Source organism: Corylus avellana, chromosome 10 (assembly GCF_965113065.1).
Source record: "Corylus avellana chromosome 10, dhCorAvel1.hap1.2, whole genome shotgun sequence".
NCBI lineage: Eukaryota > Viridiplantae > Streptophyta > Magnoliopsida > Fagales > Betulaceae > Corylus > Corylus avellana.
Genome location: NC_142499.1, coordinates 22,280,680 through 22,415,924, shown reverse-complemented (window position 1 = coordinate 22,415,924; position 135,245 = coordinate 22,280,680). Strand labels below are relative to the sequence as shown.

General features: G+C 34.7%; 12 protein-coding genes, 1 long non-coding RNA gene and 4 pseudogenes across 22 annotated transcripts in view; 4 read left to right on the top strand and 13 right to left on the bottom strand.

Annotated features, from left to right (window-relative positions):
• Positions 1 to 3,768, bottom strand: part of LOC132161666 (eukaryotic translation initiation factor 3 subunit E) — a 5,586-nt gene extending 1,818 nt beyond the window's left edge. The window contains exons 1-7 of the mRNA XM_059571837.2: positions 3,688 to 3,768; positions 3,540 to 3,585; positions 2,245 to 2,527; positions 1,981 to 2,135; positions 1,405 to 1,632; positions 1,182 to 1,303; positions 144 to 363 (exon numbers count right to left, since the gene is read on the bottom strand). Of these exons, the coding sequence (XP_059427820.2) occupies positions 144 to 363; positions 1,182 to 1,303; positions 1,405 to 1,632; positions 1,981 to 2,135; positions 2,245 to 2,452 (933 nt within the window). The 5' untranslated portion in view covers positions 2,453 to 2,527; positions 3,540 to 3,585; positions 3,688 to 3,768. The remainder of the gene's footprint in view (positions 1 to 143; positions 364 to 1,181; positions 1,304 to 1,404; positions 1,633 to 1,980; positions 2,136 to 2,244; positions 2,528 to 3,539; positions 3,586 to 3,687) is intronic.
• Positions 3,769 to 5,858: 2,090 nt separating this feature from the next.
• On the bottom strand, positions 5,859 to 10,871 carry LOC132191976 (Pentatricopeptide repeat (PPR) superfamily protein). Of its 3 annotated transcripts, XM_059607136.2 has the most exons (5): positions 10,690 to 10,871; positions 10,080 to 10,214; positions 9,275 to 9,395; positions 6,371 to 9,021; positions 5,859 to 6,108 (listed from the first exon to the last, which is right to left on the bottom strand). In XM_059607136.2, the coding sequence occupies exon 4, from the start codon at positions 8,714 to 8,716 to the stop codon at positions 6,593 to 6,595; it is 2,124 nt and encodes a 707-aa protein (XP_059463119.2). In that variant the 5' UTR covers positions 8,717 to 9,021; positions 9,275 to 9,395; positions 10,080 to 10,214; positions 10,690 to 10,871; the 3' UTR covers positions 5,859 to 6,108; positions 6,371 to 6,592. The 3 variants fall into 3 exon arrangements, with proteins under 3 accessions (XP_059463119.2, XP_059463121.2, XP_059463124.2); XM_059607138.2 differs by lacking the exon at positions 9,275 to 9,395; XM_059607141.2 differs by lacking the exons at positions 9,275 to 9,395; positions 10,080 to 10,214.
• Positions 10,872 to 19,013: 8,142 nt separating this feature from the next.
• Positions 19,014 to 19,455, bottom strand: LOC148583524 (uncharacterized). The gene is made up of 2 exons (XR_015909373.1): positions 19,410 to 19,455; positions 19,014 to 19,276 (listed from the first exon to the last, which is right to left on the bottom strand). It is a non-coding gene; the product is annotated as an uncharacterized LOC148583524 (long non-coding RNA).
• Positions 19,456 to 23,406: 3,951 nt separating this feature from the next.
• On the bottom strand, positions 23,407 to 26,744 carry LOC132191869 (small ribosomal subunit protein uS2). Its single transcript, XM_059606985.2, has 5 exons — positions 26,484 to 26,744; positions 24,839 to 25,101; positions 24,490 to 24,687; positions 24,184 to 24,400; positions 23,407 to 23,646 (listed from the first exon to the last, which is right to left on the bottom strand). Exons 1-5 carry the CDS (start codon positions 26,620 to 26,622, stop codon positions 23,543 to 23,545), a joined length of 921 nt encoding a protein of 306 aa, XP_059462968.2. The 5' UTR covers positions 26,623 to 26,744; the 3' UTR covers positions 23,407 to 23,542.
• Positions 26,745 to 31,822: 5,078 nt separating this feature from the next.
• On the top strand, positions 31,823 to 33,249 carry PSAF (photosystem I subunit F). 2 transcript variants are annotated; one of them, XM_088511196.1, is made up of 2 exons: positions 31,823 to 32,676; positions 33,087 to 33,249. In XM_088511196.1, the coding sequence occupies exon 1, from the start codon at positions 31,972 to 31,974 to the stop codon at positions 32,650 to 32,652; it is 681 nt and encodes a 226-aa protein (XP_088367322.1). In that variant the 5' UTR covers positions 31,823 to 31,971; the 3' UTR covers positions 32,653 to 32,676; positions 33,087 to 33,249. The 2 variants fall into 2 exon arrangements, with proteins under 2 accessions (XP_088367322.1, XP_088367321.1); XM_088511195.1 differs by having other exon boundaries at positions 33,084 to 33,249.
• A 3,726-nt stretch (positions 33,250 to 36,975) lies between these two features.
• LOC132162502 (large ribosomal subunit protein bL21m) lies at positions 36,976 to 40,377 on the bottom strand. Its single transcript, XM_088511303.1, has 5 exons — positions 39,868 to 40,377; positions 39,714 to 39,794; positions 38,498 to 38,599; positions 37,391 to 37,465; positions 36,976 to 37,306 (listed from the first exon to the last, which is right to left on the bottom strand). Exons 1-5 carry the CDS (start codon positions 40,315 to 40,317, stop codon positions 37,187 to 37,189), a joined length of 828 nt encoding a protein of 275 aa, XP_088367429.1. The 5' UTR covers positions 40,318 to 40,377; the 3' UTR covers positions 36,976 to 37,186.
• A 2,991-nt stretch (positions 40,378 to 43,368) lies between these two features.
• Positions 43,369 to 49,721, top strand: LOC132162501 (regulatory-associated protein of TOR 1-like; annotated as a pseudogene). The gene is made up of 18 exons (XR_015909324.1): positions 43,369 to 43,471; positions 44,153 to 44,235; positions 44,325 to 44,483; positions 44,584 to 44,700; positions 44,830 to 44,978; positions 45,052 to 45,206; positions 45,288 to 45,432; positions 45,515 to 45,593; positions 45,764 to 45,865; positions 46,078 to 46,161; positions 46,240 to 46,350; positions 46,536 to 46,889; positions 47,030 to 47,225; positions 47,459 to 48,019; positions 48,124 to 48,459; positions 48,542 to 48,665; positions 48,937 to 49,055; positions 49,153 to 49,721. The product of XR_015909324.1 is annotated as a regulatory-associated protein of TOR 1-like (transcript).
• Positions 49,722 to 58,278: 8,557 nt separating this feature from the next.
• Positions 58,279 to 73,021, top strand: LOC132191265 (regulatory-associated protein of TOR 1). 3 transcript variants are annotated; one of them, XM_059606209.2, is made up of 23 exons: positions 58,279 to 58,981; positions 60,983 to 61,085; positions 61,909 to 61,991; positions 62,081 to 62,239; positions 62,336 to 62,452; positions 62,566 to 62,714; positions 63,335 to 63,489; positions 63,598 to 63,742; positions 63,825 to 63,903; positions 64,073 to 64,174; positions 64,755 to 64,838; positions 64,930 to 65,040; positions 66,287 to 66,640; positions 66,753 to 66,948; positions 67,548 to 68,159; positions 68,322 to 68,657; positions 68,778 to 68,901; positions 69,466 to 69,590; positions 69,703 to 69,848; positions 69,950 to 70,051; positions 70,505 to 70,590; positions 71,869 to 71,953; positions 72,117 to 73,021. In XM_059606209.2, the coding sequence occupies exons 1-23, from the start codon at positions 58,697 to 58,699 to the stop codon at positions 72,453 to 72,455; spliced, it is 4,077 nt and encodes a 1,358-aa protein (XP_059462192.1). In that variant the 5' UTR covers positions 58,279 to 58,696; the 3' UTR covers positions 72,456 to 73,021. The 3 variants fall into 3 exon arrangements, with proteins under 3 accessions (XP_059462192.1, XP_059462190.1, XP_059462193.1); XM_059606207.2 differs by having other exon boundaries at positions 62,078 to 62,239; XM_059606210.2 differs by lacking the exon at positions 60,983 to 61,085 and having other exon boundaries at positions 58,892 to 58,981; positions 62,078 to 62,239.
• Positions 73,022 to 73,829: 808 nt separating this feature from the next.
• Positions 73,830 to 79,900, bottom strand: LOC132191521 (ENTH/VHS/GAT family protein). Its single transcript, XM_088511159.1, has 9 exons — positions 79,258 to 79,900; positions 78,414 to 78,492; positions 78,124 to 78,222; positions 77,292 to 77,405; positions 76,600 to 76,763; positions 76,378 to 76,459; positions 76,209 to 76,294; positions 75,769 to 76,059; positions 73,830 to 75,377 (listed from the first exon to the last, which is right to left on the bottom strand). Exons 1-9 carry the CDS (start codon positions 79,386 to 79,388, stop codon positions 74,144 to 74,146), a joined length of 2,280 nt encoding a protein of 759 aa, XP_088367285.1. The 5' UTR covers positions 79,389 to 79,900; the 3' UTR covers positions 73,830 to 74,143.
• Positions 79,901 to 87,453: 7,553 nt separating this feature from the next.
• On the bottom strand, positions 87,454 to 89,316 carry LOC148583522 (protein LURP-one-related 15 pseudogene; annotated as a pseudogene).
• A 5,006-nt stretch (positions 89,317 to 94,322) lies between these two features.
• LOC132162500 (uncharacterized) lies at positions 94,323 to 99,028 on the bottom strand (annotated as a pseudogene).
• A 1,996-nt stretch (positions 99,029 to 101,024) lies between these two features.
• Positions 101,025 to 103,189, bottom strand: LOC148583521 (protein LURP-one-related 15-like; annotated as a pseudogene).
• Positions 103,190 to 106,909: 3,720 nt separating this feature from the next.
• LOC148583520 (protein LURP-one-related 15-like) lies at positions 106,910 to 108,497 on the bottom strand. Its single transcript, XM_088511122.1, has 3 exons — positions 108,183 to 108,497; positions 107,429 to 107,656; positions 106,910 to 107,231 (listed from the first exon to the last, which is right to left on the bottom strand). Exons 1-3 carry the CDS (start codon positions 108,444 to 108,446, stop codon positions 107,088 to 107,090), a joined length of 636 nt encoding a protein of 211 aa, XP_088367248.1. The 5' UTR covers positions 108,447 to 108,497; the 3' UTR covers positions 106,910 to 107,087.
• Positions 108,498 to 110,831: 2,334 nt separating this feature from the next.
• LOC132162157 (fumarate hydratase 1, mitochondrial) lies at positions 110,832 to 117,545 on the bottom strand. 3 transcript variants are annotated; one of them, XM_088511459.1, is made up of 9 exons: positions 117,409 to 117,545; positions 117,203 to 117,288; positions 115,677 to 115,776; positions 115,542 to 115,592; positions 115,404 to 115,453; positions 114,954 to 115,035; positions 113,235 to 113,450; positions 112,249 to 113,146; positions 110,832 to 112,153 (listed from the first exon to the last, which is right to left on the bottom strand). In XM_088511459.1, exons 3-8 carry the CDS (start codon positions 115,725 to 115,727, stop codon positions 113,078 to 113,080), a joined length of 519 nt encoding a protein of 172 aa, XP_088367585.1. In that variant the 5' UTR covers positions 115,728 to 115,776; positions 117,203 to 117,288; positions 117,409 to 117,545; the 3' UTR covers positions 110,832 to 112,153; positions 112,249 to 113,077. The 3 variants fall into 3 exon arrangements, with proteins under 3 accessions (XP_088367585.1, XP_088367584.1, XP_088367583.1); XM_088511458.1 differs by having other exon boundaries at positions 117,233 to 117,288; XM_088511457.1 differs by lacking the exon at positions 117,203 to 117,288.
• Positions 117,546 to 119,444: 1,899 nt separating this feature from the next.
• On the bottom strand, positions 119,445 to 120,878 carry LOC132191318 (protein LURP-one-related 10-like). The gene is made up of 3 exons (XM_059606267.2): positions 120,479 to 120,878; positions 119,858 to 120,088; positions 119,445 to 119,648 (listed from the first exon to the last, which is right to left on the bottom strand). Exons 1-3 carry the CDS (start codon positions 120,728 to 120,730, stop codon positions 119,511 to 119,513), a joined length of 621 nt encoding a protein of 206 aa, XP_059462250.2. The 5' UTR covers positions 120,731 to 120,878; the 3' UTR covers positions 119,445 to 119,510.
• A 2,207-nt stretch (positions 120,879 to 123,085) lies between these two features.
• LOC132162072 (protein LURP-one-related 15) lies at positions 123,086 to 124,473 on the bottom strand. The gene is made up of 3 exons (XM_059572318.2): positions 124,236 to 124,473; positions 123,792 to 124,022; positions 123,086 to 123,643 (listed from the first exon to the last, which is right to left on the bottom strand). Exons 1-3 carry the CDS (start codon positions 124,380 to 124,382, stop codon positions 123,497 to 123,499), a joined length of 525 nt encoding a protein of 174 aa, XP_059428301.2. The 5' UTR covers positions 124,383 to 124,473; the 3' UTR covers positions 123,086 to 123,496.
• A 1,435-nt stretch (positions 124,474 to 125,908) lies between these two features.
• LOC132192335 (Pentatricopeptide repeat (PPR) superfamily protein) lies at positions 125,909 to 129,925 on the top strand. Of its 2 annotated transcripts, none has more exons than XM_059607639.2 (2): positions 125,909 to 127,751; positions 128,933 to 129,925. In XM_059607639.2, the coding sequence occupies exon 1, from the start codon at positions 125,925 to 125,927 to the stop codon at positions 127,455 to 127,457; it is 1,533 nt and encodes a 510-aa protein (XP_059463622.2). In that variant the 5' UTR covers positions 125,909 to 125,924; the 3' UTR covers positions 127,458 to 127,751; positions 128,933 to 129,925. The 2 variants fall into 2 exon arrangements, with proteins under 2 accessions (XP_059463622.2, XP_059463619.2); XM_059607636.2 differs by lacking the exon at positions 128,933 to 129,925 and adding an exon at positions 128,544 to 128,848.
• The last annotated feature ends 5,320 nt before the right edge of the window (positions 129,926 to 135,245 follow it).

Sequence of the window (135,245 nt, the reverse complement as noted above, 5' to 3'; positions counted from 1 at the left end):
AAAAAAAGGGCTGGAAGTCCCAAATAAACACCAGACATAAAAAAATTGGATTCTTCCGTTCTCATTGGGCAAACCCAGCCACTCAAGGTATGGGAAACACCTTTCTTTCTTTTTTCTAGAAAATTGAGGTATAGGAAACTTACTTCTTCACACTCCTTCATCTTCTTTTGAGCCCCATCGAAGTCATAATTGACATACACACATGCTAAAAATTCCGTAATGGGATCTTTGTAAGAGTGTTGCTCTTGCTGAATAACCTTTATAAATTCTTTGAATTGAGGTCTCCTCCTTTTGTTGACAATGAATGCAGTGGCTAAGTAGCGTAAAAGATGGGGAGCAGTTGTTTGAATGGCATTAAGGTACCTGACATAAGAACATCCCATATTCTTAAGATTGGGCTTAATGAAAAAATCTGAATTTAGCAGATATACAACAAAAGAAGTCGCCAAATATGCAGAGGGTGGAATATGAAATTCAAACAAAAAGCATAAGTTCTTAAGCATCAGTCGATGCAAAATGTGCATGTTAGGAAGCTCTCAGTTGGGAAGCGTAAAACTAACGACAAAGATTATCCTTGACCAAGCATGCAACATCCTAGGTGAAATCATATTTGTTGGTTCTCCACTTGTGACTGTCAAGCAATGTGAACCAAAAGAAAAAGAGCAAGGTACTTATAAAGGCCCAACTGCTCAAACCCCATATTTTTCACAAGTTAATATTCCACTATAAACTAGACATGTATTAAGGAGGAAGTACAAATGTCAAATAAATCATAATAAGATGGAAGAAAAAATTTAAGAGAAACAACTATATTCTAAAGCAAAGCTAGTACTCTATTTTTTTCTTTTCCAATCATTGTGATCCCAAATTGTCTAACTGGAAAAAAACTAGCAAATCCAAAAGAAAGACTAGAGAAAGCAAGAATATAACCAACAAAATAACAGACTTGTTTTATGAATTACAAACAAACGATGATAAGGATTGAGAAAATAATAGGCTATTACATTTATAAAGAGCCAGTGTGATGATTGAATTATTAGGATATGGACAGTCTTCAAAGTTCAAAGTTTGGGGGACTGGCAGAGGTAGTATTTAACAAAATTAGAGTCGGGTAATATAAAGCAAGCAGAATTTAAAAACCAGCTAAATAAAATAGAAATTGACAAGTCCAGAAGGCATACTTATCCTGATTAAATAGGTCAATGATCAGTGTTCTTCCATTGTCATGGTTGAAAAAGATGAAAAGACTCCAATGCATTAACCATATTCTACTTTGCACCTGATTCATTGGTGATGAAAAATTCTGCAAAAGACAAAATCACCATTTCTAAACATATCTTTGCTGAAACATTAAAAAAATTGAGTGCATACCATGAACAATTGGAATTTGAAAAAAAAAAAAACCTTTGAGTCAATAATTTCTTTCAATCGATTAAGCTCTTCAAGAGCAATATCCCAGTTTTGCATCAAAATCTCAGCTGCAAGCTTTCCCCATAATGCACTCAAACTCCTCTCACTATTTGTGCATAAGGCCCTATACTGATATAGATAGTCAGCAGCACCAGAGTAGTTTCCACATTCAAACTGAAATTTAGCATACTGATATAAGGCCTCTATCTGCTCTGTTCCAATCTGGTAAGAAAGAATTATCATCCATAAGTTAAAATTCAGGCAGAAGTGGGACTAATCAAAATATATATAAGTGGTTCTAGACTTCTAGGTGTCAAACTTAACATACAACGCATCTAAAAGATCTTTGGTTATTTTCACAACAGTTCACCGCTATCTCTCATTGCATTTTGCGCATAACTACTAAAATTACAACATACACAACGCAACACTTGTCAACTCACTTCAATTACACACAACATAAAAAAAAAATTTCAATCAGACCCAAATGTTAATACCAAGACCGCATATAACCAAACATCCCATTGAATCCAAAACTACTAAGAACGTTAAACCTGCAATCAATTAGACCTGGTATCGCTCACTGAGCATTTGAAGATTGTACTGCTTGTCAGCTCTTAGCTCCTGAACGGCATTTGGGTTCTGCAAAAAAGCGACGAGCGGAGCTGCCGCCTCCTCCAGCGCCTTGAGCCTCCCTACCACCTCCATCCTCCTCTCCACCATATCTATGCACATTGAAATCACACACAGAAACACAAACCTCTAAGAACCACATACCCATATGCAGATGCAGATGGATACCAATAATTATTATAGAGAAAAACAGGAAAATACCTTGGGGCACCTCTTCAGCGTGATAGAGACTCTTGTGGATATCCATGGCGTAGTCGACCATATTGGTCTTGTTCAGAAGCTCAATCTTTGAGCTGAGGATCTGCTCATCCTCGTGAAGATGGCGCTCCTGGAGAAACTCCAATATCGGGAACACCAGGTGCCGATCCAAGTGCGGCGCAATCCGCGGCGTGAGGTCGTAGCTCGCCATGACTCTTTGCTTCTCTTGCTAAGAATTGAGACGCTCTTTAATGTAAAAAACTACACAGGACATGAACTGCACAGTCTGCAAAAAGTTGCAAACCATCACATTTAAATCCTTGAGGCACATATCCTCTATTGTTTTCTCTGGGAACCATTACAACCATTGGAGGAGAACCATGTTATATAAGCAAAATAAATTGGGAAAACAAATGTAATTGAGATTGACAAAAAATATCTTAAGTTTATTAAAATCAACTTTTTTGCAAACCAAATGAACTACATACACTTTATTAAACATAAGTATATGAAAACTTCTTTAAAGAGAGTCTTAAATATGTTAAAACAATAACTTAATCCTAAAGCGGAACTCAATGAGTTTAGGCTTAAGAATGTTATATTAATCCTACACTCGTCACTATCACTTGACATGGGACTCAGTAACACACTCAATCAAACTACTCAAACTTGAATGTTCCAACACCAAAAGACTTAAAAAAAAGCATGTTTTTGAATTCTATATTATTATTTATTTGTAAAAATAAAGAAACTAAATATTATAATAAAATAATGCAATGGAATACAAACAAAATATATTGTAAACATCCTATTTCAACTAAAGAGTATAATCATATATGTATCAAGCAAATTTATTGAGAAAATAGTACACAAACATTATGAAAATAATGATACAAAACAAAGTAAAGAAACTAAATTAAAATTAAAGAAGTAGAATGAAAAAACCTCCACGCATATACCAATCACCTATATTCAATACTTACAAACATTAATGGTGTAATCCTAAACCAACCACGTCTGGACAGAAGGATCTAGGGTTATTTGAAAAGAGAACTCATATGGTGGAAAATAATTAAACTGACCAAGGATGAGAATTACCGAATACATACCTGAGAGGGACAGAAAATTGTAAAACAGAGGAATAGTTTTTAAAAATCAAAGACCATCAATCTCATGGGGAAAGAAATAATCAGAACCCCATTTTCAAGCAAACAGATCTTCCAAAAAAATATAGAAAATATGGAAGATGGATAATTGTAGTTATAATCATAATATAAAGAAAGAGCGAGAGTCGAAACCTTGTTGACAAAGACGACGTTGGACTGGCTGTTGTAGATGTAGGAACTGCGTATACAAAATCAGTAGGAATATCAGAAGGAAATTTCAAATAAATTGAATGTGAACCAAATATCGGAAATCCAAAACACTATGGAGGAAGAAGCGTACAGAGATTTGGGAGAAGTAGAATGTATAGAAGAAAGAGATTTGGGGGAAGTAGAAGGGTCCGACTTCACTACCGCATCCATGCGGTAGTGAAAAACGGTACCGTTTTTTGGGCAGTTAAAAACTAGGTTTAAAAAACTAATAATAAAAAATTCATTAAAACTTAAAAATTATAAAAATAAATAAAAATTAAAAAACTAAAACAAAAACAATGGGGTGGCCGGTTGGCAAGGGGGTAGCCGGGCACCCCATTTTGGCCAAGGAGGTGGCTCCAAGGCTGGTCTAGGGGTGGATGAACTACCCCATGTCCTTTGAGGGTGCTTTTTTTTTTTTTTTTTTTTTTTTTGGCCTTTTGGGCCCCAAGGGCACCCCTTTGATTTTGATTCTTCTTTCTTTACTCTTTTTTTTTTTTTAGTGTTTTAATGCTTTTTATTTTTAATTATTGATTTTTTTATAATTTTTTATATTTAATGAATTTTATATTATTTGTTTAAAAAAATATTTTTAATTGCCCAAAACAACAATGCTTTTCACTACCGCATAGAAGTCGGATCCGAAGTAGAATGTGATGTTTTAACCTACGCTACTTATACCGGTTCAGTTATTATAACCTACGTGTTTTTAATTGGAAATAGCATTGTTTCACTTAAATGTGTCTTTTAATTTTAAACGCAGAATTTAAGTTAAAATGATACATGCCATCATTTTAAAACACCACATGTTGCGGTAAGTCATAATTTATGGTCGTATTGTATGAGTTTGCGATTTTAAAAAGTGCAATTTAAAAATAGTAATTTGAAAATATGTGATTTGAAAAGTGATTTTTAAAAACGCAATTAAGTGTTTTAACAAAATTTCGATTTGGCATTTAAAATTATGCTTTTTCAAAAAAGCACCTCCTTACTTACGTTTTCAAATTACAATTTTTAAAACGCAATTCCAAACAATCAATTTTTTTTTTTTTTTTGACATGTCTATACAAGAGGGGGAAAAAGGATTCGAACTATTGACTTCCGCTTTATTAGGCGTGGTCACAGCCGATTGAGTTATCCCTTGAAAACAACAGTCAATTTTTTCTGATTTAGTTTAAAATCACACTTTTTATTTATTAAATCGCAATACCAAAACACACCCTTAGATGTGTAAGTGTAAAGGAGGGAATGGTTGAGGGAGAGTAAAATGTAATATACAACAAAAATAGTGAGTGAATGAAGCTAAATACATTGACATCTTTTTTTATATCATTACATTTACACACAGGCCAAAACTGAGCCAAAGGAAGCATACAAGTTTGGCTCGTTTAATATTTGAGTCAAAATTATTGTTTAAACTCAACTTATTTATTAAAAGAATCGAGCACGAGTTGAACTTATACAAATTTGAGTCTGAGTAATTGTTTACCATCTTACCATCTTATAGTGTAATATTATAATTGGAGTTGATATATATATTCAAAGAGTTGAACTACTACGTTCTTGTCAAAGCTCTCTTCAAGTTAGAAAAATTAATGCGTCAAGATATGCTATACTCTAAAAACAAATATCACTTGAACTAATTAATAACTACAAAATACATAATATGTACTTGTATTTAAGCTCTAGAAAAAAGCGGTTCCACCGTTTAGGCTCTTTTTGTGCGGCTTTCAGTGAGTAAATGCTACTATGATCACACCTAGGTAGAATAATCACAATTGGTCTCTTCGGCCTACCCTTTTTTGAATAGAATAAAAAAAATTAAAAAAAAAATAAAATAAAAAATAAAAAACTCTAGAAAATAAACAACCCATATTTTTAATCTAAATTTTGTAATTTTAACAACTTCCTTCAGTTCAAGATGAATAAAATGAACTTTTGGAAAACACAGATCGAATCAACCTTGAAAATAACTAATAAAAAAAATAAATTAAATTAAAAATAAATAAATAAAATAAAATAAAAAAGAAGGCGCCAATTCTAACTTGGAATTTGATCAATGCCAAAAGCCTAGTTGAACACGGGATACCACTTAACGACATCAATTAACATATAATCGACAAATCAAAAACCCAAACAATGAACAAATATTTATGTTAGACACACATTCGCATATGGTTAAATGTTGGGTAGAAAAGTATTTGAATGTCTATTTTTAGCATAAATTCTGTTAACTTGTCATAATATACTTGCAAGTTAATCAAAAACCAAATTTAACATGAATAAAAAATATTGTTTGTCAAAACTAGAAAGAAGGTCCATCAACAAGAGAGCAGATTCCTGAAATACTAATTTTGTAGGACTACTACCGATCATGTCGAGCCACCATTGATGACATGGGAGAGTAGTGGTACCTGCCTGAAACGGTGGTAGTATGAGTGAAAATGAAACAGGAAAATCGGATTGCTGACACCAAAACGCAAAAGAAGTCCATCAACAAGAGAGCAGATTCCTGAAATACATATATGCTCTTCCTTAGAATTACACTCATCAATATCGAAATTGGATCCATAAAACTAGCCATTTTTTTGCTTCTTTTTGACGATTTTGGAGTTGAAAAACGAACGCTTTTCACTAGGCAAGGGCTTAAAAAATATATAAATGTAAATTTTAAATTATGGAAGCTCAGGGATATTAGTGTAATTACGTTGAAGTTTGTCAGAATAATGGGTGAGGGAATAAGAATTGTTAAGGAAAAGGTTAGTCCCCTTTACCTGCCCGATTAGGCGTCTCAACTTTGCATGATCTTCTGTCTTGGGGTAAGCTCTGTCACTTTTGCTATCTTCTTAACCGCTTCAGAAGATGCTTTAATACGTCAAGAAGTTTCTCTCTGTCACAAGGTTAAAAGATTCATCTTCATGGATATATGGATCCCCTTAACAGGATCATATAGTTTCTGTCTTCTTGTAGCTACTTGAATCCAAGTCAGATTTGCTTCACAATCTAAGTTCTTCTTCCGTGTCTATATCCTGTGGCCCACCTCTGGGCTGCAGAGTTGCATCCTCAACAGAGAATTGCCATCCCACATTACCATGTAATTTGTCAAGAATCCTCCAGGTTACAGCATCTGGGGCCAGCCCATTCCTTCTCATCTCTCCAACAGTCTGATAAGCTTCTCTCCTTAAGCCTAACTTGCATGCACTGTCAATCAAAATATTGTAGTTGAAAATGTTTGGAGCAACCCCCGAATCTACTAGTTCATATAAGAAATGACAAGCTTCATTCAATTTGCCTGAGCGGCAAAGCCCTTTGATAAGGGCTGCGTAAACAAAATTATCATGAATCTTTGAAGGCCATATTACATCATCCCAAAACCTCTGAGCCTCTTCTATTTGTCCAGTCTCACATAATCCATCAATTATTATAGTGTAAGTAGTACAGTCTGCAGTGACACCATCACTCATCATGCCATTAAAAATCCCCATTGCTTCATTTGCTTTCTGAAGTTTGAACAAGCCTCGAAGAACTGCATTACATGTCACAACACCAGGCCTAACACCATGTTCCGGCATTATGTGATGCAAAAAATTAAATGCCTCCTGGGTTCTTCCAACGTTTAATAAACCGCATATGACAGTAGTGAAGGTCACAGAATCTGGAGCACAAAATTTGCCAATTATCATATCATTCAATACCTTCAAAGCCTCTTCAATCCTCCCCATCTTGCACAACCCATTTATAGCTGTGTTCAAGGTTACTACATCAGGCTGACACTGGTTCTGAAGCATAAAAACAAGCACATTCAAAAGCTCAGTTGGGTTATTCATAAGACAAAGCGCCCTTAAATATATGTTGAACATTCTGGTTCTGTCCACACCCTCCTTATTCAGCATATATTGCAGAATATTCCTTGCCTTGTGGAGCTCCGACTCTTTGCAAAGGCCTTCTACTATAATCTTATATGTATACTCAGATGGTAAGTACCCGAAATGAATTCCTTCCTCTAACAACTGATAAGCCCTCACACAACCTCCGTCCTTGCAAAGCCCATGTACAATAGAGTTGTATGATACTAAACTAGGAAGAAACCCTCTTTTCATCATTATGTAAACAATCCTTGAGGCCCCATGATGTCTTCCAACTTTACAAAGTGAATCAATCATCTGACTATAAAAGAATTCCTCAGATACACTCTTCCCTTGAGGCATATCTTCCGTGATCCTAAACAGTTCGTGAAAAAACCCTTCTTTACACAAAGAATCAACAAGATTCGCAAAAGCTGCATTTCTCACGAACAAGTCTTCTTCATCCCTCATCTTCTCCCAAAGTTTGCATGTCAATTCCCTCCCACGTTCAATGTCACGCCTCCGAAGAACACCACGAATCAATACGCTATATGTCAGCGAGTTTTGTACTACCCCATTCTCACCCATTTCATCAAACACCTTCTGGCCATTATCCACTTCACCAATTTTACAATACCCATTAATCAAGGTAGTATAAGAAACAATATTTGGACAATGCCCCCTACTCTTCATATCGAAAAACAACCTATGAGCCTCACTAGGTCGTGACAACAAGCAAAGCTGATTCATCAAACGGTTATAAATAACCAAAGATGGTACAAATTCAGGCTTAACATCAAACAAACAGCGAACAAAATGCAATGTTATATATGGGGTTCGACAATCAAGTAACCTGGCAATAAGTACGTTGCAGGTGCGCTCGTCAGGGACGCAGTTAGAAGCTATGGACAGTAGAAGTCGGTGGTGGGCTTCGGCGAAGCGGTTGGAGTTGCATAGTGCATGAATTATGCTGCTGAGGTTGAGGGAGTCGGGGCGGTATCCGCGGAGGCTGAGACGGTCGAGAAGGCAAAGCGCCTCGTCGACATTGTGCTCTACAGCGCAAAGTCTATGAATCTTTTTGGTCCAGTGTGAGTTGTTGGTGATGTTGTAACTGTCTTCCTGTTCTTGAGGTTCAAGTTTTGGTGGTTGTTCTCGTTGGACAGAATGTGTTATGGTTATGGTTGTCCGGCTAGTGTTGAAGAAGAATGCAAAAGGTATGGTTATGGTCTTGTGGGTGATTGAGATCTTTGGTGATGGGGTAGTGGCGAGGAACATTATGCTACTAGCATGCTTGTCTGAGATGGTATTGAGTCGGAACTTCTAACCCCTGCCTGCAACGTCATGCAAGAATTAACGTGGGTGACTGAGATCTTTGGTGATGGGGCGGTGGCGATGAACATTATGATAGCATGCTTGTCTGAGATGGTACTGAGTTGGAACTTCTAACCCCTTCATGCAACGTCATGCAAGATATAACGTGGAGAAAACCCAAAGGTATGATGATGAAAATACTCCCACGAAGCTTTTCCTGACTGTGTTTTTGGTGGAGTCGAGCTTGGAATTCGATCAATGCCAAAAGCCTGGTTGAACACGAGATACCACGTAACGACATCAATTAACATATAATCAACTAACCAAAAACCCAAACAATTAACAAATATTCATGTTAAACACACATTCACATGTGGTTAAATGTTGGGTAGACAAGTGTTTGAATGTCTATTTTTAGTATTAATTCTATTAACTTGTCATAATATGCTTGCAAGTTAATCAAAAATCAAATTTAACATGAATAAAAAATATTATTAGCCAAAAGAATAACACAATTTTTACCTTCGACTTCCTTGTTTAGCTTCACTCTTCAAACCACTTTAATTTACTCCAACATCTCATGTTAGCCAATAAACACATATCCGTATGTAAGTAATGCTTTGAACATTTTGCTTCACTCCAACTTCAAAAAAATTAATTGGATCTTAGCATTCAAAGAGTTGACATGTAAACTTAATCCGCTTAATTACTGTTTATTGAAACTTTGATGTGCACAGTAGTTATAACTTCCAATTATTGATGGGAAATGGGGTAGAATAATGTGACTTGAGGAAAAGCGTGATCGATCTAATGAAGAAATACAGAAGCTGTTGAATGACTCATGACAGAAATGGAATACTGGTGAGTCTGACTCATAGCTGGAGATGATCATATCCCATTAACTCTCACTTGCACTAGATGACTAAAAATGGTTTGGGTGGAAGCAATTGATCACTGAACAGATGCCCAGAATCATTTTGATAATTAATAGATCAACGGTATAGATTTGATTAGAAGATCAAAATCAAAATATCAAATAATATAGCCTGAAACAAGCTTTTCACTCATTTGCAATATGATTGCATCACAGGGATTTGATGAGGAACACGTATGACGTTTTGGGAAGCTCACCCTTCATGTTCAAAATCATGCACGAAGCTGAAATGCTTCGAGCGAACTCAAAGATCTCTAGAGAACAAAATATACACCCAGATTCATCATAAATGAATTGTGTTTGGGTTTATTAATTACAAATTAAATTGGAAATCATAGTATTCAAAGAAAGTAAACTCGCACAGCTAAAACAGAAAGACAAGCCAACACTTACTAATTTTGTAGGACTACCGATCATGTCGAGCCACCATTGATGACATGAGAGAGTAGGAATACCGGCCCTGAAACGGGAAAATCGGATTGCTGACACCAAAACTGGAAAGAAGTCCATCAACAAGAGAGCAGATTCCTGAAATACATGTATGCTCTTCCTTAGAATTACTAGGGGTGGCAAAACCCGCCCAAACCCGCAATACCCGACCCATCCGCCCCGACCCGCGAAGACCGGATTTTAGTGTTAAATCCTGGATCCGGGTTCAATCTCATGGGGAAAGAAATAATCAGAACCCCATTTCAAGCAAACAGATCTTCCAAAAAAATATAGAAAATATAGGGTTGGAAAGTGTTGGGATGTATGGCCGACGTGGTCGAGAGCCTGTCCATTGGGGCTGCTCTGTTTTAGAGTTTTTGTTCTGTTTGTGAATAATTCACGGAGACGAAGAAAGCTGAATTTGCGAAAGAAACACGAATGTTTTATTTTCTATGAATTAACTTTTTGTAAAACTGCTGTGATTTATACAGAATCAAAAAATCAAAAAAAAAAACCCAAATCAACAAATCCCTCCCACCAAAACATCAGAATCAAAAAATCAGATCCAGCTTACCGAAAGAGAGAGGGAGACAGAGAATGGAATACGATAGGCACTCCGGCTCGGAAGTCATTGTTAAGACTTGGCTTTCAGCTGGCGATTGTTGGCATGGGGGTGCAATAGGCTTGAGACTAGTGGATAGGGTGGCGACCCGTACCCAGTCGAGGTGCGATTCGAGAGCCTTCATTAGTGACGACAAACTGGTTGCTAGCCAATTTGTAGGTGGCTTACGAATGGGCTGCAATGGGCCATATTCGGGTTGATTGTGTAAATAAGGGACTTTTCATCTGATCGTTATGAGTGGCAGGCAGCTCGAGAATGGGCCTTTGGTAGGCTGATCTATGTCCCAACACTATCCTAAAATTGAAGTACGGGCCCAAAAACAATCCCTTCTTTTATTTTGTTGGGAAACTAAAAATGTTATTTTCGCCGGGCCAAAAACAAATTAATAAATATGTGATAGATGGAGTACAAGTACTCACAATATCTTTCTTTTGAATTTTTTTAAATTTAAGAAATCAAATTACTTTTTCTTTTTTTTTTTATATCGAAATACACTCAATTTTACATTCATTAAAATCTACGAAATTACGTAATTATCCTCATTAAAACCTATAAAATTTCAATTACGTAATTTTATAGGTTTTAATGATGACAAAATTAGAATAGAGGGCATCAAAATTAGTAAATGATAGTCTAAATTGAAAATTTTTGAAACATTAGAAACATTGCCAATTTTTAAACATTGGGCTTCGAATTAAAAAATTCATAAAACTTCAGGAAGGTAAAGTGAATTTAACTCAAAATATAAAAAACATTAAATAATAATATTTAAAGAAAAGTAGAGAATGAAATAAATATTCTGTTGGAGTTTGTATTTAAAAATAAGTAGGTGAAATAGATAAGAGTCCTATTTCACTCTCTATTTTCTTTAAATATGATTTTCCAATATTTTCTTTATTCATTTTTTTATCTTCCCTTTCACTCTCACCACGCATATATATATATATATATAGCCCAGGGATAGTCGCACAAGTATATATATCAATATACTTGAGAAATCAATATTCAATACAAATAATACTTCAGTTGGTTAAAAAGAAATAAAAAGAATAAGTCATTAGGTCTATTAAATTAATTCGGAAAAGAATAAAGTAAGTAATATATAAAATCCTAAGAAAATACGGTCCATCGAAAACATTGGAGAAGTCAGAAGCGTGGTATCTATACAAAACATTGGAGAAAAGTTAGAATTGTTCATAGTGGTTTCAACTCAATCGGTTGGGACTACGCCTAATGAAATGTAGGTAACTAAATCGAATCTCCATCTTCCTCTTGTACGGTCATGTAAAAAAAAAAATTGTTCATAGTGCGGTATGATTAGTTTTTCTCTATAACTTTGAAGTTCTAAAATAAATTGATATATGGCTTATATGATCATTGTTGTTAGTTTTTTTTTTTTTTTTTATGTAAATTGGAATCTTTTACTTTCCAAATCATCCTTTTTGATTTCTTAAATATATACAACTTGAACATGTAAATCTTGGCTACATCTAAACTCTAAAGAGTGAAATAAATTGAAATTCTAATTCACTTAGATAAGCCATGTGAAATATGTGCTGAGATCAAACTCACTAAGAAGCCATGTACATATATTATAAGGGTACATATATTATAAGACAAACTGAATTACGAGATTTAATACATATTGATTTAGGTGATTAAAGCACACAATGATTAGATGTGGTAAAAGATTTAATTTATACGATACTTGCTAATGAACTCCCTAAATTTATTCAACTTTAGTTGTCAAGAACCAAAGATGAAACCTTGAAAATATTCATAAAAGGCAAAATCGAAGTTGATAATCAAAAGAATAAAATGATTAAAAGACTAAGAACTAATAGAGGCGGTGAATATGAGTGTAATTATTTTAAGAAATTTTGTAAACAAAATGGCATAATACATGTAATTACACCACCTTATTTACCGAAATATAATGGAATAGCCGAAAGAAAAAAGAAAAAAAAAATAGAACATTTAAAGAAATGTTGATTATAGTTTTGCCAACATGTGGGGTGAGCCTTTCTTTAGGCTTCTTACATTCAAAATAAAGTGTCTTCCTTATAAGAAGACCAACAAAACTCCTTACGAACTTTGGGAATGTCGTAAGCATTGTTTAGAATACCTCAAAGTATTGAGGTGTTTAGCAAATGTTATGTTACTCGAACCTTGAAGGAAAAAACTAATTGGTTTTAGAATGTGTGATTGTGTCCTTATTGTTTATACTTGCAACAGCAAATGCTATAGATTCATTATTATTAAGAATGATGTCTTAAATTACAATATTATTATTGAATACAAAAATGCTACATTTTTTGAGTATGCATGTGTTTCATTTTTTTTTTTTAAAAAAATAAAAAATTATTGCATGAACTTTTGATTGATTCAAATGAATTGTTGATGATATGCAAGAATTGAGAAGAAGTAAGCGGGCTATAAAGGAAAGCAATTTCAGTAATAAATTTATTGCTTCTATTGTTGATGATGATATAATATGTTACGATGAAACAATTAAATCAATTGATACACATTTTAGGTTAGAAGTTATAAATAATGGATTGGATTCAATTATCTCTAACATGTAATGTCCCGGTGAAATAGTGAAATAAGTGTTTTGTTGATGTTAATAATCTATTCACACACAGTAACACGAAATGTGTGCTTATATATATATATATATATATATATATTCAAATAGTTGCACTACTACGTTCTTGTCAAAGCTCTCTTTGAGTTAGAACAAGTAATGCGGCAATATATACTATTCTCTAAAAAAAATATCAGCTGAACTAATTAATAACCACAAAATACATAATATGTACGTGTATCTAAGCTCTAGAAAATAAACAAGAACCCATATTTTTAATCTAAAATTTGTAATTTTAACTTCTTTATGTTCAAGATGAATAAAATGAACTTTCGAAAAACACGGATCCAACTAACCCCTGAAAATAATTAATAGGAGAAAAAAAAAAAAAAAGACGCTAACTCGAGCATGGAATTTGATCAATAATACGGGTCGATTAACACATAATCGACCAATAAAAACTCAAACAATTGACAAATATTTATGTTAGACACACATTCGCATGTGGTTAAATGTTGGGTGGTAGAAAAGTATTTGAATGTTTAGTTTTAGCATAAATTTTGTTAACTGCTTGCAAGTTAATCAAAAACCATAATATGCTTGCAAGTATTCGATTAACACATAATATGCTTGCAAGTTAATCAAAAAACCAAATTTAACATGAATAAAAAATATTGTTTGCCAAAAGAATAACACAATTTTTACCTTCCACTGCTTTGAACATTTTGCTTCACTTCAGCTTCGAAAAATTTAATTGGATCTTAGAGCTATGTTTGGCAAGGGGAAGCCCCGCACTGTAGCTGGAACGGTACTGTTCCAGCTACAGTGCAATCTGACACCAACAGTAATAAATTTGACTTTGTAATTTTATTTTATTTTTTTTAAAAAAAAAAAACGAAGTATTAAAATTGGCCAAAAATTGCTGCACGCTTCACGTGAATTTTTTTTTTTTTTTTTGCTTTAAAAAAAAAAAAAAAAAAATGGGGGGAGGAGAACGATGGAGCCACCCCCTTGGACAAAATGGGGTGGCCGAACCACCCCATTTTTGGCCAAGGGGGGGGGGGGGGGGGGGTGGCTCCAGGCCGATCTGGGGGTGGTTCGACCACCCCCATGGCCAAGGGGGTGGCCCTTGGCCAAAAAAAAAAAAAAAAAAAAAAGGGAAGGGGTGTATTTGGGGGTGGCCGGACCACCCCCAAAGGGCTGGGGTAGTTTCGGCCACCCCATACGGCCGGTGTGGGGTGGCCGAAACCACCCCAACCCCTTGGGGGTGGTCCGGCCACCCCCAAATGCAGCCGGTTCCCTTTTTTTTTTCTTTTTTTTTTGGCCAAGGGGGTGGCCGGACCACCCCCTTGGCCATGGGGGTGGTTGAACCACCCCCAGATCGGCCTGGAGCCACCCCATCGTTCTCCTCCCCCTTTTTTTTTTTTTTTTTTTCGAAAAAAAAAAAAAAATTCGTAGCAATTTTTGGCCAATTTTAATACTTTGTTTTTTTTTAAAAAAAAAAAAAAAATTACAAAGCCAAATTTATTACTGTTGGTGTCAGATTGCACTTAGCTAGAACAGTACCGCTCCATCTACTGTGCGGGGCTTCCCCTTGCCAAACATAGCTTAGGTTTCCAAGAGTTGACATGTTAACTTAATCCGCTAAATTACTGTTTATTGAAACTTTGATGTGCATAGTAGTTATAATTAACTTTCAATTATTAATGGAAAATGTGGTAGAATAATGTGACTTGAGGAAAAGCGTGATCGATCTTGCGAAGAAGTTGTTGAATGAAATTTCATGGCTACTGCATGACAGAAATGGAATACTGGTGAGTCATGGCTGGAGATGATCTGATCCCATGAACACTCACTTGCACTAGATGACTAAAAATGGTTTGGGTGGAAGCAATTGATCATTGAACAGATGCCCAGAATCATTTGATAATTAATAGATCAACGGTATAGATTTGATTAGAAGATCAACATCAAAATATCAAATAATTAATATAGCCTGAAAAAGCTTTTCACTCATTTGCAATATGATTGCGTCACAGGGATTTGATTGATGAGGAACACGTATCACGTTTTAGGAAGCTCACTCTTCATGTTCAAAATCATGCATGAAGCTGAAATGCTTCAAGCGATCTCAAAGATCTCGAGAGAACAAAATATACACCCAGATTCATCATAGATGAATTGTGTTTGGGTTTATTAATTACAAATTAAATTGGAAATCATTGTATTCAAAGAAAATAAACTCACAGCACAACCAAAACAGAAAGACAAGCCAACACTTACTAATTTTGTAGGACTGCTACCGATCATGTCGAGCCATCATTGATGACATGGGAGAGTAGGGGTACCTGCCTGAAACGGTGGTAGTATGAGTGAAAATGAAACGGGAAAATCGGATTGCTGACACCAAAACGGGAAAGAAGTAAATCAACAAGAGAGCCGATTCCTGATATACATATATGCTCTTCCTTAGAATTACACTCATCAATATCGAAATTGGATCCATAAAACTAGCCATTTTTTTTGCTTCTTTTTGACGATTTTGGAGTTGAAAAACGAACGTTTATCAGTAGGCAAGGACTTAAAAAATATATAAATGTAAATGTTAAATTATGGAAGCTCAGGGATATTAGTGTAATTACGTTGAAGTTTGTCAGAATACTGGGTGGGGGAATAAGAAGGAATGAGGACATTATGGGCTCATCCTCTGCTGATGTGGCTAACTGTTGATATCCGTACACCAATTTCGAAGACTTTAGCTGATAAATGTCGACATTAGCTCTCATCCTATATAAATAGGTTAACCCACTTCAAAAATTAAAAATATATATATATAAATAGGTTAACCATCCTTAGCCTGATCCTTTGTTTCCCTGAGTATAATTAATATTGCATTTGAGATGGTTATTATTAAATTTTGATTTATTAATAATTTTAAAAGTCACATCACATTGTATTTGTAAAACGTTCTGCTATTTAATTTAGAGTATTCAAAGCTCTAGATGTTTTTCTCTAATGAAAGCTAGAAAGCACTTTTTCTCAAAAAAAAAAAAAAAAAAAAAGTCACATCACATTTAAGATGATTCTAATCTTTTTTATATCATTACTCATATTCATTAGCTATCCTCAATCTATTTTTTACATTAGAGTAATTAATGCTATAAATCAAGCATTTTATCATCGTCATCTTACCATATGATAGGAGAAGATCCTCTCCATTTCATTTGAAATTGAGTGGCCGGATTCCATTTAACTGTTTTGAGAGGGTATTTTTGTCCAGAAAAATAAAATGACAAAACTGTCATCCTAAAAACAACTATCCGGTTCCTCTCCATTTCATTTGAAATGGAGAAGATTCAGGTTCCACATAATAATGCTTATTAATCTTTAAATTTAGCTCATGCTAGGGTAATAATTCGGCTACACCAATAAGATTTGAAAAATACTTGAGGTAATACATTTTTTATTATAAGTTGATGCGACCGGTGAACGTGAGTAAAAAACTTATAATAAAACTGTAATATCTTGAAGAAGGAACATGTGATACCCTTCTTCCAAGTTTTTAACAGCAAATAATATTAGCAACTCCGATAAATCTGATGACTTAATTTGGCTTGAAGCCGCTTGTTTAATTTACAGTATGTTTATACGAACAGTAAGAGCTTGCATTGGTGTTTAGTTTTTGTATCTTGTCTTGATTTGTAATTCAACGCACTGATTAATTTGGCTCTGTTAGTTAGTGTAGGTTAGCTATATGGGGTGCATTGTCAAGAATTTCCACATTAGGTGGTGGTGGCAAGGTGACGTCTTGAGCAACCGTATTTTAATTTCTTGAGAAATCACAAAATGATGTCTTTTAAGGCCCATCATGGTCAAGAATTAAGGGTGGAAACTAAATATTTATATGTCAAGTAGTTGCTTCCATATGTTTTGGTGATTGCTTTTTCTTATGAAACTCGTTTTCGGTTGCGAAATTACAAAGGCATAGAATCCTTATATTCAATTTGACTTGGGTGTTGTTAAAAAAACTACAATAAATTTTTTATAGTTTTTTCGGCGGAACAAATTTAATTCTACCATAAATGGTGATGGACTAAAGTATGTTGGCAAATTAAGATCATTGCCTAGATATTTTTTGTGTTTTCAAAAGAGTCTCCTTGAAGAGTTCTCTAGTAACCTCCTCGGCTAGAATGTAAGCAAGCAAGCTCGATCATCGTGTAAAGCTCCGAGGAGTTCAAGCCAGCTCCATGAAGCAGGGCAGTAACCTCCACGATCTCCGACTCTGTAAACATAATGAGCTTCCGTAATTTTTCTATACACTGAATCAACACTCAGCAACAAGTCTCAAGTACTTTCGACTTAAGCACATATGGGGTTCAAGTTTTGAGACTTCTTTGACAATTCAAGAGATTGTAAGCAAAAATTGCTAAGCAGGTAAAGATGTTACTATATATAGTTACATTTATCTATCTGGAGAGTACTAATCTTTGGTAGTGTTCCTCCTTATTCTCTTTGAAATTACACCCAACGAGTTCAAATATTGGCAAATAAAATTAAGAACACACAAATTTTGGTAACAAAGTGAAAAACTTATGAGAAACTACTCGAAAGTAGCAGTCAAACCCAGGAAACTTATCTATTATAGAAAATTAATTACAATCTCTTATACTTACAAGATGTTTGTACTAAAACTTGAATTGTCTCTACCGCAGTACTTTCATAATTCTAGCCAATCTTCTGTCAAGGTTGCTTGACATATTAGAGAGCAAATGTATAAGGGTTATAAGGTCCTCTCCAAGAGCACAAAATAATGACCTTATAATTTATTAAAAATCGATTTATCAAAATAAAACTCACTTGAATCTATTCAAACATATAATGTTTAACTCTCTTCCTAAAAATTACTCTAGCAATGTTCAAAAATAAAATTTTAACATTTTTTTTTTTTTGAGATTTAGAGGAAGACATGTCAGGAAAACAAAAAAAGAAGCATGTGTTGATTGCGCGAGATCGGTCTGCGAAAGCATTGGAGAGTTCCATCAGGAATTAATGCAGAATAATTAAATTTTAAGCAATATAATTGACTAACATTTTCACACAAATACATAATGCAGCTAATCACCTGTGTGAAGTGTGATGATTGAGTTTAGTTGAGTTGCAAATATTCTGAAATGTCAATTACATGTTATCATTTTCAATTCCCACTTCTGATGCCACACATGATCTACAATATGGGAAGAACAGTGAAGAACACATAATGAGTTACTCGTACATATGTAACTGTACAGCTTCAATATAGCAAGGTAGATCGATTCCTGTTCAACTTCCTCTCTTCAAATCACTTTAATTTACTCCAACATCTCATATTACTGAATGAAAAAAATTAATTCGATCGAGCTCAACTTTTGAAGAATTGACATGTGAATACTTTGGATTCCACGAAGTTATATAATCCCCACTTACTGTTTATTGAAACTTTGATGTGCACAATAGTTTCAACTTCCAATTATAAATGGGAAATGTGGTAGAATAATGTGCCTTACAGAAAAAGCGTGAAGGATCTTGGAAAGAAATGCAGAACTTGTTGAATGAAATTTGATGATTACTGCATGAAACAACTCATGCAAATGGAGTACTGGTGAGCACGCAGTTTAATTCACTACACTCAAAAGACTAAAAAGGGTTTGGATCCGAGCAATTGATTTTACTTCAAGCCAAACATAATATATATACACCCAGAATCCCAGATTCATCAGAAATTATTTGTCTTCGAGTTTATAATTAAATATTACACATTATAAATTGGAAATCATTGTATTCAAAGAAAGTAAACTCACAGTACAACCAAAACGTACAGAAATATAACCCAACACTTACTTCACCATGAATTCTGTAGGACTACCGATGATTATATCCAGCCGCCGTTGACGACCTGGGAGCCGGAGTACCTGCCTGAAACGGCGGTAGTATGAGTGAAAATGAAACGGGAAAATCGGATTGCTGACACCAAAACTGGAAAGAAGTCCATTAACAAGAGAGCCGATTCCTGATATACATATATGCTCTTCCTTAGAATTACACTCACCAATATCGAGATTGCTTCCATAAAACCACCCAGTTTTGCTTCTCTTGGACGTTTTTGGTTGGCATTGAAAAATGAACGCTTATCAATATATATGTAAATGTTGTAAGTTACTAAAATATCCTCTTCTTTTATTTCTTAAATAGAAGTCTAAAAACCCTTAACATATTTACAATAAATAAATAAATTAAATTAAAAAAAAAAAAAAAAAATCCTTAACGTACAATCTTTTTGTTGGAAAATGGGTAGTTCACTATTCAACGTAATATTTTATAATTGATAAAATAATTAAAAAAAATTATATTTGACAAGCGAAATTTCTTAAATCATTTTTTCATTTATAAATTATTATTTCAATTAGTAGAAAATTTAAAAAATTATAATACTGTTAATTAGATTTCAATACCATGTATGTATGAAACATGCCATGAGAGTCCGGGACTTATTTTTGTGTTATTGTAAGAGAAATATTATATGTATTTTCACTCTATATTCTCAAACGCACTCTTTAATATGGTAGAAAAAATTATTATTAGATTCACAATTTAATAGTATCATATGTGCACTTGAAAATATAATTCAAATATATATATATATATATATATATATAAAAGAATGAGAGTTTTTGCAGCATTTTTCATTTTTTTTCTTATTGGTTCAATTTTATGAAGGTTCAGGGATATTATTGTAATTACGTTGAAGTATGTGTGAGAGTTATGGGGAGCACTGTAGCAGAATAAGAATGAGGACATTATGAGCTCATCCTCAGTTGATGTAGCTAATGGTCGGCGTCCGCAGTCCCAATTTCGAAAACTTTTCGTTGAGAAATGTCGACACCGCCTCTCATCCAATATAAATTGGTTTCTTACAATATATATATATATATATATATGCCCTCATTATTAATTGGTGCAGTCTATATCCATGAATGAGAGCGGTTATACATCTCTTTTTTCTCATCTTTTTGTTTATCTTTTTTACAAATTAATTTACTACATTTGATTTGTCCGAAAATGAAATAGAAAACAAGCATTTTATCCATGAATACTTGACCAGGTAGCCTTGGCTAGAAAACAGGAAACCCTATAAGCCGTCTTTCGGCCATTTTCCTTAGAAAATAGTTTTGAGAGGAGGAGGGAGCAAATCTGCTCCCTTTTCCTCTCTCATTGCCCTTTTACTCCCTGTACCCTTCCCTTCTCATTCTTTTTAATTTTTTTTAAAAAAATTTTAAATTTTTTATGTTTGTAGGTGTTCTCCGACCATATCAGCAACTTTGGCCTCTCTGCTATGAGTCCGTCCACCTTCCACCATATTGTGTCATTCATCTCATCTCTGGCCGCTACTACTTGCTAGTTGTCTCTGTTTTTTGTTTTAAATAAGAGATTTATTCTCTCTAGATCTACTCTTATGAGTGAGAAAAAATATTTAGGTGTGGAGTTATTTCTCATGACTTGAATTATTAGATTTGATGGGTTATCTCTTACTGCTGGTTTAAATAAATTTTGTTAGAAAATTTTATGGATGTCAAGGCGGTTACGGTTAGCGGTTATTGGCTAACCGTAACCGCTTTACCGGTTAGTAGATTTCACTAACCGCAACCGCTAACCGCCTAGCGGTTAATCGCCGGTTAGCGGTTAGTGAAATAGATAACTGCCCGCTAACTGTTTTTTTTAAATTGAGCTTTTTTTGACTTTTTAGGCTTTCTTTAGGCCTTTTTAGGGCTTTTTTTTACCCTCTTTTTTTTTGTATTTTTAGTGTCTTCTTGTGCCCAGTTGCTATAAAAAGAGCCCATATTGAAAAATAAAAAATATTGGACCCAAAATTTACATTTACTTGTACTTAAAAATGTTAACTTTCAAAATAAATCAACACAACATATAAAAAAAATTTAAAAATTCAAACAACTGTCACAACATATAAAAAAAGTTCAACACAAAGCATATAAAATAAGTTCAAATAAAACATTAAAACTTCATAAATCCTCTCATTTGGTCCTCTAGCAAATCCTGTGGACATCAAAAGAAGAAAAGTTATAAACTTAAACCAAGCATGTACACATATCAAAACGTGCTTAATATAATTGTATTGTAATTAAAATACTATGACAATTCAAAAAATGATAACATTCGTTACTAACAAACCTCTAGGCAAAAGATGAAGCAGCACTTGGACTTGAAGGTTGAGTCACATTTATGAATAAATAAGTTATATCAAGTTATCATGTAATATAATTATATCAATTATAGTGATAATATATAAGTTACTAAAATTATAATGATAATACATTAATATTTAAATTGTGTTTATAAGTAAAACATTAGTCATTGGTCATTGTTTAATCCAATGTCAATTACTTAATTTGATATTATACGAATCATATCATCCTTGTACATTAATAATATGATTCACTTGAAGTCTTGAATAAAGTATTTGAATTGTCATTGAATCATATGATTAAGTATTGATATTATACATTTATATTATCCATATGCATATGTAGACTTATATAGACTTATAACATATATAGACTTATAAGTCTATAACATACATTGAAAATAAGTCTCTAGATATTTAATTGTTGTATTAGTATGAATTGGTATACTTATGAGTTATGTCATATTATATATGAATAATTTGTTATTATATAATCAAATGATTTAATGATCAATTGATCATGTGCTATAATCTTATAAATTATAGTGATAGTGTATTAATACTGAAATTGTGATTTAATTATTTTTTAAAAAAATTGTGATTTAATGATCAAGTGATTATGTTATATGTATAAATATTTTTATAATTATAATTATAAAAATATTTTATATAAAAAGGCGGTTAGCGGTTACGGTTAATAAACCCAATAATCGCTAACCGCTAGGCGGTTAATGCAGTTAGGCGTTTAGTGATTAATGCGGTTAGAAAAAACCGCCCGCATTGACACCCCTAGAAAATTTGGCTACCCATGTCTTTGATATAGTCTGCTCAGAGCAAATCTGCTCTGTATTTGTACATGAGTTAGTAGAAGATTGAAATCATAAATAATACCTGATTGTAAGATTTTTTGTTTATATCTATGACTTTGTAACAAGAGTTTTATGCTCGTGATCTTTAATTAATGGAATCCTCAAATTTCTTTTTTTTTTTGGTAAAAAATAGCCTTGGCTAGAGTTTGTCAAAATCTTTGATATTGATTTTTAATAATTATCGTATAAATTGTTAACAATTCATGCGAAGAGATGAATAGACAATTCAAAATTTATCTATTTTTTTAATGTTCTTTCTCTTTCATGCTTATTCTTCTTTCCTTTCTACTAAAGTTAATTTTTAATGCAAAGAGAGTCCATCCAAAAGTTGATGAGGACAATTGTTGGGCTTAACGAGGATTTAGAATGATCAAAACTCATAGAGAAATGCTATGGGTAATCTCACATTTACACCCACATGCTTACTCCTTGGCACTTCAAGCAAAAATAAAAACGAAATTTTTTAGAAAAACTTCACTTATCTTATCACTCTTCTTCATCGTGCATGCAATCATATCTTTATCTTTAAACTCTAAAAAATGTCTATCAATCCTCACAAAAAAAAATTTATTTTCACCTGGTAAAATTTTCCATCATCAAAATTTTCAAAATATCTATATTTTTTTGCAAAATATTCAGGCATAAATATTTAAATAATTTTTCAAATTCTGAGCGACACCTAAATCCTTGCAATTATGCCTAAATCCTTGAATTTTTTTTTCCTAAAATAAAAAAGAGGTATTTTAAAAATTTTGACACCCCTCCGTTAAATCCAAAAATACTAACGGATTGTTAAAATTGAAAAAAAAAATGAAAAACAATACATTAATTTGACATTTTTAAAGGTTTAAGCATATGATTGCAAAAATGATAAAATACCAAGGGTGATAAATGAAGTTTTTCCAAAATTTTCATGCTTATGGAGAATCTGCACACATCTTGCATTTTTGTCTGACAAATGATGAACACGATGTCACTGCAAGCTGCAAATGTCTGCAACTCCATATCTAAAAAAAAACCTAGGATGTGATAAACAAGTTCAATCCAACTGACATAATTAGAAAATTGTCAAAATTATGGATGATATAATTGTTGAAAAAATATTTCAAACTTTCATTCACCCCAGCCAGTAGCAGGAGGAATAGAACCTTCAATAATGGGAGCCATTGCCGGTGTAGGCGGTGCTGGAGCCGCATCCCAATCCCCTGTTAAAGAGGCTGCAGTAGAACAGAAGGGCATCAAAAAAGTTTAAAAGAAAATGTCGGAAAATATAACAGATGCCATACTAAATAAATGGTTTTCTTCGTAAACACTTATATGTTAATAAGCACAGGTTGCAAATAATTCGATTATTACCCAAGAATAATGTCAAGGCAGCATTCCAACAAAAAATTGAAGAATTGCATCCAAAGAACAATGACCAGTACAAGGAGTTAAATTCTTTAATTCTGATAGACAAGTTACTAAACGAGGGCAGAATGGCATCTACCATATGTGATTCAAGCGGTTAAGCAAAGCAATCAAACAGTGTTATGAAAGGAAAACTACCAAACACATACACAGCCAATGCACAAAATCAGAACTGAAAACAATTTATAATTAACTTGGACCGTGTCAAATATGTTTCAAAAATCACGTTAGAAAATAACACCAGCCCATTAAATATGAAAAAATGTACCACGTAAATGAGATCATTTACATGATCTTGCATTTCAATAAACAAAGCAAAAACAAAATGAATAATTTAGTTCTACCTTGTTCTGGGGGAGTAGCCCAGGTGGCAGTACTGAGAGGAACTGCTGAAATAGGTTGCTGAGCAGAATCAGCGTTCCAATGGGTTTCACCTTGAGCAGGCCATTCAGTAAGGGCGCCGCCACCAGAATAATCAGCATGATAATCTTGGGCAGCACCTGGTTCTTCTTCATCTTGCTGCTTAGCCTCCTCAGGCTCCCGATAGAAAAACAAATCCACCTGCACGTACAAATGATAGCACATTTTACATTAGCAGTTTTGTTTTCAGACAATTCCTCCAAAACAAAGCCTTATAGTTTCTTCCTCACCATCACATCCCATTTATGCCCAGCACGAATAGTTCCCCGCATCTGCAGAACCATCCTTGCCAAAAGCCAAAAGAGACATCCTATGCTATGCTTCCCCTTGTTGTTGGCAGGGATCCCAATATCAACATACCGCATTGGCGAATCAGTATCACAGAAAGCAATTGTTGGGATATTTCCAAGAGCAGCCTCCTTAATGGGCTGCAATCCGCTTTTTATAAGTGAGTAAAGACGGCAAACACCAGAGCAGCACAAGATAAAATAACGCATATAGATCATAAGAGTAAAACTATATAAATGTACTCATTACATTAATTTCTATAGCACTTAAATTGTGGAAGGTGGTAATCACCTGGTGATCTGTCCTTGGATCAGTCAGGATAAGCAGCCGAGGCTCACTAAAAGAGGTCTGCAGCTGGTTGGTGAAGGTACCTGGAGTGTGCCTTCCAGCAATAGCATGGGCACCTGTGTACTGAGCGAACTTCAGGACTGCTCTTTGACCATATGGCCTTGCAGATTGTACAATTATGTCCTGAGGGTTCTCAATGGCAACAATAACCCGGGCTGCTAGCTGAAGCTTTTCCCAAGTTTTTCCCAGATTGATTATGTATATTCCTAGGCCAAAGCACCAGTGATAAATTATTTGAAAAATATATGGGTAAGCAACACAATACAAGATTTTCCTACCATAAAATATAATAGTAATTCGCATTTAATTTACAGCTGATTTACCTCCAAAGTACCCTTAACTGTTAGAACTAAATTTTAACACATCCTTTAAAATTTGCAATCAAAACAAAACAATCTACTGTAGGAGTAAACAATACCAGCAACTATATTTAGGGCCCGTTTGGGAGTGCGATTTCAATAAGTGCGATTTTAAAAATTGCGTTTTTAAAAATTACGTTTTTAAAATCGCTACTTTTTAAAATCGCACAGGCGTTTGGTAAAACATACTAAAAAGTACTTTTTTTATCAATTGAGTGTTTGGATAACATTAACATATAATTGCGGTTTCATGACCAAATTACCAATAAGGATGAACAAGACAGAGAGGATGAAGAAAAAAAAAAAAAAAGAGAAAAGAAGGGTTTTAATATATTTTAGGTGGGTATTCTTGGTATTTTTTTCATTCCCGTTCTAAAAAAGGTAACTATTGCGTCAAATATCTTTTTAATAGAAATCGTGATTTTGTTTTAAATTCGCACTTTTTCAAATAAGCACCCTCTAATCAGCTTATGGAAATCGCAGATTTTTTTGCGATTTTAAAATTTGCGTTTTTAAAATCGCAATCCCAAACACCCTAAAGTTGCGATTTGGTTTAAAATCGCAGATTATTTTTTTAAAAACGCACTCCCAAACGCACCCTTAATCAAGCTTTAAAACGTATGAATTTGCAAGAAGAGATAATTTGGCATGGGAAACCCCTAACTTCTCACCCTCTGATGGCTTTAGAGAAGATACTATAAGCTAAGCATGACATAAGCGTTCAGCCAATTCAAGTGGATTTTCATTTTACAGAAATTAATATAAAAAATTACCAAACTTTAAGTTGTTTCCGAACCCAGAAGATTTACCAAAACAAACAAACTACATTTGACAAACATACGCTTCAACATGTTTTGACCCAACTACAAACTATAAACTTAGCATCCTACGGGAATCAGAAGCAGATAAAGCCCCAAAAGAAACAAACTTAACCACACAGCATATCAACAGGAATCAGCTTTAACCAAAAACAAACTAAACCATTCGGCAAATCAGATCTCGCAATAAAACAGAACAAAGAAATGTATTTCTCGTTTGGTCATCCAGAACGAGAACCCCCCCCCCCCCCCCCTAACCTTTTTCTCACAATGCAAAAAATAACCAGTACCCATTATTCCAACCAGCAGAAAAAACCAAATTTCTCATTGTCCAAACAGACTAAAACACGCGCAAGAAAAAACCAACATAAGAAAAAAGTGAGAGATCTGAAAAAGTGAATCGAGAAATACCATCGTTACGTCTCTTGAAGACGTAACGCTCCATCTGGTAGTCGCAGTTTTTGGTGCCAAGGTGGACCTCGGCAGCCAACATCATCTGGATGTCGGCCTCCTTCTGCGAGAGCTGGCGAGGTGGGGCGTTGTTAGCCATGCTCGAGGAAAAGAAGTTTGAGAAGCACTGTGAAAACCCTAGCTTGAATGCGAAAGAGGCAGAGAGCCGCGGGGTTTTGTAATGGGTATAATAAAAGGATAAAAGGGCTTGAATGCGTGAGAGCTCCGCTGGGTTTTGTAATGGGTATAATAAAAAGTGATCGTTGTTTGTAAGAGCAAAATTATTACTTTTATCTATAATGACTATTTGTTAAAAACGTCTTACATTAGATTAGCAAAAAAAAAATACAAAATAAATATTTATTTGGAAGAGCCCAACAAAAAAAAAGAAAAAAAAAAAAGAGTTAAATGTAGCAGTACTTTTTAAGAAAAATTTTATTGTTTATTGTTTCTCTCATCTGTTTTGTCTTTTTCCCAATAAAGAGTAAACAAATAATATTTAAATGATATAGATCAAAATATAGCAAATCGGATGTAAGGGACCTTTACAAATTAATTAGCTAAATTAGATAAAGTGAGTTTTGAATAGTCATTTTGCATAAAAATTTGGCTCCTCAATTGTGGAGACTCTAATGCCTCAATGATGTCTTTGTCAATACTTGTATTTATAAAAGTTACACGATATACAACTTGCTTTGAAATTTAAATTACAAATGTAACAAACTTATCTTGACAATATTTAAATACACTTTGATTATTGGATAAGATGGTTATCTAATATTTCATTTGACGAGTCCATAATTTTAGCAATGAGGCTGTTCGGGGATTGTAAAAGCCGCCGACCTTGCTTGGACAATAGAGCTTTATTGAACACATACCAGGTCTCGGAATTCCATGTCCCTTGCTTTTGGAATACCCATTCTACTCTACCTCATCCAATGAATCTACGAGTCCTTTGTTTGGTGCCCTACCAAAAATTCTGCATCAAAGCATTTATATCCAAACACAAGCCTTTTGGAAGGATAAAAACACTCATGCTATAAGTAGGTATGGTTTGAACAACGACTTTTGGCTTTCAACAAAAATTTCGTTACCGATTTTAGAAATAAATTTAGCTTAGAGTCTCTCTACTTCCTTTGTCTTTGCTCGCAAACATATTGGTTTACTCAAACTTGAAGAAGATATTCCAATAAGAAAAATGCTAAGTATTCTCATAATGTTCTCCTAGTACCTCCTAATTATAAGTGGTATTTTATTATTATTTTAAAAAAAAAATTTAAGTGGTTTTAATTGGAGAAAATAATTGGAGAACTGGTTGACAAATTTTTATTTTTTATTTATTTATTTTAAATTAAATTCTACTTAAGATTAGGAGGACATTAAGAAAACACTATGAGAACACCTAGCATTTTTCTTCCGCTTTCAATAATGGACAAAATGGTAGTGGTGAGATGTTTACGATGCTTGCTCATAATGACTTAAATCCCCTCTTACCCGTTTCAATTTACGTGTTTTAACCTTCTTCATGAAATCAATCTTTTATTTTATTTTTTATGGCCATGAAATCAATAATTATAATCTGCATGTGTTTTTTTTTTTTTTGTTTTTATATATATAATAAAAAATAAATTCTAGGCAATTGACTTTTTTATGAGCAAAATAGACTAAAATTAGGGCACAGTCTCATTATCAAAAAATACAACCAAATTTGGAAGTAAATACTGAATAATTATGCTAAAAAGAAATACGTTAGTTTAACGACCTCAATTACACAAAATAGTGACTTTTTTTTTAGGACTCTTTTTGTGTTTTATATACTTATTAGAATAAAGTAATGAGCTAACATATAGTTAGCTGCATGATTTGCCATAAATGGCCTAGTACAAATTAAGGTTAAATGATAAGTTACACTCGTACACATGTAATTGCACAGCTTCAATATGAACATGGGTTCTTGTACAGCTTCCTCTCTTCAAATTACTTTAATTTACTCCAACATCTCATATTACCGAATAAACACATATTAGTATGTAACTATGCTTTGAACATTTTGCTTCACCCCAACTCGCTTAAAAAAAGAATTAATTCGACCTCAACTTTTGAAGAATTGATGTAAACACAAAGACTCAACGAAGTTAATCCCCACTTATTGGTTATTGAAACTTTAATGTGTACAACAGTTTTCAACTTTCAATTATAAATGAGAAATGTGGTAAAATAATGTGACTTGAGTAAAAGCGTGATCAACCTTGAAAAGAAGTACAGAAGTTGTTGAATGAAATTGCATGATTACTTCATGAGACAACTCATGCAAATGGAGTACCCATCCTCGGCCCTCATTATTAATTGGTGCACTCTATATCCATGAATGAGAGCGGTTATACATCTATTTTTTCTTGTCTTTTTGTTTATCTTTTTTACAAATTAATTTACTGCATTAGATTTTTCCGAAAATGAAATAGAAAACAAACACTTTATCCATGAATACTTGACAAGGTAGCCTTAATTAGCTAGGGTTTGTCAAAATCTTTGATATAAATTTTCAATAATTTTGTCGTCTAAATTGTTAACAATTCAGATCGTTCATATATATGAACAGATGAACAGACAATCCAAAACTTATCTATTACTTTCTCTTTCATACTTATTATTCTTTCCTCACAACTAAAGTTAATCTTTAATGCAAAGAGTCGAAAAGTTAATGAGGACAATTGTTGGCCTTAATGAGGAATTAGAATTGTTAGAATATTTTTTATTTAACAAGAATGATCAAAACTGATTTCTCTATGGGTAATCTCACATTTACACCCAGCTTACTCCTTGGCACTTCAAGCAAAAATAAAAACAAAAATTTTCATAAAAACTTCACTTACCACTCTTTAATTTTCATCACGTATGCAATCATGCCCTTAAACTTTAAAAATTGTCAATTTAGTATATCAATTTTTCAATTTTTTTTTTAATTTCACTTGTCGCTACAATTTTCCGTTAAATTTTATCAAAATTTTCAAAATACTATGTTTTTTGAATATATATATATATATTCAGGCGTGAGTAATTTTGCAAATTCTGTTAAATTATGACCGATGTCTAAATCCTTGACATCCTTCCATTAAATCCAAAAATCCTAACGGATTATTAAAATTGAAAAAAAAAAAAAAAAAAAGAGGATAAATACATTAAATTGACATTTTTAAAAGCTTAAGCCTATGATTGCAAAAATGATAAAATATCAAGGGTTAGATAAATGAAGCTTTTTCAAAATTTTATTGGAGAATCTGCACCCATCTTCTTGCATTTTGTCTGACAAATGATGAACACGATGTCACAGCATGCTGCAAAAACTACATTGCTCAGGGCGCAAGAATTTGGCTTGTATGAGGGAGTCATTTAATTATGAGGAAATGGTAGCAGACTAACAATTTGCAACATAGAAACTATGTTTCCAAGTTAAATAATATTTTGTTGATTTGAGATTTGTTTGCCAGAGTTGTCACTCATTTTTGAGATTCAAAAGAAATATGCTAGCTAGATATATAGGAAAAACATTTGATTTGGAGTGCTGTAGCGATGAGAAGATATAAATCATTGGATCAATCATGTTTCTCTCCGCCAACTCAATGAATCAAATTCCAAAATCTGTGAAAAACAAACAAAATTCTCAAAATTTAAGAGTTGTGCTTTCTCAGAGTAATTAGTGCAACTTGTTCTCAAATTAGTTCATTTTCTGCTGGCCTTTCTGAATCTTTTAAGTTGTTGATTCTGCATTTTGAAGAACTTAGAAAAAGGTACACTTGTAGTCTGATATTTGGCCGTGAAATTGATCGGAGACACAGAAATGTCAGGCAAAATGTGAAGAACTCAATCCATAAAAACTCCCAAACTTTTCAGCTAATTTGGTTATCATGCCCTCATCCAAAAATCTAAACCCAACTATAATGCCCTCATCCAAACCCAACTAATTTGGTTCTTAAATCTAAACCCAACTATCATGCCCTCATCCAAAAATCCTTTCGAAACCCAATTCGGATTAGAACATCAAGTTTTAAGCCCACCTCATCTCATTGTTGGTGCTCTTCAATATTGTACATTGACTCGCCCAAATATTGCATATAGTGTTAATCAATTATGCCAGTTTCTTCATTCACCAACTTCAGTGCATTTGACAGCTGCCAAACGTGTACTTCGGTATCTTAAGGGCACCTTGCATTATGGTTTGTATTATACACAGGGTTCTTTGAAATTAAATGGCTTTTGTGATTCTGATTGGACTGGAAGCTCTGATACCAAGTTAGAAAACAAATTTGAAACTCTGGTATTTTTTGTGATACCAGATCACTTGTATTCCTTGAGTATTTATACACAATTACACATAACATCAGTTACATTTGAATTGAAAAGCCTATACAATAAAGTGGTTGTACTAACTGTTACAATTTAAACTTTAAACATCATAAAAAACTTCCTTCAGTTACCCACTCTTTAATCCAGCTACTGTTATGAATTTCAAATGTCTTATGTTACAAACTCATTTAATCCAGCTACTGTTCTGTAACTCAAAAGTCACACAACATTTAACCTTCAATACCTTTCTTATCTTCAACGGCAGAAGTGAGTGAATGAGTATGGTTAACAGTATTTAGGGAAAACCCAAAACCTAATTCGGATTAAAAGGTTTTTTGTTCACTTTTGATAGGGGTAAAAACCAGGTACCAAAAATTGGTACCGGAACCGGAGTACCCGGTTTTTGAATTTTTCAAACTAGAACTGGAGCCGGGACCCTAGTTTCCCGGTTTTCCGGTTTTCGGTTTCGATTCCGGTTTTTCGATAATTTTTGACACCCCTAACTTTTGAGAAGACATTTCTTTTTTAGTAAATCAAAAGACAATTTTTAATTCAAATATTTTTTACGACATAAAGTACAAAAACCAAATAAAAATATAATCAATTCTTACTAATAACATGTAGCATTTTTTCATTGTATTCAATACAAGAAACCACATAAATTCACATAATTTGATAAATTAAAATTGTAGGAGATGTTTACCCTCTCTTTACTGGAAAGAAGGATTGCCGTAATTATGAAAAAGACAAATTAGTTTTATGATTACAATTTCATCAACAATTATTTGAACAAAAATCCGCACTTTTCTTATCCACTCAAAGTAGAGGAGATAGATAGAGAGAGAATCTGATTAAGCCACAAAGTCTAGAAGGGAACCAATTAAAAGCATCCAACTCAGCCTCTTACTACTTCCTCCTTATCTACCCTCCACTTCACTCCAACCACCAATCCACTCCTACATAGAATCTAAATAACAACCTTTTAATTTCCCTTCACACCCACACCCTTCTCCTTCACTCTGCAAATTACAACCCAAAATTTTATATAATCTATAATATTACAACAAGAAGGAGAAGGAGAAGAAGAAGAAGAAGAAGAAGAAAAATGTCTCTCACAATTCCCACAAATCTCTCGAAACCCATTTTGAAGCCAAAGCTGAGCTCTTCGTTGACCCCAAAATTAAGGCCTACCATACTCTGCACCGCAGCCTCCCAAAACAGCAACCCAGAGAAAAATTCAAGTGGTTCGCCGCTGCAGGCCTTCTCCGCTGCACTGGCGCTCTCCTCCATCCTTGTCTCGGCCCCACTTCCGGCGATGGCCGACATCGCGGGGCTAACCCCATGCAAGGAGTCGAAGCAGTTCGCGAAGCGGGAGAAGCAACAGATAAAGAAGCTGGAGTCGTCGCTGAAGCTGTACGCGCCTGACAGTGCGCCGGCGCTGGCTATCAATGCCACCATAGAGAAGACGAAGCGCCGGTTCGACAACTACGGAAGGGCGGGTTTGCTTTGTGGGTCGGATGGGCTTCCTCATTTGATCGTGAGCGGTGACCAGAGGCACTGGGGTGAGTTTATAACTCCCGGGCTTCTGTTCCTGTACATCGCGGGGTGGATTGGGTGGGTAGGCCGGAGCTACCTGATTGCGATAAGGGATGATAAGAAGCCGACGCAGAAGGAGATCATCATTGATGTGCCCTTGGCTTCAAGGTTGGCCTTCAGAGGCTTTAGTTGGCCTGTGGCTGCCTACAGAGCATTCGTCACCGGTGATCTTATTGCCAAGGACGTCTAATTTCTTTTTTTTCCATTTTCTCAGGTTATTTATTCTGCTTTTTCTTCATTTTTCTCTGTTTTCTTTTTTCTTTCTTTTCTATTTTATAATAATGTAGGTGCAAAATGAATTGAATTATTGAATTGCTATTCATGCTATAAAACATACCTATAAACTCGAAATTGAATTATTTAAATTTCAAGTTAATTTATTTAATTAACTCAAATGATAAAATCTTAACAATATTAATTAACTAATACGACATCATCTTAGTTGTAAAATAATCGTATAGTAATAAAAAAAAATTAATGTCTAATTTTTACTACCATATCATCATCGCAATTATATGATAATCATATAAGATTAACCTAGGTTATATCGTGGCTACTTCTTATATAAAGATATTGTTGCTATTTTGCTTTTTTTAATTCTTCTTTCTAATTTTTGTTCAGCAGTGGCAATGTGGCGTGGGATGAAAAGACATAGGAGGAGTGAGGTGGGAGTGGTTGACATGGGAATATTTCTTGTATTAAAATTGTATAAGTTTATTTATTATATGCAATGCTTGTGTTGGACACTCAAAACTATGAGAATGGGCATGAGGTATGTTACTCTTAACACTTCCAAATTTCACTGTTTGGCATGAAGGAACAGAAAGGAGGTTAAGGCTGTGGGTTCAAGAGCTATTAGGTACGTGACTACCAATTAAAAAAGAAAAACAGAAATAGGAAAAGAAAAATTAACCCGTAGAAAAGTTGCTTCAACCTGCAACTGATAATGGCTGAATAAATGTTCATTCTCTGCAAATGTGTATCCACTAACATCATCATTTCTGGTTTGAAGTTATTTTTTTATTACCCCCGTCTGAAAGGATTCGTCTCTGGAATCCTCATTAACATCATCATCTGAATCGTACCTATATATGTTCTGTTCTTTAAGGGTTCACATTGAAATTTACTTTATCTCTCCTTCTCATAAAGCACTTGAAATTCAATCTAAATCCTTAAAAAAACTACAACATTGGTGTTGTAGTTGTTTTTACTACACCTAAGCCCAATCCTTTGTAGGAAGATGAAGAGAATACAAAATAGTGGGGTAGATCAAATCAAATCAGATTGGATTGTGAATGCAATAGGAGAATACAATCAAATTTTTGAAATCAAATCTCATAGTATATTCTAATGTCACCCTCAAACTTAAGGTGTAAATTTTTTGAATCTTGAGTTTGATTTTTTTGTCTTCTTGGAGATGGAGTCAATGGAGGTTGAAAACTTGTTGGAGTTGGTGGCGGCCAACGACGGTAATTGGAGGTGAGCGGCAACGGTGATCGGAGATGGGTCTTTAAAAACTATAGGCCAAAAAAGAACCAACTATAGGCCAAAATGAGAGCTAACAAATGGCTGAAATGAGACCAACTATAAGCCTTAAATTGGTCTTGGAGCATGTTTGAGATTATGCTTGAGAAATCGAGCTTTTAAGGTAAAAAACGTTTTTTGGCAATTTTTAGAGTAAAAAAGTAAAAAAAAAAAAAAAAAAAAAAGTATTTTAAAATTATTTTTACCAAACATACCAAGTTTTGTTTGGCACAACCTTTTAAGTAAAATGACTTTTTAAGCTCTTTAACGCAATCTCAACCAAGCTCTTGGTCTTTAAATAATATCACAAAGGCCAAGAATTGGGCCAATAAAAGGCCAAAATGTGTAACACTCCCAAAATCAAACCAATTAATTTGATCCATCATGTAGGGTTATTGGCAATTCCTCGAGTTAAGTTAACTGATAATTGGCTAAGAGAAATCACCAATTAACATTGCAGAGTAAATACAAGCGGAAATATGGTATCTGAGATTTCTATAATCATAAAATATTCCAATGGCATCATCAATTATAAACCCAAAGCTTCCCACAATATTCTAAATACTAGTCAAATGTGATAATGTAAAACATTTGCTTGGCGTCTTTTTCCTAGCAAACTTTCTTATCATAAATGCGGTGAACTTGCTAAACCGCAAATAACTGTGTAAGTCCATAACTTAGTAAACAAATATTATAGATGAGCTTTTAAGTAACAATTTATAACTTGGAAAGTAAACTTGGATTTTCATCATTTGTTTCCTGGGTTTATATGTAAGAGTGAGCGAAAATACTACGAAAAACCTTATCAAAATTCAAAGGGGTTGAAAGAAAAATAGATACTGAGCGACAATTTGAGTCCCTTTAAGGGTTGAGTTCTTTTTGCAACATATTATTATAGGAATATCACAATAGTAAAGTCCACGCGAACAACAATTTTTATTTTTTTATTTTTTATTTTTATTTTTTTAGAGTTGAGAATTTTAATTTCTGCATGTTTCTTCTCTTTAATTTGGCAGTCAGTAAAAGCTGAGAGAATGTCTGTCCTACTTGGAACACTGCAACTAGCAGGATTTGCACATAAGCACTAGTAGGATTTGCACATAAGCACGTGTGGTTAAATTTCAGGACATCATAAGAGAAGAAGTAGTTGAATATATATTTCTAGCGTAATTTCTATTAACTTATCATAAAATGGAATTTAACCAAAAAGACATGTAACATGAAGAAAAAATAATTTATGTGATATGAAGGAAAAATATTTGTCAAAAGTATAACACAATTTGTATACTCTGCCAGTTTATCTTCCACTCTTCAAACCACCTTAATTTACTCCTCAAACCACCTTAATTTACTCCAACATCCCAGATTAGCACACATACTGGTATGCTTTTAACATTTTGCTTTTGATCTCAGCTTTCAAAGAATTGACATGTGAATACTCTGAATTCCACCAACTTAATCTGCTTGTTGCTTATTGAAACTTATATGTGCACAATAATTTCAATATAAATGGGAAATATGGTAGAATGACGTGACTTGACGAAAAGCATGAAATGGGAAGACATATAGAAGTTGTTGAATGAAATTTCATAACTATTGCATGAAACAAATGGTGTTAAAAACAAACATAGATGGAAAACATAAATAACCATGCTCTACAAGATAATTGGCAAGGCTGGTAGTACGATCTTTAAATGTTACATGAATAACAAATAAAAATTTGATCGGGCAGACAAATATTTAAGCGCCACGATTTAAGTTTACAATTTCATATTAATTTTGGTAGATTTTTTATGGGAAAAGTTTACGTATTTTTCTGAAATTATCACCTAATTGATAATATTTTTCCCACTTTAGATTCTGGCAATGTCTTCCTTAAAGGCTTAAACTACTAAAATGCCCCCAGAGGTTGCTCAATCGGCTAGGATCTGGCCTAATGAAGCAGAGGTCATTAGTTCGAATCCACCTCCTCCCTCTTGTGCGGATATGTCAAAAAAAAAAAAAAATGTTGTTAATTCCATTTTAATGACAAAAATACTGTTAAAAAAATAAAAATCTAGGGAATGGCCAGTCCACCCCTTTGCCAAATGGGGGTAGAGGAACAAACCCATGACTTTGGGGTTGAGGGTGGTTTAGCCACCCCCTAAATTTTTTTTTATTGTCTAGCCCAACCCCAAATGGCGGGGGTGGTTTAGTCACCCCCACTTGGCCAACGGTGTGGGTTGGTCACACTTGAGTTTTTTTCTTTTAATTTAATTTAATTTATTTAATTTTAAGTTTTTTTCTTTTCTTTTCTTTTTTTCAAATTTATAGGAGTATTTTTTCTTATTAAAAAAAATTGTTAGACTTTCTTTTTGCCTTAAAAAAATTATATTTCGCCTTAACGAGTTTAACCATCGCCTTCTCCTCGCACCTAAGGTTGATGTTTGTTTTAGGAAAATATTTTGATTACAGCAATTATTTTCCCAAGGGGTAGTTGCTGGAAAAAATATTTCATATTTTGAAATGTTTTGGATGTGGTATTGATTTTACCAAGAAAAACTAATAAAAGGAATGAAAATATATATATATATATATATATATATATATATATATATATATATATATATATATATCTCACGAAAGTATTCGATAATCTCCATTCACAATTCTATTACCTAAGAAATTCTTACGGCAATTAGTTTGGACATTAAAGCTTTATAGCTTGGGAAATATTTTCCAAATTAAGAATTAAGAAAATATTTTCCTTGACTTTTGTTTTTGTTGAACTTTATTTTCAAGGATGTGTAGAAGATCCTATTAAACAAGCGAACAGAAAATATAAATCTTTTAAGAATTTATTTTCCTCTCTTTGATCTCAAGTGAAACAAACATAGCCTAGAGGATTCTGCTTGTGTTATGATTTCTTTTTTTTTTTTTTTTTTTTGAGAGAGAGAGAGTTTAGTCTCCTAGAATTAGGTAGAATCTAGAAGGAGCAAATCTGTAATTCTTTAAGACCTCAGAATTATCTCTATTTGTGAACAAAACTGATTGGTTCTACAGAAGGTTTCATGAATCGAACTACTAAATACAAAAAAACAAAGAAAACAAAAACCATGCAACCAGTCCCCTACGGCTACAAGTACAACACGTACAAAATTGGATTGGTAGAATGATTATCTGGAGAATTGTTGTCAATGAATAGCCATGGAATATCCCAATTAAGCAGTGACTGGAACCTTTTCTGGCTTCTTCTCACCAAACTTTGTAGGCTTCCCGGTGACTATCTTTTCAGGTTTCTCAATTCCTTGAATATCAGTTATCCTTAATTTAGTCAGCTCCTGAAAAAGAGAACCATGGTGGAAGAAAATTATTACCATGATGTAGCATTATACAATTTTTTAGACAATCGATTTCAGAAATACCTGCCGATGTCCTTTGGTTCGGCGATAATTCTTCCTTCTCTTTTTCTTAAAAATAATGACCTTTGCATCTAATGCCTGAGAGAAAGAGAAACATAAGAACTGTATTAATGCCCAAGGAAAAAGAGAAACCTGAAAATGACATATAATTTTGGTGCCCAAAAATATAAAAAGAGACAGTAGAAATGACAGCTACAATGTCTATGAAACTAGTGATCACAGGGTAATTTGCCTCCTAGACAACTAAAATTAATCAATGTAATCTATATAGAACTCTGTAGCAGCACAACAATATAACAAGGTTAAATTAGGAGATCTACATAAAAAATTTCAACTTGCACCAACACCTGTAGGTGGTATTTTTACTATTTTCAGAGGTTTCTTGAACATATTCAAACCCTTCAACAAGAACCTCTCAACCTATCGCTAGTTTGGGGTATACAGAAGCTACATGTTCATAGACATTATTATAGTTGTGTTTTCTACTTTCTCTTTTTATATTGTCTAGCATATTCAAACCATCTTAACCAGCACCTGTATGATCTCATTTGTCTTATCATTTCTAAAAATTTTCAGCAATCCAAATAGCAATTTGAAATCAAGGTTTAAATTACACAAAAGCAATTTTGGCAACCATAGAAGGCAACTCAAGCAGTCTGGATTTACAAATTAGCAACTTTAACTTAACTAGTATCCTGCTCTAACAAAAATTTGAATTATCACATTTTATATCAAGATTTCCCCTGTTATAAAGTTGGTATCAGAAAAAACTTTATATAAACACAGCAGTTGGTATCTGTGAAGCAGATAAACTGTTTCCTTCTCTTTGTATTACAGTTAGTTTAGATGAAAAGTTCTTGCTGGGACGGACTTTTTAACGGCTCCATGTATCCCAATGGAAATCGTTCTCAGAACTCAAATATAATGACTGCGTCTATTCTGAATTAAGTAGCTCTTCACTTTTAAATTCCTCTCTTTCCTCTGGAATTAATTTTGCAAGAAATGTCTCCCATGAAACCAGCATGATGCAAAAAAATAATAATAAGAGCACTTGGGAAAAAATGCAATATTGCCATAGACACAAGAGAGCAAGATTAGTGTCACACTCACATGCTCTTCAACAACTGCATGAACAGCTGCATCTGGTACAATGGGCCTACCAACAATGGTCTGAGTACTCGAGCCGAGGAATAGCACATTGTTCAAAATTAACTGCAACAGACAGACATTGACGCATCAACACAATAATCAGTTAATTGAAAGAAAAAGACAGGGTTACGAATTTTTGTTAGAAAAGTAAACTAGATAACTTTGCCAGCAAACTACAGAAGACCACAACAACTAAAATCAAAGCAATTTTTAAACAATGTCAATCCCAAATCGGCCCTAAAAATGCCTTCAATGGCATTTACTTAGTTAAGGTAGACAAAAGGCATCAAAAAGCTATTCCATGGCAAATTGGCTAGAGCAGAAATGAAAAAGGAAAATAAACTTAATAAATTTCTATAGGCTGACTTGCTACTACAGCTATTTTGACTTGCTCCAACAAGTAAATGAGGAAATGAAGTAGTTCGCAGAATTGATATACACCCAATTTGGCACTGCACTGATGAGAAGAAGAGAAAAGCTGTACAAAGGAAGGGCAGATATCCTCCCATGGCAAAAGGGAGAGTACAAACAAAGCGAAAGACAGGAAACAATGTGGCACGAAGCTCGGACTGAAGTACTCTTCTTATAGAGATAAAATCTGCTTTTAAGTTAGCTGATCAAAGAACCCAAGAACACTAGTCTCAATGTCTCATCATTGAGAAGACACACATATTGAAATACCCAGTGGGCAGAAAACCATAATGGTTCCTCCCTCCTCCCCCAAATCTTCAAACGAAATCGGGTCCAAATACCCAGTGAGCCAACGAGCTTTAGCTCAAATGGTATTTCCTTCCTTGTAGAAAGGTGGCGGGTGAGTTCGCAGGTTCAAGTCCCACCGGATGCGTGTGTAACTTACCAATAAAAAAAAAACCCTCCAAAGAGCCATAGTCTCAGGCAACAACTATTCTTACGTCAAAGCATATTGGAAGGAAAAATCCATCCTTGCCACATTCTAGTATTGTTAAAGCACGGTAGGGCGCACAAATCGAACTGTTCACATGCTGTGAGTACAAATAGCACTACAATCACTCATTCCGAAAGTTCATCAATACAAGGAAAACCCAATTATCCTATTCATAACTTGTAGAAACGACATCTTTGCGCCTACCAATCAACAACGCAACACTACAAAACACAAATCATTGCATTTGAACATGCGAATTCAAGAGCAACCAACCTTGTCATTCACCTCGCAGAACTTCAATCTCTCGGTGAAAATGCAATCCCCATTGCTCACCTTGAATTGGTGCGACCCAATCTCCAAAAAAAAAAAAAACATGAAACTCAATTCTACCCAATCAAAAACGACACCAAAAATGGCAAAAACGAACCTGAACGACAGCGAAAACTGCCTCGTAAGGCTTGAAAACCCTGTCGGAGCGCTCGAGCGGGCCCACCACCTTGTACCCGATCCCCGCGGCCTCCGCCTCTCTCTCCTCCGCCGAGTACTCTCTCTTCAAACCCGACGACGAGGAATTCCCAACGCTCTCATCCTCGCCACTCTCGCCCATTTCCTCGTCGTCGTCATCGTCGTCTTCCGAAACGTCATCATCATTGTCATATTCGGAAACGTCGTCGTTTTCCCTGTTGGAAGAGAAATGCCGAGTGTGAGACCAGTGGGTGCATCGCGTGGTTAAACCGCCGCCGGTTTGGGATGCAATGGGTTTGATCGGTTGGGTGCGGAGAGGAAGTAGGGTTCGGAGGGAAGGGAGAGTGGTGTTCGTGGAGAAGAGCGCCCATGTGCGGCGGCTTAGAGCGTGGAAGCACCGACTGTTCGCCATAGACACTGGTTCAGCTCAGTTCCAAAAATCGCCCAGTTTTCTGTGGGTTTAAACCGGATATCTCGGGTCTATTCACAAAGCCCAACTCCAAAACCAAAAGGCCGTTTCTTTAAAAAAAAAAAAAACGAATTGCAATATGGGCCATCATGCTAACTTGAGCCTCTTTACTATTGCAATTTGCAATCATCATGCTAACTTATCCTTTATTTATGTCTGCCTCTCCTGACCCACCAAAAAAAGGGGCAAACAACCACCAATGGCAAACACTCTTATAACTTCTAAGGTTCAATAATTATTTGAGCCTGAATTTAATTAAGGGCCCAAATTTATGGAATAGGATCCTCTCCATTTCATTTAAAATGGAGAGTATCCATTTAGCTTCTGTTTGTTTCGATGTAAAATATTTTGTCATAAAATTTTTTCAGCATAAAATAATTTCCTAAAAAATGATTTTCTAGGAAACATTTTTATGGTGTTTGACGCGTACGGAAAATTACATTATTTTTATAAATCATATTTTTCATTCAATCATATTAAACATTAAATTATGGAAATGTACCGACTAGATCTTGGCCTCTTGGGGATGTCCTAACCGAGTCCTGTTGAGACTAGACGAGGACCCAATCACCGGGGTCCCGGTAGGGTCCAGGCAGGGTTCTGGGCGAGTCTTGACATGGTCCCGGGTTCTAGTGGTGTCTCGGATGGGTCTCGACGAGGTCTCAGCAATTTCCTAGCTAAGTTTGTTGATTTGAGAATGTGATGTTTAAATTCGGAAAATGATTTACGATTTTGAAAAATGTAAACCATTTTTCGAAAATTAAAGAAGAATTTTCGATCAAATGGAAAATATTTTTTGTTGACCATTATTTTACGTCACACCAAACACGAAAAACATTTTTTGGAAATCATTTTACGCCGAAACAAACAAAGCCTTAGTGTAAAATGAAAAATAATATTGTCTTAACATTAAAGTTGAATGATGAAATTTACAATATTACTCCTCATTTTATAGTAAATGAATACTCTTCATTTCCTTTGAAATGAAGAGGATGATGTTCCCAAATTTTAGATATTATGAAGTGGTGTCAAATGTTGGAGACCAATTCTAAGTTCTAACAGACCCTACTAGTTAGAGTTGGCCCATTATGGCTTATGGCCCAGCTTTGCCTGTGCATTTAAATTTGTATATTGGCCTATTTATTATTTCAAATGTCCGCACATGAAATTTTATGAGTCCAAGATAAGTCCAGCAGCAATGCTATCAGTCCAGCCCTATAAAGTTAACCAAGAAATTTTTTAATTTTTATTTTTCCTTCTGAGCAGTTAATGAAGATGATTTAATGGCAAGAAAAATGGAATTTGGGCAGAAGAAAGGATAGCATGTACCATTGGATGGATTTTAAATCAATATATATAGGAAGACGTGAATTCCACAATGTAGGAAGACCTGTTTTGTATGGTTTGGAAATGCGTTCTCACGAGCTAGTGTTATTACTCTTTTTCAGTCTTTCTTTACAGTGTATGGTGCACAAAAAGCAATGAATGAAGAAAAGCTGGAGATGAGAAAAGGTTGTGAAATTATTAATGCTTTTTCTTTCATAGAATATTGAGACTTCTAGGTCAACCTCTGTCCCTTCAGAAATATTAAAATGGAGATGGTTGTCTTCTATATAGAGGGTTCTGGATTATGATTTGAAATTGGGGATTTGGAATGAATGTGGAGAGGAGAAATGCTGGAGTGCATTCTGCTGACCATCCACTCACCATCTATGAGTCTTAAATTTTTATTTATTTATTTATTTATTTTGAAAACATCAAGATGCTTACTCACAGATGGTGGGTGGATGGTCAGCAGAATGCACTCCAGCATTTCTCATGTGGAGAGTGGGGAACTTGATTCCCCAAACCCCTTTCTCTACTTTACCTTGATTCTCCCTTTGTTCAAATGCTTGCCTAGCTTGCCTATTTCATGATAACTGTGGGAAGAAATCTGGGAAAAATAGGAAATAAATCCGTGTAATAAAAATATACAAGGTAGAGAGAAAAACAGGAACAAATAGAAGAAAGCTAAACCAAAAAAAAAAAAGAAAAAAGAAAAAAGAAAATAAGCAAGACAAACACAATGTACACACCAAACGCATGCCCATACGCATACGCACACGCAGAGTCTTATTCATTTCCTTCACTCACAAAAGCCTAATTTTGGATCGAGATATTTCGTTTTTTGGTTATTATATGCGCCTCCAAGTACTCCATCATCCGCTTCAGGGCCCTGGGGTTCTAGGGTTTTCAGAGCTCCTTCTCTGGTTTTCTCTCCCTTTTCTCAGGCTAATTAGTCTCTATGCGCCGCTGATTCCCTGTGTCTGGGGAATCTAATGCTACGAAATGTGGGCTAGATTAGGTTTTAATTCTATTAACTGATTGATAAAAGCGGCATTACTCAATTAGGTAATTGGTTCTGTCATCTGTGGTCCGGAAGTTGAGAAGTTGGACTGTCTAATTTTTTACTTGATTGTTTTAGTTTTACGTTCATTATTGGTAATAGCATCTTTAAAAATGTGGAAATACTGAGTTTTGAACAGAATAGAGGATTTCCAAAATTGCTTTGATAGTTGATATGACAGTTATTTGTCTGATGCACCAGGCCGGGTTGCTATAAATGATTTGGAGTTAGCAATAATTATAATTTTCTGGTAATCATTACAAAGTTTTTGGTTAAGTACCTTTTAATTAAAATAGACCCTAGCTAGCTTTGATGACATGTCTACGTGGCCCGGGTTGATTTTGAATATCTATATATGATGAAGCTGTTGATGGTATATTTGGAAGTAATTAATTAAAAAGCTGAAAAGAAAATGTCAAAAAAAATCAAAGCCACGTTCAAAATTAGAATTTGTTTATAATTGGCACTGCTTTTTTTTTTTCAATGAACAATACGAGAAATTGAGCCAATATATTTTCTCTAATTCTTCTCTTAAGAATTTTGTCTTATATATATATATATATATATATGCATGTCTGTGTTGGATTAATTCCCAATTTTCTGCACAGATGAAGACGGGATGTGTCGCTCTAGTTTTATGTTTAAATATTAGTGTGGATCCACCTGATGTAATCAAGATATCTCCTTGTGCCAGAATGGAGTGCTGGATAGGTGCATTTTAAGCTGCTGATCATTTCCTTATTCTTCTTCTTCTTCTTTTTCTTGGTTTGTGTATTAATTGGTTGTTAGTGTATTGTCAACTTTATTTTCATTTAATTTGGTTGGTATTTTATGGTGTCGATCTTTCCAGTCTGAACTATCACGTGATAGACTTCCAAATACTTCCTGCTATTTGCTGTTAATTAGTCATGTAATTAGTGAATACTTCTTATAATACTGGCAAATGTTTTTCCAAAATTGCACCTTTTTTATGGGATGTGCTGAAGAGGTTGTTTAAAAGGAATTCATTGTCACTGTGTTTGTCAAAGTTATAATAATGATAAAATGTGTTTAAATGGGATTCAGTGTCCTTGTTGAGTAGCAGTATTTTTCAATTCTAATTTTGTTGAAGAATCCTGTGCTGCGCTTATCTATACTGTTCATACTATTTACGTGTCTTCCCATTTCTGATTCTTGCGGTTTAGCATGTTGCATTATTTAATTGCCACAAAAGTGAAGAAAAATGCAATGATTTGGGACTCCTTCTAGCTACCTTTAGAATTACAAACCAAGCCTTTTTATGGCATGGAAATGAAACATGATGTAGAACAAGTTGATTTTTTTGTTTCAGAAGTCTTCATGGCTAGAAGCCTTTTTACTTTCTTCAATTTATATATTCTACCATGTTTGCAGATCCTTTTTCCATGGCACCTCAAAAAGCACTTGAGACAATTGGGAAAACCTTGAGCATTCAGTACGAAAGGTGGCAACCAAAGGCAAGAACATTTTTTGCATGTACCTGTTTGACATATTGCTTTATCTGTGCATTTTAACCTAATAATTGAACTTATTGAAACTTAAGCAGGCTCGCTATAAGTATCAACTTGATCCTACTGTGGAGGAAGTGAAGAAACTTTGCAATACGTGTCGCACAGCAGCCAAGTCAGAGAGAGTTCTGTTCCATTATAATGGACATGGTGTACCAAAACCAACTGCTAAAGGCGAAATTTGGCTCTTTAATAGGGTTTGTTACTGCTTTCTACCATTTTTTTTTTTTTTTTGATGTTCTGTTGTCGTTATTAATTAGATTTGCCATGTTTCTCTGACTCATGTTTTTGTTGCAGAGTTATACGCAGTATATCCCCTTGCCAATCAGTGACCTTGATTCCTGGTTGAAGACACCATCTATATATGTTTTTGACTGCTCTGCTGCTGGGATGATTATCAATGCCTTCAATGAGGTATATATATATATATATATTCAACTATGTCTTTACCATGAATCTATTTATTGGGTAATTGGTAGTAGCCATCATGTAGGTTATGATTATTCTTTCTGTAAAGATGACTTTTGGATTATTTCTTGATAGCTTAACGATTGGGGTGCTTCTGGATCCTCAAGGGATTGCATTCTGCTTGCAGCCTGTGAAGCACATGAGACTCTTCCCCAGAGTGCTGATTTTCCCGCTGATGTGTTTACTTCTTGCCTCACTACTCCTATAAAGATGGCATTAAGATGGTGAAATTTATTTCCCTTTTTGGTGGTACAATAGGCTTTTCTATGTATTGATTGTTACATTTTTTTCTCCTAGGTTCTGCAAACGGTCCTTGCTTCGTGACTCCCTTGATTATTCGCTTATAGATAAAATTCCTGGAAGGCAGAATGACAGGAAAACACTTCTCGGTGAATTGAACTGGATTTTTACAGCTGTGACTGACACAATTGCCTGGAATGTTCTTCCTCATGGTAATTTTTCACTCTATATAGATTTGATGCACCATAGCATGGGTTTTAGCTTTTCATTTAACTTGTGGATTTGTGCTGCAGATCTTTTCCAGAAACTGTTCAGGCAAGATTTGTTGGTTGCCAGTTTATTTCGAAATTTTTTGCTTGCGGAGCGAATTATGCGTGCTGCTAATTGTTCCCCCATCTCTTACCCTATTTTGCCACCAACCCATCTGCATCATATGTGGTACGCAGAAGATACTTGTAACTTTTTATTCAGCTTCGTGTTTATAAAATTCAATTGGTACACTCACTTATGCACAATGCAGGGATGCATGGGACATGGCTGCAGAGATCTGCCTTTCGCAGCTTCCATCACTGATTGAGGACCCTAATGCGGAGTTCCTGGTGTGTTCCTTGGGATTTGTTCTTGTTTGAATTTCTTACTCTGGGCTTGCAAGATATGAGGAACATTGCTTAAATACTAATTTCATTATGAAGAATGATGCTTTTGTTAACCATAATTATACTCTTTTTCTTTTGGTCTACATAACTAGCACACGTTTATTTTGTTTCAGCCTAGTCCATTTTTCACTGAACAATTGACGGCTTTTGAGGTATGGCTCGACCATGGATCTGAACATAAGAAACCACCAGAGCAATTGCCTATTGTCCTTCAGGTGTGCGCTTTCATGATTTTTTTTTTTTTTTTCAAATTCCCTGCTGAGTCCTATTTTCTTTAGTTTGGTGGGTATGTTTTGAGTCATTTACTGCTCAATTCTTGCTTTTTTCTCTGTGCAGAATGGAGTTTTGTTCTTCATTGAGTCGGTGTTTTGGTGTTCATACTATTCTTTGATTATAATAACAAGCCTGTAAACTAACTTTCTTGCAGGTTTTGCGTAGTCAAGGCCATCGATTTCGGGCACTGGTTCTTCTTGGAAGATTCCTTGATATGGGACCCTGGGCCGTAGATCTGGTAGTTGTTGCTTCTCTCTTTACTAAGTTAGTGGTGTTTAATATCAAGATTAACTTCACGACTTTATGTGTTTTGTAGGCTTTGTCTGTTGGAATATTTCCATATGTCCTGAAGCTGTTGCAAACGACGACACCAGAACTATGGCAAATTCTTGTTTTCATATGGACTAAAATTCTTGCATTTGATAAGGTACTACCTTAATCTGCTTCATATTATTTCAGCTAATTTAGTTTGTTTATTAAAAATTAATTTGCTCTTTATACTCTATGTGTACCTGAGTAGCGTTTTTCGCCTTAAAATGTTATTTCGATTACTTTCAAAGAATATATATTTACAAGATGTTGATTATGTTGTTCTATCTCGTGGGATGATAGTCTTGTCAGGTTGATCTGGTAAAGGATGGGGGTCATACATATTTCATTAGATTTCTTGATAGCATGGAAGCATATCCAGAACAGCGTGCAATGGCTGCATTTGTTTTGGCTGTAATTGTGGATGGGCACAGAAGGGGCCAGGAAGCTTGTATCGAAGCTGGTTTGATTCATGTCTGCTTGAAGCACCTTCAGGGTTCAACACCAAGCGATGCACAGGCTGACCCCTTATTTCTTCAGTGGCTTTGCCTCTGTATGGGAAAGCTGTGGGAGGATTTCTCAGAGGCCCAAATAATGGGTTTGCAGGCTGATGCCCCTGCTATATATGCTCCTCTATTGTCTGAGCCCCAGCCAGAGGTTTACCATCTTACTAATTTGAGAGCTATATATATATTTTTTTTTTCTCTTAAGCGATCAGTGATTTCCATTTTGCAGTGAAATTGTAATGTTTAATTGTATTATCCCTTTTTTTTTTCTTTTTTTTTTTTTAATTTCAGGTTAGGGCTTGTGCTGTTTTTGCGCTTGGCACCCTGCTTGACATGGGGGGTGATGCATGTAGTGATGGTGCTGGAGTTGGAGGAGATGAAGAATGTGATGATCACGAAAAGATTAAGGCTGAGATTAGTATTGTTAGAAGCCTTTTAAGTGTTGTTTCAGATGGAAGCCCACTGGTTAGGGCAGAGGTTGCTGTGGGTATGTGAATTAGTCATCCATTTTCTGTATTAATCCAGTTTGGTTGTCTTCAGCATCTTGATTTTTTTGTTTTTTTGTTTTTTTTGTTAATTACGAACTTATTGTTGTGATTGGATGAAAAGTGAGGAGTCTGGATTCTTCAAAATGGTTTTTAAGGGGATTTCTGGTAAATGGAGTCTGTTGATAGCAACTTTGAAAAGTAACTAAGCCTTGTTTTCTTTTTTTCTTGACAGCTCTGTCTCGCTTTGCCTTTGGCCACAACAAGCATCTCAAGTCAATTGCTGCTGCATATTGGAAACCACAGCCTAATTCTCTACTTAGCTCTTTACCTTCTTTGGCTCATATAAACAGCAGCAGTAGTAGTAGTGGATATGGTAATTTAAATATTGTTTCATTCCAGATTGGTTCTCTATTGAGAGTTAGCAATGACAATCCATCAGTGGTTAGAGATGGAAGGGTCTCCACCAGCAGCCCTCTTGCTACTTCTGGCATTATGTATGGTTTTCCTTTGTCTAATGATTCTGATTCTAGAATATTGAATGATGGTGTCAGCAATGTGGTTGTTAACCATTCAAGGTCAAAACCACTGGACAATGCAATGTATTCACAATGCGTGTTGGCTATGTGTACATTAGCCAAGGATCCATCTCCACGCATAGCCAATCTTGGTCGACGGGTGTTGTCCATTATAGGGATTGAGCAAGTAGTGGCAAAACCTTTCAAGCCCACAGCAGCATCTCCAACTCCACTTGCTGGATTAGCTCGGTCATCTTCTTGGTTTGAGATGAGAGGAGGTAAATTCATGAGATATCTTTTACTAAAATTTGATTTAGTTTTTTTTTTTTTTTGCCTTGTTTTTACGGTTTAAATCATTATTTACTTATGCTGTTGTTGCCAGGTCATTTGCCTTTAACTTTCCGAACTCCTCCTGTTAGCCCTCCTCAGCGTAATTATTTAGCAGGAATGGGAATGCGAAGAGTTTATTCATTAGAGTTCAGGCCTCATGCGTTGAATTCTCTAGAGACAGGATTAGCTGACCCACTTCTTGGTGCTGGGGGATCATTTGGGGCTTCAGAACACAGCTTACTTCCGCAATCAACAATCTACAATTGGAGTTGTGGCTACTTCTCCAAGCCACTTCTTACTGCATCAGATGATAGTGAAGAAATACTAGCTAGAAGAGAGGAGAAGGAGAAATTTGCGTTGGAGCACATAGCAAAATGCCAGCACTCATGTGGGTCATTTTTCTTTTAATTAATTCCTTTTATTATCTGTGTAGGCTTATGGATCCAATGTGATTTTTATTTCTGGGTCAGCTGTTAGCAAGCTTAATAATCCCATTGCTAGCTGAGATACGAGGTTCGAAACTGGTTTCAAAACAATACTGCTTCAACCTTTCTCTCCTAGTGTTATTGCTGCAGGTGAGAGTGAACGGATCAGGTAAGCAGCTTTCATTTATCATAATATATTTTTGATTGTCACTTTACGCATCAATGTAAATGGGTTGATTTTGTATCTTTCATAAATTCCATGTGATAGAAATGAGAATTTTTATCTGCTTGATTGTTTGTTAGTCAAATGGCCTTAAAATTGTTTTTGTTTTTATTCTATTGTTTTTGGTGAATGTCATGAGTCCTTTATTCATTGTCTTGTGATATCCTAATCTGTGTCTTCCTGGGATATCAACCATCTTTGTTTAGTTTGTTAATAGGATATGGAATTATGAGGATGCTGCCTTGCTCAACAGTTTTGATAATCATGATTTTCTTGAAAAAAGAATTAGTAAGGTTTGCCTTGTAAATGATCTTGATGACAGCTTGCTTCATGCTTGTGTTTTAATTAGTTTCTTGATGGTTGCAGAGGATTCTTTGTTGTAATGTCTGAAATTTTGAGTTGATCTAACTTCTGATATGTGGCTATGATGCAGCTGATGGAAATATCCGAATTTGAAAAGATTATAATCTGAAGAATAAACAAAAGCGTATAACTGCATTCTCTTCAATTCAAGGGCGAGCGAAGTTCATCAATACAAGGAAAAACCCAATTATCCTATTCATAACTAACAGGAAAAACGATATCTTTGCGCCTACCAATCAACAACGCAACACTACAAAACACATATCATTGCATTTGAACATATATGCGAATTCAAGAGCAACCCACCTTGTCATTCACCTCGCAGAACTTCAATCTCTCGGTGAAATTGCAATCCCCATTGCTCACCTTGAACTGGTGCGACCCAATCTACAACAACAAAAAAGACATGAAACTCAATTCTATCCAATAAAAACGACACCAAAAATGGAGAAATGCCGAGTGTGAGACCAGTGATTGCGCCGCACGGTTAAACAGCTGCCGAGTTGAGATGCAATGGGTTTGATTGGTTGGGTGCAGAGAGGAAGGGAGAGTGGTGTTCGCGAAGAAGAGTTCGCGTGTACGGTGGCTTAGAGCGTGGAGGCACCAACTGTTCGCAATAGACACTAGTTCAGCTCAGTTACAAAATTCGCCCGGTTTTCCATGGGTTTAAACTGGATATCTCGGGTCTCGTCACAAAGCCCAACTCCAAAACCGAAAGGTTGTTTCTTTTTTTTTTAAAAAAAAAAACAATATACATTTAAAATAAATAAACAATTTTTTTTTTTTTTTAACAAGACTTGCATTAAAAACCAGATAAAACAGCCAACAACAAGCAAGCAAAAGAAAATAATGGGAAAGTGAATCTTTGCCATTACAAATGAAAAAAGAGGGAGGAGTAAAAAGTATGTGAAAATAAGCTCTGGCCGCTGCTTAAAATGCTACATGATGAGCACAAAAGTTGACATTTTTGTGTGTCTTCGGAGTCTCCCAAGATGAGTAAGCCGGGATGAGTGAGATGGAGTCCGCAATAACATTGGATATCTTCCGGTCTTGAACTATAGATGGGTGCTTACTGCTTAGAGTCATGATGACTACAAGAGAATCTCCTTCTATAATAAAATGCTTGAGCTGCAAAGAGGCCACCAAAGAGATGGTAAGAGGATCTGCAAAAGCCTCTGCATGGTTAGGATCACATGGAGGATTAATTTGGGAGATTGTCTTGATGATGAGTCCTTTTTGAGTCCCAACAAACAGCAGATTGGGCATAAAGGTTTTCTCTTATTGCTGTATCAAAGTTTAAATAAACAAATCTTGTTTAGCAAAAGCATAACACAATTTTGAACATAGGGTTCCCTGCAATCTTACTTGTTTATATCAATGAAAGGTTTCAATTGCGCCAGCTCAACATTAATTAATGTATACATAACTACATAAGAATTACAATATGGGCCATCATGCTAACTTGTCCTTTATGTCTGCCTCGGATGACCCACCAAAAAAAGGCTAGTAACCAGTAACCACCAAAGCCAGACATTCTTCTAAGGTTGATAATTATTTGAGCCTGAATTTAATTAAGGGCCCAAATTTAGATATTATGAAGTGGTGTCACATCTAGAGATCAATTCTAACAGATCCTTCAAGTTAGAGTTGGCCCATTATGGCCCATCTTTGCCTGTGCATGTATATATATATTTGTTTATCAGTATATTATTTTAAATGTCCGCATATGTAATTTCATGAGTCCAAGATAAGCCCAGCTGCAAGGCAATCAGTCCAGCCCCTATAAAGTTAACCAAATTTTTTATTTTTTATTTTCCTTCTGAGCAGTTAATGAAGATGATTAAGAAAGGATAGAGAAGAAGGAGAAACATAAAATAAATATTGATACATTTAATTTGGTAGTCCATCCGGGTGCATGCACAATTGGACTGGATGGGTTTTAAATCAATATATCAAGTCCGAAGTCATCGGAACACTGTTTATATGCCCCAGATCATAGCATAGGGATGCTAAATCTGAGTCACCTATAGTTTGATTTTTTAGCAACGATCGCGCAAACCAATGGACCTATGAAGACGTCATTGGTGACCTATTGCGTCACATTTGGTGAGTCATGCTCCATTCACATAAATGGGAAGCAGTTTAAATTATTTATGACTACTTAAATTTATGTTTTACTTAGTAGATTGAGATTTCCGTCAATTTGTTGTTTAAATTGTTAGGGCAGTACATTATTAAAAAGCTCATTTATAATTTATTTATCTAAGAAATTTTGAATTATTCGACTACTTATTGTATGTGCTGACCCCACAAATTGATGGTAATCCTTATCTAATAACAAGAAATATCTATCTGCCCATTCAAACTTGCTAAAGTTTTCAATGATTGGCAGTATGTGTGTGTTGTAAACCAATGTTAGTGTCAAACAAGAGGGGGTGAATGTTAGGAGCCTTTGAATTTTCAAAACAAGAGATTCAGCTTGGATGAATTGTCTGTGTGGTGGGTATTGACTCCTCGTCACTTACTTTATAGGTCAAAGGGAATATGGCATTAACAATTTAGCATAGTGCTAAATGAGTCATAGACATCCTTTTCAAAATAATCTCAGAGTGCACGTGAAATACTAACTAAAGTAGAATCCTTCCAATTACCCAAAAGAAAAATAAAATAAATTATGTTCATAAGTGTTTTTGAATAGTTGTTTTCTGTTTTTTTTTTTTTTTTGACGAATTTATTAATGTCGGGTAAACTTCGGACATATATAAAACGGCCGCTCCATACAAATCGGACATATTCATTTAATTTTATATTAAATTTATGTTAAGACTATATAAATCAATCATAATCTAATTATTTTTGCTCTGATTAAGGCACCGGCACTCAAACGCGCCTTAAAAGGTGGTAGGCTTGAATTCCACAATGTAGGGACACATGTTTTGTATGGTTGGGAAATGCGTTCTCACGAGCTAGTGTTATTACTCTTTTTCAGTCTTTCTTTACAGTGTATGGTGCACAAAAAGCAATGAAGAAAAGCAGGAGATGAGAAAAGGTGGTGAAATTATTAATGCTTTTTCTTTCATAGAATATTGAGACTTCTAGGTCAACCTCTGTCCCTTCAGAAATATTAAAATGGAGATGGTTGTCTTCTATGGGGTTCTGAATTATGATTGAAATTGGGGTTTTGGAATGAATGTGGGGAGTGGGGCACTTCCCCCCCGCCCCCTCACTTGATTCCCCAAACCCCTTTTTCTACTTTACCTTGATTCTCGTAGACCCACATCCCTTTGTTCAAGTGCCTGCCTTGCCCTATTTCATGATAGCTTATGCAGCAAAATGACCTCGTGGAGGAATCATACAACATCTTACACATATAAAGATAAGAATAAAGGACACAAAGTTTTCTTTAAATTGGGTGGAAAATTTTTCTTCAACATAATTTATTAAATTGAAATGTATCCGAAATAAGGATCAGAATCTTCTATATTTCACTTGAAATGGAAATGAATCATTTTATTTGGATATAAATTATAAGTAGATCCACTCTTATACCATATTGTGTAAAAAATAATTGTACAAACTCGCTTCTTTCAAAATAACACTCACTATATAGAAAATGACTGCACCGTTGATCAAATGGCTCCAGGCTTGCTATGTGACAAGCATCCAAGGGACTATTTCCATTGAGTCTCTCATTAAGAGGGGAACACATCTCCAAAATCAAACACGCTCATATACACTCTCTCTAACACTAAACTTTTCAATTCAGTTTTCTTTCAAAATACTATGCTAACTTAAGCAACAAAGTATTTTCAAGCCTCTAACTCTCTAAGGGATCACCTCTTTTTTGTTTTGCAGGTGACCCATCATCAATTTGGCTGGCTGGTAGGTTGTAAAAAAAACTGCTTCAACTCATTTCATGATCTATATTAGACTTCATAGATCTAATAATATATATGTTGCTATATGATTAATATCTTGTCATGTCATTTAAAAAGTTTTAAACACGTGACAATATAGACACAATTATATGCAATAAAACAAATCTGCGAAATGATTCATCTTCATTTCACTTTAAATAAGGAGAATCTCATTCCCTCAACATGTATCGGAGAGTTTCATGCATTTTTGAAACGTGCAATTTAATAAGCCGAATTGAAAAAATTTCTCAAACCCGATTTGAAGGAAATTCTTTAAATCGTCAAATAGAAAGTTTTTATCCAAAATAGAGATGGTATGATGCTCAGATATACACTGCACGCTTTACAAACTTTCCTTTTTCTTGTGCTGTTAGACTTTAAGGGCATGACTTTGCTAGCAAACAAGAAAATTAGTATAAAAGTTTAGAGTATTGTAGACACGGAGAGATATTGATAAGATTGCTCCACGTTTTCATGGTCGTATTAATTAATAATTGCACGTATTAAGTACTATAAACTATGAATATCGAAGGTGACCTATGGTGTCCCTCCTTTCTTTATTCGCGCTTCCAAACTATGTTCACCCAAAAGACGGTGTTGCCCTTCAATGTTCAAAAAAATCTTTTTTATTTTATTTTTAATTTTTTGGAGTGATGCTATATACTCGATTCTTGTTCTATGGGTAGACATGATAGTGTTTATCAACTTTTGAATCAGTCATCATTAAAATAAATAAATAAATAATAATAATATAAGAGTAATATTACATACCACATAAATATTTTATAAATATCGTACAAAGCTGATGTAGCAAGATTTAGTAGTCATTAGAAATTTTTTGTTGTTGTTAACAATGGCCAACCCAAAAGCTATTGTACCTTGTTTCGTTAGCTTTGTGAGATGTTTGTCTGATATGTAGCATTACTCACAATTTAAAAGCCGATTGTCACCGCCACACCATAATGGTAGAATAATGGAAGGATTAAAATGTGATTTATAGCATTACTCTTTTATTATTAGCCTTTAAGTAATGTTAAACATTGCACTTTTATCTCACTATGCTAACGTGGTACAGTCTAGTAGCCATTAAATATATATATGTATATTTTTTTTTAACAATGCTTGATCTAAGAGCTATTATGTCTTGTCAGGTTAGCATAGTGTATGTGATAAAAATATAGTATATAGCATTTCTCTTAGCTTTATGGTCCACAAAATGGTTTTTTTTACTCGATTTTATAAAAGCTTGGGTCGTCTAAGAAAGGGAGTTACAGGTTCCACCTCCTCCGAGTGAACTAGGATGTCGAGTCCAGCCATTTAGGCAAATTCTGTAAAATCTGAACAATCCAATAATAGGAAATCTCAATCCGCTTTGGCATTACGGGTAATCTTAGACGACAATTTCAAGATTGAATCGCGGTGATCCACATGTCCCAATCAAAGCAAAACATGCTATATATATATATATATATATATATATATATATATATATATATATCACTGTCATGTTTAGCTTAGGTAGTAATCAAATTAGGAGAATTTGGGTTGTCTTTGAACTTCATCAAAGCATGGCCATTGGCCACGAAAGGTGACAACTGACAAGAGATGAGACGGGGACAAGCACGTGAACGGCCTGCCTGAGCATGAGCATATACTGTATATATGCTTTGGAGCTTAGTTTTGAAATCAAGTGGTTGATCATTGAGCTTTAACTTTTGTATGTGCTCTTGATTAAGACCTAATGAGGTCACCGAACCAACGTCACGGCATATGCTTCGGTTAGTCTTTTCAACTTGCATATTCTTTGTAAATTGAGTCTTAATCATGGTAGGAATTGTTGGGTCTAGGATAATTTGTATTGAACATTAAGAAATCTTATATATTGATTGAAGATAATAACTTAAAACTTATCAACATGGAACAACAAGTAGTTAATCTTAATGTTTTATATATCAAGTTGAATTTTAATCTTAATTAAATTTGGGATAACAATGGGTGGATCATATCAATGAATTGATGTTGACAACATTAATATATATATATATATTATTATTATTTTTTTTTTTTTCCATCATCATAGATAAAGTTTTCCACCAATCAATTTATTTCGATTCAATCTATTAAATTGACATATGTACTTAAAACATGTACTGCTCTATTAAAAATGCATGTAAGAATCATGATAACTTTTTTTGCTTTTTGGTTGTGAAAATAGTTTTGAGTGTTTAATTTGTATTTTAAGTTGTTTATTAATGCTTTTATTTATTTTTTGCTAAAAAGCGAACAAATAAAATCAAAAAAGTGTAGCCAAACGAGCTTTGTTCGTTAATAACATATGTCAATTTAATAGATCAGAGTAGACGAAACTCTAATTGATTAATTAAAGGATTTGGTGCTGTGAAGGAAAAAAAAAAAAAAGAGAAAAGAAAAGAAAAGAAAAAAACAGCACATTTGTTATAGTTTATTCAACAATTCAAATTTATTTAAATTCCCCCTTCACACTCCCTTTTCCCGCTTGCACCATAGATCGATTAGAGCGTGTCTATCAATGGTCCTTGGGGGTGCTTTCTAGCGGTGCGTGGCTGGCCGGCGATGGCCCGTGGAACGGGTGAGGGTGTGTTGAGTTTTTGTTATTGTATTTTCGTTGTTTTTAAATAAGAATGCATTCTCTCTATATTTGTTTTTAATAGCGATATATGAGGTGAAGTTTTATTCGTTTTCTTAAGTTTTATTTTCATGAATCCTTAAGAATAATAGAATTAGTTTTCGGTCAGTCTTTTGTTTTCCTATAGTTATTTTTCTGTGAGTAAACCATAGACCGATAACGGAGGAGTTATCAAGCATAAAAAATAATTGTCACTATGGTTAAGGTAGCGAAGGCCGAAAGGGATGGTGATTGATAAAACACTAGTATCGGAGGCAGGGGATAGAGACGTGATTTGCCGAAATTTGCTGTAAATCTGAAACTGATGAGACGGTGTTTTTTTTCATAAATATTGTCTTATAATAGCCCGAGAGGCTATTGTGTATGTCATAGATAATGTTTGAGTTGTGAAGATTTCAAATTATATCTTTGGCATTATACGGAACATTTTGCCCGATTTGATTGTTATATCAATGAAGAGATAATTCGTTCAAAAAAAATTTATTTCAATTATTGATCTTTCTCATGAAAAAACTTAAAATTAAATTTATACTGTTAAAGAAACACATAAAATCCGCCCTTTTTATGGCACCCAAACCAAATCCCTGGCTAAATGAGCATTGCTTTATCGCAGGTAAAACTGCAAACATAATATAATTTTGCATCTAAAATTGCATTTCAGGCAATGTTTTGTTTTGTTTATGTAGTCCTAAATTCCAGGTATTCAAATTACAAAAGTACTCCTTTTAATTTTAATTTTAATTTGACTGGCTTTACCTAAAATAATAAATAATAAAATAAATATGTGGTTTTGGGGAGGCAATTAGGGCAAAGAGGATCCTAGAAGGGCATATGCTCTTAAAGCAGAAACCTTAACCATTCCACATGCTGTAAAGACAGTCGGTCGCTCCTACATCATTCCTCCTTCGAATGTAAGCATCTTTTGTTGACACCTCGAGTGTACGCGTGTACAAATGCTGAGCTGTCTAGTGCCAAAACGACATTGATATCTCACTGGCTTCTACTTGTATTATTACTGGAGGAGAAATGTATTCATCATCATCATCATCATCTTCCAGATGGGTACGTATTGATTATCTTCCTTCCGGCCAGCGCCCATGGATTCTACAAGTGGCTTTGAGGCAGAAAATTAACCTTCTTCTTTCTGAAGATTTGTGCAAGATTCCTATAAAACTATAAACTATACCTTAAAAAGCTTCATCCATGCGTCCTATTCTCCCTCGAGTTTTGTCACTTGCTTTTCACAGCTCATGAGTCATGACAAAAGTTCACGGGCTCTTCTGTCTTATCAACCTTCCCATTGATGAGGTTATAACAATGCTAAACAAATTACTACATGTGCAGTATAATTTTATTTATTATATACAACTGTCGTATAATTGAGATGACATGATAGTAACTGTTGATCAAAAGACATTTTTCTTGTCACGTCATTCAATTATATAACAGTTTACTAAATAGTATTACTGTATTAAATAGAGTGTGTATGAGTAGATTATAAAGGCATTTGTGGGTGCTAAATTTTATATTAATTCCTTATTAGGTTGTCACTAGGATTTGACTTAAGGGTAACTTAATTAGTTAAAAAATATGTTTTATGAAGCGAAAGTTACTGGTTCAAATTTTTCCTTCTACCTCTCCCTCCCTTTGTTGGTCATATATATATATATATATATATATATATGTATATAAAGTTGTCACTAGGATTTATAAATAAGTATCGGGAGCGTTAAATTTACTTATTATTTTAGAGTAATAATGCATATACGATTAATATTTTTCATTAGTTGTTACAAGTAAGAACAAAAGTTAGAGGAATTCCTTTAATCTTATCTATTCAATTATTGTATATTTTAAAAGCATGTGATTCTTATAAGAGTATATAATTTTTATATGTATTTTTAATGTCCCCAACTCAGAGGAAGTCTTTGTCTTATTCATAAACTATAGTCCACATAGTGCTTTTTAAGTTAAACATGAGAGAAAAAAAAAGAAAAAAAAAAAGGAAAATAGGCAAAGAAAATAATAATATTATCCACTTTAAATTTCTTATATATATATATATATATATATATATAATATTTGTTTGTAGAATGCGATTTTATCAAAATTTTCAGAATTTATAAAAGTATTTCAGGGGGTTTGTTTTCCACACATTGAAAAATGAACAAAATTTTATTTTAAATTGGGTAAAAAAATATTTTAATTTAATTTATCATTAGAATATGTAATTCTAAATAGAGTTTATAATTTTGTAAGCGTATTTTTAAGTTTAATAGACTAAATTAAATGAATTTTTTAAAACTCAATTAAGTGGAGAAATATTTTTATTGTTGAAAAATTAGCTTGAAGAAATAACCAAAAAAAGAAAAAAAATTCTAAAACTGAAAAGCGATCATGTCCGGTGGTGATTCTAACTTCTAATTACGATAGGCTGCTTTTCTTTCCATGTAGTGCTTTCTAAATCTGGAAGTAATCTGGAAAAATAGGAAATAAATCCGTGTAATAAAAATATACAAGGTAGAGAAAAAAACAGAAAAAAAAAAAAGGAAAAAAAGAAAATAAGCAAGACAAACACAATATACACACCAAACGCAAGCGCATACGCACACGCACAGTCTTATTCATTTCCTTCACAAAAAGCCTAATTTTGAGAGATTTCGTTTTTTGGTTGTGCCGCCACTATTATATGCGCCTCCATCATCCGCTTCCGGGCCCTGGGGTTCTAGGGTTTTCAGAGCTCCTTCTCTGGTTTTCTAGGGTTTTCCGAGCTGGATTCTCTTGCTTTTCTCAGGCGAATCTCTATGCGCCGCTGGTTCAGCGGCTTTGTTGATTAGCCTCGCTTCTCCCTCTCTCTATAGATATCTTTCTCTCTGTATCTTTCTCTCTTTCTCACTCTCTCTCAAATCTTCCCGATCGTAATTATCTGCAGGGGAGAAGCTAGGGTTTGATTGGTTCATTTCTGAATAGTATGGTTGTTCGATTAGGGAAATCGGCTGTTTGGCTGATTTGAGGGGGTCTGGGGGCTTTGAATGGCATTGGGGGATTTGATGGCGTCTCGTTACTCGCAATCTTCGGTGGTGCACCTGGACGAGTGCTCTTCGAGCCACGAGGACGGGGATTTGTTCTCGCAGAGGAGGGATTCGGAGACTGCTAGTAGTAGCCATGGGAATGCCACGGCTTCCACCACGACCAGCATGGCATACTTGCCTCAGAACAAGGTGCTGGGCGAACCTCGGCACGAGGCCTTCGAGGGTTGCTTGCCCACCGGCCCCTCCGACAGTGGTTTGGTCTCGAAATGGCGGCCTAAGGACCGCGTAAGCTCAGTCTCTCTTGCAGCTCCGTTTTTTTTGTAGTCGTTGATGTTGATAGTGTGGCAGAAAATGATCCCATTATTCATTTCAATTACGACAATATGATCCAAATGAAAACCTTTACCCTAATGCTACGAAATGTGGGCTAGATTAGGTTTTAATTCTATTAACTGATAAAAGCGGCATTACTCAAATCCATTTCAAAAGTATTCGTTGATAGGCTGTGTAGCAGTTAGGTAATTGGTTCTGTGGTCTGGAAGTTGAAGTTGGACTGTCTAATTTTACTTGTTTTAAATTTACGTTCATTATTGGTAATAACATTGGTGTGATCTGTCCAATTCCAACAGGTTGGGATTGAATCAGGTCCTTATCTTGGGATGTATGCGACCATATTGAGCATGAAACTCAGGAAAGAGCTTGCTGGTTGCCTAGATGTCAAAGTGGTTGTCTTGTGCACACTTGACTTAAACTAAGTCGTTATATTGTTGCAATGTAATAGCTACAAAAATTTATATCCGTAATGCATCTTTAAAATGTGAAAAGTATAGTTTTAGTTAGTTGGTTGTGTGTTCTATAAGCAATAGGCAATATATGATGTCGTCGACATTGACTTCTAGATCGCTGAGGATCAGCGTTTTCAATTTACTCAACTGAGTCCCGCAATGGAACCAAAAACCACTGTGTTCATAATTCAGTTCAAGTCATCAAGCCTCATAATTCACTTCATAGACTACATGCAATTAGAGTTTATTCCTAGATTATTGGACCCATGTTGATCCATGAGTTGTGCTTTAGATGATAAAAATATTTGCATGAACTGCACCAATATGACGGGAGAGCTGGTTTGATGGTTGACAGACGTCAATTAAACTTCAATAAAAAACTTTGTATGGTTAGAAATTGTGGTCTATGGATATTAAATTCATTCTCAGTCTATCGTTCCCATCCTTACAAATACTGACTTTTGAACAGAATAGAGGATTTCCAAAATTGCTTTGCTATGACAGTTATTTGTTTGATGCACTAGGGGTACAACAAATGATTTGGAATTAGCAATAATTATAATTTTCTGATAGTTATTAGAAAGTTTTTGGTTAAATACAGAGCTTAGTCATATTAAGCACTTGCGCTTTCTAATGTTTGGGTGCCCAACCTTTTAAAGTAGACCCGCTTTGATGACATGTCTAGGTGGGTTGATTTGGAATATCTATGATGAAGCTATTATTTTTGAATGGGAATCTCTAAAAACTTTGGCGACTGCTTAAATTTAACAAAAAAAATGAAATGTAAAGTATGCAATATATATATATATATATATATATATATATATATATATATATACTGGTAATTTGCTTTAAGAGTTGTTTTGGGAATGGCCAACTTTTGTTCGTTTTGGGAATGGCCAACTTTTGTTCGTGTCATTTGCTTATCTTGAGTACTTCTTTATTTACTTGAAGAATGAAATATGCTTATCTTGGAGTTTATGTTGCATTTGATTTGCCATGAGGAAAGAAACTTCTATTTTTCTTGCTCAAAATGAAGATGGTATATTTGGAAGTAAGGAGCAGAAAAGAAAATGTCAAAAAAATCAAAGCAACGTTCAAAATTAGAATTGCTTTGAGCAATTAACAGCAGTTAGGGTTTTATTGTGGAAGATGGTAAGACATCAAGGCCTCTGCTGTCATCACATTGCCATTGGCAATTTGTTTATTGTCATGGTGAAATTAAAAATGAATCATTATGGCACTGCCTTTTTTTTTTCAATGAACAATACGAGAAATTGAGCCAATATGTTTTCGCTAATTCTTCTCTTAGAATTTGTTGTGAAGATTTCTCTTTGACACTTCTTAGTTTCATTTAATCAAAATGGAGTTTCCTCTCTCTCTCTCTCTTTTTGTTTCCAATTGCTTCGTTGTTTTTGTCTATTCTGGTAAATGGATTTTGAAACAATTTTGTCTTATATATGCATGTTGGTGTTGGATTAATTCCCAATTTTTTACGCAGATGAAGACAGGATGTGTCGCTCTAGTTTTATGTTTAAATATTAGTGTGGATCCACCTGATGTAATCAAGATATCTCCTTGTGCCAGAATGGAGTGCTGGATAGGTGCATTTTAAGCTGCTGATTTCCTTCTATTTTTTTTTTCTTGGTTTGTGTATTGGTTGTTAATGTATTGTCAACTTTATTTTCATTTAGTTTGGTGGTATTTTAAGGTATCTTCCAGTCTGAACTATCATATGATAGACTTCCAAATACTTCCTGCTATTTGCTATTAATTAGTCATGTAATTAGTGAGTACTTATAATACTGGCAAATGATTTTCCTAAATTGGACCTTTTTTATGGGATGTGCTGAAGAGGTTGTAAATAGTTTTTCCAAGATGGTTGAAACAGTCTTTGCAAATTTTTTTAAAAGAATTTTATAATCATTATTTATTTGTGTACTTTTTTTTTTTTTTTGTTTCCTTAGAGCAACTAATTCTAAAATTTTTTTAAAAGGAATTCATTGTCAATTTGTTTGTCAAAGTAATAATGGTAAACTGTGTTTAAATGGGATTCAGTGTCCTTGTTCGGTAGCAGTATTTTTCAATTCTAATTTTGTTGAAGGATCCTGTGCTGCGCTTATCTATACTGTTCATAGTATTTATGTATCTTTCCCCGTTTCTGGTACTTGTGGTTCAGCATGTTGCATTGTTTGATTGCCACAAAAGTGAAGAAAAATGCAATGATTTGAGACTCCTTCTAGCTACCTTTAGAATTACAAACCAAGCAAGTTTGAGTCAGACTTTATTTTCATATCATTCATTTCCTTGGCAATTTGGCATGGAAATGAAACATGATGTAGAACAAGTTGAATTTTTGTTTCAGAAGTTTTCATGGCTAGAAGTCTTTTTACGTTCTTCAATTTATATATTCTATCATGTTTGCAGATCCTTTTTCCATGGCACCTCAAAAAGCACTTGAGACAATTGGGAAAACCTTGAGTATTCAGTATGAAAGGTGGCAACCGAAGGTAAGAACATTTTTTGCATGTACCTGTTTGACATATTGCTGTATCTGTGCATTTTAACCTAATAATTGAACTTATTGATACTTTAGCAGGCTCGCTATAAGTATCAACTTGATCCTACTGTGGAGGAAGTGAAGAAACTTTGTAATACGTGTCGCAGAGCAGCCAAGTCTGAGAGAGTTCTGTTCCATTATAATGGACATGGTGTGCCAAAACCAACTGCTAATGGCGAAATTTGGCTCTTTAATAGGGTTTGTTACTGCTTTCTAACATTCTATTTTTTTGATGTTCTGTTGTCATTATTAATTAGATTTGTCATGTTGCTCTGATTCATGTTTTTGTTGCAGAGTTATACGCAGTATATCCCCTTGCCAATCAGTGACCTTGATTCCTGGTTGAAGACACCATCAATATATGTTTTTGACTGCTCTGCTGCTGGGATGATTATCAATGCCTTCAATGAGGTATTCAGCCATGTCTTTACTATGAATCTATTTATTGGGTAATTGGTAGTAACCATCATGTAGGTTATGATTATTCTTTCTGGAAAGATGACTTCTGGATTATTTCTTGATAGCTTAATGATTGGGGTGCTTCTGGATCCTCAAGGGATTGCATTCTGCTTGCAGCCTGTGAAGCACATGAGACTCTTCCCCAGAGTGCTGATTTTCCCGCTGATGTGTTTACTTCTTGCCTTACAACTCCTATAAAGATGGCATTAAGATGGTGAAATTTATTTCCCTGTTGGTTGCTCAGTTTGACCATTTGTTGAAACTTTGATTTCTTTATAGAAAATATATACTTTCTAACTTTTGGTATGACTGCTACCTATCACTGTTGGGTTTCATTGTATATAATATTGTCTTTTGGATCCTGAGTTTTAAATATTATTTGTCATCTTTATTCACAGATTTTCAGTTGTGCTCATTCCCTGATGCAACGAAATCATCCCTTTTGGGTTGATCTTTTTCAATTTTTTTTAAATACGAGTAACTAGTTTTATTTTTTGTTTGCAACATTCTGAGTCAGGTTGCATAAAATGAGCCGTAGATGGCTATTATGATATTCTGCATGCCTGCTATACTTGTGCTATGGCCTTGCTTCAACTGAGCCTATCCCTTACGATCTCTCTCTCAATTTGTTTTTTTGTTATGTTTTTTTTTGTTTTTTTGTTTTTTTTTTGTGATTGATTTTTTCTCATTGTAGTTGCTTTAGTAATGCTGTGATTTTTCCTTAATTTGTTGTAAATTCTTTTGTGTGTGTGGTTTGCTTAATTGTTTAATATTTTCCTTTTTGGTGGTACAATAGGCTTATCTATTTATTGATTGTTACATTTTTTCTCCTAGGTTCTGCAAACGGTCCTTGCTTCGTGAGTCCCTTGATTATTCGCTTATAGATAAAATTCCTGGACGGCAGAATGACCGGAAAACACTTCTCGGTGAATTGAACTGGATTTTTACAGCTGTGACTGACACAATTGCCTGGAATGTTCTTCCTCATGGTAATTTTCCACTCTATAGATTTGATGCACCATAGCATGGGTTTTAGCTTTTCATTTATGGTTCTTGTTAGCGGACATGTTAACTATACTTGTGGTTTTGTGCTGCAGATCTTTTTCAGAAACTGTTCAGGCAAGATTTGTTAGTTGCCAGTTTATTTCGAAATTTTTTACTTGCAGAGCGAATTATGCGTGCTGCTAATTGTTCCCCCATCTCTTACCCTATGTTGCCACCAACCCATCTGCATCATATGTGGTACGCAGAAGATACTTGTAACTTTTTATTCAGCTTTGTGTTTATAAAATTCAATTGGCATACTCACATATGCACAATGCAGGGATGCATGGGACATGGCTGCTGAGATCTGCCTTTCGCAGCTTCCATCACTGATTGAGGATCCTAATGCGGAGTTCCTGGTGTGTTCCTTGGGATTTGTTCTTGTTTGAATTTCTTACTCTGGGCTTGCAAGATATGATGAGCATTGCTTAAACACTAATTGCATTATGAAGAATGATGCTTTTGTTAACCATAATTATATTCTTTTCTTTTGCTCTACTTAAGTAGCACATGTTTATTTTGTTTCAGCCTAGTCCATTTTTCACTGAACAATTGACGGCTTTTGAGGTATGGCTCGACCATGGATCCGAACATAAGAAACCGCCAGAGCAATTGCCTATTGTCCTTCAGGTGTGGCGCTTCTCTCGCTCGTTATTTTTGGGGCCATCATTTGGTCATCGTTTCTATATCATGGTTTTATAATTTTCTAGGATGAATGTGCACCTACCTGATTTTTTTTTTCAAATTCCCTTCTGAGTCCTATTTTCTTTAGTTTGGTGGGTATGTTTTGAGTCATTTACTGCTCTGATGCAAATTTGACTTGGTATTATAAGGGTTGTATTAGACAATTGTTTTACCAGTGCTAATTCTGGAAGTAACTGCGTGAAATGACCTGGAAAGCTTGGTTACTGTTGGTTTACATTTTCTTACATTGGAGATGATAACAGAGTTGAGCCTTCTAGTATGGCTATCATGTCATGGTCATGTAAATTGCTTTGATTGGCATCTTTTAACATGCTGCCTGCTGCTGGAATGATTACTATATTTTTAAGATCAATTTTTTTTTCTTCTTAGTGAATTGCCTACCCTAGCTCAATTCTTGCCTTTTGCTCTGTGCTGAATGGTGTTTTGTTCTTCATTGAGTCAGTGTTTTGGTGTTTATACTATTCTTTGCTTATAATAACAAGTCTGTAAACTAACTTTCTTGCAGGTTTTGCTTAGTCAAGGCCATCGATTTCGGGCACTGGTTCTTCTTGGAAGATTCCTTGACATGGGACCCTGGGCCGTAGATCTGGTAGTTGTTGGTAACTTTATTGTTGCTTCTCTCTTTCCTAAGTTAGTGGTGTTTAATATCATGATTAACTTCATGACTATGTGTTTTGTAGGCTTTGTCTGTTGGAATATTTCCATATGTCCTGAAGCTGTTGCAAACGACGACGCCAGAACTACGGCAAATTCTTGTTTTCATATGGACTAAGATTCTTGCACTTGATAAGGTACAACCGTTTTCATATGGACTAAGACTCTTGTTGCTATATTTTTTTTAAATAGAATTAAGTACTAATAAAATTATTTTCTCTCATATTTCATGAGCATGGTAATGGCTGGAATTTGTTTTCAAGAATAATGTTTTCTCCAGTACCATAATTTCTATAAATATGAAAGGGGATTTTTACCCTTTTTATACACAAATTCCATAAGTGTGAGAATCAACCACAATGACCCGAATCACTATTTTAAGCATGCTTTGCATATGAACACTAGGGTCTAATAATTTTCTTTTGTGTTTAAGAAACAGAATTTCAGTGTTAGTGATCGATGTTGGAACTTGTTTAATGTTTATTTAGTACAACTTGGATTTGAACTCAGTTATTTAAATTAACTTGAGTTTATAGTTTCATTCCAAGCCCAATAAAGCAAACATTATGAGTTACCCTTTTGAGTTCTTTAATATATTTCCAAATATTATAAATGTTGTTGTTTATGCTGCTATGGTTTTGGGTTGATGCTATGTTAATTTTTTTGGTTTTTATTAATTACCTAAAGCTCACTTTTTTTAGAGATGTGGAAAACAACTTCTGGTCTAAAATCCATGATGCCGAGAGAGATGATTACTATGACTAGCCTTCATATCACCATCCATATGATTTAGATATAAACACCTTTTCAATTTTGAGTAATCTTCAAAACAAATTTTGCTTCCTTCACTTTTTCTGCTAGAGTGGATTATATTATTTCTACTGAAGGGAAAAAGATTATGGTTCAATCAGATTTTTTCTGCTACGAATTAATGTGAAAGTGAACTTGACAATTTGCCAAAATTTTTCCTATCACTGTTGGCAGTTGTTAGACTTGTGAACGTAATATGGCAAGAGTGTAGTAGAATGTGCTCTTAACTAGTTTTTACAAGATTCTGGCCTGTCTATATAAGTTCTGGTAATTGAGGTTATTCTTGTTCTAACTTCTATCACTATTTTAGGATTAAATTCCACCACAATCAGAAATAAATTCAATGTCCGCCCCTGGGCGACTCCTTTTTTTGGAGTACTTTTTGTTAAAGCTCTTTTCTCATACATCCTCTATATATTTACAAATGTTTCCTCCTAGCTAGGTGTTTGTCTTGTACACTACTCTATGTGTACCTGAGCAGCGCTTTTCACTTTAAAATGTTATTTCAATTACTTTCGAAGAATATATATTTACGAGATGTTCCATATGTTGTTCTGTCTCGTGGGATGACAGTCATGTCAGGTTGATCTGGTAAAGGATGGGGGTCATACATATTTCATTAGATTTCTTGATAGCATGGAAGCATATCCAGAACAGCGTGCAATGGCTGCATTTGTTTTGGCTGTGATTGTGGATGGGCACAGAAGGGGCCAGGAAGCTTGTATCGAAGCTGGTTTGATTCATGTCTGCTTGAAGCACCTTCAGGGTTCAACACCAAGCGATGCACAGGCTGACCCCTTATTTCTTCAGTGGCTTTGCCTCTGTATGGGAAAGCTGTGGGAGGATTTCGCAGATGCACAAATAATAGCTTTGCAGGCTGATGCCCCTGCTATATATGCTCCTCTATTGCTTGAGCCCCAGCCAGAGGTTTACCATCTTACTTTGAGAGCTATATTTTTTTCTCTTAAGTGATCGGTGATTTCCATTTTGCAGTGAAGTTGTAATGTTTAATTGTATTATCCATCTTTTTTTATTTCAGGTTAGGGCTTGTGCTGTTTTTGCACTTGGCACCCTGCTTGACATGGGGGGTGACTCATGTAGAGATGGTGCTGGAGTTGGAGGAGATTTAGAATGTGATGATGATGAAAAGATTAAGGCTGAGATTAGTATTGTTAGAAGCCTTTTAAGTGTTGTTTCAGATGGAAGCCCACTGGTTAGGGCAGAGGTTGCTGTGGGTATGTGAATAGTCATCCATTTTCTGTATTCATCCAGTTTGGTTGTCTTCAGCATCTTGATTTTTTTTTTTTTGTTAACTACGAACTTATTGTTGTGTTTGGATGAAAAGTGAGGAGTCTGGATTCTTCAAAATGGTTTTAAGGGGATTTCTTTTTATAAACTGAAGTAGGCCAAGTTGGATTTGGTTATAAATTGGGAAAATGGTCATTCGCTCAATTTTCTTTTTGTCTGAAAAAAATTTGAAACCATTTTATGGTGATCTTTCAATTAGTCGAAGATTCATTGAATTCCGAAAGCCTTCAGTGGATAACTTTTGGAAACTGCCAAAAGCCACATGTTTGACCATTAATATCTTAAAACTTTATACATCCCCTCCTTTCACGAGCAAATACTTGGATCTGACCAACGTTGTACCTCTCTCTTGACTTGCATACACTCTTAACCATTGTATATCTGAGTCTGCAGTATTTATAGTTTGTTTTTGCCTTTTCTACTTCTTCTTTTTCATCTAGTAATAATAGTTGCTGTTACCATTATGATAGGTTAGAATTAGCAACTTCGAAAAGTAACTAAGCCTGGTTTTCTTTTTTCTTGACAGCTCTGTCTCGCTTTGCCTTCGGCCACAACAAGCATCTCAAGTCAATTGCTGCTGCATATTGGAAACCTCAGCCTAATTCTCTGCTCAACTCTTTACCTTCTTTGGCTCATATAAGCAGCAGTAGTAGTGGATATGGTAACTCAAACCAGTACACACCGCATGCAAATATTGTTTCATCCCAGATTGGTTCTCTGTTGAGAGTCAGCAATGACAATCCATCAATGGTTCGAGATGGAAGGGTCTCCACCAGCAGCCCTCTTGCTAACTCAGGCATTATGCATGGTTCTCCTTTGTCTGATGATTCATCTCTACATTCTGATTCTGGAATATTGAATGATGGTGTTAGCAATGGGGTTGTTAACCATTCAAGGTCAAAACCACTAGACAATGCTATGTATTCACAATGCGTGTTGGCTATGTGTACATTAGCTAAGGATCCATCTCCACGCATAGCGAGTCTTGGTCGACGGGTGCTGTCCATTATAGGGATTGAGCAAGTTGTGGCAAAACCTTTGAAGTCCAGTAGTGGTGTTCAGTCTGGTGAACCAACAACAACATCTCCAACTCTTGCTGGATTAGCTCGGTCATCTTCATGGTTTGAGATGAATGCTGGTAAATTTTTGTTGTGAACAATATGAGATATCATTTACTAAAATTTGATATAGGTATTTTTTTAGTTAATGGAATTGTCCTATGCATTACTTTATGCCAATCTTTTTTTTTGGCCTTCTTTTTACGCTTTAAATCATTATTTACTTATGCTCTTGTTGCCAGGTCATTTGCCTTTAACCTTTCGAACTCCTCCTGTCAGCCCTCCTCGACCTAATTATTTAGCGGGAATGGGAATGCGAAGAGTTTATTCTTTGGAGTTCAGGCCTCATGTGTTGAATTCTCCAGAGACAGGATTAGCTGACCCACTTCTTGGTGCTGGGGGATCATCTGGGGCTTCAGAACGCAGTCTGCTTCCACAATCAACAATCTACAATTGGAGTTGTGGCTACTTCTCTAAGCCACTTCTTACTGCATCAGATGATAGTGAAGAAATACAGGATAGAAGAGAGGAGAGGGAGAAATTTGCGTTGGAGCACATAGCAAAATGCCAGCACTCATGTGGGTCATTTTTCTTTTAATTAATTCCTCATGTTCCTTTTATTATCTGTGTAGGCTTAGGAAAAAAGTATGCTATAGTTTTTGATTATGGAACCAATGTGATTTTTATTTCTGGGTCAGCTGTTAGCAAGCTTAATAATCCAATTGCTAGCTGGGATACGAGGTTCGAAACTGGTTCCAAAACAATACTGCTCCAACCTTTCTCTCCTATTGTTATTGCTGCAGATGAGAGTGAACGGATCAGGTATGCAGCTTTCGTTTATCATAATTTTTATTTGAGCAAGGCTCTGAATATGCTAGTATTGCCCGATTTCAAGAAATTGCATGCTCTGATGATTTTAAAATTATAGGAGGTTCATATTTGAGCTTGAATTTATATCTATGGGAAGCTGGCATTCTCTCTCTCTCTCTCTCTCTCTCTGCTATGGATTTGATAATATATTTTTGATTGTCACTATACGCAACACATTACATAACTTCAATTTCAATATTCTAAAAATAGGAAAAAGGAAAAAAATTCTTGAAATTCTTGGATGTAAATTTGATTTTGTATCTTTCATAAATTCCATGTGATAGAAATGACAATTTTTATCTACTTGATTGTTTGTTAGTCAAATGTCCCTAAAATTGTTTTTGGTTTTATTCTATTGGTTTTTATTTTGTATCTTATAAAATATGATTACATGGGTTCCAACCAATTTGGTCGCTATTACTTTGGTGAATGTCATGAGTCCTTTATTCATTGTCTTGTGATCTCCCAATCTGTGTCTTTCTGGGATATTAACCATCTTTGTTTGTTTCTTAATAGGGTATGGAATTACGAGGATGCTACCCTGCTCAACAGTTTTGATAATCATGATTTTCCTGAAAAAGGAATTAGTAAGCTCTGCCTTGTAAATGAGCTTGATGACAGCTTGCTGCTTGCTGCTTCATGTAATGTTCTTTGCTTCTGTTTTAATTAGTTTCATGATGGTTACAGAGGCTCTTTGTTGTAATGTCTGAGATTTTGAGTCAATCTAACTTCTGAAGTGTGCCTATGATGCAGCTGATGGAAATATCCGAATTTGGAAAGATTATAATCTGAAGAATAACCAAAAGCGTGTAACCGCATTCTCTTCAATTCAAGGCCATAAACCTGGCGTGCGAAGTTTGAATGCTGTTGTGGATTGGCAACAACAGTCTGGATATCTGGTACGTATTTTTCTTAAAAAAATCTATTATTTCTGGCCCTTCTTATTCTTCTTATGTTTTGTGCTTATATTTTATGGCTAAGTGTAAAGTTTTATCATTAGTATGCTTCTGGCGAGATATCATCCATTATGCTATGGGATCTGGAGAAAGAGCAGCTTGTTAATTCCATTGCTTCATCATCTGATTGCAGCATATCAGCATTGGTGAGTTTTACCAGTTCCTCATACTTGTTTAGTCATGTTATGCGGTAGCTGGGTCACTAAATTTATTTTGCCTTGTTTTATTAAGTTGAAATGGCTCAAACTTGCAGTATCTCAACGTTCTCTTGTATACTATCTATGAACCCGGGGACGCCTTACACTTTTAATGATATTTTTGATTACTTACCCAAAAAAAAATAATAATAATAAATAAATAAAATTCAACATTGACTGTTTAACTGTAACTTAAGCTAGGTTCAAGAATTAATTGGAAGTTACAAATTTGGGAAACATATTGCATTTCAGAAATGAATGTAGATACAATGTTTTTTTCTCATCAAGATCTGTTGTACTTGTTAAATATTCTTATTTGTTTTGTTTGTGTTTTCTTATTTGCTATAGCCATTCAAACGTTGGCACTTTTTTATAATTTTTTTTAATGCATGACATATCTAGGCTGCTTCTCAAGTTCATGGGGGTCAATTTGCTGCTGGTTTTGTGGATGGTTCTGTCAGACTCTACGATATTCGGACACCTGAAATGTAAGCTTTCACATGGAATATTTTTATGGCTTAATGGAAATGTTTTACCTGGTTTGATCCTTGACATTGTGCTATAGTGCATCCTTTCCATAGTTATCAAGTAAAAAACTCTCATGCAAGATGGTAATTTTCCTGGCACATATGGGAAGAAAAGGTGGCACATGTACATGCAGAAACACATCACAGTACTCATCCAAACATATTGATCTTTCTTTGTTCAATCTTCTTATGAATGTATTCTTTTGGTATGTCAATTACTCACATCAGATGAAAGTTTTTGGAAATGCCATGATTTAATGAAATAAACAAAAAATAACAATCTTCTGAAATTACAGCGCAATGATTATTATGTTTATTTGCTCCTTTGAAATATGTGTCATTTGCTAACTTTCATACTGTAAGATAGAGTACGTGTTATTTCTGCACTGCTGTGGTGGTAATGAAGTCTATCTTGAGTTTCTTATTATTTCAACAATTTGTTTGTCATGGCAAGTGTGGTGGTGCAGGACCATGAATGGCTGCAGATTTGTTTCAGACCTGATAACTGCTAAAGTAGCTTTTTTGACCATCTTGTATTCCAACTCTTAACACCTATCCAGACACACGAAATTTCAGATTGTAGACTTCCTTTATTGTCCTAAAACTTCGTTGTGACTTAACCACTGTAAAATCAGATGGGTCAAGATGTTTAGTTCTTTATTAGTTATTTTTCCAGATATTGTTTGTAAGACAATTTATTCTTTCCTTATCTTTTTGTATTTTATTTGCAAGCATGATTGATATATAAATGCCTATTAATTGTTGTCGTGCCTTTTTTCCCAATGTTTTCATTTGTGATGGATATTGACATGTATTTTAGTACCTCCAAGGCTCCAATTCAAAATTTTGCTATCTGTAGTTTGTTCTTAATGCATTATTGGTTTAGGCTAATGGATTTCTACATTGTTGGTGTACGTCATTTACATGGAAATGTCAGTTATCAGGCACATCTGAAAGATCAGATGATATTTGGGAAATTGGACATATTCAATACATGAATTAGGGATCAGATGATATTTGGGAAATTGGACATATTCAATACATGAATTAGGGGTCAGGGGAGTCACTTATATGTCGGTGTGAGATTGCTTGATGATAAAGTTAATAATTTGGTGTTACTGGTTTTCTTGTTCACCTTTCTTTTGTCTTATTATCTGTTCCTAGTATAGTTTTTGCCTTTGACATTTGCATGTACAAATGCCTTCAGTACCTTGACGGGTAATGTGTTGTAATTCTTAGGCTTGTCTGTGCAACGCGGCCACACAAGCAAAAAGTTGAAAGAGTCGTGGGGATAGGCTTTCAACCTGGGCTTGATCCAGCAAAGGTAAACCAAGCACCTTTTCTGACATACCTCTTTAAACAACATATTAGGATTGTAGTTGTTGAGGTCTTTGAGTGAATTCAATATAGAAATCCTTGCTCTTGATTATTTAAATTTGACATTTCTTTCTGGGAAGTAAATTCTACCTAACCTTCACTTCTTTCAGATTGTCAGTGCGTCTCAGGCAGGTGACATCCAGTTCCTTGACATCAGAAGTCACAGGGACGCCTACCTCACAATTGAAGCTCACAGGGGCTCCCTTACAGCTTTAGCTGTTCATAGACATGCCCCGGTCATTGCCAGCGGTTCAGCCAAACAACTTATCAAAGTATTTAGCCTGGAGGGTGGACAACTAGGCACCATTCGATACCAGCATACGTTCATGGCCCCGAAGATTGGTCCTGTAAGCTGCCTTACCTTCCATCCCTATCAACTATTGCTTGCTGCTGGCGCTGCAGATGCTTGTATCTCTATCTATGCTGATGACAACTCTCAAGCAAGATGAATGCGTATTGTTTTGTATTATCTGTATCTGATGAGACTTCCATTGAAGTCTCGGATGCAGTGCTTCTGGTGCGTTTGGATCACACGCTACACATTACGCTGCGCTAATTCCTGTTCGCTGTCAATGTACCATGAAATATTGGTAGGGTGCTTTCTACCGATGGTCTGTGCGATACATTCATTAGCCCCCGGCATAGAGGGTCAAGGCTGTTGGGAAGAAAATGCTGCACTTTATTGGGGGCTTTGGCAAATAATCTGTTACATAGGTAAATGGGTGTAAATATTCTCCTCTTATATATATATATATATGTATTTTTCCATTTTGGTGTGTTCAATTGTTTCTTCCGTCCTGTTCAATTTGTAAATGCAGCACACTTTGCCCAGGAAAAAACTAAATGCATCACACTTCTGTTACCATAATTCATTTGTTGCGTGGTGCTGTGGGTTGTTGGCTCCTGAAATGCAGGGCTTCGACTTACACACCTTTGTTAACATTAATGTATGTCACTTGGTTTCTTTCATTGACGGTCGTTTACCTTGTAATTAATGTATTGGGTTGTTAGAGCTTGTGTCTCATGTCTTTTCATTTTGTAAAATGCTAGACCTGTAATTCTTTTAAAACTTGTTTGGTGTTGAAATATTCTCGTGCCCCCTGGTCATTATAACAGCTTGGGCCATTTCCCAGCCGTGCAGGATATCTTTGAAAATTCAAATCCTTAGTAAAACTCGTCATTTTTTGAATTTTTAACGTTAATATATAGATGGCAACACTAAATCCGGAAGAGCTAAATGTTTTACAATACAGTTTTGTCCGAGCAAGACTTTTTTTTCTCTTCATTCTAATTGTAAATACATAATATAGCAATAGAAAAAGCAGCAAATGCGCCAATGAGCTTAGGCTGAAATGATACCTTCTCCCTTTGCAGCAAACAAGATGACACCCCCCCAACCGTGTGCTTGTGCTCTCCATTCACATGAACTTCCAGCTCTCCTATCTTCTGCCATACTTGTATTCTTCTGCAGAATTGTTCATCAGAAAAATCAACAAATCTGCAGTAAGTAAAAAATCGTGATGGGGCAGGTCGAATTCTTCGATAGCATATCACTATTGTGGGATAAGACTAAAACCTACATCTTTTTGGTTGCGTGACAATTTTAATCAACTTTTTGAATTTATTTTTTATTTTATTTATTTTTTTAACAAAATCTAATCCAAGAGTTGGTTGAAACTGTACACCATCATTGTAAAATATAATTTCTAGCATTAGTCAAGATAAAATTGACGAGTGGCATACAGAATTGACGTTTTAAAAAAGTCGGGTAACTATTTGACAATCCTGCAAACTGCAAAGAAATTTAATCAAAATAAAAAAAATAAAAAACGGGTACAGCCCTTCCTATTTCAATAACCAATGCAAGTTTCCATGAGACCATAATTGTAGGGACGGAGCAAAGCCACAGGAAACCAAATACATTGCATGAACAGGAAAGAATGTTACATCTTTTGTTGGTAATCACTCACAAGCTACACACCAACATGGAAGATCAATGACAATCGTAAACTTATGTGTGTAAATTTAAAGAACTTTAAACACAATGTGGATTCGGAGAAGATACTGATACTGGCATACACCGTATTCACATGGGTATAATCCTGTTCTGCAAGCTATATACCATACCATTAGCATTTCACTTCCTTCCACCCACCATGCTTTGGCCAGGAGATCCTGACAAGCTAGATGATGCGCTGCTGCTTGTCGTTTTAAGTTTTCCATCTACATTGCCAAAAACATTGAGATCTTCAAACAATCTGTATGTAGGAACAAAGGGCTTTGGTCCTGCTGCCGGGGTAGGATACTTAGGCCCAGCACTCACCCGTGGATCTCCATGCACAGCAGACCCATTTATTCCTTTAAAGGGAAAAGAGTTATAATGCTGCAGGGGTCTAGCCCCTTGAGTGGGAGTGTATGACGCAGACACATGATTCTGGTTGTTGGAATAACCAGGAGTTGGAGCCCAGGGTGGAGGGGGGTAGGCCGACAAATATTGAGGATTTTGGGGTTGCAATTGTGGTTGGGATTGAGGATTTGGTTGTGGCTGGGGTTGAGGTTGAGATTGAACTTGTTGAAAGCTTTGGGGTTGTAATTGAGGTTGCAATTGTGGCTGGGACTGAGGTTTTAGTTGTGGCTCGGGTTGAGGCTGCAATTGTGGCTGGGGTTGAGGTTGAGGTTGAGGTTGAACTTGGTGAAAGCTTTGAGGTTGTAATTGAGGTTGCAATTGCGGCCGGGGTTGAGGTTGAGGTTGTAATTGAGGTTGCAATTGTGGCTGGGGTTGATGATGAGGGTGAACTTGTTGAAAGCTTTGAGGTTGTAATTGAGGTTGAAATTGGTGAAAGCTTTGAGGTTGTAATTGAGGTTGCAATTGTGGCTGGGGTTGGGGTTGAGGTTGAAATTGATGAAAGCTGCTTTGAGGCTGTAATTGAGGTTGCACTTGTGGCTGGGATCGAGGTTGAGGTTGAACTTGTTGAAAGCTTTGAGGTTGCAATTGTTGTGGTTGGGCCCATGGAACAACATAACTATTGTAGGGTACCTGCCCCTGGTTTCCAGGGTAAGTTTGGGAACCATAGGGATATCCTTGTGCACTGGGGGAGACAGGTATCTGATGCATGTTTTGGTTGGAGACCAATGGAGTGTGAGGAGCATGGGGGGAGGCTGATGCTGTAGACAAGGTTATACTCAAAAGGTCAATCATTTCCTGTTCTTTTGTAGTCCTAATTGCTGAAGGTGGATCGGGCAGTGCTAATGCTAGTGAGGTAGTGCTTGAGGCCACTGATGAAGTCGTTGATGTACTGCTGGCGTCCATTGATGATTGACCTTCAGTGGTTCCAGTGCTTTGAAAAGGCATGGGCTGCGTTTTAGAATGCCTGCACTCACAGAACAAGTTGACCAATTATGAACAAAGCTAAACCAAATAATACATTTCAGTAAAGACTAGAGGAACAGGTCAACAATTGGTAGGTGATTCCACAGAGAATGTAAGGAATTATAGGCTTCGACATTTGATAATATACAGCACCAAACGTGTGAGGCAACCAATACGTGCAGACCAACTTCTACTCAAGCGCCTTTGTACACCAGTTAAAAGATCCCAGTGATCTGATTGGGACAAACTTCCTGCCTGGTCATTGACTTGGGTGGTTGGTGTAAGAATGGATCCAAATCCAATGTGCATTAGCTCTAAGCACTGGCATAAAGAGTGACATTCCTATAATACCTAAGAAATATTTGTTAGAAAAATGTGGAGTTAAGAGCAACCTTCGAGCTAGCTGTGCAAATTCATCTTCCTCTTCCTCCTCTTCAACAAGCTGGGCCCTTGTGATAGCAAGAGTCGGTTGTATAGCATTAGGTCTCAGGCTAGAGTCTCTTGGGCGAGAGTTTACTGCTTCACTTGGTTTAGGGCTGGAGGGACGTGCTTCAGTAGGTTGCGGGCTGGAATTTGTAAGTAGAGTTGGCAGGGGGGAACCAGAAGCTATAGCATCATGTTTTGCAAGCAAACTTTGCAGACTGTCATTTAATTCAAGACCCTGACCAAGAAGTTCCTCGTCCCTGCCACATAACCAACAAGAAAATGTGAGAATTCCAGACATAAGTCAGTGGATGCACACGCATGCACATGCATACAGAGACTGCCCAGACATGATAACATGCAATATAGTGACTCATGCCTTCAATCATATGAAAAAGAGATCACTAACCCTGTTGTAGTAAGCATCTGCATCAGTTTTTTCTGGTTGGAACGACAACGGTTGACAAGATCAACTATAACTTCATCTCTTATGGCCTATAAACACAAACAGAAACATTAGGTAATAAGCCTACTCACAATTTGCATAAAGGACAGAAATAAACCACCATTTCACATACTGCACGGTCACTGGGGTTCACAGCTTGAAGCATGTCGCTTAAGAGCTCCATAATATTCCGCATAGAATCCATACTTGACAAACTAAGATAATTACACAAAATCAATCAGATCAAAAGTGCCATAAATAATCTTATACCAAACCCCAGAATGAGCACTAATAGAAGCAGAAAGCAACAGCAATATAGGACAACAGGATGTGCAGACCAAAGTCAAACCCTCACCTTAAACTTTCTATTTCTGTTGCCATTGTTTCATCAAGCCTCCTTGAAGAATTGCTAGGCATTCCATATCCAGGTTGAGCCAGGTTTAGGGTTGGATGGGTTACAGGTGGTGTAAATATTGGAGATGCATCTACAGAACGTTTGGGAAATTCTACTCCAGAACGCTGCCATTCATACAACCCAAAACTGTGAATTATATACAGTACTTTGCTTTTCATGAATATACATGCAAACGTGTTTTTTAATGTAAAAGAGACAAACACAATGGAGGGAAATCAAGACTCATCAAGGAGCTAAAGCATTTTTGAGGTAAGTGTCTATCACAATAGGTGCAACACAGATAAATCTCAAATGTGCTTTGTTGATTAGTAAAGTACATATTACTGATGACATTGCCCATAAATTCAGCCCAACCCTTCATTCCACCATGTTATGGATCATAAAATGAAGTTGTTTTTGGTTGACTAATGTGACAGCCCATTAGGCCCACTCTGAAATCATTACTAACTACTAGAAACAGTATTATGGTAAGACCGATAAGCTTATTATCAATTGTTGTAATAGAATGAAAAGGAGCAACGCAAGAGATCCAATACATATAACATTCCACAGTCAATACTAAACCAGGCAGGAAAGGATCAGGAAAGGACTATCAAGCAAAAATAGTTGAATTTAGGAAGCTACGATCTTACCCTTAGTTCCTCATACGCCATGTAGTACTGAGGATATTTACCTCCAGGCCCCCCAAAAGCCTCTTGCCAAGAGTCTAGCAATGCCAAGATTTTTTCCCTCACTTGCATATCTGTCTGCAAAATCCATCCACATACGCACTTCATCACAAAACAACAAAAACAAGAAGGATCCATCCACATCTTCTAAGCTGAGGCAGAATCAGTTTAACAGACGAAAAAAGAAAAAAAAAAGAAAAAAATGGCGATCACCAAAATGAAAAAGTTCAACTAAAATTGCTGAATAAAAAATGAAGGGGTATCAAATATCCCACATACAAAGCCAATAAAGAGATAGACTAAACATGTGAACATATTACAGTGATCAATCAAATATGAATAATTAATCTCATCAAACTCAAAATTCACACTTCCTCAAGATCAATGAGGCCACAGAACAGACTACTATTTATGGGTGATCAAAACATTGTTCTAATGGACAGCTCTTCCTCATAAAGCCACACGATCATTGCATGGTGATTGCACTATTTGTGCTATTTTTTTCATAAATGGCCCCTGGCCTAAGTTACCGTCGCTACTTTTACATGCTTATCAGCCTATCAGGCTTAGGCCACAGGTTCTAGATAACAAGGGTCACTTATCTATTTTATTTTTATTTTTTATATATAAGTAGGAAAAACCCAAAAAGCAGGACTTCCAAAATCAAATGGATCGAACTAATCACTCTGATTACCAACAATTTAGCTCCAATAAAACTACACTTCAAGCATACAACTTAGAACCACCATGCATCTCATGTTGAAATACTCTACTGAACAAATATGAGACTACTTGCCTTCTTCTTGACAATTTTGATCATCTCCTCCAATATTTTTTTCTCAGCAATTTGAAAATGAACATAATCACCACAGTTCTTCACCATAGTCTCCAAAAGCTGCAAAATTAGATTTCACACACAATTAATCCATCAATAGATTTGCTGCATAAAAGAAGCCAAAGTTTCAAACTAAATAAACCAAAAAACACCAAAGAGTACATACATGACTAGTAGAAATTTGGGTTTTGATTCGGTAAAGACGTTCACGTTAATCAAAAGAAAAGAAAAAGGTCCCAACAAAAAAGTACCGTCAAAGAGAGTAGTTGAACTCTAGGGTTCTTATGCTGCAGCCTTTTCTTCACAGCTTTCACAACATCTTTCGCCTGCCTGAGCAATTAAACACAATACCCATCAATAAACCAGCATAACTTTTATCATAATTTTCCAAATAAAAACATGGTGAAAACTTTCCATGGGGGGAAGAGTTCGAACTGAAAACTGAAATTAAACAAAACCTCCACCTACTTCATATGACCTGGCCCATCTGAAAGAAAAATAATTTATGAATAAAATTTTTCCAACAGAGAACAAAAAAATCTTTTCCTTTATGGTCCTAAATTGTCTTGTTCAAAAATTTTGCGGTGAAGCTTTGGGGAACTTTAATCTGTTTCTTCAACTAACTTCAGGTTTTTTATTTTTATTTTTTAAAAAACTCTTAATACCACAAATTTATACTTTGATTCCCCAAAAAGCTAACTATGTGAAGTGAGGAAAGGAAACCAAAAATAACATTAAGGATAATAGCTGCAATTTCCAAAGACACAAAAGAATTCTAAAAATTCAAAAACAAGAGGAAAATAAAAAAGAATCGCATATTGCAACAAATAATCCAAATTAAAGGTGAGCAAGAGACTGTTATCATACAACATATAAACAAAAAGGAAGTCAAATAGATACACAAACAGGAATACCCTGAAAATTTACACATAAAAACACAAAGATACATCCAAATAACAAAATTTTCGATTAAACAGAAACCCTAGACTGAATCAACGTCAAAGTCAACCTTCACAGAACCGCAAAACCAATAAAGGCAAAGAGCTTCACAAAAACAAAACAAAAGAAAAATTCACGGCTCATCTCTAATATTACCAATGATGTGAATTGACAGAATCGCAGATATCAATGTTCATAGTCCAATCAGGACTCATCAGAAGATCGCTCGTCGCCTTGTCCACCGCCACTGTCGCCGAAGCCGAAGACGACGACAACGACAACGCCATCTCTCTCCTCCTCCTCCTCTCTCTCTCTCTCTCTCTCTCCCTCACACACACACACACGCAGACTTTGTGGTATAACAGAAAAAGAATCGCTTTCCTTTTTTCCGTTTGTTTGACGAGAAAATTCAAAAAGCGCGACTCCAACAGCAACACGAAACGCGCCTCATCTTCCTGGAAACCACGCCTTCATGATTGGGAAATTCACAAACCCTAATTAACTTTTTTTTCTTCTTCCAACTTCGCTTTGGTTCTTTCTAACTCTCACCGCTCAAAATTGATCAAAAATTCCTGAAATAACGTTTTCTCCTAGCTTTCTTCGTTCTACGATAACCCTTCCTGGTTTTAGTATCGACACTCTGTAGTTCCTCACGCCCACACGCTGTTTCCGGATTTAGCTGATCACGCGCCACATGGTGACACCACACGGGGAGATTTAAAGCAAAGTTCGTTGGAGGAAGCGAGCGTGATCTAGTTTAGATATAGGCGCGAGTGGTGAAAATCGGGAAAGTGAATTGGGTTCTTTTCTTAGACTTTTTGGGTGTTATTTTTTTTATTGTGAAAAGGATATATTATATAGAAATTAGTGATGTGGATTAGGGGGCTTTGGGGGGGAGGGGTGATGATAAAAGTCATAGTGGGGAATAATGGGACTGGGGGTGGGACAAAAGATTGCTGATGTGTTGTGAGTCTCTGTGGGGCCAGCTTTGTCTGTCTCTTTTTATATGTGCCACTTCTGTTACTCTGTACTTAGATGAAGCACAAAGGTTTGAGCTTATCTTGTCGAAGGTTGATCCGAATAGAATTCTGCGAAAATAAAATAAATGAGACAAGGTTTTCTCTCTTTGCGAAAATTCTTGACATCAAAGCTTATTAAATTAACATTTGTCTTTATTTTACGTGCATTTAAAACTTGCATGTTCGGGTATTATACTTTGTTATAGCTCATTTTCATTCGGTAAAATACCGAAGTGGTAGATGATCGACTCATTCCATAGGGTTTTTTTTGTCTAGGTGTTGGTAATTCGCATTCTCATTTAGTTTCTTTGACATAGTATCCAAATTTTTATGCCTTTCATACCAAACATAACTTACTCAATAATGAGTTTTCATTACCTTAATATCATTATAGTTACAATTATCGTTCACTGGCATTCAATCATAGGCGCGTCTGTTAACAAAAATGTATGTAAAAATTACATGCTTTAAAGACATATGTCAATTAAACATATTGAAATGGAGAAAGTTTCCTATTCAATTTTAAGCAAAACTTGGCCATCATTTCTTATAATAATTTTATAGTGATGATAAAATATGGATCATTTAATTAATTAATTAATTTTTTTTTTTTAAATCCTAGCTTTAATTTATTTTGATCAATCTATTATGTAGTTCAACCTAATAAATTCATAAAGAACAAAAAAATGAAAGTTCGTAATCTTCCTATTAATTCACGTGCACCCCTTACTTTACTATCCCATCTATTGGAAATATTATTAGGAAAGTATTAAAAAAAACACACACACTTTGTGCAATGCCCTTTTTTAAAACTAAGTCTTGAATTAATTATTTTTTATTTTTTTATTTTTTTATTTTACCACCATGTTTTTAAAGCTTTCATGCATGACACCTTATACCGCCTAGGGTAATTTTATCATGGTCCTCTTGTTTTAATTTTTTAATTTTTTTTTTGACATGTCCACACAAGGGAAGGGAGAGGGAAGATTCGAACTAGTAACCTCTGCTTCATGAGGCGTAGTCCACTATCAATTATTTTAATTATTTATTTTAATTTTGTGGGTTTATTTGGGGGTATATTAGAGGGCTTTAAAAGTGTTAAAATGACCAAAAAAAAAAGAGTCTATAATTATTAAGTTTAAAATCTAATAGAATTTTATGTTATCAAATTTAACTGAATTAACCCAAGATGGTAAAATTAAAAATTAAAAAAAAAAAATTGAAAACTCATTTCTTAGCTCTAAAGACAGTCAAAACACGAGATAATATCTTGATATTTTCCCATATTATTAAAATTTATTACCTTAATTTAAAGAAAGGCATGCTTTGTATCTAATTTTATTTTTGATTGCGAAGGCATGCTTTGTAGTGTGGCTAAGCATATGACGTAACGACCACAATTTTTTTTTTAATGTTTTTATGGTGCTGGATTTATCTAATATCCATGTTTTATCCAATAAAATGGTAATAATAATAATTATTATTTAAGGTATTATAGACATTATAAAAAAAAAAAAAATTAACTCTTGATCTTTTTTTTTTTTTTTGATAAAAAATCTCTTTCATTTTTTTTTTAAAAAAATAAGGGAAAATTACAGTTTACCTTTCCAAAGTTGACATCATTTTTCAATTCGAACACCAAAGTTTCAATTTTTGCAATTCACCCCCCCAAAGTTCCAAATTTTTGCAATTTGGCCATCCGACCATTTTTGCACCCTTAAATTTGTTTTTTTTTTTCATAAAAAAAAAAAAAATAAAAATAAAAATTATGGGCAATATGAAAATTTTGGGATAATATTGGTCGAATTGAAAAAAAATTGAAACTTTATGGGTGTGAATTGCAAAAATTAAAATTTTGGTGTTCGAATTAAAAAATATTGTCAACTTTAAAAGGGTAAACTGTAATTTTCTCAAAAAAAATAAATAGTAATGCAATAACCGATTAAACAAATGGAGAGAGATAGAATAGGCATCAGTGGTTGAAATTATGAATCTTTGACTAAAACATTAAACACGATTAATAAATATGGTTTATCCGCCACCCGTGTTATTGTTTTTTAATTTTTTTGACGACTAATTAATTTATTCCAGCTACGTTTTTGGCCTTTGAAAATATTGTATGATTGCCTTTTACTTATAATAATTATGTGCGTGCGTCTCTAGAAAAGTTAGATAGGCACTCCAAATGGTTTGGCGTTTGCATGGGCTTTCAAAGGTGGGAGAGGGACAAGAGCAGTTAGAAGCTACTCCCCCAGAATATTTGTTTATTTCAGAGCAAGTATTAATGCATATAGACTTCATGAGTCATCAGGTAATTGCCATTTAAATACTACAGATTGACAAGGTTGATTTTGGTTTTGGAATCTGAAATATTGAGTTGTTGATGCGGTAAACGTGAACTGGCATAGCAGTTTGTAAGAGATTTGTAGTAAAAGTCGACTTTTTTGTTAAAGCTTTGAAACATGCTGGTTTTACAAATTTAATTGTGGATTTTAAAAAAATAAATGCAAATGGAAAAATAGCATTTCGCTAAAGTTTATTTCTACTTGTTTTTTCGTTTTAAAAGTAATATATTGACATACAACCTAAAACACAAAATACTCAAAAACTAATTTTAAATTTATGTCACATTTAAAACACTTTTTACAAATAAAAAACAAAAAGCATAGTCTAAAGAAATTAACAGAAGGAGCTATATATTATGTAATTAACTATAGTTTATGGACTAGACCAAATTGAAGGTTTTTTTTAGGTAACACTATATATTATATTTCTATTCAATCAAGTTAATGGAGCATTGTAAAAAGTATAAGGCTTGGATGAGGCATGCCTTATAGAGTGAGAAATATATATATATATATATATATATATATATAACATTTTATATGATATAAAAGAAAAAATATATATTTTTATATTTTAAGTTGTTTATTAATATTTTTGTTTTGAGAATTAAAAAAAAAAAAAAATGATATGTAACTTTTGCCTCTTCCATAGAAGAAACAGGCGAACAAAAAAAGACAGTCTTCAATTGATAGGAATTATGATAAATTTTGTATAATGATTAATTTACAAAGTTTATTATGACACTCAATGGTCCATAGGAACGTTGAAAAGTCATATTATGAAAGCATATAGTAATATTAGTCAACAGTTCTTCCGATCACTCATGATAGAAGCTGCACATTAATGATGGAATATGTTCCATGGAAACACCAATCACTCCCCATTACTGCAAAAGCAGAAGCCCATTCATTTAGAATTAGAATTGACTTGTCCTATTTATCTTGATGGTGATGGCGGACTTGTCGTTCCAGCTGCCCAATATCATCAGTCATGGGTTGATTGTATACGCCACAATCTACAGAGCTACAACCACTGCTTTTCATACACTATCCAGAAAAAAGTAGACACAATTGTGTCTTCTTTTTACGACAGCGTTCTATTCTACCATTTTCAGACAGAGACGAGCAGTCATCACAGTAGATATCAATTATCAGAAGGTGGTTTTCTCTTTCTATTGGTTCTTTATAGATCATAACACAAGAGTCCTTTGTTTATGTTTTTATTTTTATTTTTCGATTCTAAATGTAAGAAATAACATATAGGAACATTCTCTCATAATTATTATTATTATTATTTATTTTTTTCAGGATGACGAAGTTCTGTTCTAAAATTAAGTCGAAGTTTGTGGAGAAAACTAACTAAATTATGAAAATAACAGCCGAAGCAAGAGAGATAAAATAATATAAAGAATTTATGGGTGATTTAGTGTTAGACATCTACATTCATCACTCTAAACAACTTTAAAGTATTTGACCTTAAAAGCATACGACGAAAGGAATACGTTTAATTAGCACCCAACTTTGATGTGGACATTCAAGATAAGTTCTTTATCCAAGAAGCGATATCTATCTTGATTCTTTGAAAACCATCATCCAAATATTGTCTAGAATTCCCCATTGACCCCCGACATTGGGTAAACCCCAGCAGTTTATGCGACTTTTTTTAATAGCTAATATAAAAATTTTCTTAAAATATGTTATTTTATAAAATAAATAAGTGTAAAAAATAGTAATTTTTATTTTTATTTTTATAAAGATGTTACTTTTATTATTTTATAGAGTAAATCGATAACTTTTAAACTTTAGAAAACATTTTGACAAAAGTTCATACCTTAATCACTACCCGTGCATTCAAAAAAAAAAAAAAAAACAAATTACCATAAATATTTCGAAATAAACCTTTTTTTAGGCGTAATTTTTTGGGAAAAAAAAAAAAAAAATTCTCATAAATGCATCTCAAAACAATATTTTTCCTGACGACTTTGGCAACATTAAACTATTATTCTTTGCCATTACAATGCCTGACTTCTGAATGAATTAAGATCCTTTAACTACTTAAAAAAAAAAAAAAAATCCTTTAACCAAAAAAATAATAATATTTAAATCCCTTACAATTTGGGTTTGTGCGGCCCATAGAAAAAGAGTTGAAAAGCCCACTGATTTCGAAAGTCTAGTTGAGGCGTCCACTTGGGTTCCTCAAATCACATCAAGGATTGCATAAAAGCAAACTTGTTCATATTGTTCTGGTACCAATTTAAGGAATAAGCTGAAATAAATATTATTTTACAATCAATATTGAAAGTTGGTATATTTAACAGCATACATGATTATACGAATAATTTCTTTTAAAGACTTGTGAACATCGACTTTTTATATATATATATATATATATATATGTATAAACAAAGGCACAGGCACAGGGATTGTATTATTCTTCTACTAAGTGCCTCATGAACTTCACCCAAGTAATCCCTCACTAGGACCCCAACACCAATTGTCTTCGGGATGGAATTCACTGCCACGTCCCAATTGGCCTTATACCTGCCAAACCTAGGAGGTTTCCACTTCACCTATGCTCCTCTTCATATTCGCGATTAGTACCCCCTTGTGCTAGCTTGCCCCCAACTTGCCCACTAGTGTGCTGCAGGTCAATCTTATTATAGTGATAGCTTGTTTGATCATTGTTCGGACAATCCAAATAGATTAGATTTAGATTGTCCTGGTATTTATTAGACCATATAGGGTTTAGGCAAGTTCTCAAACAAGTTGTTCTATTGCACGAGATCGGATCCGCTCACTAATTTTGTCTAATTACCAATATATATGGATCTTTCTAAAGGGCTGCAAAATTATTAAAGTATTAGCGTTAGTCTTACTTGGGTGACTACTGTGAATGATCCCCGCGGCTCCTTTTTTTTTTTATGGATGACTCAAATTGCACTATAATTCAGACAACCTAATAGTAGGGATCTGTGTCAATTCTAAACAATTATATAAATTTTTACGAGGAAAATAAACTTCATTCTTCAAAGTTTCATCTGATTTGCAATTTTGGCCTCCAATATTTAAAAATTGTCAATGTACCTTAACAAAGTATACAAAAATTTGCAATGTGACCCGTCAATAATTTTTATTTTCTCTTACGGAAAAGAAATTAAAAAAAAAAATTAATATGCACCCTCCGAATTGTGACCCATACGTCAATATTTTTGAAAACGTTTTCTCTTATTGAGTAAATTAATAACTTTGGATCACTCGAGCATTTTTCCTTAAAAGAAAACAGAAAAGAACCAAGAGAGAGAGAGGGATTTACGACATATTGTGGGGGAAGGGATCTGGCTTACATGCAGTTATTAAAATAACAGCATGTATGCTGTAGTGTAAGCAACGGTCAAGATTAAATCTCAAAGTTGACTTACTTTGAAAAGCTTTTGATAGGAGAGAGAAAATAAAAAAAGATTTTGAAAGATTCAATTTTGACTATTGCTTACACTATAATATACCTGCTGATATTCAGCATGTAAGCCAAATCCGTGGGGAAAAGCAGAAAAAAAAAAAAAAAAAAATACTGAGGACATTTGGAAATAAACCGTCCTTTTAGGCATAATTTTGTTGAAAGAAGTTCTCATAAATGCATCTCCAAACATTTTATTTCTTTCTTGACGACTATGGGAACATGAAACTATTTTCTTTGTCATTACAATAAATTAGGGTACAATTTGAGTAGTCTATAGAGACGGCTGGAAAGTTCACCTATTTTTTAAAGTTTGGGATGTGGCATCCACTTGTTTGGGACAAGTAGGCCCATGGTCCCACTTTTTATGGACTACCGGAGTTGCACTTCAATTTGAACACTCCAATTGTAGAGATCTATATGGGTCCTAAACATATACCTCATGTGATTTTTATTCTTTAGCCCAATATCTTTGAAATTGTCTTAGTTTCTAACAAGGCGGCTGAATGCCTAGGCAAATTAGGTAATTGCTTAAGGCCACCAATTAAATAAGGCACCAAATAGTAACAGTATAACTAAGTTTTCTTTATAAAAAACACAAAATTAAGGTCCTAGTTATGACAAAAATTTAGTGAATGTTCTTTAATTAAGGCCTCAATTATGATAAAAATATTTACAAAGAATTGAATCCCAAAATATTGAGACTTTGGGGAATAAAAGAAGAAGAAAGTCACATTAATGGCAGCCTTAAAGCAGTACGTAAACTCATAATTTTACCTTAACTTAAAACCAACATGTCTAATTCATTAAAATAAAGTAAATTTTGTTTGCTGCAAAATTAAGTTCTACATAAAAAGAACTATACGTAGCTTAACACAAAAATGTCATATGTTGAAATTAAATGTCTCGTAACAAATATGAATTTTACATGTCGTTTGAAAAAATTAAGGAAAAAAAGATTTAAAATTAAAATGATTTAATTAAATATTTAAATATAAAAAAGACCTACCTAAATTTGTTGCCTTAAGCTTCAAAATCTATTGAGCCAGCCCTGGTCTTTAATGGCAATGTTAATCCAAATTTTCACGGTACGCAAACAACATTTCTTGGTTTCTTGTTTTTGTTTTGTTTTTTTCTTTAAGAAAAGTGGGAGGGAAGAATTACAAGGAATCAAATATGAAAAAGGGGTAGACTCCCATCAAGGTACTCAAAACAACAATAACAATGCAGAAATACATATAGATGATAAGAAATGGGCCAAACAAATGGCTTATCCATCTATGTAGAGCCTACTAAAGCTGATACTGAAGCAAAATGGATACAAAAAATGATAAGAACCTTCGAGAGACCCCACAACCCTTTCCAAACCCCAAGTAAAAAATTGCAACAACCACCGAAAGGTAACTGAAGCACAAACGGCTCAAACGTCAACTAAAGCACAAGTTAAAAACGACAATGTTTGAATTAAAAACAGTTAACTACATTTTTAAGTACACTTTTTTTAGCTGCCTTGTATAAGTGGGATGTGATGCTCTTAGTCACCGACAAGCGCGACTATGAATGCCGAATCATTGTTAGGACAAATCGTCACACTAACAGTATCTTTTCCGATCACATTTCCCTTCTTATGCATCTGCAATTTTCACATTTATCAGCAGAATTAGTCTAAGATTCTCCCTATCTAGTAAATCACCTTAGAGCTGCTAAATTAATGCATATTTCAAAAGTTTACGTTAATTGGAGAATATAACCATTTAATTAATATTTTAATATTTATCTCTTAATCAGTGAAGCTAAACTAAGGATAATCTCTATTTCAAGTCATTTTATGGTTAATATTGAATGTTACATTATTTAATTTTTTTTGAATAGTGTATATTCTCCACCATAAACGACACAAGATTTTTCCAGCCAACCTGCTTCAACCTTGAAGTCACAAACATCTTCCCTTGTGTTCTCTGCCAAGAACACATGTAACTCGGACTTTGTTTGGATGATTTCACTTCGCTTAACGCTAAAAAGTAGATCACGATTCTCCGTGCTCTTACCCCTAAAAACCTTCCATCTTCCATGGACACTCATAAACTACACAAACCAATTGTTAGAAATGGGTCTTGGGCCTAACTCAACTCAAAAGCTAGCTCAAGAGTTGAGGTTTTCCCTCAACTTATAAATGGACAATTTCCTTAATACCCAGGCAATGTGGGACTTCCAACACGCCCCCTCACGTGTGGCGGGAGGATATCCAAGCCCAACACGTGCGACAATGGGCGACGGTGGGCCACAGCCAATTGGGCTAGGCTTTGATACCATGTTAGAAATGGGTCTTGGGCCTAACTCAACTCAAAAGCTAGCTCAAGAGTTGAGGTTTCCCCTCACCTTATAAATGGACAATCTCCTTAATACTCAGGCAATGTGGGACTTCCAACACCAATAAACAACGTTTCTGTTTCATAAGCATTCGCATGGACGTGGAAACTAATTATAACAACATTATCTTCTTCAATTCACTAATAATATCATTAATGAGAATGTTATATGTCACATTTTTATCAAATTTATTTGATATGAAATTGTTAACCTATTTTTAGATTTTATTTTTCATTTTAACAAGAATTGATTCAAATGCTGATTGGTAGTGTGAAACATCTGCTCTAATATCATATTAAATTATTATTTATCTAAAAAATACTTAAAGGGATAATAAATAGTAAATTTAAGCATTTAATTAATATAAAAAAGAATAAGGCAAAAAATTACATTTTTATTCTAAAATGATGATAAGGCAGTTCCAACAACCAACTTTTTTTTTTTTTTTAATAAGAATGATCTAAGGGTTGGTTGGTTAAAACTAACCGAAGTGGGTAAATTGAATGAAATTGAAAGTTTATGAGTATAAATTGAGAGTTTTTAAATTTTAAGAGGTCTTAAAATGTACAGTAGTTTAGAAATTTAAAATGAAGTTTCTCCTAACTATTTCTGTATACCTATTTCTCCAACAAAAATAGGACAGAGAATGCCTTGTTTACGACGAAATTGTTCAAACCTTTGGTTGAAGAGTGACAACGGGTTTTCCGGCACCGTCAAGTATTTCAACACGGCCATGAGCGGATGCAAGTTTTCCATCGACTTTGAAAACGACGGTGTCTTTGTCGTCTTTGACAACGAAGTTGCTGTGGGTAATGTTGATGATTTCTCTGACAATTGTAAGATTTACGTCATTTGAAGCACAATACCGAAAGTCTATGATCTTCTTAACAGGAGCGGTTGGTAGAGACTCGATACCATTTCCGACAATTGCATGATCTCCCGCCGGATAAGAAGCAGAACAGAGGGGCCATGATCGGAGCAGGAGAGGAAAACTGCACACTTGGGGCTGGTAGATAAATGCTTCCATTTTCGACAGTTGTAAGAGGTTTGTTAATTGGGAAAGAGTTTTGAACGAAAAAAGGACGAAAGGATTGATTAGTTGAAAGATTTGTGTGAGAAGAGTTATGAAAGGTTTTTGGGAACCAGTCGATATGAGTTTGATCTTCTGGAGGCCGTTTATTTTCGGCCGGATGATTAGCACCATACTGATCAGGAGCCATGATTACGAGGGAGAAGGGAAAAAACACACACCTAGGTATCTTGTTGAGTCTTTGGTGAGGGGCTATGTTTTTATCATATATAGTTGATGAGCCATGCTCGTTCCAAGAAGATTCCAGGGGAAGAAGCAAATTAAGATGAGATGCCATTGGCAAATAGACAACAAATTAGGTTAAATATATGTCTTTTTAGCTAGTATATGTATTTTAATTATTTTATTTATTTATTATTTTTCATGATCACTTAGTGTATGTTTTGTATCATACATAATACTTTTGCTATTTGAAAACACAAGGTTAATATCTTTGTCTATATTTCGTCCATAAAACTAACAGATCGTCACGTCAACTTAATTAAAACATGCCACATATCATATGTTCTAATAAATTTTAAAAAATTAAAACTTATATATATATATATATATATTTTACGTCAATGGAAGTAACCCACAACACCCATTTTGACCCTTGGAACTTGGAAGTGGCTATTCCAAATAAAAAAATGAGATTGACTTGACCCATTTTTTTATACATGTTGATAGCGGACTTTGTCGTCGGAGCCCAATATCATAAATCATGGCTCATGGGTTGATTGTATACACCACAATCTACTGGTTTTGACGCACGAACCAGAAAACTACACAGTACGTAATATTTTCTTTTTACAGTATCTTATGTTAAATTATTAATTATTTTAAAAGTTTAAACTAATAGGAAGATGTAAATTTAATTAATTACTTAATCATTACTTTAACATTCTCCCTCACATGTAGGCTCAAACTCCATTTTTTAATAGGTGAAGCACACGTGAAATAACACATAAGATAACCCTTACTATTGTAAAAAAAAAAAAAAAAAAAAAATTCTCTCATAATTATTATTATTTTTTTTTAAAGTTTATGGCTGATAAATCTTCGAAATCGAAACTAACTTTCTTTGACCTTAAAATCATACAGCGAAAGACATGCGTTTAATTAGTTCCCAATATTTACATGCAATATTGGGGGCATCCAGTACAGAGTTCAGGAGGAAGAAACTATTTGCAGGGGAGAAATATATATATATATATATATATATATATATATAAAAGTTGGTTCTTAAATAATGTGTCATTATCTTATGAATCGGCGACACATTTTTTAAAACAATAATTTTATAGGATGGTAACACGTACATTATTTGAAAATTAACTTTTGAAAAAAATAATAAAAGAAAGTATAGCACTTCTCATTGTTACGTTATTCAAAATTTTAAAATGACTTAAGATCATGTATCAGTACATGTTTAAACAAAAAAATTAATTAAAAAATTAAAAAAAAAAAAAAAAAAAAAAAGGAAGAAGTTGATTATGCTCCGTTTCAACTTTCCAGTCGTTGACTCGTTGTCATAATATATAGGAGATAATTGTCTAGTACGTGTAACCAAGATAAGAAGCAAGACGTGTTGATCACAAGGATATGTGCTAGTTAATTTATTCCTTTATGAATATAGAAACATGTAATTTACAATGAGATGCCATTGGCAAAAAAAGACAGCAAATTACGCGAAGTCAAAGCTATATATCTAAACAACGTACCCAAAATGCAAAGTAAAAGGTATAAGCAGAGATCCAATTGTGCCACAAACTGGTGACAAACTCTTGCTTTAATTTTTTTTGATATTCTGGACATGTAAAATATGCACCACAGGATGATTTACCAATGCTCTTCATTTCAAGTGAAATAAATAGCATTTATTTATATATTAATGTGGAGTATAACAGTTTTTAATATTAATCTGTCTTATAGTTAAGATTTTTATAAAGAACATTCATTTTCCATCTATTCGATCTAAGTGAAACTGATCTTCCCATGCATGCACGTACCATATATAGGAATTTTTTTCAGGGCAGAAGCAAAAATAATTTTCACAGTAAAACTTGCAGCATAAGATCATATGATAATGAAAAAACAAAGACTTTTTCAAAATTACACTTACCAATTTCAATAGAAACGGTAAGACCAAGAAAACAATGCCAGACATTAGATAGATATTTAATTAGAAAAATTGGAACCCCCTTTTTTTTTTTTTTTTTTTTAAAGGAAAACCATTATCTAACATTGTATATTGTAATATATAGTCTTTGTTTTTTTTAAGTCAATGTTCACCTTATATTAAAAGTAAATATCAGTGGATTCCTCTTCATATTAAACAATAATTTAAAAGTAAACGAAATTCCCTTCAAAAAAAGGTAAACGGAATTGTTTGTAGCAATATTGTCTATATATATCCATTAATTATTTGTTGTATCATAAGTTCCATTATTGGCATTTGAGCTCACAACTAACTCCCAAGCTGGGCCAAGCGCATATGGGCTGTCCCAGACACTGCGACACACCATATACAATTTAAAAGTGTTGACCAAAGGGTTAATTAGCAGTAGGATTTGAGTGAAGTCAGTAGTTTTTGAGAGCCATATATTTTGCCCAGAGCCTTGGGGGTTTTTTTCATCTTGGGGAGTCAAATAATTTCTTCAATTAACTAATTAAGGTCTCATATTTCTTCTGCTTTAAACATGTGAGCTGTGCAATGGTTTTTGTTGTTATTGTTATCTGTAAACTAGATTGGATAGCTGATAATTGCCCCCATGATTCTGCTCGTAGCTAGTTTTGATGGGGATTCATTGATCACTTCTTTATATGAAGAAGTTTTAGTACAAAGTTGAGTTGAAGTTCTCTATGAGGATTTTTGAATTGGTCTATAATATTAAACTAGGACTTGGACACTAAGTAGAATGGTCTTGAAGTTCCTTTAAAAATTCTTGGCGTATGAAACCCAGTTTATATGTAGACAATGGCAATAGCAACTAATTAGCACCTGGATAGTTCCATATTGTTAGACAATTAATGAGTTAATCCGCTAATTGTCTAAATGATTTAATCAATACTTTTTAACATATCTTAACTATATGCATTCTATGAACTATTACTTTTGGTTAATGAGGTAATCCGCTACTGTTACATAGATACATGTGCTGCTATAGGTTGGCTTAGTCTTTAGGCGATTTCATCTCTATAAGCCGGTTAAAGAGTTGGCATTAATTATTAGTTTGCTGCCTTGTCCTGACTTGATTATTGTAAGTAGAAGCTTAACACTTCTATTGCTTTCTTAATTAGATACAATGGAGCATATTTGACACGAGAAATGTTTTTTTATCTTTTTTATTTCCCATTCATTTTCTATCTATATATTTTTCAAATTTATCATTAGACATATAGAATTCATATTTAATGGTAAATTTGAAAAGGAGATGGAGGAATAGCATGTCTCATATGACATAATGACGACCTAATATTTTTTTCAAGCTTTCTTGTCAGCAACATAACTTCCTTGTTGGCATAAAAGGACCAAGGAGAAACATACCAAAGTTTGAGGTGTGTACAAGTTAAAAGTCATGCTTATGTGTCAATTGTGAAGACTAAGTTGTACATTCTTTAGTTTAGCTTTGGAGTGCATCAAACCCAAGCAACACTCAACACATGTTGTCTGGGAGGTATTTTTAGTGACAACAATTGTTGTTGCCGATAGTAATCTTCAGTTACTACTAATAATGTTGTCGCTAGTGAGTCTTTACTGTCGGGGTATTTGCGACCACTGTAGTGACGACTAGAGGTGAAAAGACGAGTGGTTAATAACCGTTAATCTCATTATATAACCACTAACCACTTTTAAAGGCAGTTAAGAAAAACCGCTAACCACCTAAGCTATTACGGTTAGAGGTTTTAGGTTTTGAAAAAATCGCTAACCGCTTTTATATATATATATGTAAAAATTTAGAAATGATGTCGTATATAGTAGGTTATTTTTATATTACCATAAAAAAAAAACGTTGTTTTGGTTTTTATTTTTTATTTTTTTAAGTTTAACTTTTAAAATTTTTTCTTTAAAAAACAATTAAAGGTTATTAACTACTAACTGCCGGTTAGCAAAGACGGTTAGTAGATTTTACTAACCACCTACGTGGTTACGGTTAGCGATTATTGGCTATGACCGCTAACTGTAACCATCTTTTCACCCATAAACTGACGACTTTTTGGTTTATTTAATAGTGTATATGGTGTTATGTACAGTTAAATCTATAAAATTTAATTTGAACCATAAAAAAAATCATCTCTATTTTACTTCTAATTCATTTATTAGAGTATGCAATAAGTCAACTCAACCATATTGGGGCACAATCCGTTAATAATTACTTGCGTGGGCTAAAGTATTAAAATCAGAAATTGTTTCATTTGCTCATTTGGATCATTTTCTCATATTTCCACTTATTAAAATCATAATTAAATATGTGAGTCCTACACAGGACCTTACGAATCTAATGTTAATTTAAAAAAGAGCAAGGATGAGAGACACGCACCGGTTTTTGTGTAGTTGACCTTTTTAGCATGAAAATTCAAAACTTTCACTTACATAAAAATTCATAAAATTCATTCTTGCAACCATTTTCATATAATGAATTGATGAATTCATTATTGAATTTGTGTAGAATTCACATGAATCCACAAATTCAATAGTTAATTAAATTTGCTAAAAAAAAAATGATCAAAAGACGGTTGTATAACATGCCTTGAAGCCATTTAGAATTCCATTTTTTTTTTTTTTTTTGATGTTGATGGCGGACTTGTCGTCCCACCCCAATATCTCAAGTCATGGGTTGATTGTATACATAACAATCTACAGAACTACAAATACTGCTTTTGATACACTAACCAGAAAAAGTACACACAACTGTGTCTTCTTTTCACGACAGTGTTCTATTCTACCATTTTCAGGTGCGTTATGTTTTGAGACACAGACGAAGAATCATCACAGATGTCAGAAGGTAGTTTTCTCTTTCTATTAATTGCTTGTTTATAGAATCTTGATTCAGTTCGAACTGCATGTTGATCTCGTAAAGAATCATAATAAACGCAACTATGAATGCATAATCAATGTTAGGATTCACTGTCACCTTGAATTTGTCCTTTCCAATGAAGGTGCTCTGCAGGGAGTGCTCCTTATGCATATGCATTTCCAACGATTATCAATTTGTTTAGTATAGACATAACAAAACCAGCTTGCCTCCAATTTGCCCACTAGTGTGAAATAAGACAATCTTATTATAATGATAGCTTGTTTGGGCCTCATTGTTCGGGCAATCCAAGTAGGTACGTAGGACCCAGATTGCCCTGGTATTTATCAAATCATATAGGGTTCAGGTAAGCTCTCAAACAAGTTGCTCTATTGCATGGGATCGGATCCCCTCACTAATTTTGTCTAATTACCAATATATATAGATATTTCTAAAGGGTTGTCAAATTATTAAAGTATTAACGTTAATCTTACTTGAGCAATTACTGTGGAAGAGACTCCAACATAAATGACACAAGATCGTTGCCAAAAACTTCCCTTGACTTTGAAGTCACAAACATCCTCTCTTGTGTTATTTGCCAAAACATGTCTATTGTGGTATTAAATTGGAACTTTGAAGATCACTTGGTGCTAAAGAGCAGCTCGCCGGAGTCTGTGCTATCACCCCTAAAAACTTTCCATCTACTATGCATTGAGATTAATTGCGCCAATGAAAAATTTAATTTGCAGAAAAATAGTTTAGACCTAAAGAACGGAGGTGAATAGATGTACTTCTTAATAAACAAACGTTGTTGATTAAAATTAAAGGAAATACAAATCAAGCAATATCAATCACACAAAAATCCAAAAAGAAATACAAACAATATGAATGGATTTTTGTTGATGACACATAAGTTTTTTTGAAAAACTTTTGCATGGCGTAACCTTCAAACTTGCATGCTCGGGTGTGGGGTCAAGTAAGCTTTATAAATTGCAAGTCCAAACCAAATTTTGAACAGAATTCAATTCAGGTCTTAACTCAACTACAAATCAATTGCAACCCAAATGACCCATATTTTAATACTAAGATTTACCAATTTCTAACAACAGAAATATGATGTTATGAAGTAGCTAGCTAGCAAACCTTCCGTCTTAAAGTGGCAATGGAATTTTCAGCAGCATCAAGTAAAACACACCGGCGTTGGTGGAAGCTAAAGGCTCCATTAACTTCAAAAACGATGTTGCCTTTGATGTCTGACAACAAGGTTCCCGCCAGTTATGGTCAAAACTTTCTTGACAATTGCAAGATCCACAGGATAAGGAGCACAATATCGAGAGCTTATCGATCACCGCATGGGGCTCAGCTAATGACATAAATTTCTTCCAAACCGTCAAAAAATTGACATGTCTCATTCTAAAAAGTGAGATTGCACATGCTTTTTTGTTTTTTTTTTTAAAATGCTTAACAAGAGAATAAGCTAATGCTAAATCACTCAATTTTGCCATGCCCGAGAACTTGGGAGGAACAAGGTGTTCTGGTTCTTGTGAAGATTGCATTTTCTAAGGCTTCTTATTTATATGCAATGGGGGCGTCCAGGACGGAGTTCACCAGGAAGAAAATATTTGCGGGGTACGTAATATACGTCCAAATAGTTTTCTGGTTATCACCGTAAGTTAAGAGGGTAACCCCAGATTCCAACTACTAATTAGAATTTGCTAGTTTTATTGCATTAATGACAGGTTTTTTCGATTTGATATGATATGGAGACTGCTAATGATTTAATTTTCAAGATTTTATTATATAATTTTTGTTTAAAGTACAATTCTGAACTTTTAGACTTTCGAAAGTAAAAGGTAAGCAACAGAGCACTACCCGCTCACATTGGGTGTCATGATCATCTAGATAATTAATCAATTGCGTGATCTTCTCTATTTGCTGCAACCTGTCTATTTATTTTATAAAAACTCTTATATTTTATTTTTTAGATTTTTAATAATTTGAACAACAAATTGTCAGAGATTCAAATCCTTTAAACCCTTGTAGTTGGCATTGATCACACTTGCACTACACCAAATTGTAGGGATCTAGGTCGGTTCTAAACAATTATAAAAATTTGTATTGTTTAGCCCAATCTCTTCGGAAGTTGAAACCTTCTAGTCGATCTCCAATAGCAATGTTAATCCAAATTTTCTTTGAAAATAAACCATTCTTCCAGGAATAATTTTTTTTTTTTGAAAGAAGTTCTCATAATATTATGTTCTAAATGGATTAGGAGCCCGAGCCCTTACAAAATAGGGTGCAATTTGAGCGGCTCATAAAGAGAGTTGGAAAGCCCACTTATTCTGAAAGTCTAATATCCACATATTTTGCCCGCGAACAATATCTTTTCCAGTTCAAATAAACGGGAGAGTATTCAATTAGTTATATTTAAGGGATATTTTTGTCTTTTCATTTTTTGAGGGAGCAAAAATATTCATTCACTATAACTAACTGGATATTGTCCAGTTCAAATGAACTAAAGAAGATCTTAATTCTTATCAATAAAAATACTTATTTCATTCATTCATTAAAATCAAAAGGTTACACCACCAAATTATTCAAAACAAACTAGAGGTAGATAACAATTACAAAGTAATTGTGAACATAAATAACACATAAAAGATGAAGATAAAACTGAGTTAACTGACTAATCGCATTCCTGATATCACGCTACGTGCAGTTGCAAGTTGTGATGGTATGGCATCAAGAATCACGATAAGCGCAACTATGAATCCATAATCAATGTTAGGATCAATCGTCACCTTGAGGTGGTCTTTTCCGAACAAAACACTTCTAACTGTTTTATTCTTTTCCATCTGCAATTTCCACATTAATCAACTAAATTAGTATAAGATTCTCCCTATTCAAGACCGCTATAATCATGCATTCACTTAGTGTAAATTCCTTAATAAGTAAAACATTCAATTGAAATGATAGGTAATTACAAAGGCACAATTTTAAACACATGACCTTTGTTTTAATACTATGTTAAAGAGTAATGCTAGAAATTAAACCATATGTTTATCTCACAACTATCTTGCAATATTGATGATGTGACAATCCAGCCAACCATAAGACAAATTGTTACTTAAAAAAAAAAAAATAATAATAAAAAAATTCAAGGTTAGTTGGGATTACCACATCATCATCATTATACGATAGTTGCATCATAAAAATGTAGTATGAAACATTACTCTATCTTCAATCATCTCCTATTTCAACGAGTAATGCTGAAAATCACATTTTTATCTTACAACTACCCCACAATATTGATTTGACAATCTCAACCAACTTTCGGATTCGTCATTGTAAAAAATAAAAAAATAAAAAAAATTTGGAGAGTTGGTTGAGACTACCATATCGACATTGTGGGATAAAAATGGAATATATAACATTACTTTGTTTCAAAAGAATAAGACTATATACCACACAAACATTCTACAAATATTCCACAAAGCTGATGACACGGTCTAAATAATAGCCATTGGATCAACTCTTTTAAGATAAAAAATAAAAAATAACAGCTACTATCCTACTAGACCTTGCCACATCAGTTTTATGAGATATCTTTCGGATATTTGTGTGGTGGGTAGCATTACTTATTTCAAAATCTTAAGTTAAAAAAAATAATAATATTTTTAAAAAAGAAAGCTCAATCATTTCATTAGAAACTAAAACGCGGACATGTCTTGATATTTCGTAATTACTTTGATATTTCAATCTTTTAATACACTTATGTGCAATGAATTGAACCCAAAAAAAGAAGAAGAAAAAAAAAAAAATAAAGCCCTACCTTGGCAACTTTTGAGGAAGATTGTCCAGCATAAACGACACAAGAACTATCAGAGAAATTTGCTTCAACCCTGAAGTCACAAGCATCTTCCTTTGTGTTATTTGCCAAGAACACATGTAACTTGGTCCTTAGTTGGACGATTGAAGTTCGCGTAACGCTAAAAATGAGATCACTTTCCTCTGTGCTCTCACCCCTATAAACTTTCCATCTATCATGGGCACTCATGATCTACACAAACCAAACAATATTTCTGCTACATAATTAGTATTCGCATGGACGTGGAAACTTATAACAACAGTCTTTTGCAATTAACCAATAATATCATTACCTTAATTATTTGATTAGAAAAAAAAAAACCAATAATATCATTACAGAACTATTATGATAGTATCAATATGTCTTTAGAACTACTATTTTTCTTTTACTTAAACGAATAAAATTTAATTATTTAATTAATTAATTAATTAAAAATTTAATTTTACTAATTAATGTGACGGTGTAGGATATATATAGAGAATGTCATGTTTAATTATGGCGAAATTGTCCAAATTACCTTATCTCGAACAGTGACAACGGGATTTCCATTACCATCAAATAGTACTCGATGGCCATGAAGGGATAGAATTCTTTGATTGACTTTGAAAATGACGGTGCCGTTGACGTCTGTGACTTCAAAGTTGCCGTCGGTGACGTTGAGGACTTTTCTGACAATTGCAAGATTTAACTCATGAGGAACACAATAGTGAGGGCCTATGATCGGAACAGGAGAGGCAAACCGTGCACTTGGGGCTGGAGTGGGAGCTGCTACTTTAGACATGAATACGAGGGATCGAGAGAGGAGCTATTTTTTCTGTGAGTGTGAAACTTTCTTTTATAATGCTTCGAGGGCGGGCCCCGTTAAGTACTATTCCAATTAATTACTCTTACCAATTTCAATATATAGAAACGGTTGCTTTTTATATATATATATATATATATATATATTATCTTATAAATCAATTATTAGATTTGTGAACTTATATAAACTTTATATAAGTCAATGATGAACACCATAAACTAATTAATAGATCAACTATTAAATTTATAGAAACTTATGTGTGTGTGAAACTTATTGACCCTAGTATTTTTCTTAAATTTGTAAGAGAACGTGAAAAAAAAAATATAGACAAATTATTAATACTAATTATTTCTCTATATTTAATTAGTAAAATTGGAACCCAATTTTTTTTGTAAAAAAATTGGAATATATATATATAGCATGTGGGAAGTTAAGATATAGAAAAGATAAAAGTAAAAAATCCAACACTGATCGAGTACACGCTACTGCATGTACTAGTTGAGAAAGTCAACGTTGAGACCTTATTATTAAAAGTAAATATCAGTTCCTCGTCGTATTAAACAATAATTTAAAAGTAAACGGAATCGTTGTAGCATTGTTTATATCCATTTGGCGTATCATAAGTTCCATTATTGGCATTTGAGCTAACAACTAACTCCTAACTCCCAAGCACCATACAATTTAAAGTGTTGACCAGAGGGTTAATTAGCAGCAGGATTTGAATGGAGTCAGTAGTTTTTGTCATTTTGAGAGCCATTTTGCCCAAAGCCTTGAGGGTTTTCTTCATCTTGGGGGAGGCAAATAATTTCTTGAACTATGGTCTCATGCGTATTTCTTCTGCTTTAAACATTTGAGCAGTGCAATGGTTTTTTCTGGTAGTTTAATTTGATGGGGGATTCACTGATCACTTCTTTACCTAAATTAAGAAGTTTAATTTTCTATAGTATATATGGTTGAGTTGAAGTTTCTATGAAGCTTTCTGAATTGGTCTATAATATTAAACAAGGACTTGGACACTGATCGGCCAGCATGGTCTTGAAGTTCCTTTAAAGATTCTTGGCGTATGAAACCCCATTTATACTTTATATATAGACAACGACAATATTCATTTCCATATTGTTAGACAAGTTGAATATTTTGAACATATATAACTACTAACCACTACTCAAAACAAACGATAAAGACAACAACTACTACCTCATGATGTTGTAAACTAATTAGAATCCCTTACAATTAGGGTGCAGCTCGTAGAGAGAGGGACACCCCAATTTTAATTTAGGGATCTAAACAATTATAACTCATCTGATTAAAATCTCAACTAAATAGAAATGTACAACACTAACGTTACAATTTCAACTAACTCTTGAATTATTCATTGTTAAAAAAAAAAAAGAATAAATATATAAAAATTCAATGGCACGTCAATATAATATATATTTATTACTATATATATAATTAAGTTTTGACTTAAAAAAAAAAAAAAACAAAAACAAAAACAAAAATAAAAAAAACAAAAACAAAAACAAAAAATTGAGAGGTGGGGGTGGCCATGTCCCTGACGGAATGCTGGTTTTTGAGCACTACCGGAGCATTCCCCCCGGGCCCCTCCCCCGCGCAAAAAAACATATATCCCATGAATATTTGGAAACATGGAACTATTATTTTTTGCCATTACAATACCATGTTCTAAATGAATTAAGATCCTTTGACCAAAAAATAAGAATTATGATCCCTTACTACCATTAGGGTGTAATTTCTGCGTCCACTTATTCCACATGCAAGAGGTTCTTCAAAATTTCAAATCACATCAAAGATCGCATAAAAGCAATCCTGCTCTTATTGTTCATGTACCAATTCCAGGTGCAACAAGGGTTAACGTGAGATGATTAATATCCATGATGAATTTAAAGTTGGTGCATCGATTTAATGGTGTACATGATTCTATATTATTTTAATCTTTTAAAAGACCGTACTAATATTAACTTCATATACATCGTTAAATGCACAAATTTTAAAATCTTGAACATAATTGAAATGAAGTGGATCATATTCTCCGTTCCAAATTGTCTCAGTTCCAACCGTTGATCTTTATGCTCATAAAGAATCACAATAAATGCAACTATGAATGCATAATCAATGTTATGATTCACTGTCACCATGAATTTGTCCTTTCCAATGAAGGCACTTTGCAGGGAGTGCTCCTTATGCATCTGCATTTCCAAAAAATTATCAATTGGTTCAGTACAGACATAACAAAACCAGCTTGCCTCCAATTTATGCCCACTAGTGACGGGAATCTTGTGCAATAGGATTATCTTATTATAATGATAGTTTGTTCGGGCAATTCAAGTAGGTAGGACCCAGATTGCCGTGCGTGGTATTTATCAGATCATATAGGGTTCGCATAAGCTCTCAAATGAATTGCTCTATTGCACGGATCAGATCTGCTTACTAATTTTGTCCAATTACCAATATATATGAATCGCTTTCTAAAGGGCTGTGAAATTATTAAAGTATTAGCGTTAATTTTACTTGGGCAACTACTGTGGAAGAGTTTCCAGCATAAATGATACAAGATCATTGCCAAAAACTTCCCTCAACCTTGAAGTCATAAACATCCTCTCTCGTGTTATTTTTCAAGAACACGTCTACTGTGGTCTTGAATTGGAACATTGAAGATTACTTAGCGCTAAAGAGCAAATCGCCAGAGTCTGTGCTCTTACCCCTAAATCTTTCCATCTTTTATACAATGATACATTGAGGTTAACTGCGCGAATGAGAAATTTAATTTACTGAAAAACAATAAAATTAAATTAAAGAAAACGTACACAAACCAGGCAATATCAATCACAAAAATCCAAAAATAAATACACACAATACGAAAGGATTTTTGTTGATGAATTTTTTTTTTTTTGAAAAACTTTTGCATGGCGTAACCTTCAAACTTGCATGCTCGGGTGTGTTGTGTATGTTACAAACAATCTATTATTTTGCTATTGGTTTTAACAATATTTTTCAGTTATTCCAAATATTTTACTGGTTGGCATTAAAATATTTTTATGAGATTTTATCATCTTTACTATATATTTATGACCGTTTGGTCATTAAGTTATAATTTTACCGTTGGTTATTTCATAGGTTAAAGACAAGTCTTTAACGCATGGTCAATTGATCATAGACTTTAACATGATATTATTGTCATGACTGTTTTTTGTCTTTATTACATGATCATAAGTTTTAGAAAGAAAAAACGTTAACTTAATTGTGAGCTTTGAAAGAGTCAGCAACTGACTTCTACAAGAAAATATCTCCTTATATATTTTTCATGATTTACTTGGATATATATATATAATATAGCCACATAGAATTAGTGGATTTTTCCACCTATATTGTCTTCTATTTCTTGTATTTTCTCTATGTGGTTTTTCATCAAGAAGATTAAAGAGTTGTTCTATTACTCTTCGTTATTAGAAGTGCGTCCTTAACGAATGTAGACGCTATAGTCTAATCCTGGGAGGTTGCGTGTCAAAGGATCCGATCGCACTGAGTTACATACTCTGGGAGGCACGAATCAACCTTTAAGGACAACGCTCTTGCGTGATTCTATAGCACATTGTGAGATCTTTCCATACTCTACTTTTCATCGCTTGTATTTTATTTATTTTATTGTTAATGTTTTAGATTGTAATGATTTTATATCAATGAGAATTTGTGCACCATCCAAAATTATTTCCAACAAGGTGCGGGTCAAATAAGTCTTTATAAATTGCAAATCTAAACCAAATTTTGAACAGAAGTCACGTCTAACTCAACTACAAATCAATTGCAACCCAATTGACCCATATTTTAACACTAAGATTTACCAATTTCTAACAATAGAAATATGATGATGTTATGAAGTAGCTAGCTAGCAAACCATTGGTCTTAAAGTGACAATGGGATTTCTAGCACCATCAAGTAAAACACGCGGGTATTGATGGAAGCTAAAGGCTCCTTTAACTTCAAAAAGGATGTTGCCTTTGGTGTCTGTGACAACAAAGTTCCCGCCGGTTATGGTCAAAACTTTCCTGACAATTGCAAGATCCACAGGGTAAGAGCACAATATCGAGAGCTTATCACTGCACGGGGCTTAGCTAGTGACATAAATTTCTTCCAAACCGTCAACCAATTGACATGTATCCTTCTTATTTATATGCAATGGGGGGCGTCTAGTATGAAGTTCACCAGGAAGAAAATATTTGCAGGGTAATATGTGTCCAAATAATTTTCTCGATATCACCGTAAGTTATGGGCAACCCCAGCTTCCCCCTCTTGTTGGCAATTCACGAGTTAGTTCCTTCACAGGTTTAAAAGGAAAAATATGGGAGCGGCTTAATGGGTGGAAGGAAAAGTTTCTGTCACAAGTCAGTAAGAAGGTACTATTAAAGGTGATCATACAAGCAATTCTCACATACACAATGAGTGTGTTTCAGTTACCTAAAATTTTATGTCAGGACATTACAAGTATGATGTCAAATTTTTGGTGGAGAAACAAGAAGAAACAGAGGGGCATAGCATGGATGAGTTGGAAAAATATAGGAAAGGCGAAAGCGGAAGGGGGGTTGGGATTTCGTGATTTGGAATGGTTTAATATGGCATTACTCGCAAAGCAAGATTGGAGGCTGATTCAATACCCTCAATCTCTAGTAGGCCAAGTAATGAGGGACAAATATTTTTGGAAGGGAACATTTATGAATGCAACTATTGGGCGCAAGCCAAAAAAACAAATGAAACAAAAGAAGCAAAAGAATCGTGCAACTTGAAAGGAATAGGAAAAGCCACACAAAGACAAAGGAACATGAAGTTGCAGCACTCATTCTGGATTGAAAAAATTCTAGTTCTTCATTTTTATTAATCATTGTGTTGATTTTATTTTTTTTCTCCTCTATTTGGTGCGGTTCCATATCCTCTTTCCAAATTTGAGCGGACAATCACATGGGCTTTGTCTGAGATGTCACAACCTCGAAAGTAAAAGGGAAGAGCCACTATATGCAGTGGCTATATAATGGCTCATGGTCCACTAACCCATTAGGAATGGAGAGAAGGCTCAAAATTCTTCAAAACCTTATCAAATTTGGTGAAAGTTAACTAAATGACCATCGTGGCATCAACAACTGAAGCCACGTTCCACCATTCTTTTACACATGCAAAAAATGGTTTGGCAATGCGCAGGAAAGTTGACCCAGAAATTAATGATGTTAGCATTATGTCACGTCATTTGCAAGAGATCAAACCAAGTGGCTCATGCTGAGCTCTTGCTATATCCAGAGCCAGAGGAATATATTATTCAGACTTGAGAGACAAAATGGTGACACTCAGGGCCAGAAACGAATATAATTCGTTCACCCAATTACAATTTGTCCGAGCCCTTATCGAGAGAAAGCCCCAAAGAAACCTACAGCTCAAGGTTTAGATGCTTCAACACCTACAACTATGACCCAACGCCCAGTGCCTACCTAATTAAGAACAGGGGCTAGGAGTACTGCTGTTGTTATAGTAGATCTCACAGAGAATCACAATAACTGCAACTATGAATGCGTAATCAATGTTGGGATTCACTGTCACCATGAATTTCTCCTTTCCAAACAGAAAGGGATTGCTTCTTATGCATCTGCATTTCCAACAATATTTATCAATTGATTCAGTATAGACAAACAAAACCATCTTAATTGCCTCATATTTAAGACCACTAGTAATGGGAATCTCGTGCAATAAGAGTGAGATTGGCCCATTAATTTTGTCTAATTACTAATATATATGGATATTTGGATCTTTCTAATTAAAGGACTGACATTATTAAATTATCAACATTCATATTGCCTAGGCGACTGCCGTGGAAGAGTTTCCAGCATAAACGACACAGGATGGTAGCCAATAACTTTGCTTGACCTTGAAGTCACAAACATCCTCTCTTGTGTTATTGGCTAAGAACACGGCTATTGTCGTATTGAATTGGAATGTTGAAGATAGCTTCCCGCTGAAGAGCAGATTGACAGAGTCCGTACCATCACCCTTAAAAACTTTCCATCTACGATGGAATATTGAGGTACTTACGCGTATGTCTTCCCATGGATGTCTTCCAATCTCCTTCGAATCTTGCCAAGGTGGGTTAACTCTCAAATATATATATATATATAAGATGCACTCAATGCATATATAGATAAGCAAATTAAGTTGTTAATAATTCTGATCGATCGATTTCCAAAATAATATAAAACGACAGGCAACGAAAGGCCACTCCAAATCACTCATAGAGTGGCCGCAAGCCACCTCAGAGATGGGCAAACCACCCCTTGCCCACCCCATAGGGGTTGGGAGTGGCTAGGGGTGGCAGCCCCACGCTGGCCACCCCTTCAATTTTTTTTTTTTTAAAAGATTTAATTTTTAAATTAAATTAATAAAAATTTATTATGCTAACATGGTAAAACAATGTGTTTTGATTGGGACTAACGGGCATTACAATAATTTAACGGTGAAAATTTATTTGACATTTCGATTAACCCAGGAAGTAAAAAATCTGAAGAAAAAAAAAAAAAAAAACTTGAATTTTACTGTTTTGGCGAGTTGGTTCAATGATTTATAATATACTAACCCTATTTTTTTAATGTTTTTCATTTTTTAAAAAAAATTATTTTTTTAATTAATTATATGGATACGTATAAAACCACGTGGGTCTCGCGAGACCACGCCGTGGGTCTTGCGGCCAGGGGTATTTTTGAAATTGTTTTTCACTTTGATTTGCTTTTTTGTTTTTTTGTTTTTTTGTTTTTTTTTTTTTTTTTCTCACTTTGGTACTTTGCAATTTTCTTAAATTGATGAGGTGTCATATGAGGATTTGGTGCTGTAAAATGGGGGGTTTGCAGACAAACCGGACCATAGAGGCTCTCTTTTTAAAATGCTTAACACGAGAATAAGCTAATGCTAAATCACTCGATTTTGCCATGCCTGAGAACTTGGGAGGAACGAAGGTGTTCTGGTTCTTGTGAAGATCGCCTTTTCTAAGGCTTCTTATTTATATGCAATGGGGGGAGTCTTGTATGGAGATCACGAGGAAGAAAATATTTGCAGGGCAATATATGTCCAAATAGTTTTCTGGTCATCACCGTAAATTAAGAGGGCGAACCCAGATTCCAACTACTTGGAATTTACTAGTTTTATTGCATTAATGACAGGCTTTTCTCAATTTGATTTTAGATGAAAACTAATGATTTTTTTATATAAATTTATTTATTTATTTATTTTTGTAAGTACAGAGCCCATCTATTTTAAAAGTTTTGAGTGTAGCGTCCACCTATTTAGAAGGGGCAAGCCTCCGGCACTCTTTATGAACGATTCAAATTGCACTACAATTCTAACAACTCAATTGTAGAGATCTCCGTCGGTTCTAAACAATTATATTATTTTTTATTCTTGAGCCCAATCTCTTTGAAAGTTGAAACCATCTTAGTCTCCTATAGTAATGTTAATCCAAATTTTCAGTGACGCAAACATACTTCTTTTTTAAAAATTAAAAAAAAAAAAAAAAATTATTCAAATGAGGGAAAGGGAAATGTTAGAATATAATCAGAATATATTCTGATTTTATTCTGATAATCACCATAATTGCTGACAATCACCATAATTGCTAATTTGATATATTTTCCTTGTATATACATTGATATTATTTTGTAATATTGTACATTAATTCCTTGATTATAATTCCTATTCTATCTGACCTTATTTAACTATAAATAGGTCATATTGTATACAGTTCTAGACACACAGAAATACAATATTCAGCTTATCTCTATATTCTCTAATATTCTATAGTTTATTTCAACAGGAAAAACGCAAACAGCCTGCTTATTTCACAAAAGAGGATAGCATAATATGATATTAAACTAAGTACAAACCAAACCACATTATTTAAGTAAAAATAAGGTTTAAGTGCAATCGTGGTGAACATAGGCGAGTAGAGAGCAAGCCAAACACATCAAAACCTTCTGCCACTTTTTTCAAAATCTCATACATCCCCGTCCTCGCTGTTAATCCCATCGAGAATCACGACAAGCGTGACGATGAACGCATAATCAACGTTAGGATAAATCGTCACGCTGAAGTTGTCTTTTCCGATCAAAACACTTTGGGCAGTTGCCTTCTTATGCATCTGCAATTTTCATATTAATCAGCATAATTATGCCATGTTAAATCATCAGTCATCTAAAAAAATTTAAGCTAATAATAAATTAATGTTCTAACAGGAGAAAGCCCAAGTACTTCTACAATTTCAATGAGCATTCGTATGTTCCAGTCAAGTCCAATTAATTGAACAAAAAATAAAAAAGAAAAGAAAGATAGCTATACCTGGGCAATTATTGAGGAAGATTCTCCAGCATAAATGATACAAGATCTTTCAGACCAACTTCCTTCAACCTTAAAGTCACAGACATCTTCCTTTGGGTTATTTGCCAAGAACACATGTAACCTGGCCTTTAGTTGGAAGATTGAAGTTCGCCTAACACTAAAAATGAGATCCTTTTCCTCCACGCTCTCACCCCTGAAAACTTGCCATCTATCATGGGCACTCATGATCTACACAAACCAAACAATGTTTCTGGTACATAATTAAGCATTTGCATGAAAGTGGAAACATATAACAACATTGTCTTTTGCAATGAATTTATAATATTGTTAAGCTATTGTTTGTTTATCTTAAAAGTTGAATTAGTTTAATTAAACTAATAAGAAATGAGTTGAAGTTTTAACTCATGAGTTCTATTACGATATTGGAATGGATCTTCAGCAAGTAAGTGTTCATATAGACTTGGGCTTTTCGCCACCTACAAACAGAGTCGCTCTTACAATGACCACATGTTCAAATAAGTTTTGAAAAATCTTATATAATTGCTAGAAATCTCAATTCTGATATGATATAATTAAATTACTATTTATCTCAAAAAATTAAATAAATAAAAAATTCATAATTTAATAAATATTATAACAAATATAAGAAAATAACAAGAATATACAATTACCCGATAATATAAGAAAAATAAAACAATCAAGACATAATAAAATAGGAAATAGAACATGATGTTTATGGCGAAATGATCCAAACCTTCTGTCGAAGAGTGACAATGGGATTTCCGGCACCATCAAGCAGGACGCGACGGTCATGAATGGTTAGGAATTTTCCTTTTACTTTGAAAATGACGGTGCCGTTGACGTCGGTGACAACGAAGTTGCCATCGGAAATGGTGAGGACCTTTCTTACAACTGCAAGATCCACCGGGTAAGGAGCACAATACTGAGGGCCGATGATCGGAACAGAGGAGGCAAACTGTGTGCCACTTGGGGCTGGAGTGGGAGCCGGTAGAGCCATTAGCCCTTATTATTAACACACCACTATCTTGTTGAGTCTTTGGTGAAAGGGGCTATTTATTTCTGCGACAGGCTTTCAATTATAATATGCTTTGAGGGGCCCGTTAAGTACGGCTCGAATTGATGAGGCACCGACATGTTTTTGGATGCTTGCTAATATTGCTAATATTGCTAGCCTAGGCCCACGAGCATAAACCAATTGGAGGAAAGGCCAATGTTCATCCGAAAAAGAGAGATGCTTTAAGGAAAATCACCAAACAACTAAGGCTGCCACTACTTGGGATATTTTGTAAGATCCCGCGTGATCCATTAGAGTCAGACTCATATAGTTTATTGTAAATAATATATAAACGAGATTGAAATTCAAATTAAAAAACTATTTAGTAAGAAGTTGATAGAAGACACAAGCCGTCTTTATTCTAGTTTGACTTTTAAATCAAAAGGTGTTCTTGTTCTTGCCAAGATCTCTTTTTTTTTTTTTTTTTTAAGAGGTTTCTTATTTATATGCAATGGGGGGCTTCTCCTGCGGAAATGGAGTTGATGAGGAAGAAAATAGTTGCTGGGCAATATGTCCAATTAATTTTGAAGGAAAATGCTTGGTTCCTTTGGCAATCTCTCAAAAATGGGCACGCAATTTTCGTTGACCCAATTAATGGGTAATCGTCATGGATTTTGAAAGGTTTAAAACCTTGATTTCTTCTAATTTGTTTTTTCCTTCTCTCTTCGATCGTCTTTCCTTGGTGCAATGTGATGGTCAGACTTTATGGTTTAAAACCTTGATTTCTTCTAATTTGTTTTTTCCTTCTCGCTTCAGATGGAATCTTCACCGTTATTTATTTTTTTTTTTTTTATCAAGAAATCTCTTATAATTTTTCAATTGAAGTAAGTCAAACAGACTCTCATGGATTAGATCTTCTTTTTGTTCTGATTTAGGCTAGAAAAGTTATACACAACACTTTTATTTCATTTTGTTGATATAACAGTCTAATTAATTAATTAATTATTATTATTTTTTTTAAAATAAGAGTTGATTGACATTGTCAATTATTTCACATTTCTGGCGTAACACTATCTATTAATCTTTAATTTTTTTTTCTTGAAATAAGAGCTAATTGACAATGTCAACTTAACAAAATATAATATAAGTGATAAAAGTAAAATAAAAGTGGTGCATACTGCCATACATATCCAGAGAAAAAAAACTATTTTCGAAAGAAAAGAAACTACTTGGGTCTAAGTTCTGTTATATAGAGCCCAATATATATATATAACCTTTTTTTTTTTTTCTTTTTATCTTTTTTAAGTTATATAACCTTTTCATCCCATTGATGAGGCACCGACATGTAATTGATGGATCATGAATTTTTACAATCTTTTATTTTAATTTATTTATAATAAAAGAAAATATGAGTATTTTGACAATTTTTATAGGATTTAATAAAAAATTCTAACATAATAGAACATTGTAAAAAATTGAAAGTTAATACTCTAAATTAAAAGTTTTAAAACTTTATAAGTAATTTCTAAACAAATGAAAATTTTGTGAGATTTCTCATAAAAGGTATCTCAACTAGGGGTGGGCAAAAACCCGCCCAACCCGCAAAACCGATCCGCCCCGAAAAAGCCGGATTTTAAGTCATTTTTCGCGGGTACGGGTGGTTTTTTCCCAAACCCGGGCGGGGCGGGGCGGGTTACGGGTTATAACAAAATTTTCCCCCGGATAACCGACCCGACCCGACCCGCATTAATCAAATAAACTTAAAAAATAAAAACCCTACCTTTCTCCAGCCGCCTCCCCCTTTCCACTTTTTTTTTTCCCCCTTCTCCTCTCTTCCTCTCAGTCTCGCCTCTCTCTCTCTGCTGTCTCGCCTCTCTCCCTCTCTCTCGTCTCTCTTCCTCTCCCTCGTACGACTCTTCTCTCATTTGCGCCGCCGCTCAACCTCCGCCGATCCAGGTTTTTTTCTTCTCTAGAACTCTTTCATGAATGGGGATCCAAGAGATCTCGAGGTTTAGCAACTTCTGATTGTTGGGTTGTTTGTTTAGAAGGAAAATAGATGATAAATCTGCAGAAGAAATGAAAATGGAGGAGAAGAAAGAGAAGAAGAAAGAAACCCGCACAACCCGCCCAACCCGCCCCGATCTACCCCGACCCGCGCGAATTTTGTTCCTTGTGCCAGACACTCGGGTTGAAATTTTCCAACCCGCAGGGTGCGGGTTCGGGTAGGAAAACTGCAGAAATCCGCCCCGAACCGACCCGTGCCCACCCCTAATCTCAACAACCCAAAATCACATGGGCCTTCGTCTAAGATTTTTCAATCTCGAAAGTAAAAGGTAAGAGCACGTATATAAAGTGGCTCACGGTCCACTAACCCACGAGGCATGGAAAGAATGCTAAAAATTCTTCAAACTTATCAAATTTGGTGAAAGGTAACTAAATCACCATCGTGGCATCAACAACTGAAGCCACGTTCCACCATTCTTTTACACAACAAATGGTTTGGCAATTCGCAGGAGAGTTGACCGAGAAATATGTTATCTTTCTCAGAATTTTTTACATCAAAATTCTTCGTCCAATTTTATGACGAGGTAAGCCATCTTTCTCATTGCATTTTTCCTTACATCAAACTCAAGAATATGTTGTTTACAACCATCTGCATTTCTATTTTTTTTGAGGGGGTCAACCTCTAGAACAGCAAATCATGAGAACACAGCCATAGTTCCCATGGTAATGGCTGAGTTTCGAGGGTGTGAAGCTGAAATTTTTGCAAATAAGGAGCCGTTGCAGCCGCCTGCGTTTGTAATGGATGAGCCAAATGAGTCGTTGCAGCCACATGCTCAAGGGTGTGAGGATGAGAATGAGCCCGCCATAATAGTGCCAGTGTCAATTCCCCCCTTAGACCCCTTAGACGCAACACTCGGCTCGAGCACAAGCGACAGCAAATGATGGCTACTGAGCCATAATCAATCATTGGCAAAAACACTCCGTTACAGTAACCTGTGGCAGTTTAGGGGTCAATTTTCCCCAACATACGCAATAGTCAGCTCGAGCTCTAGCGACAACTAATGATGGCTGTTGAGCCACAATCAGTTGTTGGCGAAAACACTGTTGCAGCAACCCGTGGCAGTTCAAGGGTCAATTCCCCCCACCAGACGCAGCAATCAGCTCAGGTGCAAACTGCGTGTTCCAGTAGTTGAACATTATCAAGTACGACGCAAGCGCAAGGCCAAGAAGTGCCCAGTGAGTGCTGAGGATGATTCTGAAAATCAACCCAATGTTGAAGATGCCAATGCTGAGGAAGTCGCTCTGGGTTGTGTTCAACCTCAGGTTCATCAACATCATTCCCCACACGTGTGGAAGATTCACCACCATCATTCCTCGGGCGTGTGGATGTGTCCGTATTGATGCCCAAATTTTCATACGTATATTGTGTAAGAATGTTCACCATCGCCCGAAAACAAAGCAAGAAGACATTAGAAGACATTAATAATCTGACAAGCAAAACAAACAAGAATAGAACAGACCTGGATGATGTTATCCATATGTTTTTTTTGCCAAACTCGCTGATGAAGAACCACCACGCCCTTCTATGTATCCATTGGGAATATGCTTGCTTATTGTGAAAACCAGATCAACACAGCAATTAAACCATTGATGTTGAGTGTCCTCAACAACTTCTTTGTCTTTCCCCTTCGAAGACTTCAGAAAATCTGTATATAAAGCTATCACATCCATCGTGGCCTATAAACAAATAATATTTATTGTACTGATTTATAAAACCAAAAAATTGTACTGATTTACATACCTTCATAAAACTCTATATTAATTTTTTTATAAATTTAGCAGTTCCATGGGCCTTACTAGAGTCTCCATCATTCCATCTAACTACATGACCTCCAGAGTTGGTAAATAGGTTTTGAAGATAAATAATTGCCTCATCAAGTGCCATGCTTGGATACTCAAGACCTTTTTCATATTCATTAATACTTTTTCATCCACGCGCTTGGGAAATGATGGTGGTGAATCTTCCACATGCCCGAGGAATGATGTTGATGAACCTTAGGATGAACACAACCCAGAGCCACTTCCTCAGCATTGGCATCTTCAGCATTGGATTGATTTTCAGAAGCATCCTTAGCACCCACTGGGCGCTTCCTGGCCTTGCGCTTGCGTTGTACTTCATAATGTTTAACTACTGGAACACGCAGTTTGCACTTGAGCCAATTGATGTGTCTGGTGGGGGGAATTGACCCCTGAACTGCCACGAATTGCTGCAAAGGAGTGTTTTCGCCAACGGCTAAATGTGGCTCAACAGCCATCATTAATTGCCGCTTGAGCTCGAGCCGAGTAGTGCGTCTGTTGGAGGGAATTGACCCCTGAACTGCCACGAGTTGCTGCAACGGAGTGTTTTCGCCAATGACTAATTGTGGCTCAGCAGCTATCATTTGCTGCCACTTGTGCTCGAGCCGAGTGCAGCGTCTGAGGGGGGGAATTGACACTAGCACTGTTACGGCGGGCTCATCCTCATTCTCACACCCTCGAGCATGTGGCTGCAACGACTCATTTGGCTCATCCATTTCAGATGCAGACGGTTGCAACGGCTCCTCATCCTCAAGAATCTCAGATTCACACCCTCAAAAATCAGCCATTACCATGGGAACTATGGCTGTGTTCTCATGATTTGCTGTTCCAGAGGTTGACCCCTGCAAAAAAAATAAAAATGCAGATGGCTCTAAACAACATATTCTTGAGTTTGATGTAAGGAAAAATTCAATGAGAAAGATAGCTTGCCTTGTCATAAAATTTGACAAAGAATCTCGTCTTGGAGATAGACAAATTGCTCCCAAAAATTGAGGCAATTGCACTACTCAGCTTATCCTTTGTATTCAAGTTGATGCCGAGATCTGACACCAACTCAGCAAAGGCTGATGCTTCCTCATTCCCATCAAATGAACCAAATGGCATCATTGATCTGGGTATTGAACCCTTCAACCCAATCATCACAACCTACAGTATGAAAACAATTGAAATGGTAATCTGCATACTATAAATAAACAGTAATTTCTGTTTTGTATTGTCTACGTAATTTCTCCCTTTTCTTTTTCTTCTCACCCATTCTGCTTTTTGTTCTACAAATCAAAGCAATGTGATCTACATCATTCCAAACAGTTAAGCCATCACTAATAACAAATCAACCCATTCTGCTTTTTATGGCTGAATTGACATCTTTAACACACTTTTGTTGAATCAAGATTAATGTCAAGATCTACAGTCACAGCTCAAGTATACGACAAAAAAGTGCTATAAAAATAGGTGTCGACCACTTGCTCTTTTATTTATCTACTTATATAGTATGTAGCTCCCGATCAATCAATCCAAAAATTTCAATCTAAATTTATAATAAAAGTTGTAACCTCAGTTTTTCCACAAGGAACAACTTAGGTTACGTAGCCGCATTGGGGGAAAGACACCGGTTGGAGTATTCACCTCAATCATCCAAATTAAAAATGAAATATATATATATTTGATAAGTAAAAATGAAATATTAGAGAGAGAGAGAGAGAAAGAGAGAGGGGGGGGGGGGTGCCAATGAGATTGGCCACGGTGGAGGTGGCTTTGGAAATGATGGATGAGGCATCGACGCCATCTAGGCTAACGTTGGTCGAAATGTCCAGTCTCAGGCAAGACGCCTCTTGTCTGTCTGTCTGTCTCTGTCTCTAGTCTGTGCATATTAGTTTTCTGAATGAAATTGGGAAGAATAAAACTTATGCGGAAATGAGAAAGAGGAAGACGAGTTTGGGAGAAAAGAGAGTGAAGTTATTCTTGAATTTTAATTGTACTCTAAGAGAGTATGTCAATTTTTAAAGAGAATAACTTCAACGTGGTCGGTGCACAAAACCACCATTTTGTGCCCACCTATGAACATGTTAAGAAGATAAAACCAAACCACCTAATTATATCAGGTTTAATTAATTTTTTTTTTTTTAAAAAAAAAAAATGGAGAGGCGTTTGCAGCCACCCAAGTGGGAGAGGAGCCACCCCAGAGGGAGGTGGGGGCGGCTCACCGCCACCCCCAGCCCATGGGGGTGGCACATGAATCCACCCGGCCACATCTCCTGCAAATAGTTCGATGCTAATGATAAATAGCGGCAACTTTTAGGGTCACTGCTAATGATTACTCAACAGTGACGGCATTTAATTTTTCTCTCGACGCAAAAAACAATTTGAAATGGGTCTTATGTCACCGCTATTGGTATATCATTAGCAGCAACATGGTGGTCGCCGCTAATGATATACCAATAGTAAGTTGCCACTAATGATATACTAATAGCGGCGACGTGGAGGTTGCCGCTATTGTGCTATCATTAGTAGCGACTTTGTGGTTGCCGCTATTGATATGAGAAATTAAAAAAAAAAAAAAAGAAAGAGGTTTTATTATATATAAATTATAATACAAAAAGAATAAAAAATGATAGAAGAAAAGCAGGAGTTAGGGGATTAGAAGCTAACCAAAGTTTCAAATTTGTTTTCTGCAATGACAAATGGTAAGTTTGTTTCGTCAGCTACTGCTGCAGCTATCTTTACATCAAACCTAAATTACAGTCAAATGACAACTACTGTCAAACTAAACATGAAGAATACAACTGAAGTGTAGAAGCATTTTTTCTGAATAATATTCAAAGGAAACAATACAGGATTCATGTTCATTACAGCTCAAATCCAAAAAAATAACTTCACAGTTTTATGATAATAATTTTCTGAAGCAATAAGGAAAAGGTGTTAATAGGGATCATAAAAAAAATAAAATAAATCTATTGAGAGGTCTTAGAATATTGATACAAACAGAGCAGAATCAATCCAGAAGAACGAGATCAAAGCAACAGTACTCATAATTAGAACAATACACATCACAGACACCAAAAGAAGTAGAATTACTTCAACCTTAAAGCAATAACATACCCTTTCTTTGTGTTTAATCCCGTCCCCACAGCAGTACCACCCTGTGCAAGCTGCTCAAACAAAATCTCCAATCAGAGACATGTAAAAGGCGAGGAAAAGAAAAATGAAAGAGTCAATACTTCAATCTGCATTGCTAACCTGATACATTTGGGGTAGAGTGCACAAGACCCGGTCAATTCCATACTTCACCTGCAACAGCACAAAGCAATGAGAAGTCCATCCCAAAAAGCATAAAGCTTGGTCTATGCTTCCAACAAAGTTATGTCATCTTACTTGTGTAGAATAGCCACTAAACTCTTGCCCAAGAGTCAAAAGGTGTGGCATCTTGAGCGTGAGTGCGTCCAATTTTAACAATATCTTTGAATTCAATGGACTGGTAAAAACAAGATAAACATAAGAAATAGTGCAGTAGTATTGCAAAAGCATTAAACAATTCAAAAGGTGGAAGCAACAAATAATAAAAGAATATAAATTTCGACAAGAGAGGGGGGAGGGATAGATTTTAATGCTAGAATGCTGTCACAAAAACTACACACACATGTATGTATATATAGACATATATGTATGCATGTATGTATCTATCTACCTATATATAGCAATCAAAAGACATCTCTAGTAAACAAGAGCACTAGAAATGTCCTGGCCAAGAGCAGCAATAGGAGTCAAAAGCAAAGATATTTGAAAACAAATTAAAAGCATGTCAGAAAAGCTCAAGCCTATACTAAACTTGTAATGTCTCTTACTGAATACATAGGCACTCATGCAGAAGCACACGAATTGCTTGATAATCAAGAGAGAGAGAGAGAGAGAGAGAGAGGTTATTTTCATGCTTAGAATACAGACATGGAGAAGACATCTTTTGAAACCAATAGAGATAAAATGATATGTATGTCACGCTAGCTGGTCTATAAGGTCACCTTATGTAGGAAAAAGTTCACATCATATTGCTAAATATAGAATGACTTCAAATATTAAGTCGACGTGTATGAGTCAAAGTAATAAGGGATTTCCAAAGATCAAACATCCAACAAGTATACAAGACATAGAACAGTGAAAAAAGTCTAATTAGGCCATCATGTTTCAATTCACTTTTAAAGGACTAAATAATCATCAAACCTTTGAATTTAGTGAAGTATGCAATTGTTTCAAATTTAGTGAATTTTAACATTTCTCTATCTCTATCATTTGAGTTTATCAAGGAATAACAGCAACATGTTTTCAATTAACTCAATGGACCCTTTATATATATAAGATACAAATAGATTTCTTTCAATACATTAAAGAATTCGACAAAAACCCTAAGATTAACACACTCACTAAAATAAGTTGGGAAAAAGAAGATAAAACAATAATAGAATCAAGTCATCCCCCTACAGAGACAATCCTAATAGACATCAAGGGAACAAAAGTAAAAGCTTCCCCATTCAAATTTTCTGAAGAAACTGAGATAAAAGAGGTAGTAGAACAAAACAATTATACCAACCAAAGCCTTATAACCATAGGTAAACAATTAGATAGAATAGAGAAAAAAAATTACAAGTGAAGCCATCAAGTGAAACGAAAAGATCAATATGTGAACAACCACTAATAAAATATCGCAACCTAATATATATATATATACTATTTAACAGCTTGAATTTATATATATGTAAATAGTATATATATATATACTATTTAACAGCTTGAATTTATAATTTCAAAATATATATGTTTAGAAGTAGGATGTGCCTAAATTGGTCATTACTATTTTGTTGAATGTAAATTGAAAGACAAGTCCAAGAACTTTAACCCAACAAAACCATGAAACGTGGGCAGAGGACCAACTAAACTGTTTCTGCTAATATTCAAGAGCTGCAGCCCTCCAATCGCACCACAATCAGAATAACTGAACCAAAATTAGAAATAAGTGACTACAAAACCAGCAAAACAGAACTTGGGTGAACCAAAAAAAATAGCAAAACAGAACCTGGGAAAACAAATAGCAAAATAATTTTGATAAAGTTACCTTCTGCGATCACCAGAACCACCATGGACGACGATTCGAGAGAGGAAGAGAGAACGAGAGAGACGATTTGAGAGAGGGAGATGAACGGACGGCCAGAGTGAAGGTTGTTAGACTTTCAGCCTTTTAGGTTTAAAACAAGCAAAAATATTTTGGTGCGAAATGTTTAAGGATATGCGCCAAAACATTTTTGGAAAAAATTTTCTGGAAACGACAGCATTTCCTTATCAGCGGCGACATATTTTCGCCCCTATTGTTACTTAAAGTCGCCGCTAATAATTTCAAATATACAAAAATATAAGAGGAAATCTTGCTAGTTTTTTTTTTGTCGGGAAATCTTGCTAGATTGGAATGCAAACAATAACCCAAAAATAAGCATTTTTTTATGAATAATTAACACCCAAAAAATAATTAACAACTATATATACAACATTCTTATGACCTGTTTGGAATTGTGTCTAAGAAATAAAGTTTTTAAGTAAAAAACTTTTTTTTTTTTTTTTTGTTGCAAAAGCTTCATTTTTAAGTTTTTGTCAAAAGTGCGTTTTGGTTATTTTTAGGTTTTTTGACATTCAAAAGCACTTTGAATTTTTTTCACCAAATGTGGTTTTTTTTTTTTTTTCCAAACAAACTTTAAGGGTGTTAAACGCACTTTTGATGTCCTCTAACCAACCATCAATGTGATTTTATAACTATAGGTAACAACTTTACTATTTTGTAGTCAAAATTTTGAAGAAAATGTTGGGTCTCTTTTATATATATATATATTGTTTTAGTTTTCTTATTTATGTGCAATGGGGGCTTCTCCTGCCGAAATGGAGTCCATGAGGAAGAAAATATTTGCCGGGCAATATGGCCAAACAAGTTTTTAAGTGATAACTCAATTAAGATGACAACCTTAGATTTAAAGACAAGATTATTTTCATTTTATTTGAAATTAAGAATATTCATTTAGTGTAAAATGATGGAAAATATTATAAATTTTGTTCTTCAACTTTAATATTAAGACAATATTACCCCTCAAACGCCTTAAAATTGACTAGTTTTATAATTGCATTAATGATGATCCAATACCCTGTTACAAATAAGGAAAATGTTCGTGTAGCGTTTATAACAAAATTTGACGTATGTTGTTAGAAAAGTTTAGAAGTAACTAAATCATTTAATTAAGAAGGAAACATTACAAAATATTAAATCTTAAAGGCAATAAAATAAACTAAAGATGCATGGAAAATTCAAATAAACGTCAAAATCCTAATTTAAAATAGAAAAATCTATAAAATTGATTTTGTCAACGACAATCCATTAGGATCGTGATTCTTTGTCAAAATCATTTTTCCTTGCGTGTTTCAGTCGCTCCAGTTGTATCTCAGTTCGAACGGTCGTGTGGCAGAGTTGTTCGGCCCTTCAGAATGGCCCATCTAAGGGGATTTGACAGCAAAATGTTGTATAACATCGGTTGGGTCTTGAAATTGCACCATTTTTTTTTTTTTTTTTTCATTTTATGCTCCCAGTGTTTGCACCCCAAAATAGGTGTATGTCGTCATCATCATTTTTTATAGAGAAGTGTTAAGGAATTAAACAAACGAATTCAAAAAAAATTTTAAATTGACATGGTAAATTATGAGTAGCAAACTATGAGTAGCAGACAAAAAAAGAGAATAGTGAAAGACAAAGAAGAGAGAATTATATTTTTTTAAGAGAAATGCTAGAATCTAATAAAAACTTCACATTTTATCCATAAAAATCTATGTGGCAAGATGTCACATCATATTTTTTGTAAAGGAAAAAAGACAAGATAAAAAGAAGACGTGGCATCTTGTCACATGAAGTTTTATGAGCAAAATATGAAGTTTTTATTAGATTCTAGCATATTTATTTTTTTTAATTTAAAAACTCTTGTCACATCAGTTTGAAAATTTTTCTAGATTCATTTGTTTGGGTCTCTACCACTTCTTTATTTAATATATATATATATATATATATATATATATATATATATGCATCTTTATTGCCCCAAACATATTGCCTGTCTTTTAGAAGGAAAGTATCTAGGATCCATAGATCAACCCACATCAAGGATTGCATACCAATTCCAGATTGTCTCAGTCCGAACTATCGATCTCGTAAAGAATCAAAATAAGCACAACTATGAATGCGTAATCAATGTTGGGATTCACTGTCACCGTGAATTTGTCCTTTGGAAGCTGGAAGATGCGTTGCCGGGATTTCTCCTTATGCATCTGCATTTCCAACAATTATTACTTGATTTAGTATAGACATAACAAAACAAGCTTGCTTTCAATTTATGCCCGCAAGTGACTGGGATCTCTTGCAATAAGGCCATGCCTTTTATTATCGTAAGAGCCTATTAATGCCAAATTACTAATATAATTAATGTATATGGATTTAAAGGGCTGTGAAATTATTAAAGTATCAACGTTAATCTTACCTGGGCAATTAGTGTGGTTGAGTCTCCAGCATAAATGACACAAGATCGTAGCCGATAACTTCCCTTCAGCTTGAAGTCACAATAATCCTCTCTTGTGTTATTTGCCAAGAACACGTCTATTGTGCTATTGACATATTGGAACATTGAAGATCGCTTAGCACTGAAGAGTAGATTGCTGGAGTCTGTGCTACTACCCCTAAAAACTTTCCATCTACCATGCCATGAGTTTATCTGGGCCAATGAAAAATTGAATTTACCGATCAATAACAGTTTTGACCCGAAAAAAAAAGAACCTAGAGAGGGTGAATAGGTAAATAGGGGCTCTTAGACAAACTTTGCCAATTAAAATTAAAGGAAACACAAACCAAACGATAGCAATCACACAAAAATCCAGAAATACATACAAACAAATACACAATGATTTTTTATTGACGAAATGAAATCTTTTTGAAAAACTCTTCAAAAAGAAAAAATACTCCAAACTTGCACGCTCGTGTGTGGGTCAAGTGTGAACCATATTCAACTTTAGCTCAACCACAAGTTTTGGGGGGGGGTGTATTCACACGAATGAGAAAGTGCTAAATATTATAGAAATATGATGTTATGAAGTAGGTAGCGAACCTTCTGTCTGAAAGTGACAATGGGATTTCCAGCTGCATCAAGTAAGACACGCAGGCCATGGTTGAAGCTATAGGGTGCTTTGAGTTTAAAAACGATGTTGCCTTCGATGTTTGTGATTTCAAAGCTTTCCCCGGTTAGGGGCTTGACCTTTCTGACGATTGCAAGATCAGTAGGATGAGGAGCGCAATAATTGGAGCTGATAACTGAAGCAGGATGATCAGCTACTGGCCGTACACCCATTGGCTGTGCCATATTAATTCTTCTGGGAAATCGATACTAATTATGAACAACTTTCTTATCTTTCTTGTGAATTGAGGCTTTTGCTTATCTATGCATATATTGTGCGCTTCTCATATATATTGTTACCAAGTTGATGAGGCAGGAAATGTTGAGAGTTGACCACTTCTTCGAGTACTTCTACGAAGATTGGAAGACCAGACATCCATGAGAAGACGTACGCGTAAGTATCAGCGCGTGTTTTGAAAGATGAAGAAGATGTCAATATATATGCAATATACGTCAGAGTGCGAAGAAGAAGGATATATTTGACTTTTTGACATATTTCGAAATCAAAAGAAAATCATATTCCTGGTTGGATCCGGGGGTTGGTTTTCGATCCAATGGGTGGCCGGGTAATCGTCATGGATTTTGATTGTGACAAAATCCACGACGTTATCTACTTATCTTTGTGGTTCTGCATGGCATCTCTTATAATAGCTGTTTAAATTTGCTAAAATTTGAAGAATTAATTGCCATGTGAAAACTTGGTCCAAGTTCAAGCCTTCAAGGCACCACAAGGCCGGGTACAAGGAAGCCACTAGCTAGAGAAGACAATTAACCTCTTTTTGTTAAGGCCCGTTTGCTAAACGATTTTGATCTAATACCATTCACCTCACTTTTTCATTTTTTTTAACATTTTTTTAATTTTTACATTACATCAATCACTTTTTATTATTATTCAAATAAAAAAATCACTACAAAACAATTTTTTTTTTTTTCTTTTTTCTATACTAAACATTCTTACTTTTTCTCTCTTTTTTTTTTTAAAAAAAAATCTTACTTTTTTGTACATCAATCAATTTTTCCTACAATATTAAACTACTAAAACCCAAAAACTCTTTAACAAATGGACCCTTAAGGAGGCCAAATAATGCAACCAAGGTGCCGTTACATTAAATTGGGAAACCTAAGTCAATCATTAATTAACAATCGACTAAGAAATGTCTTACTAGATGACATCATTGATTTGGTTATTCATTTTCATTATAATTTATTATGTATTTCCCTTTTTACCATGAGAAGGATCAACTATATTATTCTCAATCTTTTCTTTTTTTTTTCTTCAAAAAATGTGTGACTTGGAAGTGTACATGACATTGTCATATTAGTTATAATCAAATTTAATTATTTAATGATTAATGTGTTGAATTTTATGTAGACTTATAAATTGACATGACAATCCATGTGTTAGTACTATGTCTACCACAATTAACCACAATTAAATTTTAATTGTTTAGTTTGTAAAAGACATATCTCTAGTAAAAAAAAAATTACTAGAGATCTTCCTGTACAAAAATTAATGACGAAAATTGCCTTTAGTAAAAAAAAAAATAATAATTGAAATTCTCGTTCAATCTTACAATTTTCACCGTTACTTTTTTTTTTCCCAAGGAATTCACAATAATTTTTTACTTGAAGTAAGCCATACTGTTTTAGAGTACACTCTTCTTCTTATTCGGATTGTGGCCCTAGGCTGAACTTTAAGAGAGATGCTATGTATGTAACACACATCTAGGGTATATTTGAAATTGCGTTTGAAATATATAATTTTTAAGTAAAAAAATGCTTTTTGGCAAAATCTTTATTTTTAAGCTTTTGTCGAAATTGCGTTTTGGCACTACAATTCTAACAACCTTAATGAGATAAATATCGTACTTTCGGAGCTAAACAAAACCCAAAATCTAGTGAGATCCAGCAAAATCCGGCGAAACCCAGCCTCAAAATCAGATTCTAATGCTTCAAAACTCAATTCTAATGTCTCAAAACCAGTTTCTAATGCCTCAAAACTCATTTTTTGATTCAAAATTAAATTTTAGAGGAGAAGGTTAACCTTTTAGGGGGAAGGTTAACTTGTTTCTAGTGCCGCATGCTGTGACCTAGTCGTGGTTCGGGTTCTCTCTCACAAGCTCTGTGTGTGTGTGTCTCTCTCTCTCTCTCTCTGTGTGTGTGTGTGAGAGTTGTCGGCATAAGGAAGAAGAAGAAAGGCTTCAAAATCTAGTGTTTTAGGTCATAGATTAGTTTTTAGGTGGTGTGGCCTTTTTCTATTGGAGTTAAATTCATAACCTTTTCATCCCATTGATGAGGCACTAACATGTTTTGGATGGATGATAAATTTTTATAATTTTTTATTTTAATTTATTTATAATAAAAAAATATGAATATTTTGACCATTTTTATAAGATTTAACGAAAAATTTTAACCCAGTTTTAAAACTTTAAAAGTAGTTTCAAAACAAATGGAAAAAAATTTTGTGAAATTTCTCATAAAAGGTATCTCAACGACCCAAAATCACATGGGCCTTTGTCTGAGATGTCACAATCTCGAAAGTAAAAGGTAAGAGCCACTACATGTAGTGGCTATATATATAGTGGCTCATGGTCCACTAACCCACGAGGAATGGAGAGAAGGCTCAAAATTCTTCAAAACCTTATCAAATTTGGTGAAAGGTAACTAAATGACCATCGTGGCATCAACAACTGAAGCCAAGTTCCACCATTCTTTTACAAACAAATATAATTCGTTGACCCAATTACAATTTGTCCGAGCCCTTATCGAGAGAAAGCCCAAAGAAACGTACAGCTCAAGGTAAAAAGGCCTTCTTGTTTGAACAAATGGATCTCATTCCCCTTTGATTACAAAAAAAAAAAAAAAGAATCGTTTCTCAATTGGCTTTCAAATTTGGCCACTCTCGTACACTCCATCAACACCTACAACTATGACCCAACACCAAGTGCCTACCTAAGAATCTGTGCTAGGAGTACTGCTGTTGCTAAAATTGATCTCACAGAGAATCACAATGACCGCAGCTATGAATGCGTAATCAATGTTGGGATTCACTGTCACCATGAATTTCTCCTTTCCAAACAGGGATTGCTTCTTATGCATCTGCATTTCCAACAATATTTATCAATTGATTCAGTATAAATAAACATAACAAAACCATCTTGCCTCAAATTTAAAATATCAATATATATGGATATATGGATCTTTTTAAAGGATTGTGAGATTATTAAAGTATCAACATTAATATTACCTGGGCGACTGCCGTGGAAGAGTTTCCAGCATAAACAACACAAGATCGTTGCCAAAAACTTTGCTTGACCTTGAAGTCGCAAACATCCTCTCTTGTGTTATTTGCTAAGAACACGTCTACTGTGGTCTTGAATTGGAATGTTGAAGATAGCTTTGCGCTGAAGAGCAGATTGGCAGAGTCTGTGCTATCACCCTTAAAAACTTTCCATTTACGATGGAATATTGAGGATAACTGCACAAATGAGAAATTAAATTTACTGAAAAACAGTTTAGACCTGTAGAAGAACACCTAGAGGAGGTGAATATGTGTTCTTAGACAAATGTTTCTAATTAAAGTTAAAGGAAACACAAACCAAACAATATCAATCACTCAAAAGTTCAAAAATAAATACACAAGCAATACAAATATGCTGTTAATTATGAAGTAGATATATATAAAGCGAACCTTGGGTCTTAAAGTGAGAATGGGATTTCCAGCAGCATCAAGTAAGACATTCCCGGGATTGTGGAAGATGGCAAAGGGTGCTCTAACTTTAAAAACGATGTTGCCATCGATGCCTGTGATATCAAAGTTTCCATGGGTTATGGTCATTGCCTTTCTGACGATTGTCAGCTCAACAGGATGAGGAGCGCAATAGTTGGGGCTGATGACCCAGTTAGCATGATGAGCTTCAGCCGCTACTTCCGTTGCCTGTTCCATATTCTTCTGGGAAATCGATACTAATTCTTAACATATATATATTGATCAGATTTGAGAGTTAACCCACCAAGCTAAGGCAAGATTCGAAGGAGATTGGAAGACATCCTTGGGAAGACGTACACGTAAGTATCAGCGCGTGTTTTGAAGATGAAGAAGACGTCAATATATATATATATATATATATATATATATAAGAGTGCGAAGAAGAAGGATATATTTGACTTTTTGACATATTTCGAAGTCAAAAGAAAATCATATTCCTGGTTGGATCCGGGGGTTGGTTTTCGATCCAATGGGTGGCCGGGTAATCGTCATGGATTTTGAATGTGACAAAATCCACGAAGTTTTCTTTGTGGTTCTACATGGCATCTCTTATAAATTTATAATAGCTGTTTAAATTTGCTAAAATTTGAAGAATTAATTGCCGTGTGAAAACTTAGTCCAAGTACTTCAAGCCTTCAAGGCACCACAAGGTACAAGGAAGCTACCATAGAAGACAAGGAGGCCGAAAAATGCCATTACATTAAATTGGGAAACTTAAGTCAATCATTAATTAACAGTCCACCTAGAAATGGATTATTAGATGATTTCATTGATGATGCTTATCTTGATTATTCATTTTTATTATAATTTATTGAGAACTTGTCGTAACTGGATCGATTATCTTATTCTCAATCATTTTTAATTAAAAAAATGCCTAGAGTGACATGGAAGTGTAGTTGACACAGTCATATCAGTTATAATCAAATCTAATTATTTATAACTAATAATGTGATAAGTGTCATGTAAACTTACAAACGAACATGACAATCTATGTGTCCATACTATGTCTACAACAATCAAATTTTAATTGTTTAGTTTGTAAAAGACACATCTCTAATAAATAAAAATACTAGAGATCTTCCTGTACAAAACTTAATGATAAAAAATGCCTTTAGTAAAAAAAAAAAAAAATTAAAAGTCTCTCCTTCAATCTTACAACCTTTGCAGCTATATTTTTTTTTTTTCAAGGAATTTACAATAATTTTTCACTTGAAGTAAGCCAAACTGCTATGGAGTGAACTCTTTTTTTTTTTTTATTCAGATTGTGGCCCTAGGCTAAACTTTAAGAGAAATGTTATGCACCGCACATTTATTCTACTATATATGCTGATATGACAATTCTTATTAATTCTTAAATTTTTCTTTTTAAATAAGTCACCTTAGCAAAATGAAATAAAAAGTCAAATAAAAGTATGGTGCATACAATTTCTCTTACTTATTAAGATCCTACATATCCAATGAAATACCATTTCCAAAAGAGTTCCTACGAAAAAAAAAAAAAAAAAACTACTTGGGTATAAGCTGTGTCACACGGAGCAATATCTATATATAACCTTTTCATCCCATTCCAGCCTAAAACGCAAATCTACTTGCAATTTCCCAATTCACAAAATGGTCAGACCCTCATCTCTAAAAGGCCCCAACAACTTCCTCAGAAAGCACAGGAAGTGGCCACACTCACCCTACAAGACCAAATGGCACAAAACCTTCAATCAAGAGCAAGCCATGCAAACCTTAAAACAAGCAGCAGCAGCAACAACAGCAACAGTATTGGCAGCAGCACAAGAAAACCCCATCAAACACCAACAACCCCATCTCCTCTCCACTCTCGTTCACTCCTTCAACACCTACAACTGTGACCCAACACCCAGTGCCTACCTCTATGTCCTTAAAACCTTCGCCAGAACCTCCCAGTTCCACCACATTCCTCTCGTTCTCGACCGCATCGAACGCGTTGAAAAGTTCGAGACGCCCGAGTATGTTTTCATTGAACTTATAAAGATTTACGGCAATGCTGACAAGCTTCAAGAGGCTGTAGATTTGTTTTATGGGATTGCCAGGTTTAGGTGTGTGCCTTCTGTGTACTCACTCAATTCGTTGCTCTCAGTTCTTTGTAGGAAAAGCGAAGGTCTTAGAATGGTTCCTCAGGTTTTGCTAAAGAGTCAGTTCATGAATATACGGGTCGAAGAATCAACTTTTCGGATATTAGTCAGTGCTCTTTGTAGAGTTGGAAGGGTTGGATATGCCATTGAGATTCTGAATTGTATGATAAATGATGGGTATGAGCTTAATGTGAGGATTTGCTCTTTGATATTGTCATCTTTGTGTGAACAAAGAGATTTGTCCAGTGTTGAGGTTATGGGTTTTGTGGAGAGAATGAGGAAACTGGGTTTTTGTCCTGGAATGATGGATTATTCTAATGTGATTAGGTTTTTGGTCAGGGGAGGGAAGGGTTTGGATGCTTTGGAGGTTTTGAATCGGATGAAAGTAGATGGGATTAAGCCCGACATTTTTTGTTATACGATGGTTTTAAATGGGATTATCCTGGAAGGGGATTATGGGAAGGCAGATGACCTGTTTGATGAATTGCTTGTATTGGGTTTGGTTCCTGATGTTTATACTTATAATGTGTATATATATGGTATGTGTAAGAAGAGTAATGTGGAAGCTGGAATTAAGATGATTGCTTCAATGGAGGAGTTGGGGTGCAAACCCAATGTGATTACTTACAATACAATAATGGATGCGTTGTGTAAGGTTGGGGAGTTGAGTAGGATGAGGGAGCTAGTGAAAGAGATGGGAGGGAAGGGTATTGAGTTCAACTTGCGGACATATAGGATTATGCTGGAAGGTATTGTTGGTAAAGGTGAAATTATTGAAGCTTGTGCTTTGTCCGAGGAAATGCTGGAGAAGTGTTTCCGTCCTCGATGTGCGGCATTTGATGAGATAATATTTGGGTTGTGCCAAAAAGGCTTGGTTTGTAAAGCAGTGGAATTGATTAAGAAAATGATTGGCAAGAATGTTGTTCCTGGGTCTTTGGCCTGGGAAGCATTGCTTCTTAGCTCCGGATCTAAACTTAGCTTTTCTGAGACCATTTTGACTGGTTTAGTGAATGCTGAACCCAATGTAAACTCACCCATTTAGGCTTCTGGACAGTAAACTTGATTTGGAAACCTAGTGAATTATGTTATGTCTCTCATCGATGTTCGGAGTGCTGTTACTTAGAGTCGGTGTTGAAGAGTTGAACTACAAGTTGCTGCTTCCATGTGTTTGCTATGGGGTTCAGTTTGAGTAACGGTGAAAATACGTCTCTGTTGTGCAAGCACGGAAAAGGACATACTATTTTTCTGCAGAGAAGCAATTTATCCTGGCTCAACTCTCTGTTACTTTGCCTGTCAATTGTACTTCTCTCCATTCAAGCATGATCGACATAACATGGTATGTTCCTGTTTACAAGCCTAGCTAGTATCTTTCCCTTACATGATACTGGTGTTCTGTCATCCCTCTTGGTATTTCTTTTTCCAAACCTACTTGCTTGATTGGTTGAGTTGGAGATGTTTGTTGTTCAGCTACTGTCAATGCAAATTTACCGGTTCCTTTTGTGCTTTGTCATCATTCATATAAATGCTTCTTTTATGTTTTTTTTTCTTTGTTTGAACTCTAATATTTTATTTGGACAAAATGCCTTACTTCTAGGCATTAGATGTCTAGCTTGAGATTCTGCCAAGCATTAGTATGTCTGTGGGTGTGTGTCCAGTGCATCTGTCGTCATGATGCAGAAGCCAAATACCCTCCACTACTCTCAGATTGTCTGATCATATGTTGGAGTGAGTTTGCTGCGGAAACAAACTTGCTCCATAGTTTTGTTATGAGTAGGTAAATTGGCATTGCCTAGGCTGCATATAAGGTGGAACATTAACCCATATAGTATAATAATCCTTTTTTCTATTGGTAATTATACTTTGTCCACTGATGATTTTGTTCAAATTTGATTTGTCAATATTTGGTTTAAAAATCATATTTAAAGCACTTGCTTAAAAGAAGTCTAAAAAACATAATAGCGACCTCATTACAATCAGAATATAAACTCATAAAGCAAACGGTAATATGATTAGATCTCATGTGGGTAAAATATAACTCTTTGAATCACCAGTTTAACAAATCAAACTTGAAGCAAACGATATGTGGGTGAACTGTAGTTAACCCTTTTTGGTTTGATCATGTTCTCAGGATATCTCTTTGTTCCCCCGTCTTCAGTTATAACGAAGCCCCAGAATCTAGAGCATTTCATTCGACCAAAGCCTATTATTATGCTCGAAGGTGATTTGAACGAAGAGAAATGCCATGAGCACTAAATCTTTTATCAAGAGATAAATATTAAATTGACGTGAAGCTCATTCATTAGTACATGTATCATTTCTTGTGATTAATTGTTTTGATCACTGTAATGAATAAGCTTAACATTAACTTGATACCCATTATTAAGATTTGGTATCCATATATCAGTTCTCTTGAAGAATTACAACGATGTTTTTTATGTTTCAATTTTGTTTTTGGGGGCAATGTGTATGTTGTGCTAGGGATTTAAGAGTTTTACCAACATAATTGCATTTTCTCAGGCTATTTATAAATATAAATATTCTGTCGCATGAGGCATAAGTCTCTAGTGGAGAAATGTTCATCTGGAGAACACGTGGCATACTCATATGGCTTCTGAAAAAAAAAAATGGAAAACGGCTGGCTGCACTATGGTGCGAAAAGGAGTATATGAGAAGCTGCGTTTTATGTTTTGTTAGTAGTCGTTTTGATAGTAAATAGTTAATGGGCTGAACAATCAGTGGTTTACAACCAAACGGGCTGAATTGTAATAAAAGGAGTTGGACTATTATAAATAGAAGAAAATATCAGATTGTAGTCACTACTTGGAGGCCCAAATAGCCTATTGTAATTCTTCCATATTCTACCACTTCCATTACATCTCAGTTTATATTCCAAATATGCAAATCAAAAACTGGGCAGCCGCTGGTTGCTTCCACTTCTCTCTCTGTTCTTTGCTTGGTTTTGGTTTTGTGCAAAGTTATAAGCAGAAACTTCTTTATCCCCAAGGGGCAAGGGCAATATAGGCAACCTCCTCCCCATAACTTGGTTTTTAATTGTTTATAAATCTTTGTCCTTGGCTGCTACTATAAAAATAAGTTGTGAAATGCGTTGGAGCTGAGGCCAGATAATTTAGATTAATATATGAAGTCTAATATAATCTAGTCCAGGGTGCCACAGGCGAAACCCTCCAGATTTGGAACCTCGTTAGCAGGGACCAGTTTTTTGTGATTAGTGCTTTTAGCTAGCTTGCCTGAGACAGAAGGCTTTTAGGTTTTGTCGTGGACAGAATTGCTTTGTCTTCTTCTTTTTGGCTTGTTTCATGACTTTTTTCTTCTTCCTGTTTTTGTGGTACTCAGTCGCCATTGCAAACAAAAAGAAAAAAAGAAAGGAAAACTTGATCCGAATCCTGCCAGCAGCCAGTAGCCAGTAGCCAGCAGCCAGCTTCCAGCTTAATACAACACTAAGAGGACAAAGTTTTCCTTCAAATTAGTTGGAGAAATTTTCCCCAACTAAGTCTATTGAATCACATGCATTTATTTAAAAATAAAAAATAAAAAATTAATAGAGCATCACATGCATTATTAGCATGTGAGAATATGTTCTAAGAATAGATGTCAATTTAAAAGAAATGATTGAAAAAAACCTATTGTTCAAACTAATATTCATGCTTGATACGATCCAATGCAAATTTTCTTCTTTTAAATGATTTCTTAGAAGACTTCATGTAATTATCTTGTTTAAGATGGTTGTTCTACTAACAATCACAAAGTAAAAGTGCTTTGATTATTGTCGGCCTGTGTTGGAGAAGTAATTATTATTACTTGAATAAGGAATATCACTCCCTTTTCGCTTTCCACTAAAATAAATTAACTGTAGCATCCTGAAAGCACTATGTATATCACATTTTCTTTTTGTTCATCTTTAGTAGACATAAGCACATTGCAAAATCATCGTTTTCTATCAACTTAAATTTTTAGGATAACTGATGAATAACATGGTATCAAAACAAAAGTTCTGAGTTCGAACTTTTTGTCTCCTTCATTCACATCGCATTTCAATTAAAAATTTTACATATTGAGACTCATTTAGTAAGGGACAGTTTAAGCCCACACGTAAATGAGAGTTTTAAAATATAAAATGCTAAAACATTTGGTGATTTGTTACAATGCTCACCAAATATGAAAAAAAAAAAATTAAAAAAAAATCTCTTACATTCCTCTCCTCGAAAAGAAAGAATAAAGAAATAATTGAAAATGAATATATAAATGAAATAGTAATCATAAAAATAATAATAATAATAATAAAAGTGAAGAGCTAAAATTAAGAGTAAATTTGCTGATCCAAATGTAACCACCTGATTAGCTAAACTCAAATCATTTGGGTAAATATCATACTGGTTGCGTGCCTCCTTTAAAAGCATTCATTAATTATCCACGAGATGTACTTAAAGGAGCCGTCTACCAGCTGTTGACGAGAATGAAAGAGAAAGCCGAAGAAAAAATGGTTTAACTGCAGAAGTAGCTTCTACTAACATCATGACAGGAAGCTTCGAGTGGATGAATGAGAGAAGAAATTACACGCAGATTAGAAAGCGAAGTGTTGTGTGCCAGTGGCTTTTTATCGTTGTCATTACTGGAACGTGGAAGAGAGGGGATGGTGAAAAGGATGGAATAGAGACATAGGAGAGAGTAATATCTATTGTCTCCTCGGTGGTGGTACCCAATTACCTATTATGATCATCCATCTTGCTCCCTTTTCCCTGAAAACATGCTTCTTTTGATACATATATCTCTCTTATCTCATTCACTCAATACAAGAATGATAGCAGGCTGAAAAATAGGAAGAAAGAGAGTTTACCTTGTCTCCTGTGAAAAAATCACCTGTAAGAAAAATAAACGGTGGATATGGGATGATCGGGGAAGAACCCTAGTTACCTTTTCACTTGACTGGAATCAAATTAAACTTAATTCAATGTGATACTACTGCTGTTAGGATTTCAGGCCATATTCAATGAAGAGGAAAGCTTTTTAAGTACTATTTTTCAATTAAATAATTAGGGAAAAATCTACTTTAGGGGTTTTTCAATTTGAACCCCAAAGTTTAAAAAGTGACAATATACCCCCCCAATGTTTTAAAAATTTTCAATTTAAACCTTCCGTTAATAATTTCCGTTAAATTGGACGGAAATCTCTAAAATTACATAATTACCCTCATGTTTTTTTAAAAAAAATTTACGTTCAATTTAACGGAAATTGTAACAGAATGTTTAAATTGAAAATTTTTGAAACATTGGAGGGATACGTTACCACTTTTTAAACTTTTGGGTTCAAATTGAAAAACCCCAGAAACTTCAGGGGGGTAAAGTGAATTTTTCCCAAATAATTAATATATTTATGGGTTGAAGATTAAGAGACAATGTTGAAGCAAAATTAACTCAGAAATGCTAATTAATATACATAATATATATAATGTTAATGAAAACTAGCGATTGAGATGGTAAAATAAAAATTTATTCTTAGCCAAGAATCAATATATAGGGGAATTCGCAAAATTCACCTCAATAATGGGTTTCTTTCAGAATTCTATTAGGACTCACTATAATCATTTAATTTCATGCTCAGGTTTCTCTCTCTCTCTCTCTCTCTCTCTATATATATATATATATATATATAATCTCGGTAAATATAAATTTCATACAAGTTAAAAGAACAAATTAAAATGATGAAATATATAGTCATTAACAAAGTAAAACTCAAACCATTCTAGATTCCTCCTTCAACCTTTCTCGCTCCGTACCCTTCCTGATATCAATGTCACATTGACTTCAGTTGCTCAAATACCGTAAACATTTCATGTAAAAGAGATACTTAAGTTATAGCCGAGATGGTGAGGTTTTACCAGTATTTATCATCACCCCTTTCAAGAGCATTGAATTTATGCAGACAAGAAAAAAAAAAAAAAAAAAAAAAAAAAAAAAAAAAAACTGCAGAGAGAGAGAAAAGAAAACACAATGGTTTCAATAATCGAATGAAGAAAGAATATGAAAATATATCATATTTCTTGAATATATATATATATATATATACACGCAATAGGCAAGTAATATTATGATTCAGACAACCAAAGCACAAATCTAATTATATGCATAATTGGTAGGAAACGTATAATACAAATACTAAGTGACTGAAAACAGCATTCTTTATGCATTTGGAGAGAGAGAGAGAGAGAGAGAGAGAGAGAGAGAATATCAAATCAAACTTTTTACTGTTAAATGGTCAATTAACCCTTCATCATTCTCAAAAGGTAGGGGTTCTTTGATGATGACACTGATATAAATCATATAATTACTATGGCAGTCAATGGTTATCCACTGTGACCTCCGTGCTTTACATCTTTTCTTCTTCTTTCTCCATATAATTATAGTGTATGTATATATATAATTACTGTTCATAGTATCTTCTAAATGCTTTACCAAAAAAAACAAAAAAGAAAGAAAAATCTTGAAATGAATATATGACTGCAGATTTGACACTACTACTAAAACTATATCAAATGATCATAACTCACCCGGAACATGGAGCTTCTGAAATTGAATCGATTCAGCAAATCCCTGAGGTTAATGATTTCATTTCTGGGATATATAGTCATGAGCTTCTTCTTGGTTCTTCACTCCAGCAAACATATATATAAATATAGATATATATAAGATGCAGTGGTCATGATGGGGAAGACGGGCACATGAAGAACTAACTCAAAACCTTGTTAAACTCTCATATTAGTTAATTCACTCCGGCAAGAAATGTGTATATGAAAGTGTGAATAGTTGGCATATCAGTTAGTAATGCACGTGCCCTGCTTCTCCATCTTGCTCAACACACACCTTTCCTTGTACAACAACAACGAGCAAGTTCCCCCGCGAGCAAGAAGATAGAGAGATATATGCAGTGAGAGAGGAGGGAGAGGGGGGGTGGGTGTCTTAATTAAAATGGTGGATTTGAGACACCCATCTGCAAATTTCTGTCCTCTTTGCCCACCCATTTATAACCAAAGAGGCAAATGAGATGTGTTTCAAGGTGGGTATGGCGCAAGAAATGAAGGGCTTAGTTGGGTGTGGACCCCATGAGTTTTCAACCCAAACAGCTTGTCACTACTACTAGCTATGGGACATTAGGTCCACACCTCCATTACTTTGCCCACTAAATTACAACTATACCCTATCATTCAAATTAGGGACGAAAATTATTTTTTTCTTTTTAAAAAAATAAAAATAAAAACAATTTATGAGTAATAAGGAGAAAAAACATAGAAATGTGATCTAGAGAAAGCAATAAATAAAATAAATAAAAAATCCAAGCTAGACCAAAATAGTGGGGGCCTTTCCCACTATCAATGAGTAGGAAAAGGCGCATTTGAGAGGGGGGGGGGGGGAGAATGCTATCAACGTGGCTTTTGGAGGCGGCACGCTTTACGTAGTAAACGCAGAAGTTGACACTTCCGTGAATTTTTTGACCTTCATAATGAGAGAAGTTCATAATGGAGAGAATGGTGTTTGAGATGATTATGAAGATATTCCAATTAGAGGTCAAATCCATGCAAAGGTGGGATATGGGGGAGAAATTTTTGAGGTTACCAAGGAGATCTTCTCTAAGGAGGAGCCTTTGAGATGGTCTCAAAACCAAGGATGAAAAGGAAATTAAATGAGATAAGTAGGAGTCTCCTTTCCTGAGGACCTGTTAATAGGAATGGAGGAGGAGGATGAGATACACTCCTTGATCTAGGATATCCAAGAGGCATGAAAGCCAAGTTTTTCCATAATGTTGAGAACAAAACGTCAATCCACACGATAGAAGGCTTTCTCGATCAATGTTGACCTTTACTTCCATTAAGCCTCCATTAATGGAGTTATCCTAGATGGTTTTTCCCGGGATACAAGCATATTGGTTTGGACCAATATCTTGGAGGATGGATTAATTTGAGGCGATTGGCGAGGATCTTTATGATTAGGGTGTACAAAAAGTGAAAGGTTATTAACCACCTAATAACTGCTTTTGTTGGTGATTAGAAAAAATCGCTAACTGCCTATAGCGGTGCGGTTAGTGATTTTAGAACAAGTAAAACATTAATTAATTGGTTAAATTTACCTTTTATTAATATTTTAGAACAAGTAATAATTAGTTTAACAAGATATTTTATAAACCAAAAATAATTAAAAATAAGATGCTTCCGAATTTAATCCCTCAAATAAACTATATATAAAATTCTTCTTCGAGGTCAAAGAGGTCCTCACAATTAGCTTATTATAAAGGCAGTGAGATGGGGTACGGTGGGGGTGAATTTTCAGATCATCCCATTTACATTAATGATTCATTAACTCAGGTGAAAAAAAAGAAGAGGGAAATTAAAAGGGCAATAGTACGTACTATATCCTACCATCTTCTTTACTACATGGTATCTTCATTCATGATCATGCGTCAGGTGTAAAATATTAATGTAGACCCAGCAATAATATTCCTTGACCTCTCACCCTCGTAATTAGCATGCTCATTTGGAACCTTTCTGGAGCTCAAGGGCTCTTGTTCATACTTCAATGCGAGAAAAAAAGAGGAAAAGTTGTCATTGTCATCATTGTGGTACATAAAAAAGTAGGTCTCAGTATTAGATCTGAGCTATGTCTCCATTAAATCTCTATAGCTGCCATATTTATTGAGCTGATGAGCATCTTAATGCCATGCAGGATGATATGGCTAATTAATTAAGTCTCTTTACATTAATTTAAAAAACATTGGCAAGATTTCTGTATGTGTATATGTTATCATGGGCATCTTGCTTAAA

What these genes read in the sequence shown, in the direction of transcription:
- PSAF (XM_088511196.1), top strand. Translation starts at nt 31,972, where the DNA reads ATGTCTCTCACAATTCCCACAAATCTCTCGAAACCCATTTTGAAGCCA.
- LOC132191318 (XM_059606267.2), bottom strand. Translation starts at nt 120,730, where the DNA reads ATGGCACAGCCAATGGGTGTACGGCCAGTAGCTGATCATCCTGCTTCA. An exon ending in TTGTCACTTTCAGACAGAAG is followed by an intron (nt 120,089 to 120,478) that starts GTTCGCTACCTA and finishes TCATTGGCCCAG; the next exon opens with ATAAACTCATGGCATGGTAG. An exon ending in CAACCACACTAATTGCCCAG is followed by an intron (nt 119,649 to 119,857) that starts GTAAGATTAACG and finishes TTGGAAATGCAG; the next exon opens with ATGCATAAGGAGAAATCCCG.
- LOC132191521 (XM_088511159.1), bottom strand. Translation starts at nt 79,388, where the DNA reads ATGGCGTTGTCGTTGTCGTCGTCTTCGGCTTCGGCGACAGTGGCGGTG. An exon ending in TGGCGTATGAGGAACTAAGG is followed by an intron (nt 76,764 to 77,291) that starts GTAAGATCGTAG and finishes TATGAATGGCAG; the next exon opens with CGTTCTGGAGTAGAATTTCC. An exon ending in ACAGAAATAGAAAGTTTAAG is followed by an intron (nt 76,460 to 76,599) that starts GTGAGGGTTTGA and finishes TAATTATCTTAG; the next exon opens with TTTGTCAAGTATGGATTCTA.
- LOC148583520 (XM_088511122.1), bottom strand. Translation starts at nt 108,446, where the DNA reads ATGGCTCTACCGGCTCCCACTCCAGCCCCAAGTGGCACACAGTTTGCC. An exon ending in TTGTCACTCTTCGACAGAAG is followed by an intron (nt 107,657 to 108,182) that starts GTTTGGATCATT and finishes TGGTTTGTGTAG; the next exon opens with ATCATGAGTGCCCATGATAG. An exon ending in CTTCCTCAATAATTGCCCAG is followed by an intron (nt 107,232 to 107,428) that starts GTATAGCTATCT and finishes TGAAAATTGCAG; the next exon opens with ATGCATAAGAAGGCAACTGC.
- LOC132162502 (XM_088511303.1), bottom strand. Translation starts at nt 40,317, where the DNA reads ATGGCGAACAGTCGGTGCTTCCACGCTCTAAGCCGCCGCACATGGGCG. An exon ending in CAGTTTTCGCTGTCGTTCAG is followed by an intron (nt 39,795 to 39,867) that starts GTTCGTTTTTGC and finishes TTTTTTTTGGAG; the next exon opens with ATTGGGTCGCACCAATTCAA. An exon ending in ATGCAGTTGTTGAAGAGCAT is followed by an intron (nt 37,466 to 38,497) that starts GTGAGTGTGACA and finishes TCTTTCTCTCAG; the next exon opens with GCATTAGATGCAAAGGTCAT.
- LOC132192335 (XM_059607639.2), top strand. Translation starts at nt 125,925, where the DNA reads ATGGTCAGACCCTCATCTCTAAAAGGCCCCAACAACTTCCTCAGAAAG.
- LOC132162157 (XM_088511459.1), bottom strand. Translation starts at nt 115,727, where the DNA reads ATGCCACACCTTTTGACTCTTGGGCAAGAGTTTAGTGGCTATTCTACA. An exon ending in TTAGTGGCTATTCTACACAA is followed by an intron (nt 115,593 to 115,676) that starts GTAAGATGACAT and finishes GTGCTGTTGCAG; the next exon opens with GTGAAGTATGGAATTGACCG. An exon ending in AAAACAAATTTGAAACTTTG is followed by an intron (nt 113,451 to 114,953) that starts GTTAGCTTCTAA and finishes TTCATACTGTAG; the next exon opens with GTTGTGATGATTGGGTTGAA.
- LOC132191265 (XM_059606207.2), top strand. Translation starts at nt 58,697, where the DNA reads ATGGCATTGGGGGATTTGATGGCGTCTCGTTACTCGCAATCTTCGGTG. An exon ending in TAGGGCAGAGGTTGCTGTGG is followed by an intron (nt 66,949 to 67,547) that starts GTATGTGAATAG and finishes TTTTCTTGACAG; the next exon opens with CTCTGTCTCGCTTTGCCTTC. An exon ending in CTGGGCTTGATCCAGCAAAG is followed by an intron (nt 71,954 to 72,116) that starts GTAAACCAAGCA and finishes CACTTCTTTCAG; the next exon opens with ATTGTCAGTGCGTCTCAGGC.
- LOC132191869 (XM_059606985.2), bottom strand. Translation starts at nt 26,622, where the DNA reads ATGGCTAACAACGCCCCACCTCGCCAGCTCTCGCAGAAGGAGGCCGAC. An exon ending in CTTCAAGAGACGTAACGATG is followed by an intron (nt 25,102 to 26,483) that starts GTATTTCTCGAT and finishes GCTTTGGCCTAG; the next exon opens with GAATATACATAATCAATCTG. An exon ending in GGCTACTCCCCCAGAACAAG is followed by an intron (nt 23,647 to 24,183) that starts GTAGAACTAAAT and finishes GTTCTACTGCAG; the next exon opens with CCTCTTTAACAGGGGATTGG.
- LOC132191976 (XM_059607136.2), bottom strand. Translation starts at nt 8,716, where the DNA reads ATGTTCCTCGCCACTACCCCATCACCAAAGATCTCAATCACCCACAAG.
- LOC132162072 (XM_059572318.2), bottom strand. Translation starts at nt 124,382, where the DNA reads ATGACCATAACCCATGGAAACTTTGATATCACAGGCATCGATGGCAAC. An exon ending in TTCTCACTTTAAGACCCAAG is followed by an intron (nt 124,023 to 124,235) that starts GTTCGCTTTATA and finishes TCATTTGTGCAG; the next exon opens with TTATCCTCAATATTCCATCG. An exon ending in CTTCCACGGCAGTCGCCCAG is followed by an intron (nt 123,644 to 123,791) that starts GTAATATTAATG and finishes TTGGAAATGCAG; the next exon opens with ATGCATAAGAAGCAATCCCT.